The 137,670-nt window shown below is 49.0% G+C and overlaps 2 protein-coding genes across 3 annotated transcripts; both read right to left on the bottom strand.

Annotated features, from left to right (window-relative positions):
• Positions 1 to 39,875: 39,875 nt before the first annotated feature.
• On the bottom strand, positions 39,876 to 58,597 carry MTARC1 (mitochondrial amidoxime reducing component 1). Its single transcript, XM_045536995.1, has 7 exons — positions 58,311 to 58,597; positions 54,807 to 54,980; positions 50,802 to 50,964; positions 49,816 to 49,956; positions 49,280 to 49,341; positions 49,121 to 49,192; positions 39,876 to 41,210 (listed from the first exon to the last, which is right to left on the bottom strand). The coding sequence occupies exons 1-7, from the start codon at positions 58,595 to 58,597 to the stop codon at positions 41,084 to 41,086; spliced, it is 1,026 nt and encodes a 341-aa protein (XP_045392951.1). The 3' UTR covers positions 39,876 to 41,083.
• Positions 58,598 to 60,542: 1,945 nt separating this feature from the next.
• Positions 60,543 to 83,751, bottom strand: MTARC2 (mitochondrial amidoxime reducing component 2). 2 transcript variants are annotated; one of them, XM_045536997.1, is made up of 8 exons: positions 83,480 to 83,751; positions 76,976 to 77,149; positions 73,744 to 73,906; positions 72,600 to 72,740; positions 65,097 to 65,158; positions 64,945 to 65,016; positions 63,743 to 63,897; positions 60,543 to 61,431 (listed from the first exon to the last, which is right to left on the bottom strand). In XM_045536997.1, exons 1-7 carry the CDS (start codon positions 83,749 to 83,751, stop codon positions 63,774 to 63,776), a joined length of 1,008 nt encoding a protein of 335 aa, XP_045392953.1. In that variant the 3' UTR covers positions 60,543 to 61,431; positions 63,743 to 63,773. The 2 variants fall into 2 exon arrangements, with proteins under 2 accessions (XP_045392953.1, XP_045392952.1); XM_045536996.1 differs by having other exon boundaries at positions 63,750 to 63,897.
• Positions 83,752 to 137,670: the final 53,919 nt, after the last annotated feature.

Raw genomic sequence — 137,670 nt, 5'->3', positions numbered from 1 at the left:
GCTATTTCCACGGAGATGGATGGGTGTGGCCGGCTGAGGGCAGGGGCACCTGGGCCGAGAGAGACAGGAGAGAGACCAGTCCTTCTGGGTCTAGCTGGAGACAAAGGAGCGACAAGGACACTGGAGGCCTGGCCAGAGTGTTCTGGAAAGACGCCTGTAGAAGGCAGCTTCTCTGTGACTTCACAGCCTCCAGATAAAGTCACTGGCGCCAAGTGTGTGTAGGGGTGGCCATGAGCCCTTTCCTCTCTTTTCTAGCGACACTCCCAATTCGGTTGTGATTCCAATTTGACCCCAAACGTTCAGGCCTCGGACTAAGCCCAAACTCGCCGTCCTGAAAGAGATGCATTTACGTCTCTCTAGACGGCCCTGCGCGACTTCACACCCTTCCCCAGAGCAAGACTCCCCACCCCCTTCCACCCATTGCAGGGTTTGGGACCCTCCCGGGCGGGGTGGGGGTGGGTGGGCACGGGGTGTAGACTGAGGGTGCGGACTCGGGGAGACACGAACCCTCCGGGTTTCCTGCAGCGACCACGACCCGAATCCGCGGGGCTTCAAGGCCCGGAGCGCCGGGTAGACGCCACCAAGGCGAGGCCCGGAGGGCGGGTTTCCCCGCCGACTCCTGCCCCAGCGCGCGCCGCCCTCTCGCTGCAAGGCCCGGCTGGTCGCAGCTTGGCCCGCGCGCCCCTCTGCAATCCCAGGCAAGCACGTCAGCGCCATCCAGGGCCTACCCCGGCTCCCGGAGGCAAACTCGAAAAGGAAGCCTTTGGAGCGACCCTACACCCCTTCCCCAGGCCCAGGCCTCGCCCCTGAGGGCCCCTCGCCCCGTTTCGAGCCCGCAGACTCCCCTCCTCCTCACCCCCCACCCCTCAGAACCCAGAAAGCAGCAGGAAACCCTGGGCTCGCCGGAGTTCAGGTCATCTCCTGTTTTTTGATGGACTCAAACTCCGACTAAATGAGCGGATATGCCTGCAAGATTGGTCTCAAAATAGAAGTGGCCTTAGTATTTTAGGATACAGCAGAAATCCTTATTTCTTCCGGAGAAAAACTCTATAATGACTCCTAGCACTTCCCCTTTCAATATTTGTGCAACTTTATCTCCACCGGCAAGTTGCTCGGGTGACGCAAATCCGCCCTTGTGTATTACAACTACCAAAATAAATGCAAGGAAATCAATTCCCTTCTAGCAATGAAAATATAAATATACAGCTGCGACTTTCCCCTTTAATCTTTGCTTTCCGAGCTGCCCCGGGCTGGGGCGAAATGAACTGGCCCAGAGCTATTGAGCCCGGTGTTAGCCAGGAGGGTGAGCCCTAGCAGAAGAGAAAAGGGCCTGACTAAACCAAAACGACTTGAATTTGGTCTACACAGCTGCGACTGGCTCTAAGTGTGGCCTCATTTTTTGGAAGATGCCGCATGGGCTGGGGTTTCTGATCATTTCTGACCACTGTCTTTAACGCTTTCAACTCTTCCCTTCACTTTTCCTGGGTAGACACAGCCAAAGACTATTTCATCACACTGGAAATAGACAAGATCAGGGAAGGCCCATTTTACAATTTAACAATATAGCTTAGGGGGATTTAGGATTGGTGGCTTATGCAATGACTGAGGCAAAACCCAGGTGGCATCATCCTCTGGTCCTCCCTGTCTTTGGAGTCTCCATCCTTAAATCATCAGTTCAAATTTTTGCCAAAACCCCAGAGACACAGATCCATGCTGACTGAGCATAAAAGGTCAATAGCAGTGAATGCTGAGATGGCCTTATTACAAGAACATAACTCTGCAAGGGCTTAACATGGCCTATACATCTGCTTTTACTTTTTCTTGTAGACTGTGGGCAAAATAATGTGCAAGGCAGTTGCTCTGTGGACTTAGGACCCCCCCCTTCAAATTTTAAATATTCTTCCAAACATGGAAATAATTACATTTTCACAGTCAGAAAAAGAAGGAAACACAGGTTACTCAGCTATTTGAGAATCTGAGAAGTGTGCAGCCGTGGAGGAATCTGTGTATCTTGTGCCTGTCATTGTGCCAGCTGGAGATTTGCAGACTGCTGGGCCCACACTCACATTTAGTGGTGGGTGCAGGACTTGTGCTCCTTGTGCGTGCTAGATAATAGAGTTTAGGACTCTGGGGACCCCCTATAGATATACCTCCCCCCACACTGTACACACATACACTGGCACACCCACTCCTTGCATTCTTCTTCTTTTTTTTTTTCTTTGAGGCAGAGTCTCACTCTGTTGCCTGGGCTAAAGTGCCGTGGCGTCAGCCTAGCTCACAGCAACCTCAAACTCCTGGGCTCAAGCGATCCTCCTGCCTCAGCCTCCCATCTTGCATTTTTCTAGAAGGCCATGACTCTCTTCCTGGAGACCTTACAGTTATTCCAGACCTATAGCTCCTGAGTTTTTGAGGAGAGTTCGACTTTGCTAGGGCGTGAGAAAGGCAAGTGCAATAGGACCACAAGCATTCGTAGCCATTTTATCTAATTTTTTTTTCCTTTTCCCCTTTTCCCAGGTGTGACACACTTGCAGGTGGCCGCCCTCTATGTGACGACGTCCCTGCCCTCGAACCTAAGCCACAGGTCTGGCTCCAGAGCCTCAGACAGCGCTTGGAGCCTGATCCTATTTGCCCTTTCCCCTCTCACAGTTCCTCACATGCACCCATCCCCCACTACTATGACACAGCACTTTAGGGACATTTACAGCTTCTCTCTCTCTCTCTCTCTCTCTCACACACACACACACACACACACACACACACACACACACACACACCGTCACACACATGCTCTCTGGGAACCTTAGACACGGCCGTGGGAGGTAGCAGGCCCGGCAGCTGGAGATTCGCCCCTGTTGGGAAGAGCTCCTCTGCTTTTCCAAGTCACCTTCTCTGCATCCAACCCTTCGGGGTAAGAAAGACCCCAAACTCCTAAAACCTACAGCAGGACCCACTTCAACATGGCACATTACAACACTGACTTGCACGTATTTGCAGTGAAATCACGTCCCCGTAAGAGTAAAATATGAAAGACCATCTGCGACATACGAGAGTTTAAACGCTTCATTCCGCCGGCTTCTATTCGGTGGCTGCAAACATCGCCGTCCCGCTCCCAATGTGTCATCCGTTTACCTCGCAGGAGCTGAGTTTGCTGCCTGAATCACTGAATCTGAATGGCTGGTCGTTACGGTGGGAGAAGGCAGTGAGAGTGAAAATCACAGACTCGCAACCCCCCCGGTGTCGGGAGGCAGAGACGAAAGTCGCCCCCAAAGCAGCGTTCCTCCGAGCAAACAGGTAAACCTGCCTCGTCCGGGAGACGCATTTTCCGAGTTCGAACCCGAGCTCCGAGGACACAGGGGGACTCGGGCCCCCACGAAAAGGCAGGCGTGGGAAGGGACCTTCTGAAAGGGGAGGATCCTGGAGCCACCGAGAGGGATTTTGTAGCTAGAGCCGAAGGGTTGTCGCCATCTCGGTGGTCCCGATCTGCCCACCAGCCCCCGCCCGCCCCAGGACGGCCTGGATTTAAGGGCAGGACCCCCGCGCCGCGCCCCGGCCCGCCGGGCCCTCGCTGGGCCGCCCGGCACGAAAGCCGGTTCTCTGCTGACACCTGCTGGGCGGTCTCTGCATTGCGTCCTGGCGGCGACCCTCCAGCGCCAGCAAAACTGTTGTGATCCCAGTCGGCTCTTCCTTTTGCAAAAAACCCAGGTTTCTAAAACTGGCTTGGACCGGCAGCTGTTTCCGTCCATATTGTTGACAACGTGGAAAGATCTGGTATTATGTATTTAAAACCACCAGACAGGGTGAGGGCAGCCTTCATCCTCCAGTAATAATACTGTGTAATTTATAGATCTCAATGCCAGTTCACATTTATTATCTCACTTATTCTTTTTTTTTCTTATTTCAGCATATTGGGGGGGTACAAAAGTTTAGGTTACATATATTGCCCCTGCCCCCCCCCTCCCTGAGTCAGAGCTTCAAACGTCATTTATTCTCTAAAATAATCAATTGTAAGGATGCAGAGGAGGGATTATTATCCCAAACTGAAATTAGGAAGCTGATCCTCAGAGAGGTTAAGTGGCTTGCCCAAGGTCACACAGTTAGGAAATGGTATTGGAGGGAACAGAGACAAGGTTTTCTGACTTATCAAACACTGCTATACTGCCCAGCCAATTTCTTCAGGGAAACAGTTTATTCTGAGGAGAAACTCTCTGCACTCAATCAGAATGTGCATTGGTTTCAGGCAAGCGGCTGGAGAAGAAAAGAGTGTCTCACCTGGAGATTGTCACACAAATGCTCCTAAACAAGGGCAGATTGGTGGCCATATCATTAATTTGGGACTAGAGGTATGACGATGACCCTGGGTTCAGAATATTTATCTCTTTTTTATTTTTAAAATTTTTTTTTTATTTCAGAATATTACGGGGGCACAAATGTTTTGTTTACATGGATTGCTTTTGTACTGCTTGAGTCAAAATTGTAAGTGTGCCCATAACCCAGATAGTGTACATTGTACCTGTCAGGTATGATTTCACCCATGCCCTCCTCCCCGCTCCCACCTGCTTGATTTCTGTTGAGTTTTACTTCCATCTGTGCACAAGTGCTGATTGGTAGTTCCAGTCTAATGATGAGTAAATGTGTTTGTTTTTCCATTCTTGCAATACTTCACTTAGGAGAATGGTTTCAGTTCCATCCAGATTGTTACCAAAGGTGTGAAGGTATAAATTCTTTTTTATGGCTGAGTAGTATTCCATGGGGTACACATATACCACATTTTATTAATCCAGTCGTGAATTGATGGGCACTTGGGTTGATTCCACATCTTTGCAATTGTGAATTGTTGTTGCAATACACATTCTGTTGTGATGATGAATGCATAATGCAGATCTGAGCACCTCCTGCAGGGCAGGTCTGGTCTTGACAAATTCCCTCAGTGTTTGCTTGTCTGAAAAAGTTTTTATTTCTCCCTCATGTAAGAAACTCAGTTTGCAGAATACAAAGTTTTAGGCTGGCCATTATTCTGTCTAAAAAGACTGAACATGGGGTCCCCATCTCTTTTGGCTTGTAAGGTCTCAGTCGAGAAGTCTGAGTTAGCCTGGTGGGTTTTCCTATGTAAGTTACCTGATGTTTTTGCCTCACAGCTTGCAGGAGTTCCTCCTGCGTGTTAACTGTGGCCAGTCTGATGACTATGTGTCCTGGTGCTTGCCATTTTGTAGTGAACCTCCCAGGTGTTAATTGAGCTTCTTTTACCGGGCTACCCAAATTTCTAGCAAGACCAGGGAAGTTTTCCTCAATTATTCCCTCAGATAGGTTTTCCAAAATAATTCAGTTTCTTTAGTGAATTTTGCATTCATTACCTGAATTTTTTTTAGTGGTTCTTTGTGTTGGTTTTCCATTTTCTCTTGTATTTTGGGGGGCTTACTTATAACCCATACTTGGAATTCTTTATCTCTCATTTCAACATTCTGATTTTGGTTGGTGTCCATTGCTGGAGGGCTGGTGCTCCCTTTGGGGGGTGGCGTCTCACTCTGATTCTTCACACTTCCAGAATTCTTTTGCCGATTCCTTCTCATCTGGAGCAGCTGTTGCTTCTTATTTGGGGATTTTCTTTTGTTTAGATGGGGCTTTTTCCCCTCCCCTCACTCATACAGCTGTGTTTGTAGCATATGTTGAGTAAGAACCTTTGGCTTTGCTTGTGGGTGCTCTGATGGTGGTCTAGGATCTGGATGGACGCCTTGGTTATAGATGTCCTTGGTGTGGTGGTTTTCTCAGTTGCTAGTTGTCTGTAGGCCGTAGGAGTGGTGAGCTACGTGAGTCCAGAATGTTTCCCTTCCTGTTTTTTCAGGGCAGCTGAAATTCTGCCCCTGGAGGATTCCTTCTTTGGCACTGAGGCCCTTTACCATGAATTACTATATCTGACCCTTTTTATTGCACAGATACTTGAGGAAAAGAAGCTGCTTTGACAGGGAAAAGACAAAAGGGTATTCTGAGCATGAGGCACAACCAAGGAGACAGGCTCTTGTGGGACACACACAGAACAGTGTGGGAGCCTTGGGGCCTGGGCTCCTTGCAGGGTTCTAAAGAGGGATATGGGATGATGGCATTTTCAGGTTGTCCTAGGGTCCATCTCCCCCATTCATGAGTACTGTAAATGGTGAGAGGGGAGCAAAGATAGGTACCCCCAAAACCCAGAGCTCTGACATCCGTGTCTCCCCCAGCACCAAGTAGGATTTCAAAGCCCTATTGAGCTACACGGTAAGAGCAGTCTTTCACTTTTAAAGCTCATAGTGACTCACCAGCGTATTTCACGGCCTGTGGTGCTGACGTCTGAGCCTTAGGTATTAAAAATGCCCCTAATACTAGTCTTTATGGGTCTTGGAAGAGAATCAGAGTCTTGCAGAAGTGGAAATGCAGGCCCAGTGTCAGGAAAGGCTTCGCAGGACCTCAGTTCTCCTGCTCACCGGTCCCCCCTTAGCTCAGCCTGGCTTCAGAGACTTTGTTCCCAAGAGAGAGGGGGACGGCCTAGACTACGGCAGGGGGGGTGGGCGTGAATGGACATGAGGAGGATTTGAGACGTGTATGAGACAGGATAACAGGATACTGGATGACTTCATCTTTAGACTTTCCCTGATAGAGAACATGTAGTATTAGAATATGTGAATAATCGTATTCTATCACACATGTGTAGGTGGAGCCCCTGATGATAATTTAACACCCAACTTTATGGCTTATTGCTTTTTCTTGTGTGGCTGCTTCCTTCATTGGGAGATGCTAACAAAATGTGCGTGATTCTTCAGTGATCGGTTACGTCTGAGTTTATACTTTTGAACTGAGGGCTGATTGTTATGTGTGTTTGTAACTAGGCACACAGAAAGAAGCTGTTAGGTTCAAAACAGAACTAGTTACAAAAGCACAATTTGGTGATTTAGGATGGTCATTAACCTGTCCAAGAAGGCAAGATTGGGAGCATAATAGTACTAGGATATTCTCACTTTGCAGAAAATAAAACACAGGGTGCATTTAATCTCCAAAGAGTTTATCTTATTTTTCCTTTAGTGGTTGGCTTTAACAGAGCTTTACCAGGAAAATGAAAAATCACATCACTTTGAATGTATCAGAGCTCTTAGTGATGAGAATGATCACAAAACCCACTGCCATTTTGGGACATTAGTTCCTTCCCTTCTGTCCCTTCATGGGCCTCACTTTGTTGTTTACTCGTCATGTTTTTTAGAATCCACAAAAGAAAGAAGTTTTGCTTCAAGACTGCTGCTGTCATTTCCAATGAGAGCTCATCTTCCCCGGGAAACCTCATGAACATGAGACTAACACAACAGAAATTCATCTGGCAAGCACAGGTGGGCTTCACACAGGGAAGAGAGTGAATGGTGACACTTGTCCATGTAATTCAGGCCCAAGTTCCCAGCAGAAGTCAGTGTGGCGTTGTGAATCTGTGTGAATGATTCCCTGACTTCTGCATGGACATCTACCCCCCTGCTCAGGGTCTCACTCTGCCTGTCTCGTCTGTCCCTCAAACTCCACGTGTCCCAGACCGGGCTCAGCATTCACCTCTCCAGACTGCTTCTCCTCCAGGGTTCTTGGTAAAGACACCACAGCGTCACTTTTTTTTTCTCCAAGCCAAAACCTGAGAGTCATCCTGGACTCTTGTTCGCTCACTCTCCACATCTCGTCAATCTTCTGACTCCCAAATGCTTCCCTCCCTCCCCCAGCCACCACCCCAGCCCTGGTCACCGTCATCTCTATACAGCAGCCTCCTAACGGTGGACTCCCTGCAGCCACTCTTGCCTCCCTCCAGTTTGTGCTGTATTCTATGAACCCAGTGACCTATTAACAACTCACTTGTGATGCTATCACTCCTCTGTCCAAAATCCTATGGTGGATTTTACAACCGTTAGCCTACAGTCCCTAATCCTTCTTGTCACCTACAACGTTCTCCATGAATAAGGCCCTGTCCACTCATCCAGGCCCAACTGGTTCTGCTGCCCTCGCTCTCTGCGTGAGAGCCGGGTGATCCTCTCTAGATCCTGTGCACACACCAGCCCCTCTTCTGCTGTGCAGCCTTTGCAGGCGCCATTGCTTGACCATGGACCAGCCTTCCTTCCCGCTCCCCTTTTGCCCAACTCTCATTTCTCTCCCAGCTGTCGGCTTCCTCAAGGAAGCCTCCCTTGATTCCCCAGCTAAGTTAGGTCTGCCTGTTCTTCACTGCCTCCTGTAGTTGTAAGTATCTCTTTGAAGTAGTGCTCATCACCGTTGTAATCATTTGTTTATTTTGTATCTGTCCTTTGTCTATCTGCAACAAAGTAAACTCTGTGTGGACGGGGCTACGTTTGTGTATCTAACAAAGAGCCAGATACATATTAGGTGCTCAAGAAACATGTGTGGACTAACTAATGGTTAAAATGAATTGCCCATGGCTTTCATATCAGGGTTGATTCATATCTGGGTTGATTCATTCCATGTCTGGGTTGATTCATTTCTCCCTTCTCTCGGCACCCACATGCCCTCTTGCTTATCTCCCTTGTTACCTAAGGAACTAAATCAGGAGACAGAGAAGTGCAGAAACAGAGAAGGGGAGTAATGCTCCCTTCACTCCTTTCACTGTAACTTGGCGATTTCCTTAGTTATCACCACTGGATGGGGCTTTTTATAACATTTACTGAGAAAGCCAGCTTCCTCATACACAGGTCTTCTCCTTAGCCAGGATGGCTGGCTTGATATATTAGAAACAAGACTATGTTGCCTACAAGAAACCCACTTCACCTATAAAGACACACAGAGAATGAAAGTAACGGGGTAGAAAAAGATATTTCATGCTACTGGAAACCAAAAAAGGGCAAGACTAGCTATACTTATATCAGATAAATAGATTACAAGTCAAAGACTGTAAAAAGAGATAAAGAAGATCCCTAAGGTCACTATATAATGATAAAGGGGGAAAATACAGCAAGAGGATATAGCAGTTATAAATATCTATTCCCCCAATACCAGAACTCCCAAGTATATAAAGCAAACATTAAAACATCCAAAGGGAGAGACAGACTGAAATACAATAATGGTAGGGTACTTCAATGCCCCACTCTCAGAAGTAGGCAGATTATCCAAACAGAAAATCAACAGAGACACTTTGGAGCTAAACTACACACTAGACCAAATAAGCCTAACTGACATTTACACAACCTTTCACCCAGCTGCTGCAAAATACACATTGTTTTCATCAGCACATGGAACAGTCTCCAGAATAGACCATATCCTAGGCCACAAAACAAGTCTTGACAAATTCGGAAAAGCAGAAATTATATCAAGCATTTTTTCTCACTCCAATAGAATAAAAGTAGAATTCAATAATAAGAGGAACCTTGGGAAATACAAAAACATGTGAAAATTAAACAACATGCTCTTGAACAACCAAGGGGTCAATGAAGAAATTAAGAAGGAAATTTAAAGATTTCTTGAGACAAATGAAAATGAAAATACAACATACCAAAATATACATTATACAGTAGGAAAGTTTATAGTAATAAACTCCTATGTCAAAATAATGCAATGACTTCAAATACACAACCTAACAAGGCACCTCAAGTAACTAGGAAAGCAAGAACAACAACCAAAAATTTTTTTTTCTAAAACCAAGATTAGAAGAAAACCATAATAAAGACAAGAACAGAAATAAATGAAATTTAGACCCCTGAAAATGTAGAAGATGAATGAAACAAAAACTTGGTTTTTTAAAAAGATAAAGATAATCAAAATTGACAGACTTTTAGCTAGACTAAGAAAAAAAGAAAGAAGGCTCAAATAAATAAAATCAAATGAAAAAGGAGGTATAACCACTGAGATCATAGAATTAGAAAGAATTCTTAGAGATTATATAATGTATGCCTACAAATTGGAAAACCTAGAAGAAATATATAAATTCCTGGATACATAAAACCTACCAATATTCAACCATGAAGAAATGGAAAGATCAAGGCCATACAAAAAGTCTCCCATCAAAGAAAAGCTCAGGAGCTGAGGATAGCTTCACTGTTGAATTCTACCAAACATTAGAAAACTAATACCAGTTCCACTCAAACTCTTCAAAAAAATTGAAGAGGAGGAAATACATCCAAACTTATTCTATGAGGCCACCATTGTACTAATACCAAAACCAAATAAGGACACAACAACAACAACAACAACAAAGAAAATACAGGCCAATATCACTAATGGTAATAGATACAAAAATCCTCAACAAAATATTAGCAGACCAAATTCAACAACACATTGAAAAAGTCATTCACCACGATCAAGTGGGATTCATCCTAAGGATGAAAGGGTGGTTCAACATATGCAAACCAATAAACGTGACACATCACATTAACAGAGCCAAGAACAAAAACCATATGATCATTTCAATAGACAGTAAAAGAGCATTTGATAAAATTCAACATCCCTTTGTGAAAAAAACCCTCAACATACTGGCTATAGAAGGAACATATTTCAAAATGATAAAAGCCATATATGACAAAGCCACAGCTAGCATCATGCTGAGTAAGAAAAAACTGAAAGCCTCTCCTCTAACATCTGGAACAAGGCAAGGTTTCCCACCTTTACCACTTTTATTCAACGTGATACTGAAAGTCCTGGTCAGAGCAATTAGGCAAAAGGAAGAAGTAATGGGCAAGAAGTCAAATCAGCCTTGTTTGCAAAAGATGTGATCTTATACTTAGAAAAACCAAGAGTCTACCAAAAACTGTTAGAACTGATAAAAAAAAAAAAATCAGTGAAGTTGCAGGATACAAAATCAATATGCAAAAACCAGTAACATTTTTATATGTCGACAGTGATCAGTCTAGAAAAGAAATCAAGAAATCAATCCTATTTACAATAGCTACAAAGAATATAAAATATCTAGGAATCATTTTAACCAAAGAAATGAAAGATATCTACAAGGAAAACTATAAAACACTGAAAAAAGAAATTGAAGAGGACACAAAAAAGGAAAGATATTCCATGCTTATGAATTGGAAGAATTAATATTATTAAAATGGCCATATTACTCAAAGCAATCTACAGATTCAATGTAATCTCTATGAAAATACTGATGACGTTTTTCACAAAAATAGAAAAAAAAAATCTTAAAATTCATACAAAACCACAAAAGACTCCAAATAGCCAAAGCAATCTTGAGCAAAAAGAACAAAGCTGGAGGCATCATAGTACCTGACTTCAAAATATACTGGAAAGCTATAGTAACAAAATCAGCATGGTACTGGCATAAAAACAGACACATAGACCAATAGAACAGGATGGATAACCTAGATATAAATCTATGCATTTACAGTCAGTCATTTTCAACAAAGGTACCAAGAACATACAATAAGGAAGGGACAGTGTCTTCAATAAAGGGTGCTGAGAATAATGGACAGCCATATACATAAGAATGAAACTAGACCCCTATCTCTTATAATATACAAAAACCAAATCAAAATGGATTAAATACTTAAATCTAAGACCTGAAACTATGAAACTGCTAGAAGAAAACATTGGGAAAATGCTCCAGGACAGTGTTCTGGGCAATGATTTTTTGTGTAACATCTCAAAAGTACAGGCAACTAAAGCAAAAGTAGACAAATGGGACTATATCAAACTATAAAGCCTCTGCACAGCAAAGGAAACAATTAACAAAATGAAGAGACAACCTACAGAATGGGAGAAAATATTTGCAAACCATCCATCCGACAATGGATATTAATAATCAGAATATATAAAGAGCTCAAACAATTCAACTGCAAAAAACCAAATAATTCAATTAAAAAATGGGCACAAGATCTGAATACACACTTCTCAAAGGAAGACATACCAATGGCCAACAGGTAGATGAAAAAATACTCATCACTAATCATCAGAGAAATGCAAATCAAAACCACAGTGAAATATAATCTCATCAAGATATTGTCTCATCCCAGTTAAAATGGCTTTCATCAACAAGACAGAATAATGGATGCTGGCGAGGATGTAGAGAAAGGGAAACCCCCGTACACTGTTGTTGGGAATGTAAACTAGCACAGCCATTATGGGAAAACAGTATGAAGCTTCTTTAAAAAACTAAAAAATAGAACGACCCTGTGATCCAGCGGTTCCACTACGGGGTATATATCCAAAAGAAAGGAAATCAATATATCCAAAGACATTTCATCTGTACTGCCATATTTATTGCATCACTACTCACAATAGCAAAAATATAGAATCAAACTAAGTGCCCATCAATGGATCAATGGATAAAGAAATGTGGTATACATACACAACAGATTATTATTCAACTATAAAAAAGAATGAAATCCTGTCGTTTGCAGCAACATGGATGGAACAGGAGGTCGTTATGTTAAGTGAAATAAGCCAGGCAAGGAAAGACAAATATGTTCTCACTCATCCGTGGAGCCAAAAAAGTGGCTCTCATGAAGACAGAGAGTAGATTCATGGTTACCAGAATTCAGGAAGGGTAGGGGGAAAGGGAAGACAAAAATAAATTAATTAACGAGTACAAATATACAGTTTCATAAATGAAATAAGACCTGGTATTTGATAGATCAGTAGGGTGACTATAATTTATAATAATCTAGTGTATATTTCAAGATAGCTAGAAGAAAATAACTCGAATGTTTCTAGCATAAAGAAAAGACATACATTTAAGATAACGGATATTCAGTTACACTAATTTTATCTTTACAAATTATATAAATGTATTAAATTATTACATGTACCCTGAAAATATATACATCTATTATGTATCAATATAAAAATAAAATTTTTACAAAAAGAAGGTGGAAGACCTAGATTGCATCTCACGTAAAGAAAAGATAAATAACTGGACACGTTTCATCCAAGAGAAATGAAAATCACATGCAGGCATGGTGGCCATCCCGCTTGACCGTGTGTTTGAAAAAGTGTCCTGTGTAAAAAGAGTACAGTGATTCAGGTTTTGAGATTGGGGGGTAGAGACAAGGAGTGGAAGTAACCATTCAAAGAACTAATGAGAGAAAAGTGATCTGAAAGAAGATTTCAGTTCAGTAAATTTAAAAAAATAAAATTCACCCTAAAGTGAGCTCCTTTATGATTTCCCCATCACAAAAAAATATTTAACGGTAATAATAGCAGCTAAATAATACTCATGCTAGTGCCAGACCCTGCATCCAGTTCTTTCCTTGCATTACGTCATTTAATCCTAGCAATACTTTATGCAGAACACACCAGAAATCATCTTAACAGACATTTTTTTTTTTTTTTGAGACAGAGTCTCACTCTGTTACCTGGGCTAGAGTGCCGTGGCATCAGCCTCGCTCACAGCAACCTCAAGCTCCTGGGCTCAAACCATCCTCCTGCCTCAGCCTCCCGAGTAGCTGGGGCTACAGGCACGTGCCACCATGCAGGGCTAATTTTTCTATTTTTTGTACAGACAGAGGCTCACTTTTGCTCAGACTAGTCTCCTGACCTCAAACAGTCCTCCTGCCTCATCCTCCCTGAGTGCTAGGATCACAGACGTGAGCCACCATGCCTGGCCAGCGGACTGTACTTTTAATTAGTATAAGTATGTCTCCTTTTTCCTTGTGTTTGGCCTTGAATTCCATTTTATCTCATATTGATACTCTAATACTAGCTTATTCAAATTTAACATTTTGATTAGTGCTGTATTCAGAGTTCGAACTTGATACAAAAGCACATTCAGGGCCGGGCGCGGTGGCTCACGCCTGTAATCCTAGCACTCTGGGAGGCCGAGGTGGGTGGATCGCTCGAGGTCAGGAGTTCGAGACCAGTCTCAGCAAGAGCGAGACCCCATCTCTACTATAAAAATAGAAAGAAATTATCTGGCCAACTAAAAAATATATATAGAAAAAATTAGCCGGGCATGGTGGCGCATGCCTGTAGTCCCAGCTACTAGGGAGGCTGAGGCAGTAGGATCGCTTAAGTCCAGGAGTTTGAGGTTGCTGTGAGCTAGGCTGATGCCACGGCACTCACTCTAGCCCGGCCAACACAGCGACACTCTGTCTCAAAAAAAAAAAAAAAAAAAAAAAAAACAAAAGCACATTCAGAAAAGTTGCCTTTTCTCTCCGGTATTCCCCAGCCATAGAATCTCCCTCCGCAGCCAGAAGTATAATCAGTATATTGAATGTATGTCTGGATTTGGGGTTGGCAGGGAAGGCGGACACACGCCTGAGCTGCCATCTTGAGTCAGACTCTGAATATCATTTCGGTGATAATTGTATCAGTCTACAGTTGCAAATTCGTATGTTAGGCCCAGAGAGAATGTCTGTGGTTTGTCTATTTAGGCTCTGAGGGCTGGGGAAGCCGTTCCACATTTCATTCAGAAGCCAGGCTGTTTTCTAGCTTGTCGCTGGGGAGGGAGGCAAGACGGGGGTGGTGGGTGTGGAATCAGGAAAGTTCTGAAATAGGTTTGAGTCCTGGGATAACCCATCCTGAAGAAATTTTCCATTTTCCGTCTTAAGTGCCCACCCATGACAGACTTTTCAATGTTTCAAGACTATTGGGCTCAATGAATCAATGAATCAATTAACAGTTTTGACTGATGCTTATTGCCCTGGTGTGGATAACCAGCATAGACACAAGCTGGTTCCTACACTTGGGGAGTTTAAAATTCAGATGGGCCTGAAAATATCCATGAAACAAGGAACAACATGATAAAACATAAAACCCAGTGTATGCCTCAGGAGGACCCTCTCGGGCTTAGAAAAGTGGTATTAGGATAATTCCCAGAACTGCAACGCACATCCCCAAATGGAGCATTATTTACTGCCGGCTGTTCTTTGCACACAGCAATGAAAAACGGCGCTATGATGTCAACAGGAGTCACACCCAAAGCATGATTTGTGTTAGCTGACCATGCACAGTTAGTTGTTCTGCAGACGAAGAATTAACTCTATCATTGTCTTATTTTTTCTCCACGTTTAATCCTGCTCAGTCTTTTCTTTCTCTCTCCCCACGCCCTCTCCTTCTCTCCTCCCCTGTTCTTCCCTCACTCCATCTGCCGAGGTTTTCCCAGCAAGCACTCTGGATGGAGAACCCCTCCGCCCTGGGCCTTCCTCCTGAGGAATTAGGTGCCTGTGTCAATGCCTCTGATGCCTATTTTTACCCTGGTGTTTGTCCGGAGTCTGACGCGGTTTATCGCGGTCCCTCCAAAGGCCTATTGTTCAGCGCTTCAAGAAGAATGTTGTTATATTGACTGTTAGTGCGTCAGCCCGGCTGTCTCTGGAGGAGCTCTTGGATGAAATTAGATAATTTCCATCAGGAGACCGTGCATTATTAGTCCCCGGTGCCAAACCAGAGAATGAGCCTGGAGGACTATTTCTGGCCGGGCTCACCTCAGGAAGGAAACTTCTTGGCTTTAATGGGGTCTTGCTATTGTTGGTTGCCTTCTGTTTGACACCCGGCCAGCCCGGAGCCCAACACTGTTTAGGAAAGCTGCATGAAATATAATAGAGCCCCAGCCGTTTGCTGAGCCACATTCCTGCGCAGTGTTTATTTTGAAGAAGGGAAAAAAATATATTGTCCTTGGCAAACAACAATTAAAAAAAAAAAGAAAGAAAGAAAGAAAGAAAGCAGTAACTTGAATCTCTCACCATCTGCTTCTTGTTGCCCGTTGTGTTTAAAAACCCCCCGCTGGTATCAGAGAATTTCACACTAAAGTGATAAATCTCTTGTAATATTTATAAGCATCTTTATTACAGACCCAGGAAGATATTTAAAATCACCAAGACCTTCCAGTTGAAGGCTGTTTGGAATGGGTGGGTGGGTGACGAGGAGGAATGGGTTGAAAGAATATTCCAGGCTCATACTAGTCCCAGTCTGGACCCCAGATGTCCAATCCTCAAAAATGCCCTTGCCTTTCTCTCTAGGCAAAACCTTTCTCACCCAGTTCTAGCAGCTGGGCCTTTGCGAGCTGGCTGTGTTCTGAGCAGAGTTAATCACTAAAAAAAAATTTTTTTTTTTTTATATAGGGTCTTGCTACGTCACCCAGGCTAGAGTGTAGTGGCATCAGTCTAGCTCACTGCAACCTCAAACTCCTGGGCTCAAGCAATCCTCCTGCCTCAGCCTCCTGAGCAGCTGGGACTACAGGCATGTGCCACCATGCCCAGCTAATTTTTTCTATATATTTTTAGTTGTCCAGCTAATTTCTTTTTATTTTTAGTGGAGACAGGGTCTCGCTGTTGCTCAGGCTGGTCTCGAACTCCTGACCTTGAGGGATCCTCCCACCTCGGCCTCCCAGAGTGCTAGGATCACAGGCGTGAGCCACCGCGCCCGGCCCAGAGTTAATCACCGAAGCAGTGGAGGGCGGTGGAAATAAAACTGCTCTTCAGCATTGGGGCATTCTGAGGATCAGGCTTCGATCAGAACGGTGATGGGTTTTTTTAGGGGACAGTTTGGATTTTTGGTTCAGTAAAAGCTGGTTCTCTATCAGTTGACTTTGGAACAAAAGTTGTCTCTATTTTGGCATTACCACTGCAAGAGTCTAAAGACACTAAAATATTCTGAACATTTTTGGATGATATTGAAATCCCTAATTTGCTCCTTACAGACCTGTTTAATGCCACAGGCTGGCCCTTCCCTTACTCTCCCACCCCTGTGGGCCAATTATGTATGTAAGAAAATGGTAAACAGAACAAAAAAAAACACAACCTAAGGTGGGATTTCAATACACAACCCTTGAAAACACAATCGAGTTTTATGTATAAGAGTCCCTTGATCGAATTAAAATGCTGTTTTCTGGCCGGGCGCAGTGGCTCATGCCTGTAATCCTAGCACTCTGGGAGGCCAAGGCAGATGGATTGCTTGAGGTCAGGAGTTCGAGACCAGCCTGAGCAAGACTGAGACCTGTCTCTACTAAAAATAGAAAGAAATTATATGGACAGCTAAATATATATATAGGAAAAATTAGCTGGGCATGGTGGCGCATGCCTGTAGTCCCAGCTACTCGGGAGGCTGAGGCAGGAGGATCGCTTAAGCCCAGGAGTTTGAGGTTGCTGTGAGCTAGGCTGACGCCACAGCACTGTAGCCTGGACAACAGAATGAGACTCTGTCTCAAAAAAATAAGTAAATAAATAAAAATAAAATAAAATGCTGTTTCCCAAGACTGTTTAAAGATAAAATCTTGGAGGCTAAGAAGCCAGATGTCCATCAACTGACATTTAGATGTCTTCAGACTTGTTGCTTCCTTTCAATTACTAGGCTTTAGCCTTGGCCTTTTCCTCTGTAGCGCTTTCAATAAATAATGTGTGCAGCTAAGTTTTGACTGTCAACAACAATGGGGCAGAGGGGAAGCAGAGATAATTAAAAGATAATCACCAAAGCTAACGACCAGATCCACTTTAGACACAAATGTCACCCTTTTCCCATGAAATCTTTCGTCAGAAACACTGACCTGTGGCCAAAATCGACCGAGGTGGTGTGTGAGCCGTGCGTTAGAGGAAACAGAGACGCAATTGCAAAGTGTATGTGGTGCACGAATGGAGTCTGCCCCAGCCCTGCCTAGATAAGGGTCACGTTTTAACCAGAAGGAGGCCAAGGCATCCACTTGCTAGGAACGAGTTCCACACGACAGGCAGAATTCTAAGAAGACCCTCAAATTCCTGCACCTGGTGTGCATGCCGAATACAAGTATGGGCAGGTCCTCTGAATAGGGCAGGTTATCACTCCTGGGACTAGACTGTATTACAGAGCAAAAAGGAAGAGATTTTGCAGGTGTAATGAGGCCCCAAATCAGTTGATTTTGAGTGACCTAAAAGGAAGGTTACCTTGCATGGCTGTGACTTAAGAGAAAGCCCTTAAAAGAGGCCTGGGTCATTCCGCAGGAGGGAGCCCCTACCTTGCGCAGGTGAGACTCCTACAGCAAAGTACCGTAGGCTGAGCAGCTTACAAACAGTAGAAATTCGTTTCTCATGGTTCTGGATGCTGGAGGTCCAAAATCGGGGTGTCAGCATGGTTGGGTTCTGGTGTGCGTTCTCCTCCTGGTTTGGAGATGGCCACCTTCTTGCTGTGTCCTTACACGGTGGGGAGAGAGCTAGAGACTTCTCTAGAGTCCCTTTAATAAGGAAACTAACCCCACCTGTGACAGCTGTGCTCACATGACCTAATTACCTCCCTAAGGCTCCTTATAACACTATTACACTGGTGGTTAGAATTTCAACATGCAAATTTTGGGAGGACACAAACATTGCATCCACAACAGACACTCTTCCACTAGCCTTTAAAAAACAAACAGCCAAGCCCGGGCGCGGTGGCTCACGCCTGTCATCCCAGCACTCTGGGAGGCCGAGGCGGGAGGGTTGTTTGAGCTCAGGAGTTCGAGACCAGCCTGAGCAAGAGTGAGACCCCGTATCTACTAAAACTAGAAAGAAATTATATGGACAGCTAAAACAATATATATATAAAGTTAGCCGGGCATGGTGGCGCATCCCTGGAGTCCTAGCTACTCAGGAGGCTGAGGCAGGAGGATCGCTTGAGCCCAGGAGTTTGAGGTTGCTGTGAGTGAGGCTGACGCCACGGCACTCTAGCCTGGGCAACAAAGTGAGACTCTGTCTCAAAAAAAAACAACAACAAACAAACAGCCAAACTGTCAATGGCCCGTGGAGAGAGGCGGCATCTAGGAGCTGAGCCCTAGTGAGGAACTGAATTCTGCCAACAACCTGAAGGAGCTTGGACGTGGTGCCCAAGCTCAGACGAGAATGCAGCCAGCCAACACCGTCCCTGTGTGACCCTGAGCAGAGGATCCAGGCCAGCCATGTGCAGACACCTAACCCACGAAAACTGTGTGATAGTAACGTGTGTTGTTTTAAGCCACTAAATGTGTTGTAATTTGTTACTCACCCTATGGACAACTCGACCAGTTCTGAATGCTGGAAGCTCTGCCTGAAGTCTGCTCTTGCTGTAGGTCTGCAGACGATGGTTCATCCATGGGGACAAACCCACCGTGGGCTGAAGATCTTGCAGCATCCACACCTGAGCTCCCCAGTTGCCTTCAGCTGGGCATGACTGGCTGCCCGGGGTCTTGAGGCCTTGAAGGAGCATTGGCCATTTGGTACTTGAGGTGCATTCTGGATAGTAGAAGTGACACATTTTGAGACCACACCAGCACGGGCTTGAATGTTCCTTTTGATATTTATTTAGCCATGTGACTTGGTCAAGCCATTTAATCTCTTAGAGTCTCAGATTTGCAAAAGGGAGATGATAACATAGTTTCCAGCGTTCTCTTGAGAACTGAATAAATAATCTATGTGAAACATCTGGCCCAGAGAATGGACTATAGCATGTGCTAAATTCGTGAATTATCTCTAAGACTTAGCTCTGTCACACTGCCCGGTTCGATTCTGCCTCTGCTGCTTGCCAGGAAGTTACTTAACTTGTTTCTGCTTCCATATTACTGTGAGTAAAATAAAAACAGCATTAGTGCTCACTGTACACTGTTGTTGTAAGTGTTAAATAAAATAATCCACGCAGAGCACTCACCATCTGCAAGGCACATGCTTGCGTTAGTCTGTGCGGTTCTGATCCTTCTCCTCCCAACCCCCAAGCTAGAGTCCATCCCTTCTTCCTCCAGGCTCTCGTGGACTTCTCCAGGATCTCTAAAATAGCCCTTCTCAGGCGCTCAGACCCCTGTGCTGTAAGAAGCCGTGTGCACTTTCTCCTCTCCCATTCTGCCTTTTGCTTTATGAGGGCTGAGCAATGACTGATTTATCGCTGCAATCCTTGCCCGTCACCTTCCACAGAGTAGATGACGTCCGGGCGTGGTGGCTCACGCTTATAATCCCAGCACTCTGAGAGGCCGAGGCAGGAGGATTGTTTGAGCTCAGGAGTTCGAGACCAGCCTGAGCAAAAGTGAGGCCCCATCTCTACCAAAAAGAAAAAAAAACCAGCCGAGTGTTGTGGTTCGCACCTGTAGTCCCAGCTACTCAGGAGGCTGAGGCAGGAGGATCGCTTGAGCCCAGGAGTGTGAGGTTGCTGTGAGCTGGGCTGATGCCACGGCACTCACTCTAGCCCGGGCAACAGAGCGAGACTCTGTCTCAAAAAAAAAAAAAACACTTCCAGGTAGGGCAGGAACATTCCTCCAGCCCAAGAACTCCTTTTCCCACTGTGGCTGCTCCTCACCCCCTGCCCGAGGCTCCGCTCACAGCTTCTCCGCACTCAGGAGGGACCCCCCCACGACAGCTGCTCGCCATCCCCAGCCACCGGCCCCATGTAACCGAGGCCCATTACTGAGTCACCCCTCAGCCCTGGCCTCGCTTAGGCTCTGCCTAGAAAACCAGGATATTGATGAAGACCTGTCCAGCCCGCGGCTGTGAGAAATAACTCATTAAAATGCTGCACGGAGCAATGAAAAGGCCAGAGAACCAGGCGGCCCTTCCCGGCACTCCATTCATCTGCAAGGAAAACAGTTCCGGATCAGAGCTGCAAAAAGCAAGCCTGAGATAAAGCGAGACTCTGCCCACCTCGGGCTATTTGTCTCCAGCCTTTATCGCAGCCCATTTCTCATCTGCTCTTTCATTCCTGTGGCTCCTTTTCATTGTCTCCTGCTCAGAAATGTTCGATAAGGATCTAGCCGGGTGGCAGGAGGAAAATCCGCTGTTCAACAAAGGAACCTGTCATTGTGTCCTGGGCACTTCAAAGCTCTCACAATATCTTATTTTTATTGTTTCTTTGTGTTTTCTTTTTTTTTTTTTTTTCAAAAGTATGAACAATGTGGTTTGCATCCTAGACCGTCTGTGGGAAAATATATTTCTCATTAATTGGATCCTGAGCTGCTGAGGACTGAAGAGAAGATAAATTCATGCTAATATTTGTAAAAGTGCTTAAAAAAATTCATTTTTCTCCTAAATAGGGTGAAATAGCACTGGTTAGACCTCACTGCAGGGCCTAGTAGGAACCAAGACTCAAGATATCACAACTAGATTGTTCCAGACTTAATTTAGCATATCTTTATTTAATTCTTTTTTTTTTTTTTTTTTTTTTTGAGACAGAGTCTCACTCTGTTGCCCAGGTTAGAGTGCCGTGGCGTCAGCCTCGCTCACAGCAACCTCAAACTCCTGGGCTCAAGCGATCCTCCTGCCTCAGCCTCCCGAGTGGCTGGGACTACAGGCATGTGTCGCCATGCCCTGCTAATGTTTCAATATATATTTTTAGCTGTCCATATAATTTCTTTCTATTTTTAGTAGAGACGGGGTCTCGCTCTTGCTCAGGCTGGTCTCGAACTCCTGAGCTCAAACAATCCACCCGCCTCGACCTCCCAGAGTGCTAAGATTATAGGTGTGAGCCTCCGCGCCTGGCCTTTCTTTAATCTTTTTAAATTTAGAACAGCTTTTCCGACTTTTTTCTCAACGTTGACCTTTTGAAGAGTACAGACCAGTTATTTTGTAGAATATTCTTCAATTTAGGTTTCTCTAAGTTTTCTCGACACAAGGCAATGTCTGCCATATTGCTCCACTGTCATGGAAGTATTTTTTCCCGTTTGTAACTAATAAGTAATATATTGGAAGATCCTGTGATACAATGTAAATATTCTGCTCCTACCCCAAGTTTCACTCTTCAGTTTTAGTACCCACTGATTATTTTCTAACTCTGTCATTCCTTCTATTGTAGGGAAAAGTTTGCTCTTTACCCATATTTATTTATTTATCCACTTATTCGTTAACATCAATATGGATTGATGGATTCTCATTTTACCGAGTGAGTTTAATTTGTGACCATTACTATTTGATTATGAAAGTAGCATGGATTTGGCCAGTGACAGACACTTCACACTAGCTCCAATACAGTTTTAACCTGTCCCCATTCTTGGCTGAGCACTTCCCAACTTCCTGGTGCAGCAAGACGTTCTGGGCTCCTCTTAGACGTCTCCTGCCCCAGCCCTCGAATCAGCCTTTCTTCCAATGAGCCCTGATTTGCTTTAATGGAAAATGGTGTTTAGAAACCAAGATCTGGGCATAGAGTCATTGCTACTGATGTGTATGGCTCTAGGGTCCTCTCAGAGGGCAGTGGCTTGAAAATACACGATATGTCATATATAATGTGCTTTCTCATGCTGCTATTCACGCTGATCCCTTTAATCTCAGTTCAGCAACACAGGGTGCATTCCACACTTCCTTCTTGCTGTATTTGTACCTCCAACCATGGGAAATCTGGCTCCCGTTAGCCTCAGTATAGCTACTCATTTGCTAACCATCACTACTTCAATAGCAAACTTCATAACTTATTTGAATGCTTATGGTTCTTTTCATATAAAATTTTCAAAAGTGAAATGCGCAAATGTTAAGTGTACAATTGGATGAGTAAGGCAGATGAACACCTCCCTCTAACCCACACAACTATCAAGACATGAACCATTTCCCTCCTCCTCCATCTTTTATATTTTTCACCATAGATTTTTGTCCATTTGCCTGCTCTTGACCTCATGTAAATGGGATCGTAAAGCATCTACCCCTTTCTGTTTAGCCTCTCTTGCTCAGCATGTTTGAGAGATTGGGCCGTGGTGTTGTGTGTACTAACAGTTCTTTCCTTTGTATTGTTCAGTTGTATATACCATTGTATGAATATGCCACAATATATCTATCTGTTCTTCTATTCATGGACGTTTGAGTCGTTTCCAGCTGTTGTCTATTATGAATAAAGCTGCTATAAACATTCTTGTAAAAGTCTTTTTGTGGACGTATGTTTCACTTCATTAATCTTTTCAAAGAACCAGTTTTGGTTTTGTTAATTGTCTCTGTTCTTTTTCTATTTTCTATGTGATTGATTTCTTCTCTTATTCCTAGGATTCGTTTTCTTATATTTAGCATTGCTTTAATTGCTCTTCTTTTTCTAGCTTCATAAAGTGGAAACTTTTGGTTTTTTAATAAGCCCTTTCCCAATTTAAATATTAAAACTCTACATATCTATACCTACTTATATATCTATATTTATATTCACATCTCTTTATGTATAATTTTATTGTTAATAATTTCTAATCTAATTCTGTTGTAATAGAAAAGTTTCAATCTTTTGAAATTTATTCAGATTTGGTAAGCAGTCCAGCATATAATCCATCTTAGTAAATGTTTCATATGCTCTTGAAAAGAATGTGTGATCCACAGATATTGGTTATAATGTTCTATAATTGTCATTTTGGTTAAGGTGGATTGATAATATTGTTTAGTTGTTCTATTAATTTCTGAGAAAGAGGTTAGAACTATCTCCAATTATGATTATGAAGTTATTTATTTTTCCCTTCTATCAATTTCACTTCATGTATTTTATAGCTCTGTTATTGCATGTTTAGAATTGTTATGTTTTCCTGATGAATTTACCATTTTATTATTTATTATGGAATATATATCTTATCTCTAGCATATGTCTTGCCTTATGGCAAAATTATGTTTTACCTACTATTAATAATTAACATATAACTAATATAACTTTTTTATGCTTATTGTTTCATCGTAAATTATTCATTTTCAGCTTATGTCCTTCTATCTCAGGTATCTCTCTTACCGACAGCAGATAATTTGGTTTTGCTCTTTTTATTCACTATGACAGACTGCCTATTAAATTGATCTATTAGCAGTGTAATTATTGATATATTTGGTTCAGGTTCACCATTTGCTCTTTGTTTTTAATTTCTCCCATTTGTATTTTATTTCACTGTTCTTCCCTTTCTGCCTTCTTTTGCATTGACTGAATATTTTTTAGCATTCCATTTCACCTCCTCTACTGGCTTTTTAGCTTTATCTGTTTGTGTGTTTTTATTTAGTAGTTGTTCTAGGGATTGCATGTGTGTCCTTAACTAATCACTTAGAGTTAATATTGTATGAACTATAAGAACATTGCAACATTGTTGAAACATTGTATAGTTTCATTTATCCATCCCCAGCTTTTGCGACATTGTTACATGCACAAGGTATCTTTATACATTATCAACCCCAGTAGAGTACTCTGGTCCTTGCTTTAAACAGCCACATGTTTCAAAGAAATTAAGAGAAGAAAAAAGTACCATAAACCCCACTGGGTTCTTTATATTTATCTTTTTCCTATCTCATATTTCCATTTGTCTCATATTCATATGTTATTCCTGCTTCATGTTTCCAACATCCTTTATTAGGACTTTGAAGATATTTATTAAGATTATTTATATTCTTTTTCTTCCCAGAGCGTTGATTTTTGCTTTCTCTGGTTTATGTTGTTCAGTTTTTGGCCTTTCTTTCATAATGCTTGTGTTCCTTGGAGTTATTATTTTTTTCTTCTGAATGTCTATTCACTGGAGACTATCAGCTACCTTTACTGTGAGTGCAAACCTTGGAGAAGAGTCAAAAGTCTGCGTCTCAGATTTTATAAACAGTGAGTTGGGAAAGCGGCATGTCCCTAGGCATTTCAGCGTAATAATGCAACTCTGCTATAATTTCTATTAATACTTACATAAACCCACCCCTCAGTGAAACTCCCAGAACCTCTGTTCAGGCACTGTTCCTTTTCAGATGTTGCATTTTGTGTGTAGTAATTGCCAAGCCCCAAGCCTCTGCAGGCGTGTTCTGGTCAGAAGATCCTCAGAGAGGCCCGTCCAGCAAGCCTGTATGTACCACCCTAGTCGGGATCTAGGCTCTTACTCCGCTGCCTTTGCAATGCACGGTCATTGTCCTGCATTTAGGTCCATGCAGTGGGCCGTGATCCACCCAAGCAGATGTGAAGGGGAGGAAAAAGCCCACCTGGAAAGCACTTTCCAGGCACAACCCTTGTGTCCCAATCAGGACTCTCCGTGAAACAAAACCAATAGGATATACACACAGACACACACACACACGCACACACATGTATGTATGTGAACTGGCTCACGGGTTGTGGAGGCTGAGAAGTCCCAACATCCACAGTGGCAAGCGGGGGACCCAGGAGAGCGGACGGATGTGCGGTTCTAGTCTGAGACCAAAGGCCTGAGGACCGGGACAGCTGGAGGCGCAGGTTCCAGGCTGGACGACCGCAGGCTCGAGGCCCAAGAACAGCTGGTGTTTCAGTTCGAATCTGAAGGCAGGAAAAGACTTGACGTCCCTGCTCAGTCAGGCAGGACTTTCCTCTTTCTCTACCTTTTCGCTCTCTTGAGCCTTCACCTGATCGGGCGGGGCCCACCCACCTCAGGGCTGTCTGCTTTGCTCAGTCTCCTGATCGGATGTTAGTTTCAGCCAGAAACACCCCCACGGACACATCCAGGACAGCGTTTGACCCAGTGTCAGGGCAGCCACTGCCAGTCAAGCTGACGCAGAATAAGCCACCGTGTGCTGCCTGTGACACTTGGCCCTCCCCTCGCCAAGCCGCTGTCTCCCACCCTCACCATTGTCCCCACGGTTTTTCTCTCACTTTCCAGGGTCCGTCAACGCTCTCCCACCAAGACTGGGCTTGGGCAGGACGCCAGCACCCTGCGCTCCTTCACCACCTTTTGTGGAACTGGAAGCTTTTGAAGCATTTAATTTCCACCTTATTTAGGAAACTCCTAATTGTGGGATTGCTCTGAGATTCTTCTAAAAAAGGTGCGGAAGACTTATTAGCGATTTTCTTAACACTCTTCTGATCTGAAGGAAATTTAAGAGAAAACACAGGCTCAGCTGCTAACCAAGTTTTGTTCGCTTGGCTTTTCATGGAGGTGTTTTGTTTTTAGCAAGTGAGTGCTAATAGTTGAAATTCGATATACTAGCCGTATCAGGAATGTGGCAGGTCTGGGCCAAAAGAAGCCAACTTTAGGCAGCAGAAATTTTGAATAACACAATTAATGAGATTCGCTGAGTGATAAATACAATGCATCGTGTGAGCTTTCAGTCCCAGTGGAAAATAATTTTATAGACTTAATGTTACTGATAGTACCAGATTGCCCTTCCCCTGGGGCAGCATTTCCCACCCCTTCATCCAAACCTCCCCTGGACCCACCTCTGCACTGCTCTTCCGAATGGGTCTCCTAAGCCCCAGTGAGAGAGAGAATACTGCAGGGTGAGTGGACAGGCACCGAGGTTCAGCCTATAATACTGAAATCCAGATAAATATGCCAAGCATCCAAGTGCTGTTAAAACCCGGAGCTGGGCTCTAGCGTGGTGTGTTTGTGTTTTGCATTGCATGTCAATGTTTGGCCCGGCCCCTTAGTTCTTGAGGACGAGGGAAGGAGGTAAGATTCCCGGCGCACTGTTACTTGAGTCCCACGGAGAGCAGAGCTCTGGCTACTCTCACAGAGGCAGGCAAGCGTGGGTTCCCTCGCGTATTTCTTTGTGTTTTCCTTCCTGCCAGGCAAGGCGGTCTCAAAAGAGGCAATTGGTTGCCAAGAAGCACAGACGGTGAAAGCCAGAAGTAACTGTGGAGACCCTCTGACCACCTCTGATTTTACAGTGGGGGAAACTGAGGCCCAGAAGGACTCGGTAGTTTGCTCAAGATCTCAGTTGCAGAGGTGGACTAGCAGCCAGCTGATCTGATTCCTAAACCAATGGTGTTTCCACTACCGTGAGACGTCACATTCACACTGATTTTTAAAAATCTGTCCCTCAAGGCTCTCCTCTGTTAGAAGGGGATGTGTCACTCATCGTGACATTTTCTGAGTGAGTGAATGGCCCTGGCTTTCTGAGATAATGCTTGTGTTTCTTTTCACTTCTATGGTTTGCTTCTCTAAATTATTTGTTGCTTGGTGGTGGGGATGGGGTAGGGGGTAGAAATACAGTAACCTAATTTGCAACAATCAGCATTAGCTTCTGTTTTTTTTTTTTTTTTTTTTGAGACAGAGTCTCACTCTGTTGCCCAGGCTAGAGTGAGTGCCGTGGCGTCAGCCTCGCTCACAGCAACCTCCAACTCCTGGGCTCAAGCGATCCTCCTGCCTCAGCCTCCCGAGTAGCTGGGACCAAAGGCATGCGCCACCATGCCCGGCTAATTTTTTCTGTATATATTTTTAGTTGTCCATATAATTTCTTTCTATTTTTAGTAGAGGCGGGGGTCTTGCTCTTGCTCAGGCTGGTCTCGAACTCCTGAGCTCAAACGATCCTCCCACCTCGGCCTCCCAGAGTGCTGGGATGACAGGCCTGAGCCACCGCGCCCGGCCAGCTTCTGTTTTTTAATGCAAGGGTTTATAGAGTCACAGTTGGAGGAAAGCCAGAGACAGGGCACAGAGAGACACTCCCTGTTTTCACAGCCCTGGATGACACGCAGTCAGGGGTGGTTCACTCCGCCGTCAGACAATATGCTTTCCTAGAGCCACTTTGACGTATCGGCTGCGGAGATGCTGGGAATACAGGACTGAAGTGTGTGGTTCCTGTCTTCAAGTAGCTGAGAACACACAGCCCCAGAAATCGTGAATTTTTGCCAGCGTGTTACATGCCGTGACGGAGGTAGACGCAGGCGCCGGGGAAGCTCAGAGGAGAGACCCCCCAACCCCGCAGGCATCAAGCACGTTGCTCTGCCATTGGTTATCTACACATATGTCGGGTCTTCCTTACCTTTTCTCCTTAGCATCTGCGTAATGCCAGCTCACAGCAGGTGACAAATAATTGCTGAGTGTAGGCACACAGAGCCGAGCGTTGCAGATTTTGTAAATACCGCGAGAATGAGTGAAGGGCCCAGGACTTTGCTCACCTGACAGACGCCAACCAGCGGCCACAGGTGAATCTGATCCACAGACTCAGCCACGTCTTTTAAAAAAACATGACATCGCCTTTCACCCATATCGTGTTTCTTTTAAAACTGAGCCATTTTTACTTAAAAATGCTGATTTCCAGCTTTTCTTGTAAGATCAGAATAATATCTGGCAACACTGTGCATTTCTTCCACTTGTTCTGGTTGGAGCAGAGCAGAGCTCAGATCTTGTGATGATTCATTTTATGTGTGGACTTGACGGGGCTCAGGGAGGCCCAGGCAGCTGCTGAAACATTATCTCCGGGTGTGTCCATGAGGCTGTTTCCGGAATAGATTCGTATCTGAATTGGTAAACTGAGTAAAGAAGACCCCCTCACTAATGTGAGTGGGCATCACCCACTGAGGGCCCGAACAGAACAAGGAAGCCGAGGAAAGGGGAGTCTCTCTCTCTCCTGCCCTGGGACAGCAGAGCTCTGGCCCTCAAGCCGTCAGACCCCGGGACTCGCATGGTCGCCTCCCCTCGTTCCCAGACCTGTCGGACTCAGACTTAACCTCATCCCTAGTGTTCCTGGTTCTCCAGCCTGCAGACAGCAGACGGGGCTCTTCTGGGCCTGCATAACTGCAGGAGCCGATTCCCATCATAAATCTCCTTCTGCATCTGCCCGTCAGTCCTGTTTCTCTGAAGAACTCTGAGGACAGAGATCTCCTTGGTCAAGCACGAGCTCCGAGTTGGCCGAGGTCCTTCCTGTTGCGATCCACGGCCCCAGCACCTCACTCAGACCTCTTCTTCCATTTGAGTCATGAATCCTGGAGGCATTTAATTACCGGTCTGGTCGTTCATGGGAGATCCAGGAAGGGAACAGGGGGCATGTCTGGGAAAACTAGGGAAGGATTCCTGGAGTTCTGAGGGCCGGCCGAGTGCGGGGTGGGCAATGCAGGGTGCAGCCAAGCTGGAGAGGGAACCTTTTCCTGGGACCTGAACTGCCTCCTTCTTGGAGCTGCCGGCCGAGCAGCCTGCTTGCTGAGGTTCACCAGGCAGAACCCTGGAATGTCAGAGCGGCCAGGAAGCCCAGATCCTGTGACCAACTCCTTGTTTTACATTTGAAGAAACTGAGGCAGAGAGAGAGGAAATGCCTTGGCCAAGGCCACACGGCAAGGTCAAGATCCAAGACTAAAACCGCTTCCTTCCCTCTTTGGCTTATTATTAATGCTACAGCCGAGAAGTAAAGAAAAGGGTTCCCCCTGCACAGCGAGTGCCATTAGCGACAGCGGCACCTGCATCTGCCTGCCCGTGACCAGCCCAGAGCAGGCGCTCAGTATTTCACGGGGCTCAAAGAGGCTGTAAGACGTTCCTGCCTCCCCCAAACCGAGAAATGTGCTTGAAGAGGCAGGGCAGGCAGAGGGGGCTTGTCGGCCCGGGTTTAAACAAGCAGTGTAGACGTGATGTCTGAAGGCACTGAGTGCTCGGATGAAGTGACTCCAGTGTGCTGTCCCCACGGCTGCGAAGGAGAGAAATATCCAACGGGTGACCTGAAGAAAAGGGATTTCAGATGGAGCCTCCAAGTGACATCCCGAGGACAGGTGCTAAGAATCACATCGCTTGGTTTTCGTTGAGCTATTTCTGTCGTGGGTAATTACCTGAGCTCTTGGCCTCTGGTGGGGGTTAACTGATTTACTCAGGTTAAACAGTCTCCCTTAGAGATTCTCTTAAGTAAAAGTAAACAGTTGGCAAACCGGAGTTCTTTGGGTTACTGCTGACAATTTACTTTCCATGCACCTCCTAGCACGCTGGCTGACGGCCCCTGACAAATAACTAATATTCATATTTAGGTACTTTGCAGTTTGCAAAGTGCTTTTCCGTACAATATGCTATTAGATCCTCAAGGCATTCCAGGTGGGTATTCACATCCTCACACCCATTTTGTGTTTGTCCAAACAGAGGTTTCCAAAGGGGAGGAAACCTGCCCCGAGTCACACAGCAGAGCCAGGGCCAGGGTAAGGACAGGCCATTCCTGCCACCCGCCAGTCCCCTCTTGCCTGGCTCGTGAGGTCTGACACTTTTCCAACAGAGCCAGTCGATGTTGACGTTGGAACCCAGAGTGTTGTTCTCCAGCAGGCTGGCAGGGCCGGACAGCAGCACGCTCCTGTGGAGCCAATGTGACAATTTCCGGTTGGGATCCAAGAAGAGGAAAAGCCCTCCACACGCCAGCGGCGTTGTTGTTACGCCCTCTTGACCCGGCTGCCCACCGGTGACTCCAGCACTTGGTCTCTGCAGCACGTGGGGCGGGAGGTGCAGCTGGGTGTGCGGCCCCTGTTCTCCGCCCTTGGAGGGGTGGGGGCAGGGTCTGGGCGTGGGGACACCTGCCCAGGGGCGGCTCCGGGAGGCAGGTCTGGCCGCAGTGAGGTGTGTACATCAGAGCAGGGCGGGAGGTGCAGGGAAAGAGGCAGGAGCTGGGGCTGGTTTTCAAATTCAGCCTCCAAGCTGTTGTCCCCAGAAGGGGAGGTCTCAGGGGGGACCAGAATCCTGGACACAGAACAAAAGGATAATGAGGGAGAAAGCGAATGACGTTGCTTATCTCATTTATTTATTTTTCCTCCCCCGTTTCCGCTTATGCTCCTGCCCCGTCTCTGGTTTCCCGGCCCGATCTGGCCAACAGCCTCCTACGTTAGCACCCTCACCCGCTCCCTGCGCCCCCTAATCTCTTCTCCAGGCTTTGCTGAGGGCTGCATTTACCACCACACAGGATTTCCGTGGGTGATAACGCCAGGGCCTGGCTGGAGCTGTCCCTCCTCCCTGGCCAGCTCGTCTTGTCCCTGCGGGCGGCCGTTTGCAGCGAAGGAAGAGCCCTCGCCTCCCCCAGGAACGTGACTCTCGTGCCTTCCCTGCACCCGGCAGCCGACCAACACCTCACCGTCACGTCCCTCCTCCCTGCACACTGTGGATCGAGACTTTAAATTAATAAAAAACAAAAATCTGGACTGTCCTGTCCCGGTCACTACACACAGGGGTGCCCCACGCGGACGGCTGAGGGACCTAAGAGGCCCTGAGGTGACTGTCCGAGGGGTGGGCTCTCTGGTCTGACGACCCTGGGAGGAGCCTCGAGGGCCTCTGGGACAGGCCTGGTCACTCCAGGTCCCCGCAGCGCCCGTGGTGGCTGTCCTTGCAGGACACGTCTCCACCCCCCACGTCCACTCACTCCAGGCTGCTGGGTTTTCATTCAACATGTCTGCACCCCACGGGCTGACGTGTTCTTAACACACATGACAAGCTCAGGAAGTTTGCGCCAGGTGGACACACTCGGTGATCACGTCACTGACAGTCAGTCTGTCCCTTGCCTGAGGCCCGGCCTGGTCTCTGCCCCCTCCCGCCCTGCGGCCACGTCCTGCCCCTGACCCCACAGACCCGGCCTGCCATGTGGGGTCACTTCTAAGACACTGGATCCCAGAGCTGCACAGAAGAGACTTTAATTTTTCTTCCTCGATGTACCTGGGGTTGATCTGGGTGCCCCATTTTATTTTCAACTGTCAAGATCTTTAACTCCTTAACTCCACACAAACTGTGAGGAATCTCAGGGCAAGAATTCTCCAGGGAGGAGCCCCCGGTGGGCAGAGTGCGGGGTGGAGAAGAAAAGCCTGAGATAAGCAAGACGAAGCTTTGTCCAGAGAGCTGCAGACTCTGAGGCCCCCAGGGACCGACGGCAGGAAACTTCAATACACTCATGTTTCTACCAAAGGGAGGAAAAAAGGGTTCCAGCCTCTTCCTGCCGCCTCCAGGGCATCATTGTCTCTTTCCACCACTTTCCCCCCCATTTCTAGAGATGCTACTGTGAGCAAAGCCGCACCCTCTACCTCTTAAGCAAGCAGAGCACACAGAAGTACGATGTGAGACTATGGATGGGATTTTTTTTATTGTCGTAAAATACATGTAACATAAAATTTCTATTAGTGACATTTAGTACATTCACAATATTGTACGACCGACACCACTATCTAGTTCCAGAACATTTTCGTCATCCAAAAAGGAAAGCCTGTACCCATGATGCAACTGTTCCGCACTGTCGAACCACGGTCAGCTGCCAGGATGCAGACAGCGACCCCTTGACCACGTGTGTGTCACGCGGGCCGGGGACCCTCCCCCCTTCTCTCCCTCACACAACACCCACATACAGAGTTGAGATTTTTAGTAACCACATTCAAAAGGTGAAAAGAGACAGATCAAATTAATTCGAATAATGGATTTAACCCAGCGTATCCAAACTGTTATCGTTTCAGCGTGTAATCACTATGAAAATAATTACTGAAATATCTCAGACACTCTCATTTGTGCGGAGGCTCTGAAATCCGGTGTGTGTTTTGCACACGCAGCACATCCCGATCTGGACCGGCCGTGCCCCAGCTGCTCGGTGGCCGAGCCTGGCTCAGGGCTGCATGTCACAAAGCACACAGGTGCTAAGGCCACAGTTCTATTTACAATATACATTTGCTTTCTCCATTATCAAAATAATATATTTGGAAACTACAGAAAGGAAAAGTCCCCACAAGCCGTGACGCCGGGAAAACTATGACAAGTTTTTAGCACTTGTCATGTCAGGACTTGCTGGTGGTTCTTTTCTCGTCACTGTGGCCCGACAAGCCGCCCGTCCCGTCGGCGATTCTCCAGCAAAGCAGGGGGCTGCACAGGCAAACCGCAAACCTGGACTCGCGGCCGGGCACCACGGGAAGCTGCCCTGGCAGTCTCAGGTGTCACGGCCCCTCCTTTCTCTGCGGCCCTGCGGCAGGTGGATGCAAACAGTCGGACCTGTGCTGCCCTGCAGCCATGTGCCCGTGTTGCCACCACGCCGCCTGCCCGACAGCCGGGCCTTCCCTGGTGCTGCCAGGAATTCCTCCAGGTGTCTGAGAAGATGGCTTTTCTGCGGGAGTCATCGAAAGGAGGAGAAGTGCCCCGTTTGGGAGGACTCAAATAGGAAGAGCAGTGACAGTGAGGGAGGGATTCATGGCCCTTTCTTTCTTTCTTTCTTTCTTTCTTTCTTTCTTTCTTTTTTTTTTTTTTTTTGAGACAGAGTCTCACTCTGTTGCCTGGGCTAGAGTGAGTGCCGTGGCATCAGCCTCACTCACAGCAACCTCAAACTCCTGGGCTCAAGCGATCCTCCTGCCTCAGCCTCCCGAGTAGCTGGGACTACGGGCATGCGCCACCATGCCCGACTAATTTTTTCTATATATATTTTTAGTTGTCCAGATAATTTCTTTCTATTTTTAGTAGAGACGGGGGTCTTGCTCTTGCTCAGGCTGGTCTCGATCTCCTGACCTTGAGCAATCCTCCCGCCTCGGCCTCCCAGAGCTCTGGGATCACAGGCTGAGCCACACGCCCGGCCCGCTGCCCTTTCAAATCTTCTCCCGACCGCCAGATCCTCACGGCCATCTCTGTCTCGCTCACGTTGGAGCCTGAGCTCAGCCGTGACCTGGGTGACGAGCAGGTTGGTAACTCGCTTGCATCTAAGAGCCTTCCGACCCAGACACCCCAGGGGGCTAGTGCGGCCCATTCACTCCTCCTTCCGACGGACACACACACACACACACACACACACACATGCAGACACACGCAGACACACACAGACACCCTACACACACCGCCTGATCTCCACGGAAAAACACGCAAAGGAGTAAGAACCCCTCTCCTCGGCCCTGCTAACTCGCTGGGAAAGCACAAAGCACTAAATAGAAGCATTTTTATTCAGTGTCCATGCTCAGAAAGAAGAAAATCTAGCAGAAACCAGACTTGGTATCCAAGAATGCAAAAATATATATATTTTTTAAGAAGCTTCATGCCACAATGTCCCAAATTGGGGGGAAAAAATGTGCTGTTTCATATGTTTATAACAACATCTGATTTAATATTGTATAGTTTTGCTTAGTCACAAACCAGAACAGATACCGTCAGATTTATCACATCCTTCTATGCGGAGACTTAAGTAATCACAGTTACTAATGGAGCCGTGCCACAGCCAGGGAGAAGCTTTGCAATTCCCCGGGCCCTAAGATTCCTAAGAGGCAGGTTATTTTCAAGAAGGATTTAAAGGTTTAAAGCTCTCAATGAAGCTTGAAATTCATCTTTTCCATTTCACATGAAAACAGCTTCCTCGGAAGCTTGGCCAGGAAGGAGAAACAGAGGAAAGCCAGTCGGCACAGAGACACCCCCTGTGCTCCAGAGAGGGTGGGATCACTCGCCGGCATTCCTAACCCTCACCCCGTCTCCAGAGAAAAGGATGAGGAAGTCAGAGCACACCCTGGGCCCCCTGCTTTTCAGATTGTTCATGCTGTACTTAGGGCCCCTTATTTGCTGATTCGTTAAAAGACATGACTTGATTTTTTTTTTAAAAAGCAAATATTCTTACAAAACATACTTTTTCATTTATTGCCCCACACGTACCTGCATGCACAGGCCTTTGTTGCACAACTTGTACGCAGTCATTAAGCCCCAAGCATCACCCTGTTCGGCCAGTGAGTTCAGGATTGGCTGATGGCTTGGGGCGGTTGATTCCGTGGCAGCTGATTCCGTGGCATGGAAGCCAGTCATGGGTCTGGTGCCTTCACGGCTCTGCTGTCTTTCAGGGCAGGGACAGTCCTCTGCTGCATTCCAAAGTGGAGCTGTAGGCCGGGCGCGGTGGCTCACGCCTGTAATCCTAGCATCTGGGAGGCCGAGGTGGGAGGATTTCTCGAGGTGAGGAGTTCGAGACCAGCCTGAGCAAGAGCGAGACCCCGTCTCTACTAACAAATAGAAAGAAATGATCTGGACAGCTAAAAATATATATAGAAAAAAAAAATCAGCCAGGCATTAGCTGGGAGTCCCAGTTACTCAGGAGGCCGAGGTGGGAGGATCACTTGAGCCCAGGAGTTCAAGACCAGCCAGGGCAACATAGTGAGACCTCATCTCTAAAAAAAAGAAACAAAGAAAGAAAGAACAGAAAAAAATAAGTTACAGATATTTGTCCTTGTGTGACTGGTTTATTTCACTTAGCATAATGTCCTCAAGTTGTTGTAGCACGTGTCAGAATTCCTTTTCAAGGCTGAATAGTATTCCATTGCGTGTACATGCCAAATGTTGTTTGTCCACTCATCTGTCAGTGGACGCTTGGGTTGCTTCTATCTTCTGGCTATTGCGAACAACGCTACTATGAACAGGCATGGATGTGCCTCACCTTTTAAACCGCTCAAAAAGTTTAAACAATGTGGGAGATCATCAGCAGCACAAATTTAGAAAACAATCCAATCCTCCGTCCCAGGGAATTCATCCAGGCAAAGTCTCCTTCCTAAAGCTCAGTACTTGCTGTTGCCAAAAACTGTAGCAGACGCAGAAGGGAAAGTTCCTCGTATGAGATTCTTCCAAGGGAAAGGGGCAAATGGTGTTTACTGAAGTGCCCGTCATTCATGGCCAGGTGACCGTAATCCGTGGACAGACACCGTGGTTGCCACATGGGGGAGACGAAGTCACCGCCATGAACAGTCTCCTCCTCAGGGAGCATCTGAGACTTCGCTCCCTCAAACACATTTTCACAGTTCAAAACAAAAACACTATTAAAAAGTGTTTCCTAAAGATTTATTTTATGCCCAAGAAGCTTATAACGTGGACACAGCTGATGAGGACCAGCATGTCTGAGTGTGGCCTGACAGAGAGAAACACACAGGGCTCGTCCCGCCCCCTGGTCACGGCCGACAGCGGCTTCCCAACTGGGGTGATGGGAATGTCAGACACACGTCTGCAGAAGAGGGACACGTCCCGTGGAAAGCAAGATACTAGGGAGTGGGGAGCATGATATAGTGACAGATTTAAGGCCGGGCGCAGTGGCTCACACCTGTAATCCCAGCACTCTGGGAGGCCAAGGTGGGAGGATCGCTGGAAGTCAGGAGTTCGAGACCAGCCTGAGCAAGAGCGAGACCCCGTCTCTACTAAAAATAGAAAGAAATGATCTGGACAATTAAAAATATATACAGAAAAAATTAGCCGGGCATGGTGGCGCATGCCTGTAGTCCCAGCTACTCGGGAGGCTGAGGCAGGAGGATCGCTTAAGCCCAGGAGTTTGAGGTTGCTGTGAGCAAGGCTGACACCACGGCACTCTAGCCCGGGCAACAGAGCAAGACTCTGTCTTAGAAAAAAAAAAAAAAAAAAAAAAAAAATTTAAGACACCAAATAACTCAGGAAAATGTTGGTCGGGCAGCACATTGCTAAGACTTCAAATTTTTATTGTGTTCTCAAAAGCCTCGGAGCACCACGAGGATACGGCTTTAAGAACTAAGATTCACCCCATCAGGCACTAATGATGTCCAGAAACTATGTGAACAATCCCCAAGACGTTTATATCTGTCCAATGCAAAACCGGGGTGGGGGACATGTTAATTTTCTCAGCCTCTTGATAGCGCACATATGAGATCTCTTAGCCCCCACGAAAAGCTCCAGATATATTCTCTACAACTTCAACTGCCTTAAAATATAGACTTGCATTTATCTTGGCCACATTAACGAGATCTGTTTGACCAATACATTTATATTTATGATGACTGAGGGCAGATTACGGTTGTTAAAATTTGTCCTTGGGACATGAAAACACTCCTCTGTCATTAATACATTTTGTAATATAAACTATGATGTCAGGTCAACGTAAAGGGTAAAAACGTCCCTAAAGTATGCACACATCATTTTTTAAAGCAATTGAGCCTAATGGAATAACAAAGGTCATCATAACAAACCATTACAGCCTTGGTCTTGGCAACTCTGGCCACAGAAGAACCTCCAAGAAACGATCATCATTCCTCCAATGTTATGGCATCCAGACGACAGGAATGGCTCGCAAATGAGTCATGCGGGCTCAGATCCGCGGTAGCTATGTGAGCGCCGGACGATCAATTATTCATGTGTTTACAGAGAGCTTTCCCGGTTGATGTTAACCAGAGCTGCCTGCAGAGAAGACCTCTCCAGCTGTCCTGGGCCGTCCCAGGGCCTCCGACTAACAACGGCTTTAATTGCCGGGCAGGTCATCCGGAAGGCGCCCCTCCCCTAGACCAAGCGAACTCGATCTCTCTGAGCCTTTATTAGGTGCAAAAACGTTCGTCAGAAGTAATTATGGCAACAGTACTTTATTTGCAGGGCTCCCAGCGGATCCTAAGGAGGGGAGACAGAAGGTAGACTTGACCTAGACCTTGCTGGGCCCCACCAGGACTGGAGACGGCAGAAGATACCGGTCAGGGATTGGTAGAGGGAGCAAGAGAAGAGAAGGAAGGGGAGCAACTAGGGGTAGCAGGGAGAGTTTACCTCTGTGCAGCTGAGGGAGCCAGACTGAGGACCACCGGGCAAGAGCGACTGCATCAGAGCGGTCAATATCCAAATGGGAGTGAACTTGACCCACCCATCAAAAATGGCCTTGGAAGAAGTTGGATGGGAAGTCACTTCTCAAACCCTTTTGTTACTTAACACAACCTACAGCCTGTCCAGGAAGACTGATCACGTGAGGAAGGCAACTCCTGCCCCTGAGCTAGGCTACAGAGCGCGGGAGCAGGGGCCCCACCGGTCCTCCCCGTGGCTGTGTCTCGAGGGACAGCAGGGGTACGGTCAGGGCTGTGGCCTGGGCCTCTCCCCCTGAAGAGACCACAGTCAGGGCACAGAGGGTGATGCCTCAGGGACAGTTTTATTATCCCAATGCCAAGCACATTTGTGGTACCAAGCCAGAATCTCTCCCTTGCTTGAAATTAGGTAACAGTAGGTGCTATCATAACTCATTCGTCCATTTCAAAGAAAGTGATAGAAGCCAACGATGTCTGCTCTTGCTGATCGGAGAGTGTGGTATAAAGTGCCCGGGGCGATAGAACCCTGGGGCAATTCTGCTTCATGGGGCAGGAGGCGTTCTAGTCGGGGGCAGTTGCAATAGGAAGGTAAAGCTGGCAGACAGAAAGAGGGTGGCCCTCCCTGGTGCGTGGAGCATCCTGGAGCCCTTTCTTTCTTTCTTTTTTTTTTTATTTGAGACAGGGTCTCACTGTTGCTCTGGGTAGAGTAGTGGCATCATCATGGCTCACTGCAGCCTCCAACTCTTGGGCTCAAGCGATCCTCCTGCCTCAGCCTCCTGAGTAGCTGGGACTAGAGGTGTGCACCATACCTGGCTAATTTTTCTATTTTTAATAGAGACAAGGTCTCGCTCTTGCTCAGGCTGGTCTCGAACTCCTGAGCTCAAGTGATCCTCCTGCCTCGGCCTCCCAGAGTGTTGGGATCACAGGCGGGAGCCACCTCGCCCGGCCAATCCTGGAGCACTTTCATCACAGGGCATTGGTGTGAGGCCAAGACCAGGGAGAGCCTGGGTTTCCCTCCTTCACCCCAACCCCCCCATCCATCCATGAATGCAGGTTTGCAAAATGATCCCAAAGCAAAAGAATGCTTCCTAAAGCCCACACAGGAAGAGGGGGTCTAAGACACTTCTCTATGCCTCCTTGCACCTTTGAAGCCCCGGTCCCACACTTATGCACCAGTCTCATCCTTTCGTCCTAGCTGGAGGAACCAGGGAGAGAGGAGGCACTGGGCACTTTTAACTTCTTGTCTTCCCAGGGACGCACCACTCCTGCTAAATGGGGTTCCTTGCCCCTGCTTGGTGCTCTCTCTAGAGGTCAGAGCCAGAGTTTCTCAAAAGATGGTCAAAAACAGACCTTCGGGAAGGGCGGTGCTAAACACAGATGTCTTTGTGCAGCCTCTCCAGAGCCGTGAGGCACGCAGGACTTCCCAAGCTTACCGGTCCATGGATTCTTTTTAGGAGCAGCCCTCCAGGAAAACTTTCAGAATTCCACGAGCCAATAAACCTTTTGGAAATGCAGCGTTACGGGGTGGTGCCGACAACCTGATTAGACCTACCATCAAGGTCTGGTCTGAGAGCCACTGTGTCACTCTCAAAGGACTCTGATACATCTGTCCTCCGCCATCATGGATTGCTTTAGCTTGTCCCACGCTGGGAGCTCTGGGGGCACCTGCCTGGAGCTTCAGCCTGCCACCACTGTTGGTGACACCCTCAGAAATGGTTTCCCCAAATCCCATTTGGCTGGTCTAGGTCCCCTGGCCTCCACACACACTTTTACCAGATCGGCAGCCCTGCCACAAGCCCATCTCCTCGCCTGGTCCTGTCATCTGTAAAGGCGGAAGGAGAAAAGTGTTTCTCACTGTGGGATGACTGTCTGGTTTCCAGCAGGCCCACCCTGATTTATCCCCGCCCGCGTGTTGATCTCCTGGCTGCGAGTGTCCACCTTTCCCTGTAGAATGGCCAGGAAAGCTGAGCCACGCATAGGCTTTCCCACCCTCTTCTTCCAGAGTCTTCCTCCAGACCTCCCGCTCTGGGCTCATGCTCCCCCGCGACAGCGGCATGAAGTCACCACGCGGAAAGAGACGCCCACTGAGGGTAAATATTTCAGCCTGACCCCGGAGGTCCATCGCCCGCAGATGTGACATCTTTCTGAGGGTCTGTGACGGCCCACATTCCTGATCCCGTATTTCAAGCGGAATTGTGTGCACATGTTCAGTCTCCAAAATAAATGGGACATCAGCTTTGCCTTTGGCATGAACCAACTCATTAAATATAAAATAAACACAAGTAAATGGCTTTTAAATCTCACTGACAGGAAGCTTGGCAACTACTCTCAGATGCTAGAGGTCATCGGGACCGCTCTTCACACTGGAATCTTCCTCATGCTCTGAGCAGCAGGAGGAGACTCCCGCCCAGGGCAAAGGATATCTGGGGGCCCCTCCCACTCGAGAACTGCCCTGCAGTGCTGGCTGCCCCAGGGCCTGTCCACAGAGAATGGCGGGTTCTGCCAGAAGTGTGGCCTTTGACACAGACGGGGCCTGGCAGAGTGGATGTCACTTCTTGCAAGAGGCTAGAAATTCAGGTCTAAGGCATTCCGCTTGCCACTGATTACAAATATCTAGGAGTAGTCATCAACCTTGGATTTCTGATCAGTCCCTAAATATTAGCTACTCTCAGCCAATATTCACATGGCTTCCTAAGTCCTCTGTGCATTCACGCTACCATGGGTTCTTGAATGTTCCATTAGTAATGCTACTTGCCAAACCCTTCATTTTTCTCTGTCTATCTGTAGTTTCAGTATAAAGTGGATTTACGGGAGACAGTGATGGCCCAGGTCATCTAGATAATTGTTTTAATTCTCCACTTCACGCCAAGGGGGCAGAAAACAAATTGCAATAATTCACACCAGCCAGAAAACATACGCATGTGCACTTGTTAACTTGTGACTTTACTGCAAAGCACAGCTAGAGTTCAGTGATCACTGACCTCTTTTATAAACTAAAGTGAAAAATGCACAGTCTTTGGTAAGAAGCATGTTACTTGTTAGCTCTTCCAAGATGTGTGTTTATCTGGGATGCCGTGTGTGAGCAGGTCCATTTTGCAGGGAATCCGGCTCTGGTTGGGTGTCGGCAGTTAGTTGGCTTTGTCTGCTCACCTCAGTCAGTTTTCAAAGTCGGACCTTGTGCCGAGAAGTTAGTAAGATGTGAAACTACCCAAAGGAGCTTCCATTTATTTATCTACGGATTTTGAAACATTCTCCATGCTTTAGTTAATTTCCTGACACAACCAAAGGACAAAATGGCGACGTAAGATCCACTTGCTCAGAACTTTGAGTTGCATGGTTCCACCATCAGTAAAAAATTAGATACTGGATTTTAAATAAACTGACATGTCCTTTCCTTTTTGCCTTTTAAAGGTTTTCGGGGATCTATTTCAAATCACACAATCAGTGTTCTCCTCCACGGGACTTCAGAATGTTTTCACCCTGAGTTTTGCCGAGTCGAGAGTTGAGGCGACCAGCAAGGATCCAGAAGGCCATCATGACAGCACGGGCTCCATCCTGGGCACTTGAGGAGACTGACACCATCTGAGAAATGACAGTGCCAGGTCTGAGGAGACCTACGGAAAATTAGTACCTGAAATGCTTCCTGCAGGTCAGGCTTTTTGTGCCCTCTGAACAGCAGCCTGAGGATTGAGGAGAAAAGTGAAGTTGCGTTCCAGCCTTATTTGGGAAGCAATTTAAATTTCACTGCATGCCCGGTGCACAGAAGTGATAAAACATTCCAGAACATTCTTCTGGCTCACCCACTCTTCCTCTTTCTTTTCTCTTTCCCTCATGAGTAGTATAGGAGATGACAGAGGTTAGCACTCTCGGTAGATAAATGGAGAAAAAAAATCATTCCATCGTCATAGTTAAGCAGGGAGTTTTGAGAATCCTGTGAAGGCCCATGAAGTTATCAAAACTATATATTTTTGTCCTGTGCACAGGAACACTGGCAGCATCAAGACACGAGGAAGTCCCCAAGAGGAAAAACTTGAAAATGCTGAGATGTCAGTTAAAACACTGCTTCAAGTTTTGTCATCTTTGAGGACATTGTTTTTAAAGGCATCGGGTATTCCAGGACATATGGTTCCCATTAGTGGCCCAGCAGGTACACCGGGTCTCCCACTTTGATTGTCCCTGGGTTTTCCAGAACAAAATACTGTCCAAAGAGAGGTGCTTTTCCATACAACTTTTGTTCCGAAGGGTCACACTGGCGGTAACTGCAAGAGGAGAAAGATCGTGGTGAGTTACAGCCCAGCAGAGCACGTGGCTTCTTCTCCGCCCTCATGAGTATCCATCCCACCCAGGACAGCCAGGCTGCACAGCTCTGGGGGGGACCTTCCCCACCAAAGTCTAAAAGGGTGGTGCCTCCCGGGGCCGGGCAGCCTGCCCAGCGCACAGCTACCAGGGTAACCAGTGGCCACGTTCCCACATCCTTTCTCCATGTTGATGTTCCCTTTTTCAGCACCGAGAGATTAGGTACTCGGTATGTCTAGACATACTTTACTACCTTCCTTTTCCCTGGGAATCTTCCTTCCTGACTCTTCCATGTCACTTGAACCCAGAGTCATCCTTTATACCATTGTCCTCACTTTCCATAGTTTGTCCACAGTTGCCGGGTCCTGGAGTTCTTCCTGCATAGCATCACCTGACTCACTTGCTCTTCCTCATTCCCACCATCGCAGCTTTGCTTCCGGCGTGAGCAGACTGTTGCAATAACTTCTTAACCACCTTCTCTTCCTCACGCTCCACTCCCCTTTCAATTCACTGTTGACACTGCACTGTATCACTGTGTTAATTGTGCTTCGGTCCCATCAGTCCTTGGCTCAGAAACCTTGCATGGCTCCCCAGTGCCTAAAGAATAACATTCCAGCTCTTCAGCCTGGTGTGCAGGGCCCTCTGCCTGCTCTCCCCTGGCTTTTTTAAACCTGTTGCCCTCTGCTCCTTACCTGCACCTGTGCGGCACCTGCTGGATTCCCCCTTGCTTTGCATTCTACCGGCTCTGTGAATCCTCTGTGGGATGTCCCTCCACCAGGTCCCGCGCATTAGAATTCTGCCTGCCTCAAAGCCGAGCTCCCAGGAATGAAGCCTGGGATCCCCCAGCCAGGAGCAATTTCTCCTCCTCAATTCTCTTTGTCCCCCCAACACTCACATGTCTTGTCCTGTAATGTCAGGGCACAAGGCCCTCTGTTCTACAAGACAAAGTCCCGGGAGAGCTGGAACTGTGTCTAACGCCCTTGTGCTGCTCACACCCGATACGGGGCCTCAATGTCACCACGACCCACAATTGTTTGCTGGACAGACAAAGGTGCTGGGCACTAAAATGTGATGTAACGTGGACAGAGAAGTAGGAATTTCTTTGTCGGGCAGAAAACTCAAGAAGCTGCAGGAAGAAGGCACATGAGCAGATGTGGGGAAAACACGGCAAGATTCCCCCACCGCCCCCTCCACTGGGAGAAAGATTTCCTTCCATTTTTTGTTTAGGCTAACCCCACTTTTGCATCACATTTTTATAGGAAACGTTAATTTCATTCTGCCTTGCTTTAAAAAAATCTGTTGTAACAACTTGGTTCTAATGTTGTCCTTCAAATCAGAAATGGCTAATGAGAAAACGGAGAAAGTCAACTCTAGAACCTCCTGGAGACCCTCAGCCCCTCGCTCAGACTTTAAACACCGCAGCGGCGGTGCCATGTCCCTTCTGTTCTCTGCTGTATCCCCAGCAGAGACTGGTACCGTGCCTGGTATAATGTAACCGCGCTAGAAAATGTTGGTGGAACAAACGAATGACTGAGAGGATGAATGAAAAGTCTAAGCTGCTGACCCAGGCTGTCCGGCCTCGCCACGGCTGTGGCTCCCTCTAAGGTTTCTGCAGTGACCTCGGACCCAAGGGACCAGGCATCTCTCCTAGCCCGCCTCTCCTCTGTCCGCAGGCCGCCCAGGACGTCCGGGGACCTGTGTCTGCCCGAGGGAGGCCTCTCCAGGACGAGGCCAGACCAGCCATTTCTGTCATGGGGTTTCTTGTGGAGGCTGAGCTCTGTGGTCTCGATCCCGGCTCTGACGTCTCAGGGAGAAACTGAGAGAGGGAGTTCTGTGCTTCACATGGACGGTTTATAAAGAACTTCACACATATTATCTCCTTCAGCCCTTGTAACCCGCCTCTGTGGGGATGTGCATTATCTCCATTGTACAAGTGTGTCCTGGAGGAGTAAATGACTTGTCCAAGGTCACAGATCTCGGCGGTCCTGCCGGGGCCAGAGCCCAGGTCTGGGGGGTCCGCAGTGAGGCCTGTTCCCACCCAGGAGGCAACCCCCGGCCATCGGGCCACCCCCCCCCAAGTACGCGCGCAGGCCTAGGGGGAATGAAGGGGTCTAAATAACTTGTTCCCCTTCAGGAAGGTTCAGCCACTCTCGGGTGTCACCTGTCCCTCCCCACCAGCCACACCTGGGCACACCACGCCCTCGCCAGGTCGCCGGGAGGACCCGGAGGAGCCGCTGACACCCCCCACCCCGTGCAGCCCTCAAAAGGCGCAGGTTGGGGGAGGGGATGGTTTGTAAAGTGCAGGTGTGGTCACCTGGCTCGCAGGTGGCAGTCGGCTCCGCTGTCTAGGAACAGAAACGGGACGCGCTAGGGGTGGAGACGTGGCTCCCAACCGGCCCGCGGCCAGGGCTTCCCCGCGGGCAGCGCACCGGCCCTCCCCACCCCCGCACCTCGGGCAGCACCTGGGGCTCGGCCCCGCCCTCCGGCAGCACCTGGGGCCTCGGCCCCGCCCTCTGGCAGCACTTCCGGCCTTGGCCCCGCCCTCCGCCAGCACCTGGGGCTCGGCCCCGCCCTCCGGCAGCACTTCCGGCCTTGGCCCCGCCCTCCGCCAGCACCTAGGGCTCGGCCCCGCCCTCCGCCAGCACCTGGGGCCCCGCCCTCCGCCAGCACTTCCGCCTTCGGGCAGCACTTCCGGCCTCGGCCCCGCCCTCGGGCAGCACCTGAGGCTCGGCCCCGCCCTCCAGAAGCACTTCCGGCCTCCGGCAGCACCTAGGGCCCCGCCCTCCGCCAGCACCTGGGGCCTCGGCCCCGCCCTCGGGCAGCACTTGGGGCTTGGCCCTCCGGCAGCACTTCCGGCCTTGGCCCCGCCCTCCAGAAGCACTTCCGGCCTCGGGCAGCACCTGGGGTTCCTCCCCGCCCTCGGGCAGCACCTGCGGCCCCGCCGGCCTGCGGAGGGCGAGGCGCGGTCTCTGGCGACCCCTGGTGGCGCCGACGGGGCACTGCAAGCGGCCGGCGACCCCACGCGCACCGAGCCTCGCTCCCCAAATTGAAATCCCTGCATTGCCTCGCGCGTGGGTTTTCCGGGATTCTTCCCTATACATATTCCAGCTGGGATTAATAAACCACAAGCCCATTTAAAATATCCTTTCTTGGTGCCTTTTCTCTTTGAGCACAAAACATGCATCTACTAAGCAGCAGCAGGCCCGGGAGGCTTTGTTTGGCTTAAGCAGGTCTCCGCGCCTGTGGGGTGGCGTGAGCGGCAACAGGTGCAGAGCGCGGCTCACCGTCCACACTGCCCGGTTCGCTCATTCACAACGTCCAGGCCGTGGTCACCGCCCTCCGGCCACCGCGCAGGCCCCAGTGCTGGGGCTCGTGCGGAGACGAGTGACCCAGGGCACGGGCCGCTCCCGAGGCCTCACAACCTACTACCTCTGCGGCCAGGTGACAGATGCGCGAGCACTGCGACAGCTCCCCAGGGGCGGCCGCTGCCCAGGCGCGGGGCGGGTGTCCCCTAAAACAGCTTCCGAGAACGGAGAGAAGTGGCCCCAGGCATCTCCCTCAGAATGCGCACGGTTGACACACTGGGACTATCAATAACCCTGGCTTACATGGTCACTGCGCACAGCATTTTACCATCTATAAGAATATATGCATTGCCTTATTCCAGTCCACCAGAAGAGGTATTGTAAGTTCTTCATACAAATAAAGAAACTGAGCCTGCAAGAACCTAAGTGACTTGCCAATGTCAGAGCCAGACGAGGGCAGGGGGTCTGTCTCCTCCCACAGGGTCACCACCGCTACGTCCTTTCTACCTTTGCCTCAGCGCAGCACAGCCTGGCACAGGCGGCTGGTGGCAAACGCCGCTCATCCTGCGAACCCCAGCCGAGCATCCAGGCACTAACCGTGCTGTGTTCTTTCTCCCGGGCCAAGATGTCGTGGCGGCAGCAATGACTGACTCCAGCCACCCTCAGGCACGGGGGTCAGTGCGTGTGTGCACCACCTTCCCTTAAGAAAGAAGAGGGTAATTCCATCTTCGTATTTTCCTGTTAGCACCCAGGCCCCCGCTGTGCCAGCCACTGCCGGTGTTTTGCAGACACGGGCTCCCCTGGGCCTCTGCCTGTAGCTGTATTTCTTTTCCTCGCCCTGCTTTGCCAGCCCGGCTGTGCCTGGGGGCTGCTAACCCAGCAGGGAGGGCTGGGTGGGCAGAGGCCTCCTGCCCAGGGCTTGCAACGCCAGCCCCGGGCACCAGGAGCAGCGCCAGCCCCGGGCACCAGGAGCAGCGCCAGCCCCGGGCACCGGGAGCGACGCCAGCCCCGGGCACCGGGAGCAGCGCCAGCCCCGGGCACCGGGAGCAGCGCCAGCCCCGGGCACCGGGAGCGACGCCAGCCCCGGGCACCGGGAGCAGCGCCAGCCCCGGGCACCGGGAGCAGCGCCAGCCCCGGGCACCGGGAGCGACGCCAGCCCCGGGCACCGGGAGCGGCGCCAGCCCCGGGCACCGGGAGCGGCGCCAGCCCCGGGCACCGGGAGCGGCGCCAGCCCCGGGCACCGGGAGCGGCGCCAGCCCCGGGCACCACGAGCGCACAGAGACAGGCAGCGGCTCTGAGCCTCGCCCAACAGCAGAGCGGCTGTTGCTGACACCACCGTTTGCTTCCCTGCCTGTGATTTATGTGATGTGGCCAGGCCTTTCTCTCCCCGATTTATGACCACCTGCCCCGGGAGAACATAAATCACATTCCCGTGGCAATTTAAATCTCACTAGGAGATAGGAGACACCTCCGCGGCTGCACTGTCTCCCGCGGTATCATAGCTATCAGGGACCCACGGAGCGATCGGGAAGGTGCGTCGGCTCCGGGCGCCCCCGCCTCCCGGGGTCAGTCGTCCTCCTCCTCCAAACACAGGCTCCCGCTGCAGGGAGGCGGGCGCTGGAGAGTCAGAGAACCAGCCCAAACACCGGGGTGCTTTGAGGGGTGAGGGAGAACAGGACGGATAAAGAAGGGTGACAGCCAAGCCCCAAATCCCCCGCTGGCTCGCACAGGGCCATCCAGCTCTGCACCGAGTCCCCATGTTACAAGGAAGAACACCCAGGGCCTGAGTCGGGGGCAGTGGGGACGGGGGACTTGCTGGTGACCACGACAGTTGGTGTGTTGTGCCATAGCCAGGTCTCGGGACCCCGATGCCGGACTCTCTCCATGCCCCGGCCCCCTCCCGCCTCCTCCTGCCTGGCCCCGGACAGGAGACTGAGCTCTGCTTCCTTCTGATGGTGAGAGAGCGCGCTTCAAAGGACAGTCACGGGCTGTCGTTGCTGTTTCTCAAAGCCCCGCTCCTCCCACAGATGTTCTGTCACAGTGGCATTTCCCCCAACATTTTACTATGAAAATTCCCAAGCAGGAAAGCAAGTTAAAGAACTTTATAGCAAACATCCATTTAGCGACCGCTTGGATTCTCCACTTAACATGTTACTGTATTTCCTTTGCTACATATTTATCCATCCATCAATCCATCAATTTTTTTTTTGGCATTTCCAAGTACGCTGCAGGCCTCAGTACACGTCACCTCTAAACAGTTCAGCTTGCGTATCATTACCTAGCATTAAAATGTTATGTACTTTTTTTTAGGTAAAATTTCCGTGGAATGAAATGTACCCAGCTTAAATGTTCTCTATTTATAGAAAAGTCATTTAATATTTGGAATGTTGAGAAACATCCCTCAAAATGACAGGATTCGAGGTGGGAGGATCGCCTGCTGTCAGGAGTTCAAGACCAGCCTGAGCAAGAGCGAGACCCTGTGTCTACTAAAAAATAGAAAGAAATTATCTGGACAACTAGAATGTATATATGTATATAAAATTAGCCGGGCATGGTTGTACACGCCTGTAGTCCCAGCTACTCGGGAGGCTGAGGCAGGAGGATTGCTTGAGCCCAGGAGTTGGAAGTTGCTGTGAGCTAGGCTGACGCCACAGCACTCTAGCCCAGGGAACAGAGCGAGATTCTGCCTCAAAAAAAAAAAAAAAAAAAAAAAAAAACCCTTAGGTTGGTTACAGCCCCCTCTGTGAATGCTCCCACAGGTCACACACGGTGCTGGGGGCCTGGGGACAGAGACACATTTGCTGTGCACCTGGCGGATTCCTCGAGTCCCACTCATTTGACTTCTCTCTTGACCACTCTCTCTCTCTGCCAGGTGGCCCAGGCCCTTGATGGCCATGTTTCCACCTTGCTGTGACCTGGCCCTCACGTTGGGACCTGTCTCCATAGATGACCAGTGCTGGCCAGGGGGGTCAGGCCTGGGGCCTCATGCCTGGGGGGCAAGTGCTGGTGGGACAGGAGCACTCCAGTCTGGCTTCGGCTTGGCGGGAGAGGGGGCCAGACAGTGGCCCTGGGACAGCAGCCTTGGCAGGGGCGGCTGGTGCTGATCAAAGAAGACTGAACTGTTGAATCCTATATTGCTGCTATTGTTATTGTTTTAGCAAAAGTAATGCAGGTTAATTATAGAAAGTTTAGAGACTTCATATAAGAATAATGTTTTCTGTAATTCTATTACTGTCCCAAAAAAGTGCCTCTGTTAACATTTTGCTTTATATCCTTTCAGCTTGTTTTTTTTTTTTTTTGAGAAAGGGTCTCACTCTGTCACCCAGGCTAGAGTGCAGTGGCATCATCATAGCTCTCTGCAACCTCAAATTCCTGGGCTCAAGTGATTCTCCTGTCTCAGCCTTCAGAGTAGCCAGTACTACAGGTACATGCCACCATGTCTGGCTAATTTTTCTATTTTTGTAGAGATGGGGGTCTTGCTCTTGCTCAGGCTGGTCTCGAACTCCTGGCCTCAAGCGATCTTTCCACCTCCCAGAGTGCTAGGATTACAGGTGTGAGCCACCTCGCCTGGCCTTATAGCCTTCTATCTACTCATGTGCCTTTGTATAATTTTTAAAAGTAAAATCAAATAAACCAAAACCAAAAGGTAAATACTATACATGCTATTTTGTAATCAGCTCTGTAAAATTAATATGTTATCTTGACCATCTTTATATACAATTTTAAATTATTCTCTGTAATTGTGCCTTCACTTAAGACTTTTTCTTTTGTTTTATTTTTTGTTTTGTTTTGTTTTGTTTTTGAGGCAGAATCTCATTCTGTTGCCTGGGCTAGAGTGCTGTGGGGTCAGCCTAGCTCTCAGCAACCTCAAACTCTTGGGCTCAAGCGATCCTCCTGCCTCAGCCTCCCGGGTAGCTGGGACTACAGACACATGCTACCATGCCCTGCTAATTTTTTCTATTTTTAGTTGTTTGGCTAATTTCTTTCTACTTATAGTAGAGATGGGGTCTTGGTCTTGCTCTTGCTCAGGCTGGTCTCGAAATCCTGAGCTCAAACAATCCACCCGCCTCGGCCTCCCAGAGTGAAGATTTTTTCTTAATGGAATTTTAAAGTAAACATAAAAGTAGAAAGAATAGTTCGATAAACCTCAATATAATTATCCCCCAAATTTTATCTTGACACCTTTTTATGTACTCATCTATCCTTTTTTTTTGCTACAATTATATATAGCAGATCCCAGAAGTCATGTCTCTTCATTCCTACATACAAGCTTCTCTAAGATATATTGACATTTCTCATATAACCACAATGCCATTACAACACCTAATTAATTAGAAACACTCAGTCCATAATAAAAAATTTGCCAACATAACTAAGCAATGTATTTTTTAATTGGTGTTATTTGAATTATGAATTCTAAATGAAAAATAAAATTATCTGTGTAAGACATACTGGTGGCCAAAGCACCCAGGGACATTTCCCAAATTACCTAGTCGCTGGGACCCTCTTTAGCCTCCAGGCTCTATGTGTGTGGTGCTTTCACTGCGACGCTGTGTGCCCAGTCCTACCTCCTCAGCGTTTCCAGCGGCTCCTTCCTGCTCATGACGCCAGTGTCCGGGTCCACTGTGGTCACAATGCACCTGGACACACACACACATGCAGCATCAAACAGGAGACAAAGCAAAGTGACCTCCCTGCATCCTGGAAGGGACAGGAAAGAGCCTTACCTGGAACAAGCCATCACCCTTTTCAGTTCCACATCACCAATAAGAATTTCGTCCCAAGAATCCTAAGGGACGAAGCAGAAATTTCTGTGAACACCTCTGGGTCCTGGCTCTGACACACACGTGTAGAGATTCCCACGGATAAACAGCACACCCTTCAGAATAACCTGATCCAATAGGTCGTTGTCAATAAACAGCACAGCCTTCAGAATAACCTGATCCAATAGGTCGTAGTCAATAAACAGCACACCCTTCAGAATAACCTGATCCAACAGGTCGTCGTCAATAAATAGCACACCCTTCAGAATAACCTGACCCAATAGGTCGTAGTCAATAAACAGCACACCCTTCAGAATAACCTGATCCAATAGGTCGTCGTCAATAAACAGCACACCCTTCAGAATAACCTGATCCAATAGGTCGTAGTCAATAAACAGCACACCCTTCAGAATAACCTAATCCAATGTCAAAGTCGCTCATATCTTTAAAAAAAGGAAAAAAGTGAAATCCGAGAAAAGGGGCACTAGGCATAGCATCACCTCTGCGTAGACTCCACATCCTGAAATTACGATGTTGGGCCTGAAGTTAGTTGCTTTAACTTTCTTTTCCAGCCTGGAGTTGAGATCCACCAAGGATGCCTCGGAAAGAACCAAGAATGGGCTGGCATCGGGGTAGGCAATCTGAGGAGGAAACAGAGATTGCTATGACACATGGCACACACACTTCTCAGGGGTTTCATGTGTCTAGTTCCAGGAAACACCCTCCCCACCAACCTCGTCTTTCTGAGTGTTTTTCTAGTTCCTTTTACAGAAAAGTCACATTGACTCAGAAACTTTAGCTTTGCGGGTAACAGGAACCACACGGTCCACAGCCTCAGAATCCTGGAGCTGCCACCAGCATGTGCCCTTGGGGATATCACTTCACCTTTCTAAGCCTCCAGTTTCTTTAATAAGGTGGTTGGGTTTGATGAGCTCATTATGTTTGCTTAGAATGTTCACTAATTCTTCATGGACAATTATTTTTTATGCAATTTGCCATTTAATTTTAAGTATTTATGCTGACCACAGTTTTATGGCCATGGTAAAAGTAAAACCCTCCTTTTAGGATGAATCCTTACAGCCTCCTTCCTGGACGGGCCAGTATGATCATCTGCAGTCTGTGCATCTCCATACCCATCAGCTACGGTCTGACCCACAACTGCAAACACACCATAAACAGTGTGGACTCCAGGTGCAATTAGAGAATGGAGTGAAGAAAAGATTCTGGTGTTGAACAGTTCTGAAAACCCTTTTGGCACCAGAGTGCTGACACAAGAGGACGGAGGATGTGGCAGGGGCAAATGCAAATGCAGAGCCCCTCCCATCACCAAACACAAACGATGCTCCCAAGGGAACGGCTTGGTTTCAACTGTGACCAGGTCTGGGGGGTGGGGGCCGCCTGGCAAAACGGAGCCCATCCAGATGCCCCCTGCACCCCCGGGCCGGGGCGACTGCTGCCCAAGCATGAGGGAAGCCCAGCCTCTCACCCGCCCTTTGGCCGGGAACAGGTCCTCTATTTGGTGAGGGTCCCTCGGTCGCATGTGAGGCTCGAAGTGCACCAGGCGGTAGGGCTGCGTCTTCAGGAAGCTCGTTATCCACTGGGCGGCGGCCTCGCCACAGTCCCTGCCCTCGATCTCCAGGCCGTGCACCCTGCAGAGGTGACAGCAGCAAAGGACAGGCACGGCTGTAAGAACTCGCACGTCCTGGTACATCTGGGACATACCCGAAAAGCCACACCAGCCGTGACAGTGCTGTCATTCCCTGATTATCAGAAGACGTCATTTTAGCACAAGCCCACGTGAAGATGAAAACATTTTAAGCCTTCCTTTCCCCATTCTTATTTATTTTATTTATTTTATTTTTTTGAGACAGAGTCTCGCTCTGTTGCCCAGGCTAGAGTGCCATGGCATCAGCCCAGCTCACAGCAACCTCCAACTCCTGGGCTCAAGCGATCCTCCTGCCTCAGCCTCCCGAGTAGCTATGACTACAGGCATGCACCACCATGCCCGGCTAATTTTTTCTATAAATATTTTTAGTTGTCCAGATCATTTCTTTCTATTTTTAGTAGAGACGAAGTCTCATTCTTGCTCAGGCTGGTCTCAAAGTCCTAACCTCAAGCAATCCTCCCCCCTCAGCCTCCCAGAGTGCTAGGATTACAGGCATGAGCCACTGCGCCCGGCCTCCTTTCCCCATTCTTAAAATCGAGTGATGCACACCTGTGTCTCCCTACCTGGAAGGAATGCAGGGAGGCTGAAACGAGATACTATTATTTCAAAATGTACTGAATTGAAGAAAACTACCGTATCAGTATAAAGTAAACTAATAATTATTGCAAAATCTGGTTCACCCAGCTGAATAGCAACCAGAAATCTTTATTAACAGGCCTGGCTGTACTTGGCCAGTAAAATATTAATAACGGCAACGTACGTGAAAATGTTCTATAAACATTATAGGTAACAGTAACCCACTGGAGTTGATTGCTAGCAATAACTCTGTGAGATTTGAAGTCCCACTTCCCCAATACATAGCTGTGTGCAGGACTGTGTGGGGTTATGTGAATTTCACAGCTGTGCAGAAGAAATAAACGCTGTTGTGTAGGTCAGTATCTCCCCAAGTGTAGGATCATTACCACTGTGGGTGTTCAGGATAACTGTAGGTAGCACCTGAATACGGCACCCAATAACTGCAAACTGTACAGAGAAAGTGATTCTCTTCAGTTTAGTGACAATAAATCCTAAACTTTTAGCAACACTTGATAATTACCTCTTCTAACATAGAAAGAAGAGAACTCAGGTCCAGAGACCTCAGCGGGCAACAGTTTGTAGCTAGAATTTAGTAACTTTTTTTTGTGTGCCATATTGTTTTAGTTACCTTCTGCACTTGTCAAATTATACAGATATAGCCGTATAGATTTTCCTTTTAAAATAAATGTGTTCAAGGGTTGTTTTGTTTTAAAGCTGAATCAACTTAAAAAAAATATTAAGTAAATAAAACCACAGGTGCTTGTGGTTTGGCCCATATCATGGTGGCATTAGACAAGAGCCTGAAGTTTGCGAGAGTGTACGGGAGTCAGGAAGATCTATCTACGCAGGTGTGGATCCTGTTTCCACAAATGCCTGGGTCTGTGACTGTGGTGATATTTTCTTATCCTAAGACTCAGTTTCTTCATCTATAAAATGGGAATAAAAGCACAACTTTGTGGTGAGGATTAGGGCCAATCTTTAAGTCCCCCCAGACAATTCTAAGATTGGGATGTGCTCATAGGTGGTAGTAATTATTCTAGGGGTTCCTTCCTCCCCCAGTTATTTCAAGCTATCTTTATATAGTCAGTCCATAAATTAAATATTTAATCCAAGGGATCCAACCTCTAATAATAATGTATTAATGGATTTTTGTATTGTAAAACATATTAAGAGTACAGGATCCTCTCTTTTTGTATACTTTTATTTAATGGCTCTTTACATAAAATGAGAAATTATTACTAGCAGCGTCTTGGTTACTGCATTAAGCACTGAGATTAGTTGTTCTCAAAGTTTTCATAGAAAACTTTTTATCTACATACATGGCTTGCTGCATTTTCACACACTCTCATCCCACCCATTCCAAACTGACCTCCCGAGAGGCACTGCCTTACACATGTTCCATTATTCTCATTTTATCCTTTGCAATTGTTCCAATAGTCAAGTGACTGAAGCCTAATTTTTCCCAGTGAATGATGGTGTTTGGCCTTTCTTCAAACACTTAATTCTTTCCACTGTGATCACCTTCTCTTCACTGCAGGCTCACCTGGACTTGCAGTGACCTTTCGCTTTGGAGGCGTGGACATACGGGCAAACCCAGACTCACAAAGTTGAATAAAAACGGTAAGACGGAAGTGATGCTGTGTGTAAGTGGTTGTACAAACAAAGAGACTAGCCGCTAGTGCAAAGATTCTGCGCCAGTGAACCGCTTATGCCACGCAGCATGTGCAGAAAAAACTATTCCCCAATTATTAATCTATTCAATTACACATTATCCCTGTGGGAAGCCTTGGGGGCCCATTTGTAAGTTGAGTCATTGGTAACCCCGGGGACTGTTTGTATTTCGATTTGGTACTTAAAGTATTCTTTAAGTAGCCACAGAGACAGAAAGAAAATATGCCAAAATATTTAATTATAGTTATCACAGTTTTTGTTTTTCTCCTTTTTTTGGTATTTCCCAATTTTTCAACAATGAATATGTATTACTTTTATAATCAGAAAAACTACTAAACTCCAATGAAAACATATGATGTTTAAAACTCTAAGATACAATAGAAACTTTACAGGTATTACAATATTTGAACTTTTCATATATTCTCTGGACATTTTTCAGGTAACTTTTTTCTTTTCTTCTTTTTTTTTTTTTTTGAGACAAGGTCTCCCTCTGTCACTCTGGCTAGAGTGCCGTGGCGTCATCATAGCTCATTGTAACCTCAGACTCCTGGGCTCAAGCGATCCTCCTGCCTCAGCCTCCTGAGTAGCTGGGACTACAGGTGTGCACCACCACGCCCGGCTAATTTTTCTATTTTTTGTAGAAATGGGGTCTAGCTCTTTCTTGCTCAGACTGGTCTCGAACTCCTGGCCCCAGGCAATCCTCCTGCCTCAACTTCCCAGAATGCCAGCATTATAGGCATGAGCCACCGTGCCAGGTGACAGTTTTTGATATGATATTATTTCCTATCATAGGCTATGGACTACCTTTAGCATTCACACTGTATTTTAATGCAACATGTGGAAATTGTAAGAAGAGTATAATTAGATCAAACTTTAATTTTCCCATAGTGAGATAAGAAATCGGCCCTAGACATGATTTCCTAGAGGCAAAGCTGTTTTCCTAGAATAACTGCCTCCTCGCAGCCCTTGTGACGCCGGGGAAAGAGGTTCTTCACAGGGCACCCTCCCGGGCTGACCCTCCACCCTCAGTCCGACACTGACCAGGGGCAGCTGCAGGCTGGATCACTCTTCTGCTTGCAGCTGTTCTTTTCTTATTTTGGAAACTTCCTCTCCTTAGAACTAAATATCACGGGCACAGCCATTTGCGACTCCTTTCGTGCCTCAGATGTGGAAGGTACTCAGTCTTTCCAAGCAAAGTAGGGAAAGTCATCTGATAATACCTAACTCTAACCTCACCTCTTCTAGGACATTCTCCCCCACCACTCCCACCCCATGTTTGTGCTTTATCCTTCAGTGGTGTAATTTTTCTCTTGCTGACATGCTTTTGTTTCCAGGGTTTTTTACATAAGACTTTTGTGTCTTTCATCCCCACAATACAAGCCTCTGAAGTTGCTTCCTTGTTTCTCCCTCTTTGACATCTTCAAGGTGTTGACTGAGGACTTGGCCGTGCATTTGGCACACTGGCAACCAGTGGGTAAGTATGGATAATGTTTCTCAGGATTCCCTCCATAGTTCACGCTGCCTCAAAATTGCAAGAATAATTACTCACACGAGGGCTAAGACCTGCCCTTCCCTTACCTGCACTTGTGCACTGCGTTCGTGGTGGGCGTTTTGATGGGCAGCAGCAGATCCTTCGTGTAGGCTGCGCTGAGAGCCAGGGTGTCACCGTCGCACGTCAGGGAAATCAGCACAAGGTGAGGTTCCTGGCGAGCAGTGACCATGTTTCCCTCCTGGTTGATCACGAGCCAAAACCTGCCATTTGCAAAACACAGGGTGTGTGTGGACCACCACGACAGGTAGCCAGACTTTGAGAGACCTTCAGTTATACACCGTCATCTTTGATTTCCTTGCCGTAAGCCCGGTGTGTGTGTGTGAGAGTCTGCGGGGTGTGTCTGTCTGTCTGTCCTAAACATCAATGCAGCAGCACGCAGGACTGATTCTGTCAGTCAATTTCAAAGGGTTTAATAACCACGCAAGCGTCTGACATAAGATCTGCAGAACATTCTGAGCTTCTTGATGGCACAGAAATCAAAGATGCTAGTTATATTTTCATCTCAATTGCCAGAAAGCTCGATGGCTTTCATTAAACATGCCCCAAGGAGATGACAAGACTCTGTGTCACAGGAAGCACAGTGCCTGACACCCTACGGGCACTGTGTTCTTCTCGATGGAAACAGCAAGACTGTTGCTCCGTTCACAGAGCCTGGCATCCACCTGAGCAGCATGCAGTGCCACCTACACCTTGCCAGTTCCACCCCTGCCACCCCCACCACCTTTTAAAAGATGTTGTTTCAGTATTTAGTGCTGTGCATTCTGCCATTGGCTCAACGGTCTATTGCTAATATAGGCAATATTTTTGTGAGCCAGTACTCCTGGTCTAGAGGCACTTCCTAGAAAAAAAGATAAATGGAGAAATTAGAGCAATAGAAAGAACCATTTCCAGAAAAAGAGCAACACGTTTGCGTAGGTTACCTCTCAGCTATCAAGGAAGTTGGCATTTTAAACATTGGCGTTTCAGTCATTTCAGTACACACTGATCAAACGATTACAGTTATATGCTATTGAGGTTCCTAGACAGAAGCAAAAAAATAATGGCAGATACTTTAGGTTATTAAAGATATTTTTTGCATCACCTCCAGCAGGTTATGATGGTTGAGTTGTCCAGCTACACTAGAAAAATCTGGTTAGTACAAACCTTTTCCTTAATTGTCATTTTATCAGACCTTCCTCCTGCAAAGAGACAGAGCCAAGCCCTATTCTGCTCTAAATCCTTGGGACCACACATAAGTATTCTTTCTAATATTTCTTCCTGGTAATAACAGCAATCTGATCTTTCCAAAATGCTGATCTTGTCGCTCCCTCATTCAAAATCCCTCCATGGTTACTGCTTTCTAAATAAAACTAACTCTTAAGCAACCTGCGCAAGGCCCTTCATAATACGGCCGTTTCCACAGCCAACCTTACCTCCCACACCTTCACACCTGCCAGTCTTTTATATAGGTTTTTTAATGGTAGTAAAAGATATACAACATAAAATATCTAGCATACGCTAGGTCTCGACCCAAAAGAATTGAAAGCAGGGCGTCAAACAGATACTTGTGCACTAATGTTCTTCCAGCATTATCCACGACGCTAAAAAGGCGGGAACAACTTAAGTGCTCAACAGCAGAGAATGGACTTTTTAAAATGTGATGGTGACCATGGCATTAAGTACATTCACAGTGTTGTGCAACCATCACCACTCTATTTGCAAAAGCTTTTCATCATCCCACACGGAAACTCTGTACCCATTAAGCAACAGCTCCTCATTCCCCTGCCCCCAGCTGCTTGCAACCTCTAATCCACTTTCTGTCTCTACGGATTTGTCGATTCTACATGTTTCACATAACTGGAATCACGCAATATTTGTCTTTTTGTGTCTGGCTAGTTTTAATAAGCATTACGTTTTGAAGGTCCATCCATCCATGTTGTAGCATATATCAGAACTTCTTTCCTTTTTATTGGCTGAATAATATTCCATTGTGTGTGCACACCACATTTTGTTTACCCACTCATCCATCGATGGATGCTTCGGTTGTTTCCACCTTCGGCTGTTGTGAATAACGTTGCAATGAACATTCAACATTCAAGCGCCTGCTTTCAATTCATTTTGGTAACTACTTCAGAGTATGCCAGCCTTTCCACCAGCATGCCCCATCCTCTCAAGCCTAGTGTCTTTGCCCAGCTTATTCCCTCTCTAGAATGTTCTTCTCCCAATTTATTTGTCTAGAAAGTTCGTAACCATTTTCCAATTTTCAGCTCAAGCTGCTACTTCCTCTGTGAAGCCCTCCCTGACTGCCCCAGACAGATTCTTGCTGCTTTGTGCTACCCGTGATGTGTGACAACCTCCACTGTGTGGCTTATCACCTAGGATTGTGGGCCTGGCTTGGCTTCTCTTGGTCACACTTCCTGGGAGTCTGTGATGACAAAAATAAACAATTTACCATCGTGTCTGGTACAAATACCAGCTCCTGTTGCTCATTCGTTGTCATGAGCTCAATAAATGCTTTTTGAATCTATACAACAAAATTACAATGCCCTTTGCCTCTGGGACCTACAAAAACAAACAAATGCAATAAAGTCTACCATCCTTCAGAGCCCACTGTGCAAACCATGAAATATTTAGGATTCTTGGGCTCCTTCCTGAAGCAAAGGTGGATGCCTCACCTTTCAACTATGTCCTGAATTGCTCTCTGCCCGGGGCGCTGGTCAGAGAAAGGTTCCAGCCCCCACCAGTCCAGTGTGACCAGCTGAACTGCTCTGCGAAGGAGTTTGAAGTGCAGCCTCCCAGCGATGCACGGAGCTGGCCTGAAGCCAGACCCAAAAGAGAACAAAGCCGCAGGCTCTGGAGTTTTGCAACCTTCGTGGAGCCCCGGGAATCCACACCGCTCTCAGAACCCAGATAGGGCATTCATAAAATCGCTATTTACAAAGCCCCAGTGTGCCAAAGAAAACAGGAGTCCTGGTTCCACTGCTGTGTGGCCCTGAACTCAGTTCCTTTATCCACAAAAGGGAGCTTCAGAGGATGAGGGAAAATAACATATGCAATAGCACTTCTGAAGCTGCAGGAAGGTTTTCATCTGCTGTCATTATTATGTGCTCCGCCTTGGTGCGCTCTTTGAGGACTGTACTCCCCCCGCTCCAACTTCCCCCAAGACCCCAAAAAAGTCACTAAAATTAAAGTGACGGGACCACTCCCTTGAAGCTCGGCAAATCCGCTAGACCGAGATGAAGTTTGGTCGCGCACTGGCAGGTGGGGAGGACGCCGTACCTCGCCAGAGGCACAAGGGGCCAAAGACCAAGCGGGAGGTGGAAGTGCGGGTCCGGACGCGGCGGCTCAGAGTCCCAGGTACCCGGGATGTGCTCTTGGGTGATGAGGGTCACTTTTTCTCTTTGTCCTTGTCCCACCCAGCTCCCAGTTTCTTCGTAAGGGGAAGAAGGACCTGTAGGGTCCTCTGCAGATCTCCCCGGCTTCCCACCGCCCCTACCCCCTCGCCCCGAGCCGGGCCCTCCTCGTTGCCCCGCGCCCGGGCTCGGCCGTACCTGTCCCGCAGGTGGCCGCTGCGCAGCCCCATGGCCGTGCACTCCGCCGTGCTCACCGGCACCCCCTTGCAGGACTTGACCGGGTAGATCCACAGCTGCGCCACGGTGCCCACCTGCTGCAGCCGCCGGCGCCGCCTGGGTCGCCCACGGCGCCAGGCCACGGCCCCCAGCGCCACCGCGGCCAGACCCAGCGCGGCGAGCCCGAGCCACCCCGGCCGCGGCTGCGCGGGGACGCGCGGGACCGGGAGGCCGAGACCCGCCAGCGCCGAGGAGCCGGCGGCGCCCATGGCCGGGCGGGGCGCGCGCTGCGGGGCGCGGGGCTGCGGGGCCGGAGCGCGGCGGCCGCGGGGCCTTGAGCGGAGCCCCCGGGAGGCGGGGCCCGGCCCGGCCCGGCCAATGGGAGCGGCGCGTTCCTCGGGGGGCGGCCCCGGGCGCCGCGGCGGGAGGGGGCGGCTCGGCCTCCGGGGTCTCCGCCACCCCCACTTCCGCCCGCTCGGCCGCGGGCGCCCCCTCCCCGCCGTCGCCGCAAGTGGCCGCTTTACTCTTGGACGCGTTTGCAGAGTTATTTATTTGACCCAAAACAAAGTACAAAATTTGCAGGACAACGCGGGATTTTGAAACGAGAAACCGGGCAGCAGGCCCTGCCTCTCTCGGGGTCGGCGGGAGTCGGGGGGGCTGGGAAGGGGGTCCCGGCGCAGGGTCCCCAGGGAGGGGTGACATCGGGCCTGCAGGCCCTCCCCCCGGCCCCGTCTCCTCCCACTCAGGTCATGTTCCAAACCGACAAGGTCAGCTGCCAAGGTCAGGGGGGTTCGGGAGCCTCAGGCTCCTGTGTGATGTGCCAGGTTGTCAAATGAAAGGTTGATCTGACGCTTGTTAAGTGATGAGGAAAACTGGATTCTAGGCTGTGGTGACAGGGGTGTTACAGGACGGGAGTCACATTGCCCGTAACCCTGCATTGCAGCAGACAGCTGGGGATTTGGGGCCCAGGAGCAAAGTTGAGGGGTCCGTGGAAGGAAAGTTCCTAGACATCCTGGGAAGGGATCCTCGTTAAACCCACTTAGGATTCTCGCTGAAGGCAAGACAAGCACTTACTCATCGAAGCTGAGATGAGGAACTTGGGCAGATGTTAAAGGTGGTAAGACATCATGGATGGGGAAATTCTTTTTTTTTTCCGGGGATGGAATCTCACTCTGTCACCCGGGCTAGAGTGCTGTGGCGTCAGCCTCGCTCACAGCAACCTCAGACTCCTGGGCTCAAGTGATCCTCCTGCCTCAGCCTCCCGAGTAGCTGGGACCAAAGGCATGTGCCACCATGCCCGGCTAATTTTTTCTGTATATATTTTTAGTTGTCCATATAATTTCTTTCTATTTTTAGTAGAGATGGGGGTCTCGCTCTTGCTCAGGCTGGTCTCGAACTCCTGAGCTCGAGCGATCCTCCTGCCTCGGCCTCCCAGAGTCTAGGACGACAGGCGGGAGCCACCGCGCCCGGCCGGGAAATTCTCCCTGAACTGACTTAGCAGAATCCTTGCTGAAACGGGCTTTGCAGGGGGTGGGTGACAAGGTCGAGGTCTAGTCAAAAAGAGGGTGCAGAGCAGCCTGACTGAAGTTTGGCCCAGAGGTTCTGTCAGTCCCAGGTCAGTCCGCGGGCCGAGAGTGTGCATGAGACCTCCACGCAGATGGAACATGTCTTGGCTCGGAGAGAGTCCCCAAGGGGAGTGAACCTCTCTCCCCAGCTGGCAGCTCACTTCAAGGCTATTCCGTACCCAGGGAGGGTCTGTCTTTCTAGAACATGGCTCCTCATCATAAACGTTTAGTTCCTATCTTACCTGCCCTCTTCTCTTCCAACCCCAGGTCACCCTCATCCTCTCTCCACTCCTGTGAAATCCAGAAATTGTTTCAGAGTACAGAGATCACTGTTTCTGCAGCTACTGGAATATATCAGTGCTCTCACTTCTTCTGGGACCCAGCAAAGGAGAAGGGAGAAGGAAGGAACAGCTGCTAGAAGTGTCCCTGCAGTCACGGGCCACCATGCCTCAGGCAGGCCACCGTGTGCCTGCAGCGCCTAACGCACCCAGCCCCCACGGACGACAGGCGGTGAGGTTTGTGGAGTCAGATCCTGTCTCTGGAGGCATCAGAAAGGGTAAGGAAAAACGAATAACAGTGACTGGCGTTCGAATAGAAAATGAGAAAAGCCCTGGGAGCAGGCTTATAAATGGCAAAGGAACAAAGAAGGTTTGATAGTCACATTTATTAATAATAAAGAAACCACAAAATTATAAGCGGGTTAATTCATTCATTCATATATTAATTACTTCAGTGAGTATTTTTTTGCTTCGTCAGACCAAATAGTTCATTTCTCTTTGTTACAAAAAAATAATTTGCGTCTAAAAAATATATTCACACTTTCTTCTTCCCACTCTCACTCTCAACATTCCATCCTCTTTTAAATTCCACTGTCTTTATCTTACTTGGAATTGCAGGTGGTGTATCCAGCAGTTACACACAAACAAACTACTTTTATACGGCTTAATAAAGGTGTAATAGAATATAAAAAACAAGTGCTATGAAATAATTTCCATACTCAAGTACAACCCTGATTCCTTAATAGTAAGGTAAGAAACACAACTGGAAAGTCGAGAAGCCTCGATAGCCATGCAAAGACCAACTACTAGGCATTTATAAGTGTGTTAACATGTAAAGGCACACCAGGAAACAATACACTGTTGGTTCCCACTTCTGCCAAAACATAGAATGATAGGTAGCAAAATTTTAAAAATGTTTTGCAGCTTTTTTAGTTGATTCATTAAATTTTCTTGTTCATCAATAGTGAAGTCAGGTATTGGAAAGGTGTAAGAGCCACAGTAACATTCAAAATGATTTTATAGACAAATTTATTTATTTGAAAAGCCTTCTTCAGTACCTAAAATTTATATACCTTCATATTCTCAAATCACCTCTAACGTTTTCCTTGCATTAGCCCAGAGCATACACAACTCTAAAAAGTCAAAAATAGAGATTCATTTCCAGGATGAAGGTGGTTAAAGGCTGGATAATAATGATTTGCTGACGTATTGTTACTGCTGTTGTTAAAATCATCATCAATGCCTCTTGGATGATGAAACCTAAAGAAATAATAAGAATCTCTGATTATTTGGTTATTTATCTTGATAGTCAGAAATAATTCAAACACACATAAAACAGTCACTTATTGAGGTTAAAATGCAGGCAATGTAAACTGTCCTTTCCCAAATTACTTGAATGGAAAAAAGCAGATTAAGATTGGCCCAGAGCAAGGGGTCTTTCCTACACAACATGAGGGACTGCAAACAATAGTTTTGAAAACAATCGGTCAAGATGCTAAAAAATACCCCTATACTCTATGAGTCAATAATGCCACTTTTAGAAATTTAACCTATAGACAAAGCCTTAGTTTCAAAATGTTCTGCATACAAAGAAATATACCATAAAATTATTTATAACAAAATTGCATATAGTCCAAGTGTGAAATACTGTAAAAATGGTATTAAAAAAATTGTCACACATTTATACAATGCAATGCTATGAAGCCATCAAAAATGACATTTGAGTAGGTTGGAGAGCTATGAAAGTGCTTATGATCTATCCATTTATATCTATGTCTATATCTAAGTATCCATATCATATAGATCTATGTGTCATGGATAGATACAGAGATATATACAGATCATAGAGATCACAGCTACATCAAACAAACAAAAAAATCAACAAGAATAAAATTTAAAAACAGTGACAATGGGTGATTGCCTTCTTTCTAACACTTTTCTGGTAGTTTCTAAATTTGCCTTGGTGAACATGTACTATATTACATTTATAATGAAACAGATAAACTTCTGTATTACTAAATTTTTAAGTAGATAGGCAACTCAAGTAACGTTAGTACAAATATTAACCACCTTAAAACCAAAAGCTTTAATCTGTCCTTTAACCTGTTGTATAAAGGGGGCCCTCCAAAATGCCATAGTGGTCTCACACTTAAAATAGGTAAGTACCCTTGCTGTTGTTTTTTAAGCCCCTGCTGAAGTGCATAACCAGAAGGGAAACCTCTCAGCGACTCTGGTGTGTGGGCTGCAGGGAGACTTTCTACGGAGTGACCAGGTGCCTCCAAGGTGCGCGGGCAGGAGCATGTTCCGAGCAGAGATGCACAGGAGCAGCTTCTGGGAAGGGCCCGGGGTTTGTGGGGGGCTGTGGTGGGGGTCGCTGGCAGGGAGCTTAGGGCCCAGTGGCAAAGAGCCACGCCGAGGATCTGAGCAGTCTGTGCCTCTCTCCCCACGCCCACAACTTCCATCCTACTTGAGTTTAAAATTCCCTCTCGGCCGGGCGCGGTGGCTCACGCCTGTAATCCTAGCACTCTCCGAGGCCAAGGCCGGTGGATCGCCCAAGGTCAGGAGTTCAAGATCAGCCTGAGCAAGAGCGAGACCTCGTCTCTACTAAAAATAGAAAGAAATCAGCTGGATAACTAAAAATATATAGAGAAAAAATTAGCCGGGCATGGTGGCGAATGCCTGTAGTCCCAGCTACTCGGGAGGCTGAGGCAGGAGGATCCCTTGAGCCCAGGAGTTCGAGGTTGCTGTGAGCTATGATCAGGCCACTGCACTCATGCTTGGGCAACAAGTGACACCCTGTCTCTAAAAAATAAATAAAATTTTAAAACATTGATTTAAACATTTTTCCACATTGATTTTGAATAATTTAAATATTTCTCCTTCACTTTTCTATCCAAGACATAAAAATAAATAAATGTATAACCCTTGAGAATTGCTCACCTTCATTGCCTTATTCCTTAAGCAACTGGGAACACACACCTGTCTTTCTGCTGGGGCTCTTCCATCAGCATTTTTTTTTTTTTTTTTTTTTTAAGATAGAGTCTCGCTCTGTTGCCCAGGCTAGAGTGAGTGCCGTGGCGTCAGCCTCGCTCACAGCAACCTCAGACTCCTGGGCTCAAGCAATCCTCCTGCCTCAGCCTCCCAAGTAGCTGGGACTACAGTCATGCACCACCATGCCTGGCTAATTTTTTCTATTTTTAGTTGTTTGGCTAATTTCTTTCTATTTTTAGTAGAGACGGTGTCTTGCTCTTGCTCAGGCTGGTCTCAAACTCCTGAGCTCAAACAATCCTCTCACCTCGGCCTCCCAGAGTGCTAGGATTACAGGTGTGAGCCACCGCACCCGGCCCCATCAGCATTTTATAACTGAATGGAAAAGAGGGGTGGAGAAGGCTTGGTGGTAGTGCACTGACTACGGACGGAATAGAAATAAAGGGCATTGTCCAACTCCACAGATCAGAATACAAAACTGCTCATTCTCCCAAGAATTAAAGCAGCATAACATAGAAAACATCTTAGCGCAAGAAAAGGTGGCAATGGCTTCAAGACACTGTGATCCAGAAGCAAAGTTGACCATTTACCATCTTGCTCCAATGGGTCCATCATTACACTATCCGATACACGGGGTCACCAACTCTCAGGTTTCCAATTTTTTCCACTGAATAATAGATCCCAAAAAGCGGGGACGACTTGTATAATGACTTCTCAGAAGGATCACACAGGCGGTAGCTGAAACAAGCAAAAATTCACTATCAGGTACAAAAATTCATTATGGGGCAGAAAAAACAATCTAAGTGCTCTCAACAGAATTCAAGTTTTCATTCCAGGTTATTTATAATTAAATAGCAAGCTTTCTCTATAATGTTGACAGAGAAGTCTGTGGACAATTAGTCCAACTGCAAATAATCGTAGTTTCTCTAGAAATATTCTGAGAATCTACACAATTTTTCTATGGCTTCAGTTTAAGGCCAAAAAGAAAACATGTATATGTGTAAGTATAAAATAAGTACTTTGTCTCCATGGGTACTTTTCAACTTCACAACTCATTGAAACAAATGCTCATGAAATCGCAAAATGGAACATCACTCAAGTCTCCAAACCTGCTGTTTAATGCATTTAAGCACTATTCTTCCAACCTCCTCCAAGTGTAAAACCCAAAGCCCAGGGTTCCTTGGTGAACAAAAATTAAGACAGAGATACAGTTGGCAGGTGGGTCTGGACTAGTGAAAAATTTCATTTTTCCAATGACCCATCTAAAGAAAAAAAATTAACTTCACTGCATCTTAACAATCAAAAAACAAAACAGAATTGAAAATCTGAAAGTTTCATGAAATAACCTCTGACAACTCATTATATTCACTTTTTCTAACATTTCATTACGCAATTTCAATCATTTTCATATTCCTTGATAGAGATTCTGATAAAGGAATCGGAGTTGCCATAAACACAGTTAAATGAAGTATTTAAGGTCTTAATTTGGAAATAAATGTGTAACTATTATAAAGCATTGATATGAGAGATACTAAAATTTCAAAATATAGTATTATACAATTAAAAATTTATCAAAAGTACTAGAGGATCCATCCAGAAAAGAAGAGGAAGCAACAAGTACTCGCTCACATTAACTGACAGACACAAGCAATGAGAAGGCACAGGGCAGTCGCCCTGCAAAGAACGATCATGTCCACCGTAAGGCATACACACAGCACTGACCAGGGGCAGCTCTGTTGGGGTGGAGATAACATTAAAAATGCCCTGGACACATTGGTGTTCTACCTCTTCAGGGTTTCCAGTGGCTCCTTCCTGTCCATGACGCCAGTATTTGGGTCCACCGTGGTGAAAATGCACCTGTCATGCAATAACTGCAGGTTAGGCAAGGGTTAAGAACCAATGGGAGCCCCGAGGCCCAGAGCAGCGAGAATCCTTACCTGGGACAAGCCATTATCTTTTTCATCTCCACACTACCAATCAGCAGTTCATCCCAGGTATCCTAAGAGGAAAGGGAAAGTTATCTTTTAAATTGAGGCTTCATAAGTTTTTTTTTTTTTTTTTTTTTTTGAGACAGAGTCTCACTCTGTTGCCCAGGCTAGAGTGAGTGCTGTGGCGTCAGCCTAGCTCACAGCAACCCCCAACTCCTGGGCTCAAGCAATCCGCCTGCCTCAGCCTCCTGAGTAGCTGGGACTACAGGCATGTGCCACCATGCCTGGCTAATTTTTTCTATATATTTTTAGCTGTCCATATAATTTCTTTCTATTTTTAGTAGAGATGGGGTCTCGCTCTTGCTCAGGCTGGTCTTGAACTCCTGAGTTCAAACGATCCTCCCGCCTTGGCCTCCCAGAGTGCTAGGATTACAGGCATGAGCCACCGCGCCCGGCCTACACACATTCTTCAAGGCCTGATTCTGTGAGCACTGTGGGAACAAAGCTTCAATAGGGCACAGGTTGGCACGAGAATAATACCTCTACTAGAAAACCAATTTGCTGATAGAAAATGAGAAATGTATAGCTCACAAGACAAGCCCACTCCTTCCTTTCAGCGAAGCTACAGTGGAAGCCAAGTTAAAATCCGAACGTTCTTTGATGAGTAGGACATGGCCCAAGGGAAGTCAGTTATGAATCATACATGCAATACTCCTGGACCTCCCCCCTGAACCCCCAATTCCGTTAAGCCATCTCTTGGGGTACAAAGAAAAAATGACCCTCCCCCGCCCCTCCTAACCACTGGCCTGAGGCAGGAATGCAGGTTTTCATTCCCAAACAGAGTGGGGGAAGTTTTAAAGAGACAGAACATTTTTGCCCCCCTTTTTTGGGCCATTCCCTCTGCTGGGGGGAGGCGCCCACTACAGACCTCAGAAATCACCAGCAGGGTCTAGAATCAGATGCGAAGAATGACCCCTGAAAAATGGTTACCTGATCTCAACCCGGGTAAGGTTTTTAGAGACCATAAGTCGAAACAATTTGGCAAGAAATCACTCTCTTAGTCAGGAAATGAGGAAATCTATTCCTGCTCACCTGGCTGCTTCACCCGGGCAGGACTGAAACCTCTTTCTGCAGGAGGCAGAGCCGGGCAGGAGTAGGAACTAACACCACAGTGTTTCCCTGTCTGCTGCTGATGACCAAGTCGTGCTCTGGCCCTCTTCCAGGGGTCAACTAACTCCCCTCCCTGACCCACCCCCGCCAGGGCCTACAGGGGTGATTTAGCAAATGCACAACAGGTTCTCCAGTACTTAACTGGGCCTTCAAAGCCGAGAAATCTCCTACCGGGTATGACCACAGCCACAGACTGAGGTGAGGGGCCTCCGTGCATGCCCTTGAAGGAGCCCAGGAATTTGCACCCCAAAATACACCTCCTTGGTATAACTAGTATTTCAAACTAAAGGCTCTTAGAAATCAACAGGCTTTCCCTCTATCTCCATAAACCAAGCAGACCCACCAAAAAGAACAATTGACTTCCCTCCCCCTCCCTGTTATCTCAGTATATTAAGGAAAGAAGATCCAGAAACAACCAGACCTGGCCCAAATCATTTTAAGCACAATAACTGTCTCTCAGGTTAATTTATAAGTTAACATTTCCCCCATCCATTCACTCTCCTGAGTATCTATTCATCTGCCCTAGCAACCATTTATTGTCCCCAAACAGAAGTATCTATATTCCTCATCTCCCCTCCCCTCTGAAAGGAGAGTATATACATTTCTGGACCCACTGAGATAAGGAGTAATCGCTGTGGGATTCTCCCCATGAGTGTGGCAAATAAACCTTTCTCTTATAAATCTGCCTTAATTGCGAGTTGATCTTGCAGTGAACCCTCCCGGGTGAAGGGGAAGTTTCCGGGACACATACTGTGTAATGAATGAGTCTCCATCTCCTGGCCAGGACTTACTAAAACAACCTGCCAGACAGCCACAGCGCATGGAAGACCTCCTGGCAGAATATGACCCTGAGGCAGGGGGACCGAGCTCCCTTTTGGGCAAGTCCAGGTGACGGGGGAGCCCTGGCTTGCAGGCAGCCACAGGAATGGCAGCCAGCCCTTTGGTGGCACCACCCACGGCTCCCCAAGTATCTTCCATCGAATTTCGTTTTGCAAGAGCTGATAAATTTAAGCTTTCAAAGCCACATATCAGTGGAAATTTTGCATCGTGGTTCTGATGGAAAGCAGCAGAGTCTGAAAAGTTCAGTAACGTTTCCTTGCCCAATGGGACACATAGCCGTCATCTGCTCTCACGCCTAGATAACCGCAGGACCCAGTCTAGGATAGCAAATTCTCTGGACTCCTAAGAATCGTCCACAGCACCTCCAAATGCCAGGTCTAATTACTTCCCAGAATATTAATTATGACGTATAATAAAGCCACTCATCCTAATCTGATCATTGTCAGCATTTTGGTGTAATGCACTATTTGTAGTAAAAAAAATACTATGCTAATTAAGCTTATTAGAGGAAAAGAACAAGTTTCAAATTATTGAAAAAAAATGAATTTAAATTAATATTGTATGAAATTAAATTTTCCGTCATATTCTACTAGACACACACAACTCGTGAAATATGTTATCCAGCAAGATTCCAGAGTCTTCTCTGAACAGGAAAGGTTCAGTGCATCCCCTGCTGGTGGGCAGCCTGTCTGCATTCTGACAAAATCCCGCCCCTGTGACATTTATTCAGAGTGAAGGAATAAAAAACTCAGCGTCGTCCAGATGGAGGAAGTAAGGAAAGAGAAAACCACCAGGAGAAAGGGGAAGTACTATACATAATCCTGAAAATTTGCTTTGAATTTGCACACATCTTGTAAGTACCAAATTAAGACCATGTGATTTCCCATCACAAGCAGCACCCAGAGAAAGAAGGAAAATAAGGGTGAGAGAGTGTGGTGGAACCACAGAATGGCACGGATAAGGGTGTCTGTCCAAGTGAAACCTTCCCATGAATCCACATCGGCATCTGCCAAGTAGAAGTTAAGTGCATGAGACTTAAAATATAACTAGTGTAGGAGGTTCTCCCTCCCTCTCTTCATCTATACATTTGCATGTATGAATGTGTGTGTATATACACATATATGGCTGCATCCATATGTCAAAAGGGAACAGATCTCCATAGAGAGAGAATATATAGACATGTATGCATGCATATTTTGTATATATGGATATATGCATACACATATATATGTATACATATATAGAGAGAGCACATCAGGTGAGAATGGAGGCCAAAGTTCGTTCCTAAATACAAACTAACCACAGAAGGACAAGGCATCCAAGAGTAAGACAGAAGGACTGATGGCAGGGGCCGGAGTGGCTGGCTGTGGACTACCTCAAAGAGCACGATCGGGTCGGCGATTCACCCCACCACAGCGAGCAAAGTTCGCGGAACACTGACTGCCACAATGGTCAACTACACAGATAAGAAGCATTGGTCGATTTTATTATTTTTAACCTTCATTACTAAGCATTCCCAGAACTCAAATACATCATGTCAGCCCAAGGGAAGCAGCCTTTTAAAATTGGCTAAATTTTCTGAGTGACTTGGAAAAAGTACAAAGTCCTTCGGACCACAGAGAATAACTGTTGCACAATGCCTTCTCCTATTGCTCTATGTTTTTGCAATAAATAGTGGCCTGGATTTTTGCACCATGCTTATGCTTGCTTATTTTTTTTTTTTACTATTAGTTGGTCTACTACATACTGACATGCATTATCTTTTACATTAATATTTAGCAGAGTCCCACTGATTGAAAGAGTTAGAGTTTTGTGAAGGCACCGGGTAGGCAGGTTAATGCATCAGGCCTGTAACTACTGGGCTTCCTAATCTAAGGCAGAAAAAATCAGCAACACTAGCATCTTTCCACAGTAAGGATTTTTTTTAATGTGCTTGGCCAGAGGACTCTTTCAGAAAAATAGCAACATTCTACCTTATTCACTATTTCTGGAAGCCCATCACAACGCAGGACTAAAACAACAAATGAACTTGGGAGCGCAAATACATTTAACATTTAAATTATTTAAATGTTATTTAAAAAAAAAAAACTCCACCCACTCAAATTGCCTAAGAACAGGATTAAGCTACTTGAGTCTTAGGTTAAGTTTGACAAGTTATAGTAGAGCAAAAATTCTTGACTGGCAAGTTATAAGGAAGCAAAAACTCTTTGGCCGGCGATAAGAGCATCTTTTCTTCTTATTTCCTTGGCTCGAGATCTTAAACTAAAGTTAGTGCCAAAACGATTTACCTTTCCGTGGAGACAAACCGAGAAAAATGTATTCCCTAAAAGAAAATTTCTCCAAATAATGGACAAATTACAGGATCCCTATGGAGGAACTTTTGCTCCATGGACTGATTTCTATTCCAGCCTTTAGTCACACGCATCCTTAATAGGGAGTTCTAATCTCTTCTGGTGTCTAACAAGCATTTAACGGCCTCATTCTTGTGTGCCCTCGTCCAGGCAACGTGAGGGAACCAGAGCTGGGAGAAACAGGCGAGTTCACCGGGAAGCCTCAGGACCCTCGTTTGCCCCAGAACTTCCAGGGCCCTGCACCTATTTTTATTTTTTGTTACTTTCTTTTTCTTTTTTTTTTTCTTTTTTGAGACAGAGTCTCACTTTTGTTGCCCGGGCTAGAGTGAGTGCCGTGGCATCAGCCTAGCTCACAGCAACCTCAGACTCCTGGGCTTAAGCGATCCTCCTGCCTCAGCCTCCCGTGTAGCTGGGACTACAGGCATGAGCCACCATGCCCGGCTAATTTTTTTGTATATATATTTTTTAGTTGGCCAGATAATTTCTTTCTATTTTTAGTAGAGACGGGGTCTCACTCTTGCTCAGGCTGGTCTCGAACTCCTGACCTCGAGCGATCCTCCCGCCTCGGCCTCCCAGTGCTAGGATTACAGGCGTGAGCCACCGCGCCCGGCCTACTTTCTTTTTCTTAAACAGGCTTCCAACTTGTATAAACTCCAGGTCCCACAAAATCTGGGCTTATTCTTGGGGAGGAAAACCGAGTTCCTCCTCTGGAGGAGCCAATCGCCGAGCCCACGGGGCCCTCCCCGACTCCAGCACCATCAGGGCCCGTCACCTCCGACCCCCACGATCCCCCCCGCGCCCCTAAGTCGCTGTTTCTCCAGACCCCGCAGGCTGGGATCACTTGGGCTGATGCTGTCGACCAGCCTCATGCGGGTGCTGATGTCGGCTTCAGGGAAGGTCTGCTGACCCGCACGTCAGGAAAAGGACGAGCACCGCACTGTTATGCGTGTCCCTGGCTTCCCTGCCTGTCCATGCGCGTCCTAGAGACCTGCCCCAACGGCGTGTGCCTGGCACGCTGCCGGCATTCGGTAGGTGTTCGCTAGGGGAATGCAAATCACAGTTACCTCCTTGCTCAGAATCGTGACCACCTCCCCAATATCTGCAGCATAAAATCCCAACTCCTTGGTGCGGCGGTCTCCAGCGGGTCCCAGCCTCCTCCCGGCACCTCTCCTTCCCCCCTGGCCCCACCCCTGTGGTTCCGAAACACTCCCGGGCGCCCCTTTCTCTGTGGCCTCTCACGCTGCAGGCCCCCCTCACCCGCGAAAACCCTCCAAGGCCCCGGCGTGCACACCCGTGTGCGGCGTTGCCTCCGGGCAGCTTGAGTGGACCCCTCTCCGCCCCCAGGCCTCCCTTTTGCAGGCAGATTTAGGCAGTTCTACTTCTTTTTTTTTTTTGAGACAGAGTCTCACTCTGTCGCCCGGGCTAGAGTGCCCTGGCGTCAGCCTCACTCACAGCAACCTCAAACTCCTGGGCTCAAGCGATCCTCCTGCCTCAGCCTCCTGAGTAGCTGGGAATACAGGCATGTGCCACCATGCCCAGCTAATTTTTCTATATATATTTTTAATTGTCCTGCTAATTTCTTTCTGTTTTTTTTTTTTTTTTTTTTTTTTTTTTTTTTTTAGTAGAGATGGGGTCTCGCTCTTGCTCAGGCTGGTCTCAACTCCTGACCTCAAGTGATCCTCCCGGCTCAGCCTCCCAGAGTGCCAGGATTACAGGCGTGAGCCACCATGCCTGGCTGGCAGTTCTACTTCTAAGCATCCCTGGCACCTTCTAAGTAAATATATTAATCCATGAAAGCACTTGTCAGACTTGACCGTCACTGTCTCCCGGCCATGCCTCTGGTACTGGAAAATTCCGAAGGGCCAGACCCGTCTCTTTGCATCTCTGTACCCAGGGCTCCTAGACACTGTGCCTGACTCACAGCAAATAATCAATTTTTTTAAATTAACAAATATAAAGAGGAATTAAAGCAACTAGATAACAAATGACAAGAAAGCATCCCCAAGTAGACAACCTCTCTAGACGCTGCTGTTCAGACTGTCACAGGCTACAAGGAGCCTTCACACGCAATGACTTTACAGGAGGCTCCACGCAAAGGTTCTAGCAGAGGACGTTTACCCACAAATAAGGGCACATTTTACACAAAAGGAAGTGCTGTCACTCAAGGTGGAGCAAAGAATCGAATGGAGGGGGTTTTGAGGAGCTTGTCCTTTCAGAGTTAACTACTTGGGACGTACAAATCGGAGCTGTCAGCCAACCCCACAGAAGCTGGAGCCGCAAGTCTTGGGTTCTACGGCCAACGCCACCACTTGTAGGCTAGACAGAGTGTGCAACATCCCTGAGCCTCAGTTTGCTTATAAAAAAGGGATAACAATACAGAGTTCACAGGGTCATCCTGAGGATCAAATACAGTCATTTATCTGAAGTGACTAATTAGTTCAATGCCGAGCACCTAGTAAACACCCAATAAATGGTATTTGTCGTTGTTACATCCGGTGCTCTGAAAGTTTAGACACCCTTGCCCCCTTCCCCAGCTCAATATGACTTGTGATGCTTCTTATTACCAAGCCACACCCAGTCACTTGTATTTCCTGTGCAAAGATTGCAGGTTCCTACTGGGTTCTGACATGGCATGTCCTTGAATCGGGGGGAATTTCTGGGGTCAGTCCCATATGAGAGCGTGTGCGTCCTCTGGGAGAGAACTCAGGCCACAGTGTGGAATGTTTCTGGGGCAGATTTCCTGTGTCCTCTTGGCCTCCACTTTGAGGTCTGGGCTTTTAGGAGTCTCAACTCTTTGGGAGCCCTCCTGCATCCTCCAGGAAAATGGGAGGTAGCTGTTCTTTGTATCTTCATTTGCCTGTTATCCCTGAGCTATGCTTATATATTCCACTTTCAGATTTGCAGCAATTTGGAGTCTTGACTGTTTGCTTTGGGGCCTGAGCATTAAAGGGTAAGCAGGCTCCCCTGAGGCCAGCAAGCAGATGGCAGCAGCAGTTAGCAAACTCCAGAAGGTTAAGGCGACTCTTGGAAAAGGAGGGTCTCCCCACTGCTGACCTCGGAGGAGCTGGCACTGGCTAGAGGAGAGAGCAGTCCTCTCAGCACCTCGAGCAGCACGTCTGAGCATGACACACAAGAGCAGTGGGCCACTTACCTCCTCAAAAGCATCACAGCCTGTCACCACGATGTTTGGCCTAAAATGCTCCATTTTCACTTTCTTCCCCATCCTGGTATTCAAATCTGCCAGCGAGGCTTCCGAGAGGATCAGGATTGGGCTGTAGTCTGGGTAGGCCACCTGTGCCAAGAGCACAGAGCAATCGGCCTCAGCACCCCATGAAACTGCTTAGACCGACTGCAAAGCTGAGCAAAGTCCAGAAGCAAAACCACCCAAGCGCAGAAGAGGAGTGGAGACTGGGAGGCAGAGGTGACTTCGGGCTTAGATACGGCCAGGTCAGAGCCAGAGCACAGTTCCCAGCCACACAGAGGGACAAGGCGGCAGCCAGGGCTGGCTCCAGGCCAGTGTCACCTGCCAGACCTCCTCCTCCATGCTCCTCACTCCTGCCTCGGCAGGGACCCTTCCCACACCACCCCCAGGCAGGCCAGGGTCTGCCATGCCCCACACTCCAGGAACAATTCCTCCAGCAACGCCTGCTCACCCCACTGCTGAGCCCCTGCTAGGCACCAGGCACGGGTCCGGGTGGGGAAACAGCAGTGGACAAAGCAGATAGAAACCCTGTCCCCAAGGAGCTGGGGGGTGAGGGGCTGTGTGGAGAAACGCCCTGAGCTACTCGCATTTTAAATCTTAGCTCACAGCAGAACCAAGGACTTTGGTCTTCGGGCCATGGCTGGTGCAGAGGACAGTTTTCCCAGGAGGAGGTGCCTTCCCAGCACCCGACATAGCCACACCCCACAGACTGTGAACGGACCGCCTGGAAAAGGCTTGCACCTCTGATTTCAGGAAACTTGGGCTTCGTCCCAAACAAACTCCTCACTGTCGCTTCTCCAACCAGTTTTCTCCTGAGTCTCCGCCCACCGGGAGCTGCTCCGGCTCCCCCCCCCCCCACAATAGCACCCATGTTCAATCCTTCACGTGCCCCAGAGACCCCGTTTTGGAGACATCTCATTTTCCTCGCCATCCCCAGCACCTCTGCCCAGGGTGTGCCCCCGTCACCACTCACCGGGGCCATTACCGTATTTTCCTAGCCGAGGTCCCAAGAGAAGCTCTTTGCAGGCTGGGAAGGAAGCCAGACAGGAAAGAGTAACCGGTAGGCGTGAAAGCGAACTCTCTGTAAGCTCACCTGGTAATTCTGCACAGCAGGGGAGAGGAGTTTCCTCGATGTTCTTCCCTTCATGCTCGTTTCAAACTGGACCAACCTGAAGGCTTCTGTTTTCAAGAAGTTGGTGAACCACTGAGCTGCCTCATCACCACAGTCTCTGCCTTTGATGTCAAGACCAAATACCCTGGAAAGGTCACGTGGGAACCAGGTCACTTCCTCATATCCACACACTCAGGGACGCTGTCAAAGATGGACGGTGGCACTGTTGGGACCTGACTACCCCTGAAGGCCATGGGTGGTCCTTGGGTTAAACTTGGGCAGAAGCAGAGGAGGAAGAGAGTAGAACCTGTCATTTGTGGGGAAGATTTTCCTCTCCCTGCACGTAGGTGTTAAAAGCAAAAGCCCAGAAGGCGGGTAGCTTCACATCCCAGCTCCGCCTGCGTGACAGTGACCTGCATCTTGGTTTCCTCATATGTCAAGTGGAATTAATGAGATCTGCCTCATAGTTAGTATTATTGTATTTAGTGAATTAGTTGCTCAGACTTTTGAAAAGTGGGTGCTGTGAGTGGTGGATTTCGGCTCAGACATTTTGGTTGCAAAAGCAGAAGACGAGGGCTCGGCGAGCAAGATGAGTCCTGGACCTTCGTACAACACTGACTTCCACGTACTCAGAAAGCTCAGTTGGTTACAAGGAGATCCAGATCATCCCACGATAAGCACCTAAGTCTCTGGGACTTCCTGATATCAAAGTGCACGACCCCAGCAAGCCCTGGAACTTGACAACTCAGCAGGGGTCCCATGGACCAAAAGGAAGCCAGGGTCTGCAGTATGTCTCCGCCCTCCCTCCCAGCTCCTGTTGAATGTGCCTTCGTCTCCACCACAGACCCCAGAGGCTGCAGAGTCACACTGAAAAGCTCCAGCACCCTCGCCACCCTCACCATCCTCACCACCCTCACCACCCTCACCACCCTCATCATCCTCACCATCCTCACCATCCTCACCATCCTCACCACCCTCACCACCCTCACCACCCTCATCATCCTCACCACCCTCATCATCCTCACCATCCTCACCATCCTCACCATCCTCACCATCCTCACCACCCTCACCACCCTCATCATCCTCACCACCCTCACCACCCTCACCATCCTCACCACCCTCACCACCCTCACCACCCTCATCATCCTCACCATCCTCACCATCCTCACCACCCTCATCATCCTCACCATCCTCACCACCCTCACCACCCTCACCACCCTCATCATCCTCACCATCCTCACCATCCTCACCACCCTCATCATCCTCACCACCCTCATCATCCTCACCATCCTCATCATCCTCACCACCCTCACCACCCTCACCATCCTCACCATCCTCACCATCCTCACCACCCTCATCATCCTCACCACCCTCATCATCCTCACCACCCTCACCATCCTCACCACCCTCATCATCCTCACCATCCTCACCATCCTCACCACCCTCATCATCCTCACCACCCTCATCATCCTCACCACCCTCACCACCCTCACCACCCTCATCATCCTCACCACCCTCACCACCCTCACCATCCTCACCACCCTCACCACCCTCACCACCCTCATCATCCTCACCATCCTCACCATCCTCACCATCCTCACCATCCTCACCACCCTCACCACCCTCATCATCCTCACCACCCTCACCACCCTCACCATCCTCACCACCCTCACCACCCTCACCACCCTCATCATCCTCACCATCCTCACCATCCTCACCACCCTCATCATCCTCACCATCCTCACCACCCTCACCACCCTCACCACCCTCATCATCCTCACCATCCTCACCATCCTCACCACCCTCATCATCCTCACCACCCTCATCATCCTCACCATCCTCATCATCCTCACCACCCTCACCACCCTCACCATCCTCACCATCCTCACCATCCTCACCACCCTCATCATCCTCACCACCCTCATCATCCTCACCACCCTCACCATCCTCACCACCCTCATCATCCTCACCATCCTCACCATCCTCACCACCCTCATCATCCTCACCACCCTCATCATCCTCACCACCCTCACCACCCTCACCATCCTCACCATCCTCACCATCCTCGCCACCCTCACCATCCTCACCACCCTCACCACCCTCACCACCCTCATCATCCTCACCATCCTCACCATCCTCACCACCCTCATCATCCTCACCACCCTCACCACCCTCACCACCCTCATCATCCTCACCACCCTCACCACCCTCACCATCCTCACCATCCTTGCCATCCTCACCACCCTCATCACCCTCACCATCCTCACCATCCTCACCACCCTCACCACCCACACCATCCTCACCACCCTCACCATCCTCACCACCCTCACCATCCTCACCATCCAGCCCTGGGACACAGCTGCTAGAGGCTCCACTGCCTGGTTAGAGAACCGACACTGCTGAAAACAGGTCCCTCTGACATGAATGAAAGCAGACGAGCCCTAACGATGGACACGTTGTGCTCCCTTCATACTTGTATCAGTCATGCTTTTTATTTTCTGCATTTCTGATGCTTTGGTGTCTTGGGGCCTTGTGACACTGCCAGGACTGCCCCCTCCCCGGGGGGGCCAGCCTGTTTCTAGAAAAGGACACTGATGGTCTGCAAGCCTTTCCTAGGGACACCCTCCCATCCTGAGCCCACACCTCCAACCACCTCCTTTATCGAGTGCCCACATGCTGGGCCACTAGTCCCCTGCCCTAATCACGCCAGGGCCAAGTACCAGACTACTAGGGAAAGCCCCTGTGCCCCAGAGCCTGCTGAAATCACTCACACTAGCTCATCCTAAGCCTGCCTCCCCTGCCTTGCTTTTCCTTTCCTTTGGAAACCACAACAAAGGCTCCCACCCATGTTTTCCCCTTGTTTCCTCTGCCTCCTGATCAAACTTGGCACTTCCCCATGTGGCCCTGTGTGGCATGCCAAGCCTCCAACTCTAGAGATCTGTCAGTATGAACAATTGCTTCATGACTCATTTCTGTGTCTCTGCATCTTCCCATATCCAATTAAAACAAATCCTGGGTCCACATAAAACAATACTCCGCACCATCCGTTCACACCTGAGCACCATCCCGATCCCAATCCAAACTATACTTCTCTTAAATATTTCCTTTACCAATTTCATCATCTACCGTACAAACTGTAGCAAGACAGAATGCAGAGAGAAGCCTGCTAAAATCAGGTCTGCTGCAGTCCCCCGGATGCCCCCAAGCAGAACACCTGCAGTCGTGGACGGGGTTTGAGGGAGGCAGCTTGCTCGGCAAAACCAGCTGGTCCACGCCCGGAGCCCTGAGCACCAGGCGGTTGTTCTCATAGGAGATGGAGACCAGCACGAGGCGCGGCTCCTGCCGGGCTGTGACCATGTGTCCATCCTCCTTAATCACCAGCCAAAACCTGCAGAGAAACAAACAAGGGCACACTCAGAGGATCCTCTTCCATCTCTCAATAGCTTCCCTCTAGATTTCTATTTCCTCAAAACCCTCTACCCACTCCAAGGTGGGACTCAATAATTACTTTCTAGACAATTATCCAGGTCTGGCCAAATTCTTTGAATCTAAAAGGTGGTGAGCCCCCAAAAGAGCTAATTTAGCAGAAATAGTCCTGGGAGAGAGATTCTGGCCAATATAGGAAAATCTCCAGTTTCAAAACCCAGAAAATGCGGCTGGTTTAGGGACCTTCCCTCAGTGTTTAGCCACCCATGTCGCTCAGTGGAGGACTCTGTTTTGCTCAGAAGCTTCCTAGGCCCATCAGATACGTCTCTGAGGCCCTGGGAGAACCCGATGTTTAGACAAAGGTCTTGCAGTGTTCCTGACTCCAAGAGAGCCCCAGCCGGTTCTACTCTGTTCACCTTGCTGGGCATGTGAAATTTCCTGACAGCCTTTCTAGTTCACGCACACACGCTGACACAGAGAACAAAGAGTCATGAAAGTCACGTGTTAGAGAAAAACTCCACTTGTCTCCTAGAGAGCCCACCGTGCTAAGAGCTGGCCATGCCTCATCATTTAGGCTTTAGTCTACAGCCTCCCATAAGTTTGGGTTGCACCACACAAATGTTGCGGTTGCTAGAAAAAAAAAAATGCATTGTACTTTTAGGGAAAATAAACGTCAGCATCATTATTTCAGAAGGAACACAGGCCCTGCAGCCACGTGGAGAACGTGAGGAGCTCTGTGGGCAGCACCTGGAAGCCAGAGGCTTTGCAAATGTGAGCAGGATAAAAAGCACAGTCCCTTCTGGAACGAGGGCCAGCTCCTCCCAGGAAGACATTTCAAAATTTGACTGCAGCCAGTGGGGAATGGCTGAGGTAACCTTTTGAGGACCTCTAGTAGCGGAGCACAGGGAGCCCAGTCTCTGTCTTTTCCTAACCCTGGCAGAGACTCTCGCATCTGGAACCTCCCTATCAGCCGAGGCCCTTCCAGGTGCTGCCTAAACGGTCCCTTCCCTGCAGCCACGCCGGCAGCCGATGGCTGGCAGCCTGTGCCCTGCTACCTGGCATGTGTGACCATGTGGCACCGCAAAGCCGTTTTCGGAATTGTCTTGGCTACTCCCTTCCCAAGAACAGATGGGCAGCAGCAAGTCCCAACCCTCTGAAGAGGCCTCCTTTTTCTTTCTAGATGTCTTTGTAATGCAGGGACAAGGCAGAAAAAGAAGGCTGAGAGAGCCTAAGTGCAGCCATTTTGGCCGACCGACCCCAGGCTCTAACCACCCTGAACAAGGAAATTGCCAGGGAGCGCCTGAAAATGGATGAATCACTAAGGTAGATGCCTTGCAAACTGTCTGTGCTTTCCTTTCTGTGACCTTTGTAATTAACCTTTATGGCCTGACCTCAAGACAATGATGGTCATGAACAGCTGTTTCCCAAGATGGTTTTTGAACATTTAAAAATATTACCATTGCCCCCTAAGCGGTGCCCCTCCCGCTTGGGAAAGGCCACCTTACTCTGTCTGTGGAGTAGGATCTGTCATCTGTCTCTGTCTCAATAAAACCTTCCCGTAGCTAGTTGGCTCACTCTCAAATTCATTCCCGTGAGAAGCCAAGAACCTGCTTGGTGAGTTCAGGGGGCTTTCCTACTGTCATTTGGACACCCCCGGCATCATCTGAATCCCAGGGTTCTCTGATCCTTAGGGTGGGCTCCGCAAGTCAGGAGATTACTGTCGATTTCACTATAGCCTCATTCCCTATTCCTGCCTTGCTCCTAGGTGCGGAGTTCTTTGGTTAGCCTCACCAGAGCTTGTGCCCTTAACTTCCAACATGCCCCATCTGCATACCAGACTCCCTCTGGGAACTGCACACAACTAGACTCACCTGCAAATAGGGGTGACACACCTGTTTGCACATCACTTCTGACAGCCCTTCTCTGGGCCGTCTTCTCACCTGTCATTCATCCCTTACAACATTCACCCTTCACTGTGGCTCATGGCCCCACTCTCAGCTCCAGCTGAGATTCATTGTATAATAACATAGGAGCCAGCTGCTGGGGTTAACAGTGGGACATGCTGGCTAGAGGTCTCCTGTTCCTTGCTGTAATTAAAAAGGCAAGTGACAATTTGCAGGGAGTCCAGCATTGGAACAGGACAATGATCAAAGGTAAAAGGTTGCCATTTGTAATGTACTCCAACCATTTCGTTACCCTGTCAACCTGGGTAACAATATTTTTCATTTTTTGCACACAAATAATTCCCAGTGAATGAATAATTAGCTCTATTCTCCCAGATCCAAAGGAAAGATTAAGTCTAGAGTGTGAATTTTGTCACGACCAAGTTACCCCAACTTAATCTGCAATAAGAAATGCCAGCACCTTGATGTTACAGGTAAAGCATGAGTTTGTGATACGGGGATCAGTGTAGCAGCCCAGAGCTCTGATTCCCCAAAAAGGCTACTATGGCCTGAACGACCAATAGCAACAGGGAGGTGGCCCCCAAAACAACTGATAAATCTCATTTCTGGTTTGCAAACTGGCCTTGGGACCAGCACGGAGCCTGAAGGTGAGGGAAAGCAGGAGCCCTGGGAAGAGAAAGAGAGCAGGAATCACACAGGGAATAACACATTGAGTAATAAACTTGGGAGAGTCGTTTCTCCAAGAGTTAACAGTGTGTGTAGAAGAAATAAAGGGCTGGCTTCCAAAGGGGTTTAGATGGATATAAATGATCAAATCATACAGGCTGCGAAGGAGGGCAGGGGTTTACAAGGTCAGGGAAGACAGACATGCCCACCCAGCGTCTGCTCCAGACAGCCAGCACCAGCATTCTACAGCACAGACTTCAAACACCTCCAGGCTGAGGGTGCTCAAGCCAAGAGTTCACAAGCACACTAAGCTCTGAACAAAATAACTCTAGAAATTAGAGGGCACGGAGCACTTACAGAGGAAAATCCAAGCTTCTAACAGTTCCAAAGACACAGGTTCAGAATAGAATCATATAAACAAGGTCTTCCCCTGCATTCTAGGGATACTTGTCGTTATGTTACTGTATTTGTCGTTATGTTACTGTATTCTTAGGTTGAGAGAACAGCGGCTGTTAAATAGAGTTTTTCTCAGCAAGCTTGCTTTCCCATTTTCAGTTATCCTTTGATAAATAAAAGCTAGGTAAGACAGAGTTTGAAATACCATCAGGCCGGGCAGGGTGGCTCACACCTGTAATACTAGCACTCTGGGAGGCCAAGGCGGGTGGATCGTTTGAGCTCAGGAGTTCAAGACCAGCCTGAGCAAGAGCAAGACCCCGTCTCTACTAAAAATAGAAAGAAATTCAATGGACAACTAAAAATATATACAGAAAAAATTAGCCGGGCATGGTGGCACATGCCTGTAGTCCCAGCTGCTAGGGAGGCTGAGGCAGGAGGATCGCTTGAGCCCAGGAGTTTGAGGTTGCTGTGAGCTAGGCTGATGCCACGGCACTCTAGCCCAGGCAACAGAGTGAGACTCTGTCTCAAAAAAAAAAAAAAAAAAAGACTACTGAGTTCAACTGTCTTCTTCTTCTTCTTCTTCTTTTTTTTCTTTTGCAAATGAGAAAATTGAGGAGCAGAGACTATGCCCAAGTCTCCTAATCCCTGGTGCAATCCTTATACTTCTATATCATACATAACATAGAAACAGCCTAAGTGCTGCATGCACACAGATCTGAGTTCAAATCCCCCCCGAGTAGGCATTGGTTTTGTGATCTTGGGTGAGATACTCAACCATTCTGATACTGTTTCCTTATTCGCAAAATGGAGATAATAATATCTAGCCCACAAAACTGTTATCATAAGCTACAGTACAAGATTTAGCTCAGTGTCTGCTGCATATTAAGCACTGAATAAAAAGCAAAGACAATTCTTTTAAGCAGCAATAAGACCTGGAAGCAATGCCACTGAGGCAATTTATAAAGTAGCTTATATACTCAGGAGAAAAAAGGAAGCCATTCAGTGATGCAGAAATCATGAAAGAATGCATTGTTGAAGTACAAAGTACTGCCTCTTTCCAGGAGAACCATAATTGATCAGCAGCAGGAATTAGCCTTCAACTTGACAGAACAACTTCATGCAGTACTTCAAAAGAAAAACATATATTATTCAATCACTTTGGATAACTCAACTGATACTACTGACTCTGCACAGGTTTTATACTTCATTCAGGTCATAACAGAAGATTTTCTTCACTACGAAAAGTTACTTGCTTTGGGTGCTCTTGCAAACAGAACACAAGGGATAGATATCTTCAACAACTTTCAAGATAAATGTCATGAAGTTGCACTCAATTTGGTAAATTTAGTGAGTGTCTGTACAGACAGTGCACCTTCCATGATAGGAATACATGAAGGGTTTAGTGCACAGATAAAAAAAGGTATTAACAGATCCAGATGCTCTCATTTCTTTTCATTGTGTATTCCATCAGCAAAATCTCTGTGCTAAAGCTACTATTTTAAGTGACACTTTGCAACAAGTTGTAAGTATCGTTAACTATATTTATGCAAATGCCTAATGGCATGGTCAATTTTGTAACATGCTAAAGTTGAACCATGAGGTATTCAGTGTGGATTTGCACTATCATTCTAAAGTGTGTTGGCCACTGCAGGGACAGGTATTAGCCACAATTTTATCTCTGCAAGAACAGATAGTTGGATTTTATGAAGAACAGAATCAGCAATGTGGATTATTGAAAAATGATTTCTGTAGGAATGCAGCATTTCTGTGTGATATCATGTCAAATCAAAACAACTTCAATATTTCTTTGTTTCTTTTTTTTTTTTTTTTTTTGAGACAGAGTCTCACTTTGTTGCCCGGGCTAGAGTGAGTGCCATGGCGTCAGCCTAGCTCACAGCAACCTCAAACCTCAAACTCCTGGGCTTAAGCGATCCTACTGCCTCAGCCTCCCGAGTAGCTGGAACTACAGGCATGAGCCACCATGCCCGGCTAATTTTTTCTATATATATTTTTAGTTGGCCAGATAATTTATTTCTATTTTTAGTAGAGACGGGGTCTTGCTCAGGCTGGTCTTGAACTCCTGACCTGGAGCGATCCACCTGCCTCGGCCTCCCAGAGGGCTAGGATTACAGGCGTGAGCCACTACGCCCGGCCTCAATATTTCTTTGCAAGGTAAAACTAAGTCTATATATGATACGTGGCAAAAAAGCCAAACATTTCTAAAAAAGCTATCTTCTTTCAAAATACTTTTTCAAAGGGAAATTTTGTATGAACATTTCCTCCAGTTAGCAAAGCTCATTGATGAGCAGGATAATATATGCAAATCATTTGAAGAATACGCAGTGGTTATAGACCTATTAATTGGAGAATACAATGAAAGTTTCACTGACTTTGAGAATCATGAATCACACTCAAATTAGCATTTCAGCCTCACCTAGTTGTATCACCAAAGCACCTAAAGAACTACAGTAAAAATTGATTGAGCTCTTAGTAGATGACATTTTAAAGTCACTGTTTGATGCTAAGAAAGATCCAATTGAAATGTAGAAAAATGCAGAATACCCAGGCCTTCAGCAACGTGCCCCCCCAAAATGCTTTCTTGCTTTTCAACCACTACTGCTGCCAATCTACATTCTCCTACCTAACCCAAATCAAGATGCCCTTACGGCCACAAATGACTGATGCCCATCTAGAGGATCAACTGAAACTTCGGACCTCCACGCTGCAACCAAATATTCAAATGCTTTCCAACAAAATGCAGACATGACAAAGTCTTTAAAAGGTTAATTAACTTTGAAATTAACAAAGTTTTCATTTTTTGAAATTATTAAGTGCATAGTAGTTAGATCTTTACAAAACAATGTACATTTTTAAGTATATCTAATAGAAGTTTCTTGAATGTGGCCTTATTTGAGTACTGCTAAATTAATGCAGCTTCCAACATGAAAAGATTCCCCACGCCTCACATGGGTTCTGTGTCTCCCTCTGGCGCCAACAGCATGCCACTAATGTTTTTCTGCTACTGCATTAAATACTAAGATAGAATCTGAAACTTTAGAGCCAGCAGGAGCCTTGGCCATAAGCAGGTTAGATCCCCTCCTGTTAAAAGCAAGGGTACGGAATTGCCTTTACTCACTTTACCAAAAATAAGTAAGACATCAACTTGACCTTCCCAGCGAATGGATCCAAAGTCCAACAGTCAGCCCAGGAAACTCAGGGCGCAAACCTCTATCGGCCTTCCCCCGATCGGGCAGGCCCCGCCTCCCTCACCCCTGGCGGTCCCTGGCAGGGCTCGCGCTGCCCTGTGCGCCCGGGCTCGGCCGTACCTGTCCCGCAGGTGGCCGCTGCGCAGCCCCATGGCCGTGCACTCCGCCGTGCTCACCGGCACCCCCTTGCAGGACTTGACCGGGTAGATCCAGAGCTTCGCCACGGTGCCCACCTGCTGCAGCCGCCGGCGCCGCCTGGGCCGCCCACGGCGCCAGGCCACGGCCCCCAGCGCCACCGCGGCCAGACCCAGCGCGGCGAGCCCGAGCCACCCCGGCCGCGGCTGCGCGGGGAGGCCCAGGCGGGCCAGCGCCGAGGAGCCGGCGTTGCCCATGGCCGAGCGAGGCGGGCGCGGGCTGGCACACGCCGCGCCGCGACTGGGGCCGGGACGGCGAGGCGGCGCTTAAGGCTCCGGGCGGGCGGGCGGAGCCGAAGTTGGCTCGGCCACCGCCCTCTTTGCCCTTTCACCGCCAGCGGGACGGCCCGGAGGACCCGAGGGAGGACTGCGCGGCAACGGGGCAGCCGGGGTGCTCTGGGGCCCCTGGGAGGCACGACGCCCCAGGCAAGCGGGCTCCCCGGCCAGCGTCGCCGGGGTGGTCACTTTCGCCTTCCTTTTCCGCCCGCCCGCAGCCGACCCCCTGCCCTGCTGACACCGCGCACTTGCTTGCTTGGCGAGGGCGCACCCGCGCGGGGACGTGGGTCGCAGAATGGAAGATTTTAAAACATCTGGGAACGACGTTTTCTGGCAGGGCGCTGTGAGAACTGCAGAACTTTCTGCACGTGAAGACTCGACCTAAACCTCCGCGCTAAAAGATGACCGAACTCTCTAGCAGCGGGGCCCAAGGGTTTCCATCCACCCCTCCCACCCACTGATGAAATGTCTTCCCGGGAAAGTGCGAGGCTGCTGGGAGAACTTGCTGTTTATTTCAGCCAACGCCTGACCGTGGGCCCCTGACCTGCCTTTCTTTAATTTTTTTAAATTTTTAATTATTATGGGTACATAATACTTGCACATATTTATATGGTACATGTGTTTTGGCATACAGTGTGTAATAATCAAATCTGAGTAATCAGGGTATCCATCACCCCAAGCATTTATCATTTCTTTGCGTTATGAACATTCCAGTTTCACTCTTTTAGTTATTTTAAAGTATGCCATAACTTATTGTTGACTGTAGTCACTTTGTAATGCCATCAAATATTGTTCATTGTGTCTGTCTATATTTTCTCACCCATTACCCATCCCCACTTTATCTCCTGCTCCCTGCTGCCCTTCCCAGCCCCTGGTAACCATTGTTCTGCGTTCTGTCTCTATGAGATCAATTGTTTTAATATGTAGTTCCCATATATGAGTGAGAACATGCAAGATTTGTCTTTCTGTGCTTGGCTTATTTCAGTTAACATCATGTTCTCCAGTTCTATCGGTGTTGCTGCAAATGGCAGGATTTCATTCTTTTTAGAGCTAAATAATATTTCATTGTGTATGTACCCCATATTTTTTATCTATTCATCCACTGATGGACACTGAGGTTTATTCCAAATGTTGGCAATTGTGACTAGTACTGCAATAAACATGGGAGTGCAGATATCTTGTCCATATACTGATTTCCTTTCTTTTAGATATATATGTAGCAGTGGGATTGCTGGATAGTTCTATTTGTAGTTCTTTGAGGAACTTCCATACTGTTCTCCATAGTGGTTGCACTAATTTACATTCTCACCGACGGTGCACGAGGGTTCCCCTTTCTCCACATCCTCGCCAGCATTCATTATTGCCTGTCTTTTTTATAAAAACCATTTTGACTGGGGTGAGGTGATAATTTGGGTTTGGAACACAGTCACTGTTTTTCCATGTCTTTGCAATGTTCTTTGGGAACCATTAGCACGTGAACCTCTGCATTTGGCGGCGGGAGTCCACAGGTCAAGCCTTGGGCCTGCCACTTCCCTGCTGGGTAGCCGTTTCACTTCTCTAAGCCTCAGTTTCTTCCACTGCCAAACATGCTGTTTCCTCAGATTACCTAGAAAAGTGCCCTTTGAAGCCATGGCATATTAGAAATAGTCTTAAGCCCCCCAAATGCAGGCCACTTTGCCCCATTTCCCCACTGCCCTCTAACCCAACACATACGTGTTTCCTACCTCTGAAAACTTCCCAGATGAAGTTTGTCAGAGGCTGCCACTGTCTCTCTCAGAAGGGTGGGCTAAATGCTCTATTGTTCTAAGGCAGTTGCCCTTTTTTCCAAAGCTACCAATAAGTTAAATGTTAAAAATACAAATGTCCCAGAAAGTCATAGTCTACTTCCCTGGAAATTACTGAATGATCCATTAAGAACAAAGATGATTAAAGTAAAGTTGAGGAGCTGAAGCTTGGTTATAGATCAAATGCTAAGACAAACTTTGTTGTTGTTTGAGAAACAAAGAAACTGCTCCTCTGGGTGGGTGGAAGAAATGTTTGATTTTATTTCATTACTTTTAATTCCTTAACCTTCAGAATTGAATTGCAGGCCTCCATGTCAACTACATCTATGGACTAAAAGTTTTAAAGAAAGTCCCAGGGACAGAGGAGACTCACGCAGCAAAGTGCTTTTCCAAGTCATGACATCTCATGCAAATCCTTCCATTAGACTTACAGGTCCATGTTTGAGTTGAGAATCAGCTTATTATTTTCAGAAAAGTAGATTTTTAAGCGTCATTACAATGGGCCTGGGTTAGCTTTAAGACTAGGTAGGTGGAAAAGTTGAGATCTGTCGTGGATGTCTTTCACTTTTTTCCCCCTCTTCCACATCCCTTCCTTCTCAAAACTCCCTTTCCAATGTGGTGGCATACTCAGTCTGAAGGCCCCTATTTCCTGACCATAGGTGTGGGAAGGTGAGCCAATTAGAATGCCCTAGTCCTCTGGACATAATGATTGGTCTGGGTAGGGTGAGGGAGGTGAGGGGTCTGACCCAGATAAGACCAGTGGGGTCCTTTGTAAGAAGTTCACTTGGGTGTTAGAAGAGAAACCATTTCTGTCTTCTGAGACTGAGAGCTTATGGCATGAATTATTTCTGGAGCTTCCTGGGGTCAGTTCTGCAGCAGAGAGAACTTGCCAGAGAATGAACATAATACCACATGTACTCGCCATCAAATTGGTACTAACTAATCAACACCAAGGTGCTCACATGGTAGTGATATTCACTGGGTGCCGGTCAGGTGGGTGTGTGGGGGTGGGTAAACTCACAACTAGTGGAGACAGAACACACTGTTTGGGGGAAGGGCACACTTCTAACCCTGGCTTGGGTGAAGCACAGGCATTACAGGTAACCAAAATGTTTGTACTCCCATAGTATTGTGAAATTTAAAAAAAGAAAAAAAAATAGAGGACTGCTACTTAAATTATGTTATATCCATACAACAAAGCTGTATGCAGGCTTCAAAATGATATTGTGGAATACTATTTAACAACCTAAAAAATATGTTAATAATTGGTTAAGTGACAAAAAGCTATAAAATAGTATGTATAGCATTCTTCCATAAAGGAAGGAAAAACATTAATATTAGTAGTAGTTTAGGCCAGGTGTGGTGGCTCATGCCTGTAATCCTAGCACTCTGGGAGGCCAAGGCAGGTGGATCGCTCAAGGTCAGGAGTTCAAGACCAGCCTGAGCAAGAGCGAGACCCCGTCTCTACTAAAAATAGAAAGAAATTATCTGGCCAACTAAAAATATATATAGAAAAAATTAGCCGGGCATGGTGGTGCATGCCTGTAGTCCCAGCTACTCGGGAGGCTGAGGCAGGAGGATTGCTTGAGCCCAGGAGTTTGAGGTTGCTGTGAGCTAGGCTGACGCCACGGCACTCTAACCAGGGTGACAGAGCGGGACTCTGCTTCAAAAACAAACAAACAACAACAACAAAAAAAAACACAAAATACTAATTAAGGTGGTACAAGTGTTTTTGTTACATGGCTGTCTTGTATAATGCTGAAGTCAGGGGTTTCGGTGTGTCCATCACCAGAATATTGTTCATTGTGGGCAAGTTTTTATCTTACAACAACTCTCCCTCTCTCCCCCGTTATAGGTTTTTCATGTCCTTTATATTACTTTGTGCCCATGTATATTTATCTAGTAGCTCCCACTTATTAGTGAGAACAAATGGTTTTTGGTTTTCCATTCCTGAGATAGTTCACTTACGATAATAGTTTCCAGTTCCCTCCATATTACTGCAAATGATATTACTTCAATCCTTTTTTATTTTATTTATTTATTTATTTATTTTAGAGATAGGGTCTTGCTCTGTTTCCTGGGATAGAAGGCAATGGCATGATCATAGCTCACTGCAACCTCACACTCCGGGGCTGAAGTGATCCGCCTGTCTCAGCCTCCTGAGTAGCTGGGACTACAGGGACATAACACCATGCCTGCCTTCTTTTTCTTTCTTTCTTTCTTTCTTTCTTTCTTTCTTTCTTTCTTTCTTTCTTTCTTTCTTTCTTTCTTTCTTTCTTTCCTTTCTTTCTTTCTTTCTTTCTTTCTTTCTTTCTTTCTTTCTTTCTTTCTTTCTTTCTTTCTTTCTTTCTTTCTTTCTTTCTTTCTTTCTTTCTTTCTTTCTTTCTTTCTTTCTTTCTTTCTTTCTTTCTTTCTTTCTTTTTTTTAGAGAGACTGGGTCTTGCTCTTGCTCTGGCTGATATTTCTCTCCTTTTTATGGCTGAATAGTACTTCATGATTTATATACATATATACATACACACACACATATATACACACATTTTTGTCCCCTCATGAATTGAAGGTTACCTACGTTGATTCCACATCTTTGCAATTGTGAATTGTTCTACTATAAACATTTGAGTGCAGGATAAAATGACTTCATTTCCTTTGAGTAGATACCCAGGAGTGGGATTGCTAGATCGAATGGTAGGTCTACATTTCTTTCTTTGAGGCCTCTCCATTCTGTTTTCCATAGAGTTTCTACTAATTTTCAGTCCCACCAGTGTATCAGCATTCCTTTCTCTCTGCATCTGTGGCACCATCTATTGTTTTTTGACTTTTTAATAATGGCTATTCTGATTGGGGTAAGGTGGTACACTATTGTAATTTTAATTTGCATTTCTCTGATGATTAGTGATGTTGATCAGTTTTCATATGTTTCTTGGTCGTTTGTCTATCTTCTTTCCAAGAACGTCTGTTTCAGTCCTTTGCCCATTCTCGGGTGAGGGTGTTCATTTTGTTCTTGCTGATTTGTTTGAGTTCTTTGTAGATTCTGGATATCAGTCTTTTGTCAGATGTATAGTTTATGAGTATTTTTACGATTATGTAGGTTGTCTATTCAGGGTGTTGGTTATTTCCTTTGCTCTGTAGAAGTTTTGTAATTTAATTAAGTCTCATTTATTTATTTTTGTTTTTGCTATTTGTCTTTGGGGTCTTAGTCATAAATTCTTTGACTTGGCTGAAGTCTCAAAAGTTTTTCCTACTTTTTTTCTAGAATTTTTATGGTTTCATGCTTTTCATTTAAGTCTTTAATCCATCCTGAATTGATTTTTGTATATAGTGAGAGAGGTATCCTGTTTCCTTCTCTGCGTATGGATATCCACTTTTCCCAGCAGTATTTATTGAGTAGAGCTTCCTTTCCTCAGTGTATGTTTTCTGCTTTGTCAAAATTCAGTTAGTTGGTGCTAGGTAGATGGTTTTATGTCTGGGTTCTCTATTTTGTTCCCTTGGATTAGTCTCAGTTTTTTACATCGCTACCATGGTGTTTTGGTTACTATAGCCTTGTAGTATAATTGGACGTCAGGTAATGTCATACCTCCAGATTTGTTGTTCAGTATAATGTTGCATGCAGAGGTGAACATGAGCATGTTTGCTTTGTCCCTGATCTTAGTGGTAAAAGCTGCGATAAGGGGTTAGGGTTTTTAGAGTTAGGGTTGCTGTTAGAGTTGGGATTGGGTCCTGTTAATAATTTAGTATCTTATTGTCACAAGAATTCTGTTTTGTTAGTATTATTATCTATGTTTTTTTTTTAAACATAGATACTGGTCAATTATATCTAAACTCCTGGAACTCAGCTGTAAGGTTTCTTTGAGGTTTGGTTGGCTAAGAGGGGGGTCCATTCAGTTGGCATGGGGCTTAGGGTTTTATCTTAATTTACATTACCATGCTTTCACTAGTATAATTTAGTAATGCTTTCGTTATGTATGAATGGGAGGAAACAGCCAGGAAAAATGAGTAAATCTCCAAGAGGTGGCTTTGAGTTCAGGCTTACATACTATCTTCAAGTGAAACAAAGAAAGAATGGGTGCTGTGAGGGTCAGCAGCGGAGAGGTAACCAGGAAAAGCAAGGTAAGCACGAGCAAGGTTTGTTGTTCAGACTTAAGTAGTGTCTTCCGCATTGCTAAGAATCTCTCATGATTTAGTCATCCTTCTGTTCCTGGTATGAGATGGAGACACCTTTACAGATGGAGGTAGGTCTCTTTTCTAGACATAAATTTTCATTACAAAAAGGTAACTTCTAGCCTGTTTTCAGAGATTCTCCTGTGTCTGCAGTGTCTCAAAATAATCAGCTCAAAATAATCCTTATGCTGGGGTGGGCATGGTGGCTCATGCTTATGATCCCAACACTTTGGGAGGCCAAGGCAGGAGGCTCCCTGGAGCCCAGGAGTTCAAGACTACCCAGGGCAATATAGCAAGGACCTATCTGTACACACACATAAAACATTATTTGGCAATGGTGGCTCATGCCTTTAGTCCCAGGTACTTGGGAGGCTGAGGATCGCTCCAGCCTGGAAGTTCTAGGTGGCAGTGATCTGTGATCATGCCACCACACTCCAGCCTGGGTGTCAGAGACCCTGTCCAAAACAATAACAACAAGAAAAAGAGCTATATCTTGGGGTGGCATATTCTAGTCTTCCATACAGTCTTCCAAAGTGACTGTGTACCATTATGCATTCTACCAGCAATGAATGAAAATTCCTGTCTTTCCTCCAGCAATGGTTTGTCCTTTTTTTTTGTTTTTTTTTTTAGATCTTAGTCATTCTAGCAGGCATGCTGTGGTATCTTACTGCTGCTGTAATCTGCTATTTCCTAGTGATGTATGATGCTGAGCATCTTTTTGTATGATTATTTGCCATCTATGTATCATCTTTGGTGTGAGGTGTGTGTTGAGATCTGTACCCCTTTATAATCGGGGTGTTTGTCTTCTTATTGTTGAGTTTTAAGACTTCTTTGTATATGTAGAATGTGAATTGTTCCTCCGGTATGTATTTTGCACATATTTCTTATCATTCTGTGGCTTGTCTTTTTATTCTCTGAATTTGGTCTTTCACAGAGTATAAATATTAAGGTTATAACAGCCATGGTATTATTTTTTCTGTTGTGCATCAGATTTTCTTTTGTTGTGTGATAAAACCCATCACCAAACCAAAGGCCATGTAAATTTTCTTCTTTGTTTGTTCCCCGAATCTTCAAAGTTTTGCATTGCAGTTTAAGTCTGAGGATGATTTTGAATGAATTTTGATGTCAGTTGTAAAGTTTATATCTAAACTTATTTCATTCCATATGTTTTCCCCTTAATTGTTCCCTCCCTCCCCGTTTTTCTGAAAGACACAGGACAGTGAGCCCATCTGAGTTTGAATTTCAAGATCCTGGCTCCCAAGATGCTGAACTCGGAGTTTAACTGGTTCCCCAGCAAGGCCAGGAGGGGGTGCTCGCCACGTCACCCCCCCTTGAGCACCGAGGGCTGCAGGGCCGGTGGGGGCCGGCAGGGGGCGGAGCGCCCGTCATGCCCCGCGGCTTTGCACGCGGCGAGAGAGGACGCAGTGCCGCCATGTTAGCGTCGCCCCGCAGGCGCCACCTCCCTGCCGCCTGCCGGCCTGGCCCCAGACCTGAAGCCAGTACGACCTCCTTGTCCTCACTCAGACGTGAGGCCCCGAGGGTGAGTTCAGCCTTCCTGTCCGAGCCCCACAGGCACCGCCTTCCTGTCTGCGGCCGCCTGCTGAGGGGCGGCCGGTCCTCAGAGAACCAGGAGGGGCTCCAGGTGGACATTTGGACACGGGGAACCACAGTTTCCACCACACTGAGGTCCCTCATGCCCAGGACGTGGTGGCCATGGGTGTGACGTCCACGCGGTGGCCTCTCCACCCTAATGGGGTATCAGACTCTGGGCTGCACGTGGGTCTGGCTCAGCCTCTGTGAGGGAGTTCGTTGTCATCTCTGTTTTACTGGCAGGGTGTTCAGGTGGTTGTTCATAAACATAGTTTCCTTACGGGAATTTCATCCTTCCAGGGAACGTGCTGTCGCAGCGCAAAGTCCTCTGTGTCCTGCCTTCAGAGTCTCCAGCGTCATTGCTGTGTGAGGTCTGCGACTGCACGGTAAGTACTCCCGTGTGTTTTACTGTGTGTTTCACAATAGCCACACGCTCCCAGGTCATCACCGTTAACCCCGAATCAGGAAATCCACCTTTCTCCCTGACAGTCCAATCCACCAGGCCTGTTTCACCACCATCCCCAACTGGGAGAAAAATGTGTCTTTCCCTTCGGTTCCAGTTTTCTTTTTCTGGAACTGTTTCTGAAACTATCCCTCAGTTTCCCAGCCTTGGCAGATCTAAAGAGCAGAGATGACTCCAAGGCTGGTCTGGGCAGCGCTTCCTCCTGAGCAGACGCAGACCCCACATTCCGGGCAGGAACACCCTGTGTTTATGCCGTGCTCTCTCAGTGCAGCCCCCCAGGGGGAGCGCAGATCCCCCACACACACACTGGTGGTCTCAACCTGACAAAGGCAAACAGCGCTTTACAGACTCAAGTCTCGTCATGTCGCTCTCCTGATTTATAACTTTGCCAGTGGTTTCCTACTGGCCTTGGAGAAACAACACAGGACTGGCCACGGCCTCCAGACCCTGAGCGCTCCTGCCTGCTGCCCTCTCCCACATAGCTACCCCAGCTGCCTGCTGTCTACTCTGCTCTCATTTTTAGGTGCACAGCAGGCTTTTGTTGTCTCAGGGCTTTTATTCAGGTTCTGTCAACCTGTCCACATAGTGGATCCCCTTAGCAAATTTTCTAAGGCTTTGCCCAGCTAGATCCTTAAAGTCACAGCAGTTTGTAATATCTAACAGTAGAAAAAGTAGACAATGTGATTTTTCAAAAGACAAAAACATTTCTTTTTTTCTTTACTTTTCTTTCTTTCTTTTTTTTTTTTTGAGACAGAGTCTCACTCTGTTGCCTGGGCTAGAGTGCCATGGCATCAGCCTAGCTCACAGCAACCTCAAACTCCTGGGCTCAAGTGATCCTCTTGCCTCAGCCTCCTGAGTAGCTGGGACTACAGGCATGCGCTACCATACCCAGTCTATTTTTTCTATATATTTTTAGTTGTCCAGCTAGTTTCTTTCTATTTTTAGTAGAGATGGGGTCTTGCTCTTGCTCAGGCTGGTCTCGAACTCCGGAGCTCAAACGATCTGCCCACCTCAGCCTCCCAGAGTGCTAGGATTATAGGTGTGAGCCACCGTGCCGTGCCCCCCCCAAAATTATTATTTGATATATCATGTGTAAGAATCACGTTTGATTTACATATAAGCCAAGGAAATAGTAGCTAAACACAGAGTTCATATTAGGGATAATTAGTAAAGAAAAATGAAATCTCCCTGCCAAATGAAAGGCAAATGGCCCAATTGATCATGGAAGTTTCATAAGAATTTACTGAACCACATGTTATCTTACTGTAATTCTCTAGCTGTGCATGTGCGCATGTGCATGCACACCAGTTGCAAGGTATCTCAGGTTTGCACACTTATCGATATAGTTAAGTCCTAGTCCATATTATGACAATGTATATAAATATTTGAAAGCAACCTTCTAAAATTTCACCATTTTTACCACTTGTTAATATATAATTCAGTGGAGTGTCGTACATTGCCTGTGTGGTGCTACCATCTATATATTAATAGTTTCAGATTTTTTTTTCTTCTTCTGAATGAAACTCAAAGCCCGTTACAAAGTCACTTTCCTTTCCCTGTCCCCCAAGTCCCTGGCAAGCACTTGGCAAGTTTTTTTCATCGCTGTGGATTTGCTTGCTCTGGACATTTCATACAGATGGACTCATATAATATGTGGCCTTTTGTGTCTGATTTCTTTCACTTACGACATTTTCAAGGTTCATCCATGTTGCAACATACATCAGTACTTCATTCCTTTTTTATGTGTGATTAAATACATACAGCATTCACCATTTTCAAGTGCACACTTCAGTGGCATGAACCACGTGCACATTGTTGTGTAACCATCACCACCATCCATCTCCAGAATTTCATTCATCTTCCCCAAGTGGAACCGTGTTCTCGTTAAACACCCACTTCGTATTTTCTCTTTCTCCAGCCCCTGGAAACTACTCCACTACCTCATAAGTAGAGCATACTCTATTTGTCCCTGTGTGCCTGGGCTGTTGCACGTAGCACGATGTTGTTATGTATGTCAGAATTTCCTCATTTTTAAGGCTGAATTATATTTCATTGTGTGGATGGACTGCATTTTATTTATCTGCTCATCTGTCAGTGGACACTTGTGTTGCTTCCACCTTTTGGCACAGTGAATAATGCTGCCATGGACATGGGTATTCAAGTCCCTGTTTTCAGTTCTTTTCAGTATATGCCCAGGAGTGGAATCACTGTGTTGTAAGTGAATTCCATGCTTAATTTTTGAGATACTGCCATATTGTATTCCATAACAACTGCTCCATTTCAGTTTTCTCTTTCCTTTTTATGGCTGAATAATATATCAGGTTATGATGTACCTAATTTTGCTTATCCATCCATCTGTTGATGCACGTTTGGGTTGTTTGCACCTTTCAGCTATTGTGAACAGGGCTGCTCTAAATATTCACGTACAAGTTCTTGTTTGAACACTTGTTTTATAATGTTTGGAGTATATACCTTGCAATGGAATTGTTGAGGTGTGGTAATTCTGCATGTAAATTTTTGAGGAAAGATTCAACTATTTTACACACAGCCTGTACCATTTTATGTTTCTACAAGCAGTGTTTAAGGGTATCCAGGTTTTCTGTATGCTTGCCAACAGATATCTTTAATTTTTTTTTAACAATAGCCTTTCTAGTGTGTGTGAGTGCGTATGTCATTGTGGTTGGAATTTGAATTTCAGATGACCTGTGACCTGGGCGTGGACTCTGAGCAGGCGCCGTTGCTGCTGTCAGGATGACCTGTGATCTTGGCCTGGACACTGAGCAGTCACAGTTGGTGGAGTGTGTCAGGACGACCTGTGACCTGTGACCTTGGTGCAGAGTCTGTGCAGGTGCAGTGGCTGGTGTCTGTCAAGGAGTGACCAGGAGGCAGGGTGCCCCACTCTCAGCCATGGGGTGCACACCCTTGCACATCCCGGGTAGCTCCCTTGCCCAGGGCCCCTGCAGCGACTCAGGATGGTGCAAGGTTGGAAGGGGACAGAGGCTGCATGCAGGTTGCTCTTCTAAATTCAAGTGAAGTTTGGGGAAGACACTTTGACACAAAAGAGGAGAGGAGACCTTTTACCTACAGTTTTTGAGGGTTTTAAGGCAACTCACCCCCCTCAGTACAGCACATAGGGTAGATGTACCCACATTACTGATGGGCGAGCTCAGAGGAGTGAGACTTCAGGGTGGGAGACAGGAGCCTGTATGTGTCCAGAAATGACTGAGGCTCCTTGTGTGGGGAGAGAGAGCCAACCCTGGTTTCCTACCGCCTTCCTCCTGTCTCCCACAGCTCCTGCTGGAACTGCCTCGTGGCCCACAGCAGCAGGGGCTCCAGCCATCACACACACACTCCACACCTGACTACAAGGAAGAGATGGTTAATGGCTGCTCCTCCCTTCCAGGTCAGCCCAGGAATTCCAGTGACCTTCTGCTGATCACGTAGTCCTGTCCCCACCCTGGGATGTGCAGGAGCCAGGGAAAAAAAGCCTTCTTAGATGCCCTGCCCAGCAAGTTCCTGATCTCTTACAGAAAAGGAAGAAAGACATGCATTAAGGTAACCTAAGCAGCTGTCACAGTCGCCCACCCAGTGGGACTCCTGGGAGAGTCCCCAGATGATCTGTGGTCTGTAGGCCACCCACCCCAGGTATTTAGGCAATCTGGGGTATCCCACACATGAGCCCTGGTCCGTAGGCCAGTTCCCCCAAGGTGATTTAGGAAACCTGGTACATCCCACAGATGTGCCCTGGTCTGTAGACCAGTCCCCCCAGAGATTTAGGGAACCTGGAACAGCCCACAGATGAGCCCTGGTCTGTAGGCCAGTTGCCCCCCAGGGATTTAGGGAACCTGGGACAGCCTAGAGATGAGCCCTGGTCTGTAGACCAGTCTTCCCAGGGATTTAGGGAACTTGGGACAGCCCACAGATTAGACCTGGTTTGTAGACCAGTCCTCCCAGGGATTTAGGGAACCTGGGACAGCCCACAGAGGACCCTTGGTTTGTAGATCAGTACCCCCCAGAATTTAGAGACCTGGGACATCCTCCAGATGAGCCCTGGTCTTTAGGCCAGTCCCCCCCTGAAATTTAGGGAACCTGGGACAGCCCACAAATGAGCCTTGGTCTGTAGGCCAGTTCCCCCCAGGGATCTAGGGAATATGGGACATCCCACAGATAAGCCCTGCTCTGGAGGCCAGGGTTAGGGTTAGGGTTTTAGGGTTAGGGTTAGGGTTAGGGTTGGGGTTGGGGTAAGGGTTAGGGTTAGGGTTGGGTTGGGGTAGGGTTAGGGTTAGGGGTTAGTGCTAGGGTTAGGGGTTAGGGTTATGGTTGGGGTTGGGTTTGGGGTTGGGGTTAGGGTTGGGGTTAGGGTTAGGGTAGGGTTAGGGTTAGGTTTGGGGTTGGGGTTAGGGTAGGGTTAGCATTAGGGTTAGGGTTAGGGCTAGGGCTAGGGTTAGGGTTAGGGTTAGGGTTGGGTAGGTTTAGGGTTAGGGTTAGGGTAGGGTTAGGGTTAAGGTTAGGGGTTGGGTTAGGGTTAGGGGTTTGGTTTAGGGTTAGGATTGGAGTTGGGGTTGGGGTTAGGGTTAGGGTTAGGGTAGGGTAGGGTTAGGGTAGGGTTAGGGTAGGGTTAGGATTAGGGTAGGGTTAGGGTAGGGTTGGGTTGGGTTAGGGTTAGGGTTAGGGTAGGGTTAGGGTTAGGGTACGGTAGGGTAGGGGTAGGGTCAGGGTCAGGGTCAGGGTCAGTGCAGCTGAGTCCTTATTGGTCAATACAGCTGAGTCCTGATTGGTCAGTGCACTTGTGTCTTGATTGGTCCGTGAGGCTGAATTCTGACTGGTCAGTGTAGCTGAGTACTGATTGGTCAATACGCCTGAGTCTGATTGGTCAGTGCAGCTGAGTCTGATTGGTCACTGCAGTTGTGTCCTGATTGGTCAGTGCGGCAGAGTTCTGACTGGTCAGTGTAGCTGAGGCCCGATTGGTCAATACAGCCGAGTTCTAATTGGTCAGTGCAGCTGAGTCCTTATTCGTCAATACGACTGAGTCTGATTGGTCAGTGCAGCTGAGTCCTGATTGGTCAGTGTGGTTCAGTTTGATTGTTCAGTGCAGCTGAGTCCTCATTGGTCAATAAGGGTGAGTTCTGATTGGTCAGTGCCACTGAGTTCTGATTGGTCAATACACCTGAGTCCTGATTGGTCAGTGTGGCTGAGTTCTGATTGTTCAGTGCAGCTGAGTCTCATTGGTCAGTGTAGTTCTGTCCTGATTGGTCAGTGCAGCTGAGTTCTGATTGGTCAGTGCAGCTGAGTCCTGATTGGTCAATAAGACTGAGTTCTGATTGGTCATTGGAGCTAAGTCCTGATTGGTCAATATAGCTGACTCCTGATTGGTCAGTCAAGCTGAAATCTAATTGGTCAGTGGAGTTGTGTCCTGACTGGTCAGTGGAGCTGAGTCCTGATTGGTCAATACAGAGGAGTTCTGATTGGTCAGTACAGCTGAGTCCTGATTGGTCAATAAGACTGAGTTCTGATTGGTCAGTGCAGCTGAGTCCTGATTGGGCAATACAGCTGAGTCTGATTGGTCCGTGCAGCTGAGTCCTGATTGGTCAGTGTTGTTGTGTCCTGATTGGTCATTGTGGCTGAGTTCTGATTGGTCAGTGCAGCTCAATCTGATTGGTCAGTGAGTCTGAATTCTGATTGGTCAGTGCAGTTGTATTCTGATTGGTCAGTGAGGCTGAATTCTGATTGGTCTGTGTAGCTGAGTCCTGATTGGTCAATACAGCTGAGTCTGATTGGTCCGTGCAGCTGAGTCCTGATTGGTCAGTGGAGTTGTGTCCTGATTGGTCATTGCCGCTGAGTTCTGATTGGTCAGTGCAGCTGAGTCTGATTGGTCAGTGTAGTTGTATCCTGATTGGTCAGTGAGGCTAAGTTCTGATTGGTCTGTGCTGCTGAGTACTGATTGGTCAGTGCAGCTGAGTCCTGATTGGTCAGTGTAGTTGTATCCTGATTGGTCAGTGCAGCTGAGACCTGATTGATCCGTGAAGTTGTGTCCTTATTGGTCAGTGCAGCAGAGTCCTCATTGGTCAATGCAGCTGAGTCCTGATTGATCAGTGCACTTGTGTTCTGATTGGTCCGTGACACTGAATTCTGATTGGTCAGTGTGGCTGAGTCCTGATAGGTCAATATACCTGAGTCTGATTGGTCAGTGCAGCTGAGTCCTGATTGGTCAGTGAAGTTGTGTCCTTATTGGTCAGTGCAGCTGAGTTTTGATTGGTCAGTGCAGCTGAGTCCTCATTGGTCAATAAGACTGAGTTCTGATTGGTCAGTGCTGCTGATTTCTGATTGGTCAATACAGCTGAGTCCTGATTTGTCAGTGCGGCTTAGCTCTGATTGCTCATTACAGCTGAGTCCTGATTGGTCAATGCAGTTGTGTCCTGATTGGTCAGTGCGGCAGTGTCCTAATTGGTCAGTCCAGCTAAGTCCTGATTGGTCAATACAGCTGAGTCCTGATCAGTCAGTGCAGTTGTGTCCTGATTGGTCCGTGAGGATGAATTCTGATTGGTCAGTGTGGCTGTGTCCCCATTGGTCAATATGCCTCAGTCTGAATGGTCAGTACAGCTAAGTCGTGATTGGTCAGTGCAGTTGTGTCCTGATTGGTCAGTGGAGCTGAGTCTTGATTGGTCAATACAGCGGAGTTCTGATTAGGCAGTGCAGCTGAGTCCTGATTGGTCAATAAGACTGAGTTCTGATTGGTCAGTGCAGCTGAGTCCTGATTGGTCAATACGTCTGAGTCTGATTGGTCCGTGCAGCTGAGTCCTGATAGGTCAGTGGTGTTGTGTCCTGATTGGTCAGTGCAGCTGAGTTCTGATTGGTCAGTGTAGCTGCATCTGATTGGTCACTGCAGTTGTGTCCTGATTGGTCAGTACGGCTGAATTTTGCTTGGTCAGTGCGGGTGAGTCCTGATTGGTCAATACGGCTGAGTCTCATTGGTCAGTGCAGCTGAGTCCTGATTGGTCAATGAGGCTGAGTCTGATTGGTCAGTGCAGGTGAGTCCTGATTGGTCAGTGCGGCTTAGTTCTGATTGCTCATTGCAGCTGAGTCCTAATTGGTCAAAGCGGCTGAATCTGATTGGTTAGTGTTGCTGAGTCCTGATTGGTCAGTGCATTTGTGTCCTGATTTGTCAGTGCGGCTGAGTTCTGATTGGTCAGTGCAGCTGGGTCCTGATTGGTCAATACAGCTGAGTTCTGATTGGTCAGTGCAGCTGGGACCTGATTGGTCAACAGAGTTCAGTCCTGATTGGTCACTGCAGTTGTGTCTTGATTGGTCAGAGAGTCTGAATTCTGATTGGTCCGTTCAGCTGAGTCCTGATTGGTCAGTGTAGTTGTGTCCTGATTGGTAAGTGCGGCTGAGTTCTGATTGGTCAGTGCAGCTGAGTCCTGATTGGTCAATAAGACTGAGTTCTTATTGGTGAGCGCAGCTGAGTCCTGATTGGTCAGTACGGCTGAGTTTCATTGGTCAGTGCAGCTGAATCCTGATTGGTCAGTGTGGCTGAGTTCTGATTGGTCAGTGCAGCTGAGTCTGATTGGTCAGTGCAGTTCTGTCCTGATTGGTCAGTGTAGCTGAGTTCTGATTGGTCAGTGCAGCTGAGTCCTGATTGGTCAGTACGGCTGAGTCTCATTGGTCAGTGCAGCCTAGTCCTGAGGGGTCAATGAGGCTGAGTCTGATTGGTCAATTCAGCTGTGTCTGATTCGTCAGTGTGGCTGAGTCTGATAGGTCAGTGCAGGTGAGTCCTGATTGGTCAGTGCAGCTGAGTCTGATTGGTCAGTGCAGATGTGTCCTGATTGGTCAGTGCGGCTGAATCTGATTGGTTAGTGTCGCTGAGTCTCCCGGAGACCGCTGTGGACACACCCATTACCAGTGGGGAGCACTCGGTCACATTCCCCTTCACCTTTACTAAGGATGCAGATGCCTTTGATGGTGTTGCCCAAAGCAACGGGAAGGAGGGTGGCCACCAGGTCTTCGTCACTGCTGGTCATGACCCCTGTCCAGAGACCAACGCCAGTAGCCTCACTTCCAAGGATAAGGGCTCCCTGGCCACCTCGTCCTTTCCTGATGACATCAGAGGCAGAGACTCTTTCATTGACGTCACCGAAGGCAGAGAGAAGGAAGATGGCAGCCAGGGCCCTGCGGGTCACAAGTACCGCCCTCCAGCCAGCGCCCACGGCCGCGTCTGCGTCAGCGGGGACTCCATCACCAACCCCTTCTCAGGGCTGGACGTAATTGGCAAGGGCCCCGGCCACATCGCCCACGGCCCCCAAAACAATGGCTTGGTCACCTACGGCTATTACAGGAGGAGACAGCTGAGGTCCAGGCTCGGCAAGTCCAGCCGGAGTGGCGGCAGAGAGGCAGACCTCGGCTCCGGCCGCGCCTGCCGAAGGCCACGTGCCGAGCCCTATGAAGACGTGTGGATCTGGGTTTCCCTGACCCTCTGCATCCTCTGGCTACTGTGCATGTGCAGACTGAACCCCGGCATCTTCCCCCAGCAGGTGGGACACCTCTAGCTGGGCCTGCCCTCTGCCCCTAAGCAGGTGCCGCTGAGCGAAGCCACCTCTGAGCGCCCCCACCCCTCCAGGAAGCCCCAGCCCCAGCCCTGTCCTCCCACCTCTTGCCTTATGGTGGTTTTGTGGGTGTCTGTTGTGATTGTTCTTTGAGCTGCACGTGTGTGTTCCGAGAGCTTTTCTGTGTGTGTGTTTAACCCCAATAAAACAAAACAGAACCAAGTGGTAGCTCTCCATCTAAGGGGACTGCAGCCACCGCCTGAGCTGGGAGGAGCGTCATGGTCTCATCGTCCCCTCAGTCCCTGCAGGGAGGCGCGCCCCCCCCTCCCCGCTCAGCACTTCTTCCCCCCAAGAGAGCTTCCGCTTCGGGAGTCCTGAATTCCTGGTCACGTGTATGTCCTGTGACGGGACAGGAAGCTCTGGCTGGCAGGTGCAAGTTAACATCCTTTCTGTATTGACCCACAGGGTTATCCGGGACAGGCCACCTGCCCCGCTCTGGGAATGATTAATGTCCCCAGCCGAGATGTGGTTGGTAAGCCTTTCCCTGCTCCCTCCAGCTTTCTGGGAAGGAGCCCCAGGAGGGCCCAGAGACATCTGGGTTTCAGAAATGCCACACAGTGCAGAGGACACATTTATAAGAGCCCAGTTTCCATCTCCAAGGAGCAGGGAGCTGTGGGGAAACATACTGTCCCAGCCAGGCAGGGACCTGACCAGAGCCACAGCTGTGTCCTGCCACCCTGTCCCTTCTCTCCCGGGGCAGGGCCTGCCCGAAGGCTCAGACCCCGGGTCCGAGATGTGGGTGACCTTGAGGTCTGCTGAGGGACTTGGGAAGCCTCGCTCTGCAGAGGGAAACCTTCATCCTTTGTCGAGAGAAGAGAAGATTCTACCTGTTGGGCTGGCCTGAACCGCACAGGTGTGTGTGCTGAGTCACAGCGGGGGCTGCTCCTGCCGTTGCGGGGCTGGCTCAGATGGAGACGCCTTGCCAGCCCGACGGGGTCCACCCTGCTTACGGGGCACAGGGGGAGACACGGGGTTGCATCCCTCCCCAGGCGTGCACTGGGCAGACAGGCTGGAGACGGTCCCCAGGAAGGAGCCTGCGTCCCCGCCCTCTCACCAGCCAGTGCAGTGTGGCAGCAGCTGCCCTCATCCTGGGGTAGGTTTGGGAATCTGCCCTGAGCCACGGACCTAGCGGGGTGGGGGCTGGGCAGACAGCAGCGCACCCGTCTGCACCCGGCCAGGCGTTGGGGTGGGGCCTGGCGCGTGCTGGGCCTGGGAGGAGCACCTGGTGCCCAGCAGGGGCCACCACACCCACCTCCTCCGCCTTCCACGGCCCGCCAGGCCACAGGGCCACCTGAAGCCTTAAACGCGGAGGAGGGAAAGGCCCCGCCTCCCACTTTCCGGCGCTGCCTGGGCTTTCCCAGGTGGGCCCGGCGCCCCCAGCTGCACGCCTGGCTCTGGAACCCTCTGCCCGCGGCCTGGGGCGGGGCAGCCTTGGCAGGAGCTCCCGAGAGCCCGCACCCCTTCCAGGGGGCCGTGGGGCCCAGCGCACCCCCAGCCCTGGGAGGGTAAGGCCGCGTGCTGAAGGCTCCGCTCCCAGGGACCCCTCAGGGGTTCCCCCCAAGTTTCGCCTGAGGACCGACCTCCTGGGCCCGCCTCCCACCCCATCCTCCACCTGCCCGTCCACCCCCCACCCCTCCATCCCCCACCTGCCCCGCCACACGCCAGACCCCCGCTTCCCCGGCGCCCCCTTCCCAGCCCCTCTCCGTCGTCTCCCCATGCCGGTCCTCGCGCCCCGCCCCGCCCTCGGCCGCTGTCCGGCTGCGCCCCCGTGTGGCCCCGGGGGCACGAGAGCGGAGCCGCGGCGCGGGGCTGGGGAGTGGGGGCGGACGGGAGGGGCGGGGCTGGGCTGAGGGGGCGGGGGCGGGGCGGGGCCGGGGCGGACAGGGGAGGGGAGAGGGCTCGGGGCGTGGCCGGGGCTGAGGGGGCGGGGACAGGGCCGGGACGGACAGGGGAGGGGAGAGGGGTCGGGGCTGGGGCACCCCGGGGTCCTGGGTGGGCCAAGCCTGACACTCCCTGCGAGCAGCATCCTGACGGTCGTTGTAATGAGTCGCTGAACGTCGCTGGCGGAAACAGATCATGCAGCGCGTGCTCGTGGTCTGTGGGGACAATGCTAACATGCACTGGCTATTCTGGTCATCCTCGTGGGGAAACTGAGGCACACAAACCAGTGAAAAGGCCAAAGCAGGCCTGGGACTCAAGCCCTGGACAGCACAAACCAGAGCTGGGCCTGAGCCCTCACCCAGCCCTCGCCTGACCCTCGTCTGGCCTGAATGTGAGGTTAGACCCCACTAAATGTGACACAGCAATAACTACTATGGACGACTGAACTGACAGACACTTTGAATGTCAAAGTCTCAGGTAAGAGTAAAGGCAGACACGTTTTTAAATGCAATTACTATTAGTTTAGCCAACGTTGAGGGGACTCAAAGTGGTGAGCAAGTTCCTGATTTTAGGTAAATTTCCTAGTGACAGGGGCTCAGCCTGTTCAGGGTCAGCCAAGTCCACCCAGAGCTTGAGACTGAGCCCGGGCTTTGGGTGCCTTGCACGGGTCTGGCGAGAGCTTCGATCAGAGCTTCTGTGGCTGCTGGGGACAAGAGCCAGTGCAGCCCTAAATGCCCACGTGTGTGCCCGTTGCAGGGCTGGAGTCAGGGCCAGGTCGGTACCCCTGTGCCCTGGGGATGGGATCCCTGCTGGCCCTGCGGTCCTTCAGGTGGGGAGGCAGGCACTGGCCTGGGACAGTGCCCTCCCCTCCCGGGAACATGCAGCCCTCCCTGGTTGGCAGAGGCTGCTCCATGTGCAGCATTCGGTGAGGGAGCAGAGGCCAAATAAGTCCTTGAGGGGAGCAGGGTGAGCAGCGCTTTGGCCTGATCCCTGCCACAGGCTGGCTGGAAGTACCTTGCCTAAGAGAACTGAGGGTCACACCCCCCTGGGCCAGAGGCCTGGCTGCAGAGGAGGTGCAGGGATTTCCTTCCCCGGGCTGCTTGGGGCCTGGAGACTTTGCACCTCTGTGCAGGAGACCAACAGGGGCTGGGACTCGGGCGCCCCCAGCCTGCTTCCCTGGTCTTGGAGGAGTGTCTCCATCTGTTATGGCAACTGTCCCAATTTGCCCGGGACCTTTGGTGCTAAACTGGGGGCTTTCCCCTGTTCCCCCAAGTCCTGCAGCACGCTTAGAAGCAGCTACTTACTCGCCTCCCACACTTGACTACAGATGTACCTGTAGGTGACAATTTTAGTATTTTGCCACTATTTGCCAGTCCTGTGGGCAATGAGCACCCAGGACCTCGGGAAGCAGGGTGTGAATGCCCTGCAGGTCGGAGCAGAGAACCTATTCCAGACACCCAGAGATGATTCAGAGAGCCTGTGCCTGGGGTCCTGCCCCAGGACCAGCCCTGGGTCTGTCCAGGTGCAGTCAGGGAGCGCAGCGAGGGCTGTGGATGTGGGGTTGGCACAGGACTTCCGCCCACAGGGTGGGGCAACTGCAGCCTTTACAGCAGGCTGAGGTTGCTGGGGTCACCAAGTACTAACCAGGCCTGTCCCTGCTTAGCATCCGAGATCAGCCAAGACCAGGCGCGTTCAGGGTGGTACCGCCGTAGACAAGGAAGAAAAGGTGGTGCAGAGCTGGGGAGAGTGAGGGCACCCTGGGGCCCACATCTGAGAGCAAACGGACGTCAGCGCTCTTCTGCCCTAGGTGGCCTTGGTGGGGGCAAGTGGAAAATGACTTTTTCACGCCCAGTTCTAACCCAAGCTGGTTTCCAGACCCAGAGCCCACCCAGGGAAGGGGGACCAGGGTCCCGCAGCAGTTTCTGCAAGGAGAGCGCGGGGTGACTGGCAGACCCGCCCCTGGCTCACCTGCGGACCCCCGTGGGCCCTGGGCGAGTCTCTTTGCAGGAGAGCGGTGGGAGGGGTGCAGCTCTGCTGTGGGGGCTCCTCTCACGGGTAGTTTTTAAAATAGCAAATGGGCCATGAGCACGGGCACCCACGCCACCTCCCCACGCCTGAAGGACCTGCCACCCCTTCTCAAGGCCCTGGCAGCCTCCTGGTGGGGGTGACACATTCTTAATAATGTATCGGGGTGTTGACAGCCTGCTGTCTGGTCCCCCAAGTAAAAGGAGTTTGGAAATAAGATGCCTTCCCCCGATTGTCTGACCCTGTCATCCTGGACACTTATGGCAGACCGTGTCCTGCAGTCCCAGGAGTCCCCATCATGTGCTCTGTGACATTGGAAGGATGACTCACCTGTTCGCCTCTGGCGTCATGTGTCTGCTCCTTTCCTGTGCAGCCTCGGTGACATAGGAACGAAGGTCAGGGTTTGGCAGGACCCTCCCGAGGCCTCCCGAGAGCCCGCCTGGGTGCTGATGCCTTAGCCAGGTGCGCAGAGGCCACCCTGGCCAGTGGCACTGCGGGTCCCTTCCCCTCCCAGTGGGCAGGGGGGGCCCTCCACACCATGATGGGGGTCCGGGCAGACGCGAGCGAGGGATGGACAGAGCACCTGGACAGTGCAGCTGAGTCCTGATTGGTCAGTCCAGTTGTGTCCTGATTGGTCAGTGTGGCAGAGTTCTGATTGGTCAGTGCAGTTGTGCCCTGATTGGTCACTGTAGCTGAGTTCTGATTGGTCAGTGCAGCTGAGTCCTGATTGGTAAATAAGAGTGAGTTCTGATTGGTCAGTGCAGCTGAGTCCTGATTGGTCAGTGAAGTTGTGTCCAGATTGGTCAGTCCGGCTGAGTTCTGATTGGTCAGTGCAGCTGAGTCCTGATTGGTGAGTGCCGTTTTGTCCTAATTGGTCAGTGAGTCTCCTTTCTGATTGGCCAGTGCACCTGAGTCCTGATTGGTCAATAAGGCTGAGTTCCGATTGGTCAGTGCAGCTGGATCGTGATTGGTCAATTCAGCTGAGTCTGATGGGTCAGTGCAGCTGAGTCCTGATTGGTCAGTGCATTTGTGTCCTGATTTGTCACTGCGGCTGAGTTCTGATTGGTCAGTGCAGCTGGGTCCTGATTGGTCAATACAGCTGAGTTCTGATTGGTCAGTGCAGCTGGGACCTGATTGGTCAACAGAGCTGAGTCCTGATTGGTCACTGCAGTTGTGTCTTGATTGGTCAGAGAGTCTGAATTCTGATTGGTCCGTTCAGCTGAGTCCTGATTGGTCAGTGTAGATGTGTCCTGATTGGTAAGTGCAGCTGAGTTCTGATTGGTCAGTGCAGCTGAGTCCTGATTGGTCAATAAGACTGAGTTCTTATTGGTGAGCGCAGCTGAGTCCTGATTGGTCAATACGGCTGAGTTTCATTGGTCAGTGCAGCTGAATCCTGATTGGTCAGTGTGGCTGAGTTCTGATTGGTCAGTGCAGCTGAGTCTGATTGGTCAGTGCAGTTCTGTCCTGATTGGTCAGTGTAGCTGAGTTCTGATTGGTCAGTGCAGCTGAGTCCTGATTGGTCAGTATGGCTGAGTCTCATTGGTCAGTGCAGCCTAGTCCTGAGGGGTCAATGAGGCTGAGTCTGATTGGTCAATTCAGCTGTGTCTGATTCGTCAGTGTGGCTGAGTCTGATAGGTCAGTGCAGGTGAGTCCTGATTGGTCAGTGCAGCTGAGTCTGATTGGTCAGTGCAGTTGTGTCCTGATTGGTCAGTGTAGCTGAGTTCTGATTGGTCAGTGCAGATGTGTCCTGATTGGTCAGTGCGGCTGAATCTGATTGGTTAGTGTCGCTGAGTCTCCCGGAGACCGCTGTGGACACACCCATTACCAGTGGGGAGCACTCGGTCACATTCCCCTTCACCTTTACTAAGGATGCAGATGCCTTTGATGGTGTTGCCCAAAGCAACGGGAAGGAGGGTGGCCACCAGGTCTTCATCACTGCTGGTCATGACCCCTGTCCAGAGACCAACGCCAGTAGCCTCACTTCCAAGGATAAGGGCTCCCTGGCCGCCTCGTCCTTTCCTGATGACATCAGAGGTAGACACTCTTTCATTGACGTCACCGAAGGCAGAGAGAAGGAAGATGGCAGCCAGGGCCCTGCGGGCCACGAGTACCGCCCTCCAGCCAGTGCCCACGGCCACGTCTGCGTCAGCGGGGACTCTGTCACCAACCCCTTCTCAGCCCTGGAGGTAATTCACAAGGGCCCCGGCCACATCGCCCACGGCCCCCAAAACAATGGCTTGGTCACCTACGGCTATTACAGGAAGAGACCGCTGAGGTCCAGGCTCGGCAAGTCCAGCCGTGGCGGCCGCAGAGAGGCAGACCTCGGCTCCGGCCGCGCCTGCCAAAGGCCACGTGCCGAGCCCTATGAAGACGTGTGGATCTGGGTTTCCCTGACCCTCTGCATCCTCTGGCTGCTGTGCATGTGCAGACTGAACCCCAGCATCTTCCCCCAGCAGGTGTGACACCTCCAGCTGCTCCTGCCCTCTGCCCCTCAGTGGGTGTAACACCTCCAGCTGCGCCTGCCCTCTGCCCCCCAGCAGCTGCCGCTGAGCGAAGCCACCTGTGAGAGCCCCCACCCCTCCAGGAAGCCCCAGCCCCAGCCCCGTCCTCCCACCTCTTGCCTTATGGTGGTTTTGTGGGTGTCTGTTGTGATTGTTCTTTGAGCTGCACGTGTGTGTTCCGAGAGCTTTTCTGTGTGTGTGTTTAACCCCAATAAAACAAAACAGAACCAAGTGGTAGCTCTCCATCTAAGGGGACTGCAGCCACCGCCTGAGCTGGGAGGAGCGTCATGGTCTCATCCTCCCCGTCTCTGGCACATCTCCCCCTCAGTCCCTGCAGGGAGGTTCCCCCCCCCGCCCGCCCCTGCTCAGCACTTCTTCCTCCCAAGAGAGCTTCCGCTTCGGGAGTCCTGAATTCCTGGTCACGTGTATGTCCTGTGACGGGACAGGACGCTCTGGCTGGCAGGTGCAAGTTAACATCCTTTCTGTATTGACCCACGGGGTTATCCGGGACAGGCCACCTGCCCCTCTCTGGGAATGATTAATGTCCCCAGCCGAGATGTGGTTGGTAAGCCTTTCCCTGCTCCCTCCAGCTTTCTGGGAAGGAGTCACAGGAGGGCCCAGAGACATCTGGGGTTCAGAAATGCCACACAGTGCAGAGGACACATTTATAAGAGCCCAGTTTCCATCTCCAAGGAGCAGGGAGCTGTGGGGAAACATACTGTCCCAGCCAGGCAGGGACCTGACCAGAGCCACAGCTGTGTCCTGCCACCCTGTCCCTTCTCTCCCGGGGCAGGGTCTGCCCCAAGGCTCAGACCCCGGGTCCGAGATGTGGGTGACCTTGAGGTCTGCTGAGGGACTTGGGAAGCCTCGCTCTGCAGAGGGAAACCTTCATCCTTTGTCGAGAGAAGAGAAGATTCTACCTGTTGGGCTGGCCTGAACCGCACAGGTGTGTGTGCTGAGTCATAGCGGGGAGGGGGCTGCTCCTGCCGTTGCGGGGCTGGCTCAGATGGAGACGCCATGCCAGCCCGACGGGGTCCACCCTGCTTACGGGGCACTGGGGGAGACACGGGGTTGCATCCCTCCCCGGGCGTGCACTGGGCAGACAGGCTGGAGACGGTCCCCAGGAAGGAGCCTACGTCCCCGCCCTCTCACCAGCCAGTGCAGTGTGGCAGCAGCTGCCCTCATCCTGGGGTAGGTTTGGGAATCTGCCCTGAGCCACGGACCTAGCGGGGTGGGGGCTGGGCAGACAGCAGCGCACCCGTCTGCACCCGGCCAGGCGCTGGGGTGGGGCCTGACACGCGCTGGGCCTGGGAGGAGCACCTGGTGCCCGGCAGGGGCCACCACACCCACCTCCTCCGCCTTCCACGGCCCGCCAGGCCACAAGGCCACCTGAAGCCTTAAACGCGGAGGAGGGAAAGGCCCCGCCTCCCACTTTCCGGAGCTGCCTGGGCTTTCCCAGGTGGGCCCGGCGCCCCCAGCTGCACGCCCGGCTCTGGGACCCTCTGCCCGCGGCCAAGGGCGGGGCAGCCTTGGCAGGAGCTCCCGAGAGCCCGCACCCCTTCCAGGGGGCCGGAGGGGCCAGCGCAAACCCAGCCCTGGCAGGGAAAGGCCGCATGCTGAAGGCTCCGCTCCCGGGGAGCCCCTCAGGGCTTCCCCCCAAGTTTCGCCCGAGGCCCGACCTCATGGGCCCGCCTCCCGTCCCATCCTCCACCTGCCCGTCCACCCCCCACCCCTCCCATCCCCCACCTTCCCCGCCACACGCCAGACCCCCGCCTCCCCGGCGCCCCCCCCTTCCCCGCCCCTCTCCGTCCTCTCCCCATCCCAGTCCTCCCGCCCCGCCCCGCCCTCGGCCGCTGTCCGGCTGCGCCCCCGTGTGGCCGCGGGGGCACGAGCGGAGCGGGGCGGGGCCGGGGCCGGGGCGGACAGGGGAGAGGAGTGGGGGCGGGGCCGGGACGGACAGGGGGGAGGGGTGAGGGGTCGGGGCCGGGGCACCCCGTGGTCCCGGGCGGGCCAAGCCTGACACTCCCCGCGAGCAGCATCGTGATGGTTGTAACGAGCCGCTGAACGTCGCTGGTGGAAACAGATCATGCGGCATGTGCTCGTGGTCCGCGGGGACAACGCTAACACGCACTGGCTATTCTGGTCGTCCTCGTGGGGAAACTGAGGCACACAAACCAGTGAAAAGGCCAAAACAGGCCTGGGACTCAAACCCTGGACAGCACAAACCAGAGCTGGGCCTGAGCCCTCACCCAGCCCTCGCCTGACCCTCGTCTGGCCTGAATGTCAGCTTAGACCCCACTAAATGTGACACAGCAGTAACTGCTATTGACGACTGAACTGACAGACATTTTGAATGTCAAAGTCTCAGGTAAGAGTAAAGGCAGACACGTTTTTAAATGCAATTACTATTAGTTTAGCCAACGTTGAGGGGACTCAAAGTGGTGAGCCAGTTCCTGATTTTAGGTAAATTTCCTAGTGACGGGGGCTCAGCCTGCTCAGGGTCAGCCAAGTCCACCCAGAGCTTGAGACTGAGCCCGGGCTTTGGGTGGCTTGCACGGGTCCGGCGAGAGCTTCGATCACAGCTTCTGTCGCTGCTGGGGACAAGAGCCAGTGCAGCCCTAAATGCCCACGTGTGTGCCCGTTGCAGGGCTGGAGTCAGGGCCAGGTCGGTACCCCTGTGCCCTGGGGATGGGATCCCTGCTGGCCCTGCAGTCCTTCAGGTGGGGAGGCAGGCACTGGCCTGGGACAGTGCCCTCCCCTCCCGGGAACATGCAGCCCTCCCTGGTTGGCAGAGGCTGCTCCATGTGCAGCATTCGGTGAGGGAGCAGAGGCCAAATAAGTCCTTGAGGGGAGCAGGGTGAGCAGCGCTTTGGCCTGATCCCTGCCACAGGCTGGCTGGAAGTACCTTGCCTAAGAGAACTGAGGGTCACACCCCCCTGGGCCAGAGGCCTGGCTGCAGAGGAGGTGCAGGGATTTCCTTCCCCGGGCTGCTTGGGGCCCGGAGACTTTGCACCTCTGTGCAGGAGACCAACAGGGGCTGGGACTCGGGCGCCCCCAGCCTGCTTCCCTGGTCTTGGAGGAGTGTCTCCATCTGTTATGGCAACTGTCCCAGTTTGCCCGGGACCTTTGGTGCTAAACTGGGGGCTTTCCCCTGTTCCCCCAAGTCCTGCAGCACGCTTAGAAGCAGCTACTTACTCGCCTCCCACACTTGACTACAGATGTACCTGTAGGTGACAATTTTAGTATTTTGCCACTATTTGCCAGTCCTGTGGGCAATGAGCACCCAGGACCTCGGGAAGCAGGGTGTGAATGCCCTGCAGGTCGGAGCAGAGAACCTATTCCAGACACCCAGAGATGATTCAGAGAGCCTGTGCCTGGGGTCCTGCCCCAGGACCAGCCCTGGGTCTGTCCAGGTGCAGTCAGGGAGCGCAGCGAGGGCTGTGGATGTGGGGTTGGCACAGGACTTCCGCCCACAGGGTGGGGCAACTGCAGCCTTTACAGCAGGCTGAGGTTGCTGGGGTCACCAAGTACTAACCAGGGCTGACCCTGCTTAGCGTCTGAGATCAGCCAAGACCGGGCGCGTTCAGGGTGGTACCGCCGTAGACAAGGAAGAAAAGGTGGTGCAGAGCTGGGGAGAGTGAGGGCACCCTGGGGCCCACATCTGAGAGCAAACGGACGTCAGCGCTCTTCTGCCCTAGGTGGCCTTGGTGGGGGCAAGTGGAAAATGACTTTTTCACGCCCAGTTCTAACCCAAGCTGGTTTCCAGACCCAGAGCCCACCCAGGGAAAGGGGACCAGGGTCCCGCAGCAGTTTCTGCAAGGACAGCGCGGGGTGACTGGCAGACCCGCCCCTGGCTCACCTGCGGACACCCGTGGGCCCTGGGCAAGTCTCTTTGCAGGAGAGCGGTGGGAGGGGTGCAGCTCTGCTGTGGGGGCTCCTCTCACGGGTAGTTTTTAAAATAGCAAATGGGCCATGAGCACGGGCACCCACGCCACCTCCCCACGCCTGAAGGACCTGCCACCCCTTCTCAAGGCCCTGGCAGCCTCCTGGTGGGGGTGACACATTCTTAATAATGTATCGGGGTGTTGACAGCCTGCTGTCTGGTCCCCCAAGTAAAAGGAGTTTGGAAATAAGATGCCTTCCCCCGACTGTCTGACCCTGTCATCCTGGACACTTATGGCAGACCGTGTCCTGCAGTCCCAGGAGTCCCCATCATGTGCTCTGTGACATTGGAAGGATGACTCACCTCATCCTATGTCACCTCTGTCACCTGTTCACCTCTGGCGTCATGTGTCTGCTCCTTTCCTGTGCAGCCTCGGTGACATAGGAATGAAGGTCAGGGTTTGGCAGGACCCTCCCGAGGCCTCCCGAGAGCCCGCCTGGGTGCTGATGCCTTAGCCAGGTGCGCAGAGGCCACCCTGGCCGGTGGCACTGCGGGTCCCTTCCCCTCCCAGTGGGCAGGGGGGGCCCTCCACACCATGATGGGGGTCCGCGCAGACGCGAGCGAGGGATGAACAGAGCACCTGGACAGTGCAGCTGAGTCCTGATTGGTCAGTCCAGTTGTGTCCTGATTGGTCAGTGTGGCAGAGTTCTGATTGGTCAGTGCAGTTGTTCCCTGATTGGTCACTGCAGCTGAGTTCTGATTGGTCAGTGCAGCTGAGTCCTGATTGGTAAATAAGAGTGAGTTCTGATTGGTCAGTGCAGCTGAGTCCTGATTGGTCAGTGAAGTTGTGTCCAGATTGGTCAGTGCGGCTGAGTTCTGATTGGTCAGTGCAGCTGAGTCGTGATTGGTGAGTGCCATTTTGTCCTGATTGGTCAGTGAGTCTCCTTTCTGATTGGCCAGTGCACCTGAGTCCTGATTGGTCAATAAGGCTGTGTTCCGATTGGTCAGTGCAGCTGGATCGTGATTGGTCAATTCAGCTGAGTCTGATGGGTCAGTGCAGCTGAGTCCTGATTGGTCAGTGCATTTGTGTCCTGATTTGTCAGTGCGGCTGAGTTCTGATTGGTCAGTGCAGCTGGGTCCTGATTGGTCAATACAGCTGAGTTCTGATTGGTCAGTGCAGCTGGGACCTGATTGGTCAACAGAGCTGAGTCCTGATTGGTCACTGCAGTTGTGTCTTGATTGGTCAGAGAGTCTGAATTCTGATTGGTCCGTTCAGCTGAGTCCTGATTGGTCAGTGTAGATGTGTCCTGATTGGTAAGTGCGGCTGAGTTCTGATTGGTCAGTGCAGCTGAGTCCTGATTGGTCAATAAGACTGAGTTCTTATTGGTGAGCGCAGCTGAGTCCTGATTGGTCAATACGGCTGAGTTTCATTGGTCAGTGCAGCTGAATCCTGATTGGTCAGTGTGGCTGAGTTCTGATTGGTCAGTGCAGTTCTGTCCTGATTGGTCAGTGTAGCTGAGTTCTGATTGGTCAGTGCAGCTGAGTCCTGATTGGTCAGTACGGCTGAGTCTCATTGGTCCGTGCAGCCTAGTCCTGAGGGGTCAATGAGGCTGAGTCTGATTGGTCAATTCAGCTGTGTCTGATTCGTCAGTGTGGCTGAGTCTGATAGGTCAGTGCAGGTGAGTCCTGATTGGTCAGTGCAGCTGAGTCTGATTGGTCAGTGCAGTTGTGTCCTGATTGGTCAGTGCGGCTGAATCTGATTGGTTAGTGTCGCTGAGTCTCCCGGAGACCGCTGTGGACACACCCATTACCAGTGGGGAGCACTCGGTCACATTCCCCTTCACCTTTACTAAGGATGCAGATGCCTTTGATGGTGTTGCCCAAAGCAACGGGAAGGAGGGTGGCCACCAGGTCTTCGTCACTGCTGGTCATGACCCCTGTCCAGAGACCAACGCCAGTAGCCTCACTTCCAAGGATAAGGGCTCCCTGGCTGCCTCGTCCTTTCCTGATGACATCAGAGGCAGAGACTCTTTCATTGACGTCACCGAAGGCAGAGAGAAGGAAGATGGCAGCCAGGGCCCTGCGGGTCACGAGTACCGCCCTCCAGCCAGCGCCCACGGCCGCGTCTGCGTCAGCGGGGACTCCATCACCAACCCCTTCTCAGGGCTGGACGTAATTGGCAAGGGCCCCGGCCACATCGCCCACGGCCCCCAAAACAATGGCTTGGTCACCTACGGCTATTACAGGAGGAGACGGCTGAGGTCCAGGCCCGGCAAGTCCAGCCGGAGTGGCGGCAGAGAGGCAGACCTCGGCTCCGGCCGCGCCTGCCGAAGGCCACGTGCCGAGCCCTACGAAGACGTGTGGATCTGGGTTTCCCTGACCCTCTGCATCCTCTGGCTACTGTGCATGTGCAGACTGAACCCCGGCATCTTCCCCCAGCAGGTGGGACACCTCTAGCTGCGCCTGCCCTCTGCCCCCCAGCAGGTGTGACACCTCCAGCTGCGCCTGCCCTCTGCCCCCCAGTGGGTGTGACACCTCCAGCTGCGCCTGCCCTCTGCCCCTAAGCAGGTGCCGCTGAGCGAAGCCACCTCTGAGCGCCCCCACCCCTCCAGGAAGCCCCAGCCCCAGCCCCGTCCTCCCACCTCTTGCCTTATGGTGGTTTTGTGGGTGTCTGTTGTGATTGTTCTTTGAGCTGCACGTGTGTGTTCCGAGAGCTTTTCTGTGTGTGTGTTTAACCCCAATAAAACAAAACAGAACCAAGTGGTAGGTCTCCATCTAAGGAGACTGCAGCCACCGCCTGAGCTGGGAGGAGCGTCATGGTCTCATCGTCCCCTCAGTCCCTGCAGGGAGGCGCGCCCCCCCCCCCCCCCCCCGCTCAGCACTTCTTCCCCCCAAGAGAGCTTCCGCTTCGGGAGTCCTGAATTCCTGGTCACGTGTATGTCCTGTGACGAGACAGGAAGCTCTGGCTGGCAGGTGCAAGTTAACATCCTTTCTGTGTTGACCCATGGGGTTATCTGGGACAGGCCACCTGCCCCGATCTGGGAATGATTAATGTCCCCAGCCGAGATGTGGTTGGTAAGCCTTTCCCTGCTCCCTCCAGCTTTCTGGGAAGGAGCCCCAGGAGGGCCCAGGGACATCTGGGTTTCAGAAATGCCACACAGTGCGGAGGACACATTTATAAGAGCCCAGTTTCCATCTCCAAGGAGCAGGGAGCTGTGGGGAAACATACTGTCCCAGCCAGGCAGGGACCTGACCAGAGCCACAGCTGTGTCCTGCCACCCTGTCCCTTCTCTCCCGGGGCAGGGCCTGCCCCAAGACTCAGACCCCGGGTCCGAGATGTGGGTGACCTTGAGGTCTGCTGAGGGACTTGGGAAGCCTCGCTCTGCAGAGGGAAACCTTCATCCTTTGTCGAGAGAAGAGAAGATTCTACGTGTTGGGCTGGCCTGAACCGCACAGGTGTGTGTGCTGAGTCACACCGGGAGGGGGCTGCTCCTGCCGTTGCGGGGCTGGCTCAGATGGAGACGCCGTGCCAGCCCAACGGGGTCCACCCTGCTTACGGGGCACTGGGGGAGACACCGGGTTGCATCCCTCCCCGGGCGTGCACTGGGCAGACAGGCTGGAGACGGTCCCCAGGAAGGAGCCTGCGTCCCCGCCCTCTCACCAGCCAGTGCAGTGTGGCAGCAGCTGCCCTCATCCTGGGGTAGGTTTGGGAACCTGCCCTGAGCCACGGACCTAGCGGGGTGGGGGCTGGGCAGACAGCAGCGCACCCGTCTGCACCCGGCCAGGCGTTGGGGTGGGGCCTGGCGCGTGCTGGGCCTGGGAGGAGCACCTGGTGCCCGGCAGGGGCCACCACACCCACCTCCTCCGCCTTCCACGGCCCGCCAGGCCACAGGGCCACCTGAAGCCTTAAACGCGGAGGAGGGAAAGGCCCCGCCTCCCACTTTCCGGCGCTGCCTGGGCTTTCCCAGGTGGGCCCGGCGCCCCCAGCTGCACGCCCGGCTCTGGGACCCTCTGCCCGCGGCCAAGGGCGGGGCAGCCTTGGCAGGAGCTCCCGAGACCCCGCACCCCTTCCAGGGGGCCGTGGAGCCCAGCGCACCCCCAGCCCTGGGAGGGTAAGGCCGCGTGCTGAAGGCTCCGCTCCCGGGGACCCCTCAGGGGTTCCCCCCAAGTTTCGCCTGAGGACCGACCTCCTGGGCCCGCCTCCCACCCCATCCTCCACCTGCCCGTCCACCCCCCACCCCTCCATCCCCCACCTGCCCCGCCACACGCCAGACCCCCGCTTCCCCGGCGCCCCCTTCCCCGCCCCTCTCCGTCCTCTCCCCATCCCAGTCCTCGGGCCCCGCCCCGCCCTCGGCCGCTGTCCGGCTGCGCCCCCGTGTGGCCGCGGGGGGACGAGCCGAGCCGCGGCGCGGGGCTGGGGGGTGGGGGCGGACGGGAGGGGCGGGGCCGGGCTGAGGGGGCGGGGTCGGGGCGGGGCCGGGGCGGACAGGGGAGGGGAGAGGGCTCGGGGCTGGGGCACCCCGGGGTCCCGGGTGGGCCAAGCCTGACACTCCCCGCCAACAGCATCGTGACGGTCGTTGTAATGAGTCGCTGAACGTCGCTGGCGGAAACAGATCATGCAGCGCGTGCTCGTGGTCTGTGGGGACAATGCTAACATGCACTGGCTATTCTGGTCATCCTCGTGGGGAAACTGAGGCACACAAACCAGTGAAAAGGCCAAAGCAGGCCTGGGACTCAAGCCCTGGACAGCACAAACCAGAGCTGGGCCTGAGCCCTCACCCAGCCCTCGCCTGACCCTCGTCTGGCCTGAATGTGAGGTTAGACCCCACTAAATGTGACACAGCAATAACTACTATGGACGACTGAACTGACAGACACTTTGAATGTCAAAGTCTCAGGTAAGAGTAAAGGCAGACACGTTTTTAAATGCAATTACTATTAGTTTAGCCAACGTTGAGGGGACTCAAAGTGGTGAGCAAGTTCCTGATTTTAGGTAAATTTCCTAGTGACAGGGGCTCAGCCTGTTCAGGGTCAGCCAAGTCCACCCAGAGCTTGAGACTGAGCCCGGGCTTTGGGTGCCTTGCACGGGTCTGGCGAGAGCTTCGATCAGAGCTTCTGTGGCTGCTGGGGACAAGAGCCAGTGCAGCCCTAAATGCCCACGTGTGTGCCCGTTGCAGGGCTGGAGTCAGGGCCAGGTCGGTACCCCTGTGCCCTGGGGATGGGATCCCTGCTGGCCCTGCGGTCCTTCAGGTGGGGAGGCAGGCACTGGCCTGGGACAGTGCCCTCCCCTCCCGGGAACATGCAGCCCTCCCTGGTTGGCCGAGGCTGCTCCATCTGCAGCGTTCCGTGAGGCGACAGAGGCCAAATAAGTCCTTGCAGGGAGCGGGGTGGGCAGAGCTTTGGCCTGATCCCTGCCACAGGCTGGCTGGAGGTCCCTTGCCTAAGAGAACTGAGGGTCACACCCCCCTGGGCCAGAGGCCTGGCTGCAGAGGAGGTGCAGAGATTTCCTTCCCCAGGCTGCTTGGGGCCCGGAGACTTTGCACCTCTGTGCAGGAGACCAACAGGGGCTGGGACTCGGGCGCCCCCAGCCTGCTTCCCTGGTCTTGGAGGAGTGTCTCCATCTGTTATGGCAACTGTCCCAGTTTGCCCGGGACCTTTGGTGCTAAACTGGGGGCTTTCCCCTGTTCCCCCAAGTCCTGCAACACGCTTAGAAGCAGCTACTTACTCGCCTCCCACACTTGACTACAGATGTACCTGTAGGTGACAATTTTAGTATTTTGCCACTATTTGCCAGTCCTGTGGGCAATGAGCACCCAGGACCTCGGGAAGCAGGTGTGAATGCCCTGCAGGTCGGAGCAGAGAACCTTTTCCAGACACCCAGAGATGATTCAGAGAGCCTGTGCCTGGGGTCCTGCCCCAGGACCAGCCCTGGGTCTGTCCAGGTGCAGTCAGGGAGCGCAGCGAGGGCTGTGGATGTGGGGTTGGCACAGGACTTCCGCCCACAGGATGGGGCAACTGCAGCCTTTACAGCAGGCTGGGGTTGCTGGGGTCACCAAGTACTAACCAGGCCTGACCCTGCTTAGCATCCGAGATCAGCCAAGACCAGGCGCGTTCAGGGTGGTACCGCCGTAGACAAGGAAGAAAAGGTGGTGCAGAGCTGGGGAGAGTGAGGGCACCCTGGGGCCCACATCTGAGAAGAAAAGGACGTCACCGCTCTTCTGCCCGAGGTGGCCTTGGTAGGGGCAATTGGAAAATGACTTTTTCACGCCCAGTTCTAACCCAAGCTCGTTTCCAGACCCAGAGCGCACCCAGGGAAGGGGGACCAGGGTCCCGCAGCAGTTTCTGCAAGGACAGCACGGGGTGACTGTGAGACCCCGCCCCTGGTTCACCTGCGGACACCCGTGGGCCCTGGGCGAGTCTCTTTGCAGGAGAGCGGTGGGAGGGGTGCAGCTCTGCTGTGGGGGCTCCTCTCACGGGTAGTTTTTAAAATAGCAAATGGGCCATGAGCACGGGTACCCACGCCACCTCCCCACGCCTGAAGGACCTGCCACCCCTTCTCAAGGCCCTGGCAGCCTCCTGGTGGGGGTGACACATTCTTAATAATGTATCGGGGTGTTGACAGCCTGCTGTCTGGTCCCCCAAGTAAAAGGAGTTTGGAAATAAGATGCCTCCCCCGATTGTCTGACCCTGTCATCCTGGACACTTATGGCAGACCGTGTCCTGCAGTCCCAGGAGTCCCCATCATGTGCTCTGTGACATTGGAAGGATGACTCGCCTGTTCATCTCTGGCGTCATGTGTCTGCTCCTTTCCTGTGTAGCCTCGGTGACATAGGGACGAAAGTCAGGGTATGGCATGACCCTCCCGAGGCCTCCGCAGAGCCTGCCTGGCTGCTGATGCCTCAGCCAGGTTCGCAGAGGCCACCCTGGCCGGCGACACTTCGGGTCCCTTCCCCTCCCGGGGGGCAGGGGTGCGCCCTCCACACCATGATGGGGGTCCGGGCAGACGGGAGCGAGGGCTCGACAGAGCACCTGGACGGTGCAGGTGAGTCCTGATTGGTCAGTGCAGTTGTGTCCTGATTGGTCAGTGCGGCTGAGTTCTGATTGTTCAGTGCAGCTGAGTCCTGATTGGTCAATACGGCTGAGTTCTGATTGGTCTGTGCAGCTGAGTCCTGACTGGTCAATACAGCTGAGTCCTGATTCGTGAATACGGCTGAGTCCTGATTGATCAATAAGGCTGAGTTCTGATTGGTCAGTGCAGTTGAGTCCTGATTGGTCAATACGGCTGAGTCTGATTGGTCAGTGCAGCTGAGTCCTGATTGGTCAATACGGCTGAGTCCTGATTGGTAAGTGCAGTTGTGTCTTGATTGGTCAGTGAGGCTGAATTCTGATTGGTCAGTGCAGCTGAGTCCTGATTGGTCAATACGGCTGAGTCTCATTGGTCAGTGCAGCTGAGTCCTGATTGGTTAGAGCAGTTGTGGCCTGATTGGTCAATATGGCTGAGTCCTGATTGGTCAGTGCAGGCTCAGTCCTGATTGGTCAGTGCAGTTGTGTCCTGATTGGGCAGTGAGGCTGAATTCTGATTGATGAGTGAAGCTGAATCCTGATTGGTCATTGTAGCTGAGTTCTGATTGGTCAATACAGCTGAGTCTGATTGGTCAGTGCAGATGAGTCCTTATTGGTCAGTGTAGTTGTGTCCTGATTGGTCAGTGTGGCTGACCTGATTGGTCAGTAACACTGAGTTCTGATTGGTCAGTCCAGCTAAATCCTGATTGGTCAATACGGCTGAGTCTGATTGGTCAGTGCAGCTGAGTCCTGATTGGTCAGTGCAGTGAGTTGTGATTGGTCAATATGGCTGAGTCCTTATTGGTCAGTGCAGCTGTGTCTTGATTGGTCAGTGAGACAGAATTCTGATTGGTCAGTGCAGCTGAGTCCTGATTGGTCAATACGGCTGAGTCTCATTGGTCAGTGTGGCTAAGTTCTGATTGGTTAGTGCAGTTGTGGCCTGATTGGTCAATATGGCTGAGTCCTGATTGGTCAGTGCAGGCTGAATTCTGATTGGTCAGTGCAGCTGAGTCCTGATTGGTCAGTGCACCTGAGTCCTAATTGGTCAATACGGCTGAGTCTGATAGGTCAGTGCAGCTGGATCCTGATTGATCAGAGCAGTTGTGTCCTGAGGGATCATTGAGGCTGAGTTCAGACTGGTCAGTGCAGCTGAGTCCTGATTAGTCAATGCAGGTGTGTCCTGATTTGTCAGTGCAGCTGAATTCTGATTGGTCTGTGCAGCTGCATCCTGATTGGTCAGTGCAATTGTGTCCTGATAGGTCAGTGCGGCTGAGTTCTGATTGGTCAGTGCAGCTGAGTCCTGATTGGTCAATACAGCTGAGTCCTGATTGGTCAGTGCAGTTGTGTCCTGATTGGTCAGTGTGGCTCAGTTCTGATTGGTCAGTGCAGCTCAGTCCTGATTGGTCAATACAGCTGAGTCCTCATTGGTCAGTGCAGTTGTGTCCTGATTGGTCAGTGAGGCTGAATTCTGATTGGTCACTACTGCTGAGTTCTGATTCATCAGTGCAGGTGAGTCCTGATTGGTCAATATGGCTGAGTCCTGATTGTTCAATGCAGTTGTGTCCTGATTAGTCAGTGAGGCTGAGTCCTGATTGGTCAGTGCAGCTGAGTCCTGATTGGTCAGTGGAGTTGTGTCCTGATTGGTCAGTGCGGCTGAGTTCTGATTGGGCAGTGCAGCTGAGTCTTATTGGTCAGTGCGGTTGTGTCCTGATTGGTCAGTCAGGCTGAGTCCTGATTGGTCAATACGGCTGAGTCTGATTGGTCAGTGCAGTTGAGTCCTGATTGGTCAATGAGGCTGAGTCTGATTTTCAATTCAGCTGTGTCTGATTGGTCAGTGCAGTTGAGTCATGATTGGTCAATGTGGCTGAGTCTGATTGGTCAGTGCGGGTGAGTCCTGATTGGAGTTTGGAAATAAGATGCCTGCCCTGATTGTCTGACCCTGTCATCCTGGACACTTATGGCAGACCGTGTCCTGCAGTCCCAGGAGTCCCCGTCATGTGCTCTGTGACATTGGAAGGATGACTCGCCTGTTCACCTCTGGAGTCATGTGTCTGCTCCTTTCCTGTGCAGTCTCGGTGACATAGGGACAAAGATCAGGGTATGGTAGGACCCTCCCGAGGCCTCCCCAGAGCCCGCCTGGGTGCTGATGCCTCAGCCAGGTGCGCTGAGGCCACCCTGGCCGGCGGCACTGCGGGTCCCTTCCCCTCCCGGGGCGCAGGGGGCGCCCTCCACACCGTGATGGGGGTTTGGGCAGAGGGGAGCGAGGGCTGGACAGAGCACCTGGCCCCGCCCGTGCCCGGGCCGGAGGGGACCAGGCTGGACGCAGCAGGCACAGGCGGACCTTGCTGGCTGGGGCCTGAGGCGGGACCAGCTGCGGTGCAGAGTCCCGGGCGCTGGGTGGCGCCGGCAGCCCAGTCCCATGCGGTTCCAGACCCACCCTGAGCGGGCGGCTCCCCAGCTGAGGCGATCTGGTGTCTCCAGGCCTCGCCGCGGCAGGAAGCAGGTGCTGCTTCCCAGCTCCCCTCCTGGGCCGGACCGCGGGTCTCAGCCTCTCACGCGGCAGGTGGAGGAGGGCGCTGCCGGGACCCGGAGCGCGGATGCTGGAGGCTGCAAGCCCCCTCTGGGCTCCCCCGGCCGGGGGCCACTGGCCACGTCAGCCCGGCTGGCCCCCTCCCCCACCGCCCCAGATGTGACACCTCCTCCCCCGCCCACCGGGATTGCCCAGGGCCCGCGGGATCCCTCATGGCCACGGGAGCCTCCTTATTTCTGCTAATTTCTATTTAGCGTTAGCAGGGGAGCTCGGTCCACACGAGACACTGTCATAGCCTGCCCTGGAGAAGTTGTGTTTATTTTCCTCCACGGAGCTGCGCTGGACGCAGCTGCTTGGGAAATAGGCAGCAGCCCCTTGCACAGACCCCGGCCCCCCACGGAGGCCCCGCCGCCTGCGACTGACCCGGACGGGGGCCTGTCAGCTTCAGTTTGCGTTTCCTCAGTGGCCACTGAGTCGAACAGCTGTTCATGAGCTTATAGGCCATTTGTATACTTTCTTTTTGAAGTGTCTTTTGTATTTCAAGTGACAAATCTTCCTTTAACATGATGCCACAAATTTTATGTATTTTGACCAATATTTGAACTATTTGCTAATTTTTCTTGTGATTTCTTCTTTGAAGAGGGGCATCCGGGTTGACTGGCCTCCTGGTCAGGCACTGAGCTAAGAAGAAACAAAGAATCAAAAGTCAGAAAAAGAATCCACACCACACCGCTGCCTCGTGTCCGGGCTGCTGCCACAGCAGGTCTCTCTCCTGCTCCCACTGCGTGTGGGGTCGCACACACTCGCCCGTGCTGGGGAGCAGAGGTCACAGGTGCCACAAATGCCTCCGTGTCCCCAAAATGCAAGGGATGCAAGAGCCACATCTGGGCCGAGCGTGGTGGCTCACGCCTGTAATCCCAGCACTCTGGGAGGCCGAGGCGGGTGGATTGCTTGAGCTAAGGAGTTCGAGACCAGCCAGAGCAACAGCGAGACCCCATCTCTACTAAAAAAATAAAAAAATAGAAAGAAATTATCTGGCCAACTAAAAAATATATATAGAAAAACTTAGCCGGGCATGGTGGCGCATGCCTGTAGTCCCAGCTACTCTGGAGGCTGAGGCAGGAGGATCACCTGAGCCCAGGAGTTTGAGGTTGCTGTGAGCTAGGCTGACGCCACGGCACTCACTCTAGCCCGGGCAACAGAGTGAGACTCTGTCTCAAAAAAAAAAAAAAAAAAGAGCCACATCTGGTCGCTGATGGCATTTCATTACGCTGCTGTCCGAGGCCACCTCACAGCGATTCGTGTGTCATTAAATAGCTCATGTTCGGCTTTGTTTAGTGACCAGGAATTTTGACAAAATACATGAAATTAAAGAGGGCAGATGGAGGAGGAAGCTCTAGATATAATGTCATTTTAAAAAATAAATTTGACTTTAAGATCATAAGAAAAATGGTGTCTAATCTTTATTGTTTGGTATTTATTGAGCTGCTATTTATTGAGCATCTGGCGTGATGGCGAAAGATCCACCCGGAAGGATTGGCAGTAATGAGCCGACGCTCACCAGGCAGACACAGGAGACCACGAGATCCACAGCACTGTGCACATGCCTAGAAGACCCTGCCTCAGCGTGGGGACGATGAACCCTCCAGGAAGGGCCCCACTTAAGGTATCGCAAAGGCTCCAACTGTTTCCAAGAAGCCCAGCTGCATCCCAGAGCCAAACTCAAGAGTATTCGTAGCCTCCTAAGAACACTTGGCACCCAACAAGGTAAAATCACAAGGTCTGGCATCCGACGAAATGTCCGAGCAAGCAGAAAAATATGACCCCCATACTAAGGAGCAGAGTCAATAAATTGAAAGCAAACCAGAACTGATACAGATGTCAGCAGAGAACAAGGGCATTAAAACAACTGTCATAACCGCATCAACGTGTTCAAAGTAGAGGCATAGAAGATATAAATAAATAAGACCCAAATGAAACTTACATAGATGAAAACTACCTTGTCTGAGATGAAAAATACTTGAGAAGCAGGAGGGATGGCCTGGCTGCTGCACAGCCCCCAGTTCTCCCAGGTTGGGGTTTGCCCTTGCTGTGTCCTCACAGGGACAACGCTTGGATTTACTTCCTCTTTGACAGAACCACGAAGCAGGCAGCGTCTGCACTGTGGGGAGGGCACCGTGGGGAAGGCACGGCTGGGGCTCCAGGTCAGGTTCCCGGCTGGGGCTCTGCCCTGCCCCAGGCTCCTGCATGGCCGGTGCTGAATCGTCCCAACGCGGGCCTGGTCTGGCCCTGCCTGTCCCCGGGGCTTGGACAGTTCCAGTGCCAGGGGCTTCTCCCAGCCGTGTGCTGACCACACAGCAGCTTCCGGTGCCCGTCGGCTCCCGCCTGGGCCGCGGACGGGGAGGACGCAGCAGGGACCCGGACCCATGTTTGAGCAGCCTGTGGGGGAACTCCTGGGTCACCTGGGGAGCTTCTCGCCAGGTGTGCGCAAACTCCTCTTACAAACAGGTGCCTGAGCAGGTGAACCTCTCCCTGGCCTTTGAAGGTAACAGCACAGCAAACCCGCAGCTCAGCTGAGAGGCCGCTTTCTGGTCTGGAGGCGTCAGGCACAGGCAGCACCGGGGGCCTGTGGGAAAGCCGAGTGTGACCTGTGGTCTCCTCTGCGCTCCTTGCAGTGCGGGTAACGGCTGCCCGATGGCGGGCAGTGGGGGAGTGGATGCCTTGGCCTGGCCATGAGGTGGCAGATGGCGCCAGGGTGGGGGGCAGAGGGCGTTGCTGCTGGACCACCGGGTCCCTGCCCTGGAGCTGTCCCCTGTGGCCGAGTGACCAGGGGCGAACAGGGCCCTCCTTGGCTTCTGACTCAGTCTCTCTCTCTGCATGGGGTGGGGGGCAGCAGTGGCCGGACGATGCTCCGCTCTCGCGCTCTGCACACGGCAGGTGCCGGCGTTCCCTTCCCAGACGGCCGCAGCGACAGCGTCCCGGGAGGAGGCGGCCACGGCTCAGCCGGCGTTGCCCTCCGGCCCCGCGGGGGTGGGGACTCACCGTGAAGCCCTGACTCCCCCTGGGCTCCGGGGAGGTCCTGTTCTCTTGACCCGTGGGAAGGGCTGAGGCGCCCAGGCAGAGCTGCCGCCCCTGCCTTGACCCACGACTGCCGAGTCTGTGTCGGCCCCGTCGTGGGGGACCCGGCAGAGCCGTCACCGAGGTTAGCGTTTGCGCTCATGGGTGAGACGGTCCCTCCCTCTGGGAATCTGCGAGTTGGTCTGAAAACGCAGGATCGTTGGATGGGGACAGGTGGGGACAGGGCATCGTTCTTGTCATCCTCGTTGTTTTGTGCAGATCCACCTTTCCAGCTGGTTAATGTTTTTTTGCTTGAAGAATTTCTTTTAGTTTTTTTTTTTTTTTTTTGGTAATGAGAATCTGGTGGTGATAATTTCTTTCATTTTTTGGTCTGAAAAAGTTATTTTGTTTTCTGTTTTGATAGTATATCAGATATACCATCTGTTTGCTCCTGCCCTCTGGCGTCACGCCCTGTGTGAGAGGACGCGGCTGCCAGTGAGCGAGGCCTTCCCGGGCCCAGACCTGAGGCCCCGAGGGTGAGTGTGACCTTCCGGTCCCAGCCCCGGGGACACCGCCTTGCTGTCCCCAGCCGCCTGCTGAGGGGCAGCCGGTCCTCAGAGACCCGGGAGGGGCTCCAGGTGGACATTTGGACACGGGGAACCCACAGTTTCCACCACACTGAGGTCCCTCATGCCCAGGACGTGGTGGCCACGGGTGTGACGTCCACGTGGTGGCCTCTCCACCCTAATGGGGTATCAGACTCTGAGCTGGACGTGGGTCAGGCTCAGCCTCTGTGAGGGAGTTCGTTGTCATCTCTGTTTTACTGGCAGGGTGTTCAGGGGGTTGTTCACAAACATAGTTTCCCTACAGGAATTTCATCCTTCCAGGGAACGTGCTGTCGCAGCTCAAAGTCCTCTGTGTCCTGCCTTCAGAGTCTCCAGCGTCATTGCTGTGTGAGGTCTGCGACTGCACGGTAAGTACTCCCGTGTGTTTTACCGTGTGTTTCACAATAGCCACACGCTCTAAGGTCATCACCGTTAACCCCGAATCAGGAAATCCACCTTTCTCCCTGACAGTCCCATCCACCAGGCCTGTTTCACCACCATCCCCAACTGGGAGAAAAATGTGTCTTTCCCTTCGGTTCCAGTTTTCTTTTTCTGGAACTGTTTCTGAGACTGTCCCTCAGTTTCCCAGCCTTGGCAGATCTAAAGAGCAGAGATGACTCCAAGGCTGGTCTGGGCAGCGCTTCCTCCTGAGCAGACGCAGACCCCACATTCCAGGCAGGAACACCCTGTGTTTATGCCGTGCTCTCTCAGTGCAGCCCCCCAGGGGGAGCGCAGATCCCCCCCCCCACTGGTGGTCTCAACCTGACAAAGGCAAACAGCGCTTTACAGACTCAAGTCTCGTCATGTCGCTCTCCTGATTTATAACTTTGCCAGTGGTTTCCTACTGGCCTTGGAGAAACAACGCAGGACTGACCACGGCCTCCAGATCCTGGGCGGTCCTGCCTGCTCCCCATTCCCACACAGTCTACCCCAGCTGCCTGCAGTCTACTCTGCTTTCACTTTCAGGGACATAGCCGCTTTTTGGTGTCTCAGGGTTTTTATTCAGGGTCCCTCAACGCATCCACCCAGTGGACACCCTTAGCAAATTTCCCAAGGGTTTGCCCAACTAAAGCCTTAAAGTCACAGCAGTTTGTGGTATCTAACAGTAGAAAAGTTGATAATGTGATTTTTCAAAAGACAAAAAAATTCACTATTTAGTGTATCATTTGTGAGACTCAGCTTCGATTTATATATAGACCAAGGAAATAGTAGCCAAAAACAGTTTATATTTTAGATAATTAGTAAAGAAAAATTAAATCTCACTGCCAAATGAAAGGCAAATGGCCTAATTGATCATGGAAATTTCATAAGAATTTACTGAACCGCATGTTACCTTGCTGTGTTCTCTAGCCATGTGTGTGCACACGTGTGTCCACCAGTTGCGAGGTATCTCAGGTTTGCACACTTATGTTTACATCACCAATCAATATGACAAAGTCCTAGTCCATACTATGACAATGTATATAAATATTGGAAAGCACCTTTTAAAATTTCACCATTGTTACCACTTGTGAATATATAATTCAATGGAGTGTCGTACATTGGCTGTGTTGTGCAACCATGTGTTTATTAATAGTTCCAGATGTTTTTTTTCTTCCTCTGAAGGAAACTCAGAGCCCATTACAAAGTCACTTTCCTTTCCCTGTCCCCCAAGTCCCTGGCAAGCACTAATCTATTTTTCATCGCCGTGGATTTGCTTGCTCTGGACATTTCATACAAATGGACTTATATAATATGTGGCCTTTTGTGTCTGATTTCCTTCACTTAGGACATTTTCGAGGTTCATCCATGTTGCGATATACATCAGTACTTCATTCCTTTTTTCTGTATGATTAAATACATACAGCATTCACCATTTTCACCATTTTTAAGTGGTGACCATGTGCTTTTGAATGCAAGATTCAAAGCCAGTCTTTGTTAAACTAAGGAGTGTACTCTTAGACAAAGACCAAAACCATTGGCTACTTTTGTATGTTGCCAGCTTATTTTGAATTTGTATCTTTTTTTATACCAGCAGCACTACTAAGAAGATGTTATTCACTTCTAAAATGGATGAATTATCATTATTCTGTGTGAGGAGACTATCTTCTGTAGGGTTTATGGCTCTTGCCATAAGTCTTCAATGTACAAAGACTTCTATAATATATCTTACAATAAGGGGTACTTCTTTGTGACAATATCTTTATTCTTTGAATGTTAATTTGATTAACATTCATTTTATTTGAGTACATACTATGATTTTTGATACCTTGTAATGGCACTGGTTCTGAAAGTAATTAAATGTTTTGGGTGAATTTGAGGAGTTTACATGATACTTATGGTTTCCTCAGTTTAATGTTTATTTTACCATTATTTTGTCACTGGGATAAAGAATAAGGGTGTTTCGGCTCAGTTTCATGCAAAGATTTCACTTTTAAACATTATTTTGCCTAAAATTAGCATTATGATGCTTTCTAAAGAAATGTTTTGTAGACTGTATTTCACAGCAAAATTTCTAAATCTGCACAGGAATTATTACAAAAGTGGACAAGGATTGGCAATTCTTTGTAAAGAATTTGTGAATTATATATAAATCTCTTCTAACATTTAATAAAAGTTTATTTTAACCTAAAAAAAAAACCACTTTAAGTGTGACCATCATCACATATATAAAATGCCTCTGTGGGTTGTCATCTTACTTCTTGGTGGTGTGTTTGGATTCCCAAAAGTTTTTAATTTTGAGGAAATATTTTCTGTACTTGCTGTGCTTATGGTGTCAGATCTAAGAAGCCATTGTTAAACCCAATGTTATGAAGGTTTATCTCTGTGTTTTCTTCTAGAGTTTATGTTTTTATCTCTTACATTTAGGGCTTTGGAGCATTTTTAGTTAAATTTTTCTGTGTGATGTGATGTAAGGGTATAGTTTCCTTCCTGTGCATGTGGATAGTTCTCTAATGTCACTTGTTGAATTTAATGACCTCGGGCCTTGTTTACAATCAATTGACCGTAAAGGTATGGAATTATTTCTGGACTGTCAGTTCAGTTCCATTGATCTATATGTGTACCCTCACGCAGGTATCATCCTGTTTTGATTGCTGTTGCTTTGCAGTAAGGTTTAAGATTTAAAATTGAGTAGTGTGAGCCTCCAAGTGTGTCTTTCTGTTTCAAGAAGATTTTGGTTATTTGTGTTCCCTTAAAATTCCATCTGAATGTTAGGATCAGTTTGCCCATTTCTGCCAAAAGGCTGTTTTGGATTTTTGTAGGAATTGCATTGAATTTGAGATCACTTTGTGTAGTATGGCCATGTTCAAACACATTCAGTCTCCAGTCCATGAGCATGGACTGTCTTTACATTTATTTAGATATTCTTTAATTTTTTCAGTAGCATTTTGTAATTTTTGACATACAGGTTTGCACCTTGGTTAAGTTTTTTCCTAAATGGATTATTGTTGTTGATGTTATTCAAATGGAATTTATTTCTTAATTTTATTTCCCCATTGTTGATTACTAGTGTAAAGAAATAAAATAGATTTCTGTGCATTGATATGTTGTTCTGTGACTAAGCGGTATTTGTTTGCCAGCTCAAATAATTTTTTTTAATTCCTTAGGATTTTCTATACTTAAGATCATGTGATTTGGAATCTGTGAATAGTTTTACTTTCCTTTCACATATGGATGCCTTTTATTTCCTGTTCTTATGTAAATGTTCTGGACAGAACTTTCAGTACAATGTTATTTTTTATTTCAAAATGCTAATTAAGGTGGTACAAGTGTCTTTGTTACATGGATGTCTTGTGTGATGTTGAAGTCAAGGGTTTCAGTGTGTCCATCCCCAGAATAGTGTTCATTGTGGGCAAGTTTTTATCTTACAACAACTCTCCCTCTCTCCCCCCTTATAGGTTTTTCATGTCCTTTATATCACTTTGTGCCCATGTATATCCATCTAGTAGCTCCCACTTGTTAGTGAGAACATATGGTTTTTGGTTTTTCATTCCTGAGATAGTTCACTTAGGATAATGGTTTCTAGTTCCCTCCACATTGCTGCAAATGACATTACTTCAGTCCTTTTTGTTTTTTTAGAGATAGGGTCTTGCTATGTTTCCTGGGATAGAAGGCAATGGCATGATCATAGCTCACTGCAACCTCACACTCTGGGGCTGAAGTGATCCTCCTGTCTCAGCCTCCTGAGTAGCTGGGACTACGGGGACATGACACCATGCCTGCCTTATTTTTCTTTTTTCTTTCTTTTTTTTTTTTTTTTAGAGACTGGGTCTCACTCTTGCTCTGGCTGGTGTTTCCCTCCTTTTTATGGCTGAATAGTACTTCATGATTTATATACATATATATATATATATACACACATATATATATACACACACACATATATACACACATTTTTGTCCCTTCATGAATTGAAGGGCACTTACGTTGATTCCACATCTTTGCAATTGTGAATTGTTCTGCTATAAACATTTGAGTGCAGGATAAAATGACTTCATTTCCTTTGAGTAGATACCCAGGAGTGGGATTGCTAGATCGAATGGTAGGTCTACATTTCTTTCTTTGAGGCCTCTCCAGTCTGTTTTCCATAGAGTTTCTACTAATTTTCAGTCCCACCAATGTATCAACATTCCTTTCTCTCTGCATCTGTGGCAGCATCTATTGTTTTTTGACTTTTTAATAATGGCTATTCTGATTGGGGTAAGGTGGTACGTTATTGTAATTTTAATTTGCATTTCTCTGATGATTAGTGATGTTGAGCAGTTTTTCATATGTTTCTTGGCCATTTGTCTATCTTCTTTCCAAGAATGTCTGTTTCAGTCTTTTGCCCATTCTCGGATGAAGGTGTTCATTTTGTTCTTGCTTATTTGTTTGAGTTCTTTGTAGATTCTGGATATCAGTCTTTTGTCAGATGTATAGTTTATGAGTGTTTCTCCCATTGTGTAGGTTGTCTATTCAGGGTGTTGGTTATTTTCTTGCTGTGTACAAATTTTCTAATTTAATTAAGTCCCATTTATTTATTTTTGTTTTTGCTATTTGTCTTTGGGGTCTTAGTCATAAATTCTTTGACTTGGCTGAAGTCTCAAAAGTTTTTCCTACTTTTTTTCTAGAATTTTTATGGTTTCATGCTTTTCATTTAAATCTTTAATCCATCTTGAATTGATTTTTGTATATAGTGAGAGAGGGATCCTGTTTCCTTCTTCTGCATATGGATATCCAATTTTTCCAGCACTATTTATTGAATAGGGCTTCCTTTCCTCAGTGTATGTTTTCTGCTTTGTCAAAAATCAGTTGGTGCTAGGTAGATGGTTTTATGTCTGGGTTCTCTATTTTGTTCCCTTGGATTAGTCTCAGTTTTTTACACCAGTACCATGGTGTTTGGGTTCCTGTAGCCTTGTAGTATAATTTGATGTCACGTAATGTCATACCTCCAGATTTGTTGTTCAGTATAATGTTGCATGCAGAGGTGAAAGTGAGCATCTTTGCTTTGTCCCTGATCTTAGCGGTAAAAGCTCTCAGTCCCCACTATTGAGATAATGTTCACTGTGTGTTTTCCATAAATGCTTTTTATCATGCTAATAAAATTGCATTCTATGCTTAGCTTGTTTGTTTTTTAGATAAAAAAATGGTGTTGTATTTTGTTTAAAGCTCCTTCTGTAAGAATGGATATGATGATGTGATATTTTTCCTTCATTATGCTAATATGGTGTAGTACATAGGAGATAACAGAAAAAAGCTTTGTGATACAATATCTGAATAACAAAAAATGAAGTCTATTTAAAAAATCCAGGGCCAGGCATGGTGGCTCATGCCTGTAATCTTAGCATTCTAGGAGGCTGAGGCAGGAGGATCGCTTGAGGTCAGGAGTTTGAGACCAACCTGAGCAAGAGTGAGACCCAGTCTCGACAAAAACTAGAAAGAAAAATTAGCCAGGTGTGGTGGCGTGTGCCTGTAGTCCCAGCTACTCAGGAGGCTGAGGCAGGAGGATCCCTGAAGCCCAGGAGTTGGAGGTTGCAGAGAGCTATTATGACACCACTGCATTCTAGCCTAGGTGACAGAGCAGGACACTGTCTCAAAGAAAGAAAGAAACAAACAAACAAAAAAATCCAAACTGTATTGTATAATCTGTGGTTTTAAATTGTTTTGTTTTAAATCTTAAAGGCTAAATTAAATATGTAAAGAGAGTGTTATGAATATAATATTGACCAAATTAACTGATAGAAATTGAAACCAAGAGGAAATTTAAAATACAAAATGGGTCATTTTTTGTTGCTTTACACTTTTTATTATCTCAGGGAATTTAAAAATTTTTCATCCGAGCCCTGAGAACAGCCATGTTAGAGGCCCCGGCAAAAAAAAAAAAAAATTCATTTATTCTAGGCACTTGGGATACATCAGTTGAACAAAACAGACAAAAATCCCAGCTTCTACCGGTGAAGACAAGAGAGACACTAAAAGATAAACATACAAAATAAATACAGTCATACCTCAGTATCTTTAGGGGATTGGTTCCAGGATCCCCACCGATACCAAAATCTGTGGATGCTCAAGTCCCTTATATAAAATGGCATAATATTTGCCCATAACTTATATATATCCTCCTGTATACTTTAAATGATCTCTAGATTACTTACAATACCAAATGCAATGTAAATGCTATATAAATAGTTGTTATACTGTATTTTTTGTGTTATTTAAATTTTTTCCCTGAATATTTTTGATCTGCATTTAGTTGAATCTGTGAATGCCTAACCATAGATCCGGAAAGCTGACCATACAGATTGCTGCCAGGTGTGAAGTGTCATGGGAAGAAAAGAAAAAGAATGAGGTAGGGGGGATGGAGAATTGGTGTCTGGTGGTTGCAATTTTAAATACCTGGCTCAGGCTAAGTATCAACGCTAAGTGACGTTTCCTTGTGAGAGGATATTCCGGCTGCTGTTTCGACAATGAACAGAGTAGATGATGGGCAGGGAGGCCCTGTAGTTTAGTAGGCCACTGAGGTATAATCGAGATGCTGGAAGTAGCGCAGGTGAGAACTAGTCTGATTTATTTCGGAAGTACAACCAACGAGCTTTCTTGGCAGATTGGAAGTGAAAATGAGAGTGTGAGAGGAACCAAGGATGACGCCAAAGTCTGTGGCCTGAGCAGCTGGAAGGATGCCCTGACACCAGCACCTGGCTCTCTCTGTCCTTTTGACCACAGGCAGAGTTTTGCGGGTGCTTTGGTGGAGTACTGGCCGCTAGACTGGGACACTGTCACGTGTCACAGAGGTCTGGGGCACGAACAGTTTTCGCATTGCAAATGCCAGCTGGGGCTGGGCCTGAAGCCAGTGAATGACAAAACGATTCTGACTGTTACACTGAAAAACACAGTGGTCGGAGGGTTTCAGGACCTCGAGGTCTCACCTGCCACCGACAGACACCTCGCCCCCCGCCAGCCCGGCCCCCCGCTTCCTCGTCAGGGCGCGGCCGCGGCCCACAGCGCGCAGACACCGTCCCTCCGCGGCCGGGCGGGCGCCACCCGCAGCCGCCTGCAGGCCGGGCGGGGAAGAGGCTCCCGCGCGCTCCCGCCCAGGCTCGGTCGCCATCTTCCGCGCGCGCTCCCGCCCAGGCTCCACCCCCTGCTGTCGGCGGGCGGCTCGCCTCGGAAGCGGCTGCGCGGCGTGGGGGTGGGGGTGCCGCCACCGCCCATCCCGGGGCGGGGCCTGGGTGGGGCGGGGCCGTCATGGCGGCCGCGGCGGTTGCGTCACGAAGCCCCGCCCTCCCGCCGCTCTCGGGGCGCGCGACGCCTGCGCCTGCGCCCGCGCACGAGTCTGCGCGGGGCGGAGGGAGCCGGGAAGCGGCGAGCGCGCCGGTAGCGCAGCTGCGGGCGTGGGGGCGGCAGGAGCCGCGGAGCCGCCGGAGAGCGGGGCTGCCAGAGCGGGCGGCCGAGAGAAAGGCGACGGTGAGTGCAGCGCCGGCCCCGCGCCTCGCCCTCTCGGGCCCTTGCGCGGCGGCCTGAGGCCCCGAACCCCGGTCCCCGAGGGCTCCGCGGTGAGCACGGCCCGGTCCTGCCAGCCGCGCGTTGCGGGCTGCGTGCTGCGCCTGCGGCTCCGCTTCCAGGTTTGGGCGAGGTCTGGCGGTCGCGAGGGTGGCGCGAGGGGCGGGCGGGGACACCGGGGTCTCCGGGTGCGGGCTGGCGGGGCGGGGACCCGGGCTCCGGAGCCCCGACTGTCGCCCGAGGCGCCCGGCGCGTCCCGCCCTCGGGTCCCGCCGCGGAGCTCGCTGGGCTCGGAGCGAAAGTCCCGCCGCCTCGTCGGAGGAGCGCGGGCGACTCCCGCAGGTGGTTTCACCGGCTGTGGCTGCGGGTTGTGACTTTGGTCCCGGGCGTGGTGGGTAGCGGCTCGCTCTGCCGCTTTAACAGCTGAAAACGCGCCCCAATCCACTGACTTAAATATGTGCAAGAAACAGTGCTGAGATTCCTTATTACCTTGCAATTATTTTAAATGATAAGGCTTCGTAGAGGAATTCGGAGGTGGTGTGCAGCTTGCAAAATTTAAAGGTTAAAGGGCTTGGGATACAGTAGATGCTCATTAAAATATTTGTTGAACGATTGAATCTGGAAACATCAGACAAAGCGGGTCTCACATCTAGTAAAGTTTAGGCACATACCCTTTTGACTAAGATTAAGGAAAAAACGTTGGCAAAAACCGTGTAGTTTTGTTTATATGCTTGTTTTTGATTTTTACCCAATATATGCATACTTTGGAACAATCAGTTGTTACTCTCAGTGCTACTAATATAGAAAATAAGTTTGAAATGTGAATTTTTTATTTTGAGGAAAATTGGTATACATTATCTATTTCTTAAAAACAGGCTTTATTATTTCTCATTTTCCTTAAAAATAATGGAGAACATAAAGAGGCGCTGGGATTGTATTTTGAGACCCAGCTTTATTTTTCATTGTGAATAAAGTTGTTTATGTGTTTTTGAGGGACTGCTATGGTCTTTAGTTTCTTTTCCAACTAGGGAGAACTGTAAACTGAAGGAAAAAAAAAAAAACTAATGTTGCACTAATACAATTAAACATTACCATTTACTCAACAGATATTCATTAAACATCTATTATGTGCTGTAATCTGTGTTGAGTGCTGTTTCTGGGGATGAACAAAACTCACAATAATCCTTTTTTAAAACGAGCATAAAGTTCTTATAATCGATGTTGCAAGTGGAGGCTGTCTTAATTGCCTAGTGCCTGCTTTAAGTTGGGAAAGATGGCAGGTGAACTGCAGGAACTGTAAATTCCTAACAGTCTATTTAAAAGTTAATAAGTAACTTAAAAGGGCAAAGATTATTGGGTTATGCTTTCATATTGTCTGTTTAGTAAAATCTATCTACATTTTAAAAAGAAGGGAGGAAGAGATTTAACAAACTGATGTTTTTATTATCTCTCTCTTACAAGAAGATTTTAGTACAGTGTGTTTATTGAAAGGTCATGTATTTCTGGTTCTGTGTTCTGTAAATAATCTATGCAACAACAATATTTTCTATGTTTAAAAATCAGTGATGATAAACATTGGATTCCTTTTCCATAAGAAACGTTTTTAAATAAAGCACCATTTCAGGAATTTTATTTTGTCCTTTTCTTTACTATTTACAAACAAATACAGTATTAACTTGATAGTGCTGAAATTGGAAGGATTATTAGTAATAATTTGTGGTTCCATATATGGACTTTACCTGTAGTTTTACAACTGATAAAACTGCTTATTAAAAAGAGGGTGAAATTTTTAGTATTGCATTTATTCTAAGGTTGCATTGCCTATTTTTATCTTATTTATATATGTTTAAAAACAATATTTGGCCTCTTTAGAAGTCTGAGTTAATGCACTCCAAAGCCAATCTTGATCTTTACAAAATAATGTAGATTACTATTTTTTTTGCAGTTAGCTTTTGAATTTTGGTGGACCCTTTTGACTTGTCAATGCTTAAAATAGTTTATACATTGTTGAAAATAATGTATACGTTCAAATAGAACTTTTAGGTTTTAGACTTATTGGCTATTGGCTTTTTATGATTGTTGTTCCTAGGAATAATAAGGAAAGGAATCCCTCAAATTTTAGCGGTAGAGAGTTGTGATAGTTTTTCTTTAAATGTGTATTTCTTGGAGGAAGAAATGTGTATTTCTTGACAGTTTACCGCTATCAGTCTGGTGTTGATAAGAATCTAATAGTGATGATACAGAGCAGTGGAAGCAGGCTGTGGTGTGTTAAATAAAAAGTTCCTGGCATGTTTTTTTGGATAAGTGCATCATCAGAATTCTTGACAATCAACAGCATTGAGACATGTTAAAATGATTTTTCCAAGAAATCAGGATTCATAATGAATATTTTTTGTACTTTAGAAAACACTGTAAATGTTTTTAAAGTATTATTCCTGTGTTGGAGTAGTTCATAATGTTTTGAGGCTGAGTAAATTCCAGGATTATCCTATTTTGTAATTGTTGGAATATTTGAAATGTTGGTGTTTTCTTCATCGAGGTAGATGTGTCTGCTGGGGGTGGGGGTGGTTCTTTTTTTGTAAGACCCTTCAGAGTGATCTAGAAGGAATTTCTTTTCTCTCAGATGTAATTAATCTAGTGATTAAGAATGATGCTAATGTGGAATTTGCAGCTGTGCCCATGTTTGCCTGTGTAGATTGTGAGAGTTTATCAGTTAGCATTTGTAGAAAACATTTTTGAATTTTAAAATTTTTATTTAAATGCTATATAACAAATTTCTCATGTTTATTGTCTAGTATAGGTTGCTATTATGTTTTTAATTCCCAGTTGTCTTTTTAAAAAACATGAAAATGTTTAGGTTTCTCATCTGTTTTAGGGTGAATCTGGGATTTTTTTAAGGTTTTATGAGATTTTTCACTCACAATGAAACATGCTTATTGGTTTTGATTTATTGTAGTGTTTTTGTTTTTTTTTTTTTTAAATTTTAGAGATAGGATCTCACTCTGTCACCCGTGCTGGAGTGCAGTGGCATGACTATCACTCACAGCAACCTCAGACACCTGGGCTCAAGCGATCCTCCTACCTCAGCCTCCCGGGTAGCTGGGACTACAAGCTTGCAACTGCCGTGCCCAGCTAATTTTCAAATTTTTTGTAGAGACAAGGTGTTGCTATGTTGCCGAGGCTGGTCTGGAACTCCTAGCCTCTGGGTCCCAAACTGCTGGGATTACAGGTACTAGCCACCCCACCTGGCCTGTTTTAGTGTTTTTTTATATCAGTTTTTATGAAACAAATATTTTAACATTTTATTGAATGTTAAATGTTAGTAATGTTTTAGGTCTGTGTCAGAATGGGGCATTGTAGGTTCTCTGTGTATTCTTGAGAGGAACTGAGTAAAACGTGCTTATCCTTAATGCTTGCTTGTTAGTTAGGTGATAGCATTTTTTCTGATTTTTTTTCATACTTCCTGGAAAAACTTGGAATTTAGCATATTAAATATTGACTTGCTGCCTCAGTTCAAAGCTTAAGTATGCTTGAATCTTTCTGTAATACTACCAAATTATGAATGGAGTAGAATTTAGTTGAGACTGCTCTGTGACTGCATCCAAATGGGGTTTCTGAATTGAAATGCCAAAAAGACTTGGTAATAAATTGTCTTTATTGTCTTTATCTTGACACTATAAAATACCTGTAAATGTATTTCAGTCAAAATTATAGTAACACATGCTCACTCCTTTTCCTAGAATGCATTAGATAAGCCCGCATTAAATAGAGGTGACTTTGAAAATGACTAAATGGTGAGCCCTGATATTTCTATTTTGTCGCTTGCCCGCTTGGAAACTCATGCTAAGATTTCTTATGACATCTTCCATGATCAAATTTTGTACTTGTACTCAAACATAAAATGACTTTTGTTTTATTTGACTTAGTAATTTGCTTTCACTTTTTGCTTAGTAAAGCAAAAATGGATTTTTGCTACATCTAGCATTGTGTATATTTTATACCTTACATGTAGTGGAAATTTATGGGTATCTGTGGAACTAGTATGTTCAGAGGATGGGACTTGGTAAGGCTTAAGCAGAAAACAGTTTTCACTATGCCTTCAGACCCGCCATAGATTCAGTCTCTACCTCTGGATGAGCTCTTAGTAAGATCAGATAGCTTTTCCAGTAACTTTCAGGTAATAAAAACTCTTGTGATTACTTGTCATTCATAATCTTATTTTAGTCATTAGAAGGTGCAGTTCAGTATAATCAGTGTTGAGACTCTCACACAATTCTGAACTTCCCTTTTGGTTCCCACTGTTTCAGACCTAGAAGCCTGCTTTAGAGGAAGATTCCTACTTGATCTCTCTTTTTACTTTGCCAGATTCTCTTCAATGTGACATCCTCACCTGCTCAGGGTCCAGCTCAGTGGGAAAAGGGATTGAGGGGAAAGGTATGGTTTATTTTAGCTCATCTGATTGTGATCTGGCATTTTTGCCTTGTGAGTTGGACAGGTTGTTCAAAGCTGACTCCCTAGGACTGCTGGAAATAGTTTTCTTGAGAATTCTATGTCTGGGACCCCCAGCTACCATTCCTATGATATAATTCTCTATCTTTAATTTCGCTTCCCAGCTGTCCTTATCTGCGGGCCCACTTTGCCCAGGGTGACGTTTTGCTTTAGTGTTTAAGGTAGTTCTGTAACATTTTAACCAGAACTGCCCATACTTTACTAAGGATATTTCATTTGGCATAATTCCACTGGGGCCTCCACATCTTCTGTTTCCAACTTCTGTCAAATACAGTAGACCCTCTGTGTCCGTGGGTTCCACATGTGAGGATTCAACCAACTGTGGATCAAAAATTCTAAACCCTGTCTCTAAAAAAAAACATACCAATTTTAAAACTACAGTATAACAGCTACTTACATGGCATTTACATATAAGTAATCTAGAGATTCTTTAAAGTATATGGATATGTGTAGGTTTTATGCAAATACCTACCCATTTTATATATGGTAATTGAGCATCTGGGGATTTTGGTATGGTGGGGTTCCATGAACCAAACCCCCATGGGACAGCTGTAACCCCCCTTGATGGTACTTCTGTTTGGGACCTGCAGGCCATTGCTTCTGCCATCTCTGTACTGTCCCCCTTCCTGCACATCCTTACTTGAATATTTTCCCTGCCTTGAATCCATGGTCCACTAGTACAATTTCTGCCTTTCATACACCCTCAGTTCCAGGTAGGGCACTCCTCCACTGCACTCACCTGGCCAGCCCTCCACCCCACACCATTTATATGCAGTTCTCCATCTAGTTCACCCTGCACCTGGGCAGTTGACCATGCTCTGAGGAAAACACAGCCATGCTGACCCGGGTCTCCCGTTCAGTGCCTGACCGCTGACCTCAGGAAGGCCCTTTGTGTTGCTGACAGTTGTGTAATCCTAGTACATTTCCCTGGTTGAATCACTTTAGCATTTCCCTAAATGACTATTTTACACCTCTCTCCTCAAACCTCTAACCTCTTCTCCATTTTCATCTGATGACGTGTTTCCTGTGTGTGAAAAATGAAAGCAATCAGAAAGTGTTTCCACGTCCCTCAGGCCTCTGCCCATGCTCTTTGCATTTCCTGCTGTTCTTCACCCCGGTCTCCATGGCTGCCCTGGGTTCTCTCCCCTTCCTCCTGTCGAGGGCATTGCGTTGCTTCCATGTTCGTCCCCATGTGCATGCCTACAAGATGTATCAGTGTCCTATTTTTGCT

The sequence above is a fragment of the Lemur catta genome, chromosome 25, assembly GCF_020740605.2.
Source record: "Lemur catta isolate mLemCat1 chromosome 25, mLemCat1.pri, whole genome shotgun sequence".
Lineage (NCBI taxonomy): Eukaryota > Metazoa > Chordata > Mammalia > Primates > Lemuridae > Lemur > Lemur catta.
This window is presented reverse-complemented; position numbering and strand designations above follow the sequence as displayed.

What these genes read in the sequence shown, in the direction of transcription:
- MTARC1 (XM_045536995.1), bottom strand. Translation starts at nt 58,597, where the DNA reads ATGGGCGCCGCCGGCTCCTCGGCGCTGGCGGGTCTCGGCCTCCCGGTC. An exon ending in AACGCAGTGCACAAGTGCAG is followed by an intron (nt 50,965 to 54,806) that starts GTAAGGGAAGGG and finishes TCACCTCTGCAG; the next exon opens with GGTGCACGGCCTGGAGATCG. An exon ending in GATGTGGAGTCTACGCAGAG is followed by an intron (nt 49,342 to 49,815) that starts GTGATGCTATGC and finishes TTCGTCCCTTAG; the next exon opens with GATTCTTGGGACGAAATTCT.
- MTARC2 (XM_045536997.1), bottom strand. Translation starts at nt 83,751, where the DNA reads ATGGGCAACGCCGGCTCCTCGGCGCTGGCCCGCCTGGGCCTCCCCGCG. An exon ending in AGCGGCCACCTGCGGGACAG is followed by an intron (nt 77,150 to 83,479) that starts GTACGGCCGAGC and finishes GTTTCTCTGCAG; the next exon opens with GTTTTGGCTGGTGATTAAGG. An exon ending in AAGATAATGGCTTGTCCCAG is followed by an intron (nt 65,017 to 65,096) that starts GTAAGGATTCTC and finishes ATTGCATGACAG; the next exon opens with GTGCATTTTCACCACGGTGG.